Source organism: Neoarius graeffei, chromosome 1 (assembly GCF_027579695.1).
Source record: "Neoarius graeffei isolate fNeoGra1 chromosome 1, fNeoGra1.pri, whole genome shotgun sequence".
NCBI classification, from domain to species: Eukaryota; Metazoa; Chordata; class Actinopteri; order Siluriformes; family Ariidae; genus Neoarius; species Neoarius graeffei.
The window spans coordinates 22188743-22332921 of record NC_083569.1 but is presented as its reverse complement, the minus strand read 5'-3'; the positions used below and the strand labels follow the sequence as shown (position 1 = coordinate 22332921).

Below are 144179 nucleotides of genomic sequence, written 5' to 3'. Positions count from 1 at the left end.
TGTGACCGGCCGGACAGCCGGCCGGACAGAACCCATTTCTATATCCTGCGCCAAAATTCATTTGGGCAGCCGATCAAAAAAGAACCAAAAATACTGGTTGATTTTTTTTGGGTTGCAGTTCTCATCACCTGAAAACCACTGGCTGCTACTGAGGATGGCCCCACATGAAGAGCCTGGAGATCAGTGAGGTCACTCATGGTGCTTATGGTTTGTCTCTTGAGGTCTTGGCCTGTCCAGTGTTTTTGTTAACTCAGATGAGAAAGTAGCCAGAATGCACAGCCCACAGCCCACTCTACGACTGACGCACTGCATTATTTAAAATGAGTGTCCATTTTTTGCGAGGCAAATAGTAAACAGAAGCTAACTGCAGCTAGGAACTAAAGCTGTGAGTGACTTTACAGCAGTTTCTGGGGGCTGTTTTGGGGATCAGCACAGGGTCTTCAAGGTTCTGCTGTTGCTCCAATCTTCAGCAACTGTGAAAGAGTTAAGGCTCCATAGCTCAGTGGTGAGAGCACTGGTTTAGTAAACCAGGGGTCATGAGTTCAATTCTCACTGGAGCCTATAAAGAGTTAGTGCAACTGTCTCTGAGTCTTACTTTTGCTGGACGCTACCAGTTTTAGTATCGGGTGTAAACAAACCACAGCTAATGGATTCTCAATCCTCCCTGCCCTTCTCTTTCAGTAAACAATGTTTTTTCTCATCTCATTATCTCTAGCCGCTTTATCCTTCTACAGGGTCACAGGCAAGCTGGAGCCTATCCCAGCTGACTACAGGCGAAAGGCGGGGTACACCCTGGACAAGTCGCCAGGTCATCACAGGGCTGACACATAGACACAGACAACCATTCACACCTATGGTCAATTTAGAGTCACCAGTTAACCTAACCTGCATGTCTTTGGACTGTGGGGGAAACCCACGCGGACACGGGGAGAACATGCAAACTCCACACAGAAAGGCCCTCGCCGGCCCCGGGGCTCGAACCCAGGACCTTCTTGCTGTGAGGCGACAGCGCTAACCACTACACCACCATGCCGCCCCACAATGTTTTTTTTTTTTAATTATTAAAACAGAGAAAATTCAGTGAGAAGGTACATTCCAATATCCATGTAGGTAAACCTAGGCCAAAAATGGACATCATCACTCCAATCATTTCGAGCAATTTTGCACACATCATAAATAAGCTAACTTCTGTCTGTATCTATCCTTTGCTTCTCTCTGACTTAGATTATCCAAGCAATCTGGTAGTAAAGCTTTTCTAGCGGTAGCTTTCTTCGAACTGCAGACATCTGACATCTTCAATATTGCTTGCCTTCAGTATGTAAACAAAGTTCGCTTGTCCCCCAGGATAATGGCAGTAACGGTTGCTAATGTAAGTGTGAGATCAGTGCAAGGGGTCTGTTGCAAATTTTGACAATGTGGCACAAAGTTATAGAAGGGAACTTCTTTATAATCTCACTATCTGGTGTGACCCTGATGAGGATGGGTTCTCTTTTGAGTCTGCTTGCTCGGCTATCGTCTCCAAATCATCCTCAAACAAAAAAACAAAGATTGAGGACGAATTTGAAGCGCTTTCGTGTCTTTTTCAAAAGAATCGGTATCAAGAATTCATGTCACTGAGGAGAATATTATAGAGTCCGTGTGGAAACAAAAGAAGGTACTGGTGCAAATAACATCAAGCGTGCAGTGCCGCCAAGCTGTAAATCGCTGCGATCTAATAATGGCGGGCAAGCTTTTAGTGATTTTTGGAACAGGATTCAGATGCAAAAAAGCATTTTTTGAACCAATTTTTTCTTTATTCGCAAACTTTACAGTGTAATTGAGCACATCACACACAGAAAACCAGGTACAGTATTTTCTGATGTACCTTTCATGAAACAAGCACTTTCAGAACGATGCAGCCAAGAGAAATCCATGTCGCCAGCAGTTCAGGTCGACCATTGAAGGTATCCATTAAATTAGCTAACTCAATTTTCTGATATTTACCTAAAAGCTAAAAACACAGAAAACAGCTACAACTTAGTAAATGAAGATACAATATGACAGAACTACAGACAAAAAGATCTGAACTTCAGCAAATGGATGCATGAATTTTTCGACTAGCATCCTGTCTGTCAGTGTTAGCTAACGCTACTTATGTCATCTGCTGCACTAGTATATTTTGCCTGAGAAAGTTTCTCAACTAAAGACAAAATAAACAAAAGAACCACGACTTACCTCTGTCTACTTTGCTAAGGCATCGTGTTTAGCACATAGTTACAACTTCATACGACACAAATCCTCATAAAATATAAAGTATGACGGACTGATAGAAAACAGTGGCGCCAATTTCTCGAGCTGAAGTCCATTAACGTTAACATTAAACGTATGATGATGCTGTGTGACGTCACGCATTCTCGCAGCGCATGCGCATTCAATGATAATTCCAATGAAAATGTTTTTTTTTTTAATTGATGGGTGTAATTCACTTTAGCTTATTTTTTGTTGTCTAAATCATTATTGATGAACTCTCATATTGATGGTGTTTTTAGAATAGATGAAAATGAATAAAAGTATTATATTATAATAAACACTGAAGCAGAGGGAGCTCAGCTCCTGCTGGCTGTACTGCCGAGGCGAGGAGGCGGAACTGAGCTCCGGAGGGCTCCGGCCTAATTTAATCTCTGGGTTCAGAACCTGAAAAGTCGGTCCCCTTCTGGATAGAAGTTTTGTTTTTTGTTTTTTTCCTGGTGCGAACCGTGACGACATCAGAGGGCGTGTTTTTAGTTTAGGATAAGTTTCTACATCTTCTTATGATTACTAGTTGGTCTGTGCTCGTATTTTGGAAGTAAGCAAATATCTGCTATGTCTGCAAGTCTTATGAAGACAAGGAGGCTCAGGCACCAAAGCGCAGCGTGTGGAGAAAATGTACCTGGCTCCGCATGTTGCTGGTGTTTTCGTTCTGCTCGCACGGCTTTCTGACCACCAGGGAAGAAATAACAGAACAAAGCTTGCGGGCAAGCAATGCGATCCACCATCTCCGGACTACTGTTTACTTCTGCTGTGCACTGTGCAATGCCTTCTGTCGATGACGCATTCTTGATGACAAATTTCTGTTGAAAACTCATGGAGACCAGGGGTGTCACTAGGCCTTTTTTTTTTTTTTTTTTTTTTTTTTTTTTTTACTGGGGCACGTGCCCCAGTCACGGTGGTGTAGTGGTTAGCGCTGTCGCCTCACAGCAAGAAGGTCCTGGGTTCGAGCCCCGGGGCCGGCGAGGGCCTTTCTGTGCGGAGTTTGCATGTTCTCCCCGTGTCTGCGTGGGGGTGCTTCGGTTTCCCCCACAGTCCAAAGACATGCAGGTTAGGTTAAATGGTGACTCTAAATTGACCGTAGGTGTGAATGGTTGTCTGTGTCTATGTGTCAGCCCTGTGATGACCTGGTGACTTGTCCAGGGTGTGCCCCGCCTATCGCCCATAGTCAGCTGGGATAGGCTCCAGCTTGCCTGCGACCCTGTAGAGGGATAAAGCGGCTAGAGATAATGAGATGAGATGAGATGAGACGTGCCCCAGTAAGAAAATGTTGAAAGATTTTTGTAACAAACTAGTTTCTTTGGCGGATCATTTATCTACTGTAAGTTGTAGGACAGAGTGTGTTTCAAACTTCTATCGCCTCTTCTTTCTAACTAATTTTCTGATTGGTCTGGGAGATTCTCACTGTAAACATAGCGTGCGTGCGGCGTGCCATGAGTCCATTTAGCCTACTGGAGAGATGAGTCTACTCTTTGGATGAGTCAGAGAATGGGCTCTGGATGAGTTAAGGTAGCGCGAAGTTTTTGCAACAAAACTAAGCAAACCATATTCTAACAAACCCATTAAACTACATCGAATTAAACGATATTAAATTACTTTTCCAGATGGATATCAGACAATTCTTCTCACGAAGCAGAGACGGGGCAGGGAAACAGTGACAGATGAGGAGGAGGGTGAGAGAGGTAAGATTAAGGTTGTAGGCTATGTGCTCCCCCATAGCAGAGGGTCGTTGAAACGACGTAGAGTTTTGGTCAGAATGGACGGTTTCCGTCGTACGTCAGAAAATCAACGTTGAAACGGCGCCGTGAAACGTCGATTTCTCCGCCGTCTGAGAGGGTCAATTTATCACCATTGAATCAACGTGGGTAAAGGTTGATCTGTCGACCGTCAGAGAAGGTTGAATATACGACGTTGAACCATCGTCACTTTTGCCGGCCAGTTTTCAACATTGGTAGGATGAGCAACTAATTCTGGCCCGTAGCCAGGGGGGATCGGAGGGTTCGTTCGATCCCCCCCCGCGACACCGCGCCCCAGACACACACGCCCCTCAAGATTACTCCAGATTTATTCATTTGTTCATGTCCGATGAATATACATTGATTCACATTTAAATTTACAATATCAAATCCAGACTAATCAAAAAAGTAAAGCAGACTAAGTGAGGACGAGTTAGAAAAACGGGTTCATTTCTCCTATGTTTATGTTTACACGTTTTGTTCAGACTGCTTTACACCCCAATCCAGTGGGTGGCGGTAATGCCCCCATTAGACCCCTTTCACTGACGTCACCCGAAACCGGAAGTAAACAAACCCTGCGCCACATTGGAAGACCAACAAACTCGTGATTTGGGGGAAATAAAGGCAGCGCGCGGTATGTGAACCCACGAGGCACTTGGTTCATCAAAATCTACAATGGTAAACTTTTGTGCTGTGTTAGGGTTCTAACAAAGCTGATGGGAAAGGTGAAAAGAAGTCTTTCTACAGAATACCAGCTGTGATTGAGACACAAGGGGAGCAAACCAAGGAGCTTTCTGCCAGGAGACAGAGAGAGGATTTAGCTGCTTTATGCAGAGCGGATCTGAATACTTCAAGTCTATTTTGTTACTGGTAAGTCACTAGGCTAGAGTGTTGTAGAACATTTTTTTAAATGTTTACTGAATAAAAACATCCTTAATTTTATCAAATATTCTCTACTCTATATTTCATTTCTTTCTTTTGTTTTAATTTTCCTCCCTCCATCCCTCTTTGGATTTTAAATATAGTTTTTCCCCATGTCCAAATAATGAGGTAGGGTGGCATTTAGAAACCCATAGCCTACTGCTGACTTTCTTTATCAATGCTGCATCAAATTAATTTTGGTTATGTTTTTCTGTTTCCATGTACAGGTCTGCGCCGCAGGAGGAATAGGCCACAATTATAAATAAATCATAAAATGTTTCTAAGAACTTGTTCAAGTGTGTTCTGTTCCTTATAAATGTTAAAAGTTATGCCTCATTAGATAGCTCGACAAACATTAGGAGAGGTGCATTGTTGCATGCATTTTTATATCCTGTTGTACATTAAACAGGACGTAGCCTACGCACATTGATATAAATTAAGTTTCACTTTCATGGTTGAAGTATGCATGTGTGTGTTCATCCTAGGCAAGAGCCCCGATGCTTTATTGTTAGCTAGTTTAATTTAGCCTGTTTTGCTTAATTTGTAGCCTTCCTGTTGTACATAAAACAGGAAGTAAAGTTGGATGAATCATCGCCGAAAATTCAACTATAAATCGACCGAAATACGTAGTTGAATAAAGGGTGAAAGGGGGTCTATTCTCTGTCGACCACCAGCCACTTTTCAACGTCGTTTCAACGGAAACTCGTATGAGCAAAGCGGTGTTGAATCAACGTCGGTGATCGACGGTGATTCGACGGCGTATAGGTCGAAGAACATGCCGATGATTCCACGTCGAATCAACGACCCTCTGCTATCTGGGGCTAGTCAGTCATAACTAACCAGCTAAGTTCGTGAATCGTAAGAGTTGAGGTGACACGTTTAGCATCAGCATGCATTAAAAGCCCAAATGCCAACAATAATTTTTTTGGGGACTGGGATGTGTTTTCCGTCGAGTTGACCTATTCCTCGCATAACTTCATCCACGAGAGCATGAGAATTATCCACTTTGCATAGGTTGGGGACAGGAACGTTAAGGTGCATTGTGCGGGGGGGGGCATTTTGTGTGTGTGTTGGGGAGGGGGGGTGCAGTGCCCCAGTAAAGCTTAATTCCTAGTGACGCCCCTGATCGAGACCCTTGCTCGTGCCAAGGTTCCCAGAAGCCTGACCTAAACCCGTTCAAGAACACGTTCCCTGGTGGTCGGAAAGCCGTGCGAGCAGAGCGAAAATAACAGCAACATGCAGAGCCAGCTACATTTTCTCCACATGTTGCACTTTGGTCCCTGAGCCCACTTGTCTTCATAAGACTTCAAACACATCGTGCAACTTGCACTCCAGCGCACAACGTCAGGGGAGGGCAAAGAAGGAAGGAAGGAAGGAAGGAAGGAAATAGATAGATAGATAGATAGATAGATAGATAGAAAAGCCACCAGCTCTATTTTTGACTCCGTCAGGGTTATGGGAAAGAGGAGAGAGCAGGAACGCATTCCCCCACTTTCAGAAATTATGCAGTCGATATTCCCGCATTTGAGGAATTCGCAAAGGTCTGCACGACCCTGGTGAAATTCCCTCCGTCAACGGTGCATCCTCAACAACCATTTTCTGCTCAAAACTCATGGAAACCCTAGCTGGGTGCTAAGGATAAAAGAAGCCTGAACAAAACCTGTTTTCTCGCGCTCAGAAACACAGCAATACACAGAACCAGAGAGATTTTTTCCATATTACCCTTAAGAGCATCACCCTTCTAGCTCCGCAAAGATTTAAAGCAGCTAGTAGCTCTTGATATAAAACATCTGAACACAAAGAAAAACTTCAGAAAGACAAACAGCTCTATCTTTGACTCCCACAGAATTAGCCAAAAGGGGAGAGCATGAACGCAGTCCCCCACTACCATAAATTATGCAGTTGAGATTCCCGTATTTGAGGAATTCACAAAGATCAGCACAACCTGAGTGCAATAGCTGGGCCTCACTTTGGGCAAACCACCTTCTTGATCATGGTATTGCCCCTGCCAGGTAAGTATGAGCTTCTTTGCCTGGCTGAGATGTAACCCTGCAAGGGTGTAGGCCGCTCCATGAGGGCAGGCAAAGCGTCCGAGCAGGGTTTTGCTTAATTTTTGGCCCCTCCTCTTCCAAGTCAGCACAAGACACTGGTGGTGATTTCATGTGCGCTCCCTCTACTGGTCAGACAAGATATGAACCCGACAAGACTTTGCACCGACCGACACGTAGCCCTTTTCCACCAACAGGGAACGGGTTCCGTTCTGGTTCGCGCACCAAAGTTTGATCCGTTCAGAGCATTTTGGTCAAAAATCCATTGGGTCGGACAGTGGTTAAATTGGCTTTTGTAAGGAGGGGGAGCTCTTCTTCACTCACAGTGGTCAATATCTCTCAAAACATTTTTATTTATCGCACCATCAGTTTAATACATATTTTATCAGCTTATGGCCTAGTTATTTATATCTCACATCAATGCACATATTGGTAACTTATTACGCCTATGTTTCACCATCAATCTACACTGTAATTTGTAAAACCTATTCACAATATACACCACCAATTCACATATTAGCAATAGTATTTACATCTCATCAATCTACACTATTATTTGCATTACTTGTTTACATCTCACACCATCAATTCACATATTAACAATAGTTCTTTACATTTCACACCATAAATCTACATCAATCAAATCAATTGTAAACTTACTTACATGTCACAACATCAAACCACATATCAGCAATAGCCAGTCATTCCAATTTAATTTACAACTTTCCAAATAAGACTTAGATCAAGTTTCTCCTGCCTTTCCTGTCTCTGTCTACATGCTCCCGGGGAGACTCCCAGAGCGTCCGGGAGACTAGGGATGTCTGAATCATTTAATTTTGTTATTTAGTCTAGTCTTAGTACCCCACAGCAACCTCATAACTTTGACCAACCAAAGCAACATTGGATTGGGGGTCGAGCGCGCGAGCCAATGGAAAAATCCAGGCTGCCAGTTCTCACTATCATGAGGGAGGTTTGCTAAGGCTCCATGTGAAAAGATATGTTAGCGGGCATCCATTAAATTAGCTAACTCAATTTTCTGATATTTACCTAAAAGCTAAAAACACAGAAAACTTTTTTTTGTCTGACTTTTACTAGACTTAGAAATAGAATATTAGAAGAACATCATCAGAGGGTCTACCATTGGCAATTCATAATAGTCATAATCGACAGTGACTTTAGGCATATTAAAGTATGGTCTATAGTCACTGGATTTATCTAGATCTGTTACTATTAATACGATTTAATTGACACAAAATGTGGTCATTCATATATATACACAAACACTTTATATATGCATACACTCAAGGGCACTTCCACCCAACACCACCCCATGTTAACCGAACTACATGTCTTTGAACTGTGGGGTTAACCAGAGCTGACACAGGGAGAACACGCAAACTCCACACAGAAAGGCCCCCACCAGCCGCTGGGCTCAAACCCAGAACCTTCTTGCAGTGCGAACCACTCCATCCCCCTGCTGCGCAAGTTAATAAATTTTAAAGCCTCCCCGTCAGAGAATCGAACCCCGGTCTTCCACGTGACAGGCGGAGATACTGTCCACTATACTAACAAGGATGACACAATAGCCCTCATTTATCAATAAAAAATGTGGTATGGAAAGCACTTACTGCTGGGGTCAACAGCGTTCCTGTCAATAATCAAACTCCAGCTGATGTTTTCATATTTAATTTATAGGCCTACATCCGTGATACTGGACAGATCACACAGCACTCAACTGTTCCTTTTCAAAATTCAACACCCCCCACCCCGCTTGCTTATCTATCTATCTATCGATCGATCGATCGATCTTTCTTTCAAAAAAGCTCATTGGTCAGACATTTCTCTGCCTGTGTGCAATGGTTAATACAGCTGTAAAGGTGTAAGAGATTGGCCCAGGCCACCTTACCCTCTACCAGCTTTCTGCACCTCCAATCCAGTGTCACTAACCTGATCCAGTGTTAAGTACAGCTCAGGTTTTTCTTCATTGACGCATAAATCTTTCGCCTTTTACTAAAGATTTCCGTGGAGAGAAATGTTAATGAGTTCAGTATATTTTTGTAGGCTTTGCTCTGGCAGAGCTGAACATTTTTAGTCAACGAATGTTAGAACTATTGATCTTTTTGCGTGGAAGCATCTCCCACACGCCCCAAAAGGCGATGTCTCTCTTCAAAAGGATCCAGCTGTTGGGGGCGGAGTCTAACTGGGTTTACCTTCCTGGAGTTTAATATGTGGAAGTGGTATATTTAAAGCTATTAGCTGCAATGAGTCATCATTTCTCTGTATTTCAATCAGGATCAAGTGTAGTATTTATTCTAATCCATTTGATATCTGATTTGTTCTCTAAACGAGAGCGTTATATCAAACAGATTTTTTTTTAAAACAAGGAGCTGGGATAGGAGTTTGCTCTTTCGGCTCCATATACCAATCTGATATTGTAGTACGTCTTATGTTCTAGGGAAAGGTTTTTTTTTTTTTTCCTTATTTAACGCGCTTTTTAAATGAAATTGAAAAATAGGGGGGTTTTTTTAGAGTAAAGAATAAAAAATAGGAATTTGTTCCTTTTATTTTGTACTCTCATATGGTATTATAATAGATTTAGGAATGGTTACTTTATTTTAAAAAAGAAAGAATAAGACTCAAAAGACTCGTATGTCAGAATGCTGTTCATAGACTTTAGCTCAGCATTCAACACAATCATTCCTCAGCAGCTCATTCACAAACTGGACCAGCTGGGACTCAACACCTCCCTGTGCAACTGGCTGCTGGACTTCCTGACGGGGAGACCACATACGGTACATGTTCGCCTTATGTGGTAACCTCGCATGATTTATTGTACACAGCTAATTACATTTTATACATGCATACGCTGTCTTTTGTTGGCAACGGTCGGGCAGAATAGCAGCGTGAAACCCTTAGTCAGGGGCGGTCCTGGGGGCGGGCCGACCGGGCAGCCGCCCGGGGCGGCATCGCGGGGGGGCGAAAAAAAAAAACGGTCCCACCCCCCCAAGAAAAAAGGTCCCCCCCCAAAAAACCCCCGAAAAAAAAACCAAGACGGGCGTGTGTGTGTGTGAACATTTTGGATGGGGAAGCCCAATATACCCTTTTCACTGATGTCACCGGAAACCGGAAGTAAACAAACCCTGCGCCATATTGGAAGACCAACAAACTCGTGATTAGGGGGAAATAACGGCAGCGCGCGGAATTTAAACCCACGAGGCACTTGATTCATCATAAACCTACAATGGTAAACTTTTGTGCTGTGTTAGGGTTCCAACAAAGCTGATGGGAAAGGTGAAAAGAAGTCTTTCTACAGAATACCAGCTGTGATTGAGACACAAGCAAACCAAGGAGCTTTCTGCCAGGAGACAGAGAATAAGTGCATTACTGAGTGTCTCTGAGCAAAGGAGAGCCTGAACGTTGCAACCTCCCTATTGGCTGTTTATTGGTTGTTTGTAAAAATGTATCAGTTGTTGCCCTTCCACGGGAATCATCGCGGACTCGAGAGACGAGACCTGACGAGTTAGTTCGTTGGTAGCAGAACAAAATGTCTGGACACAAATCGGGTTTTCAGAAAAGGAAAGAAAATAAACGGAGGGTCGAAAATACAAAAAAGGAGGCAGAAAATGCAAAACGAGTTTTAAGGTAGGACAAATGGTTACTTTTCTGAGGCAGCCCGCCGTGGCTGCCTGCAGGCTTATTTATTATAGCCATTTAGTTAAAATAGTTGATATAAAATGTTTATAGTTATAGTTATGTGATGGTTGTCCTGATTTAGACTGGATTTTTTTTTTTTTTTGGGGGGGGTGCGCGATGTTGCACCCGGGTCCAGATTAGGGCAGAACCGGCCCTGGCTACATTTCAGGTGTAGTTTGTTTTATGAATGTATGTACTTGCATAGATGTGTACTTGGTCTTCCAATATGGCGCTTAACAAAATCTCGCGGCGCGGTGACGTCATGCGGTAGCCCTCTATACCAAAGTTGCGCAGGTGACGTCATCAGTGTGTGTGTGTGCCTAACTTGTCGTAGCCCCATAATATGCACAATCCCGCCAGCGGAACGTTGTACTAGTCATCAAAAATGCTTTACTGCCATAGTAATACCAGCAAGGGGTTTCGCCCGGGGAGTAAATCACTCGAGGATCGCCACTGCCCTTAGTATAAGCTCTAGGTTTTGCCTTTGGTCTGCATGTTAGCGAGTTAGGGACCCATCTGCATGACACGTGACTTCAAGCCGCTAGTTCCCCCCCCCCGGACATCACTCCGCTCAGAGACGGACTCTGCTCTCGGGTTTGCAGATGGTGCTCCACTGGTCAGTTTTATAGTAGGCCTATATATAGTGAGTGTTGTGTTCGTGCCTTATTACAAGTAATTGTTCTTAAGCTAAATGGTAAATTCCTAGACTAATTTTTGTGCTTACAGCATGCTAAGCGGAGATTTAGCAATCAGCATTGGGCGGTGTAATGTTATATCTGGTGCATTTCTTTCCTCGGTTTGGCGAAATCCAATTGGAATGTTAATATCTTCGAATGTCCCATGTTGACAAACCAGAGCCATTCTGTGATTACCTAAATCAAACATGTCAATATCACGTTGAGAGCGAATGAAGCCAGTTCATGGCGAAACTTCTTCAGCGTCCTTGACCACGCTTTGGTCGTTTTCGGTCTGAACATACAATTGATTGTTTTGAGTAACTGTACGTGTACACCAGAAACGACCAAAGCAACCAAGTAGCTGAGGTCGTTGAAGAAGTTTCGCCATGAATTCGCTCTGGACGTGATATTGACATGTTTGATTTAGCTAATCACAGAACGGCTCTGGCTTGTCAGCCTGGGACATTCGAAGATATGAACATTCCAATTGGTTTTCGCTGAACCGCGTCATAGTTCATTACATAATATTAACTGACTTTTAACTTCTGAAATTCGCTCTGGTCGCCCATTTCGCTTCGCCCCCGGCGAATTCGCTTTGGTCGCTGAGTTCGCCGGCCCTCCATAGAGAAATAATAACTTCCGTCGCTTTGGTCGTTTCTGGTGTACAGTAATGCGGCTATACTCCGACTTACAGACATGCTGTATGTGTCAAGTGTTAATTGGATACTTTCCCCAAACAATAATTCTGCCTGGTTAAAAATCCGATAGGGTGACTTTGCACTATTCTCCGCCCAATGTATGGCTTGCATGTTTTGAAAAAGATGGTAAATTAGTGTCTAAAATGAGTTGTCAAAAATAAACTGCTTTGCTCACAACAGGAATATGGATGTCATGGAAAAATTAGACAGTGTGGCCATCAACATCTTAAAAGGTAAGAATGATAATGCTTGAATGTAAATTAAGTTAATGTGGTGTAGCTTTACTCATCTGTGTACCTGCTAATTTCATTTAAAATTAATGTTCATTACAATTATAGCTCTGTATGTTAAAACATGAGTTGTGTTTACCCACTTTTTTTGAAATAAAATGCCTAGGTTCTTGATGAGCTGCGACGAATAGTTGCGAAGGACAACATGCACTACGTGAAAGAGCTGAGGGAGCGTTGGGCAGACTTCAGAACCAAACTCACCTTTTATGGTGTCTACAAGAAGGCACTGAAGCCCCCGCTGGGACTTCCTGCTGGTAAGGGTTTGGAATCCTTCTGAAATGGCCAATTTCATGATGATGGCTTGTCACTGTTTATTGTTGAGTAATTGTGAGTAATTCAAATTACTTCCCCCCCGTAGATGAGCAAGCCATCTAATCATCTCACTGCCAGCTATGTTCCCTTCCGGTTACCCCGCACCAAAGAAGATGGCATCTCTATCAGAGGCACTCATTCATGTTCTACTGGTAAATAAAATTTATTCCATAACCTTCTGCAACTTTCTATTTGTTATTTCTATTTGCAGGTTTGAGTTAATCCAGTATGTGTCTGGAGGAGGTTGGATTTAAGTAATACTGTGTGTTAATGTTCAGCCCACAGAGGACCCAGGCGTATACCTAAGAAGACGGCCACTCGCCACACCGTTTGTCCTAGTGGGAGAGGGAGACTGCTTTTTCTGCGCTGGAAATGCTCCTGTCACATCATTCCCTAGGAGCAGTCTTGGGGAATCCGTCCTATACATCATGGCGTACTACTACGCTTTTCATATGACATACCCGAAATGTGTGGCATCTGTTCTTTCGATCCTTCAGACCGAGGTCTTGGGTGATAAGATTCATGAGAAAGACCAAACCACGGCCTTTAAATGTGCCAAAGCTGACTGGTAGGCCTTTCTTAGCTAGTGCATGTGAGTGAGGTGTGCGTGCCTGAGACATTCATTGTGTGAAACAGAACAAAGTTTTATTTTTGTGTTCATTGAAGGCCCTCTTCTAATTCCTTGCTGCCCAATAGCCTGCTATGCCTCTCATGCCAACTTGTGTTTTGCAGCATTTTGTTGATATAATAAAAATAAAAATGCAGATCTGAAGTTCTTGTCCAGTCTATTTTTCCCCTACATTCATCACACCTAAACAGGAAATTTATTCTAGATAAGAAAATAAGTATTCTAGCTAAGAAAAACAAACTTGTTTTGAGCCTTTAAATAAGCTGGAATCAAGCACATTTGCCTTGTTTTTAAGCCTATTAAATTCTAATTTTGAGCAATATTTGCTCAGATGAAATTGGTTTCTAAGCAATAATTACTGAAAATCAGAAGAAATGGCTTAGAATAAGAGAGAAAATCTTAACAAGTAAAATAAAAACTAGCTTTTTATGCTTAATTTAAGATTTTTGGTATGCTTACTACTTGCATATTTTTTTCTTGTTTTAAGAAATCTTACCAAGTCCCATTATCTTGCTGCACTGGCAGATTATTTTGCTTAAAATAAGTGATTTTCCCCCGAAACACTATATATTTTTCTTATTTTTTTAGAGGGCATTTTTTGCAGTGTTGGGCCTCAAATACAGAAGCAATGGCACTTAGGCATGTGTCCCCAGGGTAGGCCTGCAGCGTTGGTGGTATAGTGGCTGGCATAGCTACCTTCCAAGCAGTTGACTTGGGTTCGATTCCGGGCCAAAGGCAGATAGTGTGGCGAGGCACTTGGGAGGAAACAGCAGGAACGGATCGGGAGGTGATTGAGGGCTGCTCCTTCTGCTTTCCGCTCGCATTGCATGTAGTCGAATAGCATCAGTTTGCGCAAACCTGGGCGTGTTTGAAGGACACGGGCACCTGCGTGTTTTTCTTTCGTTGGTGACAAGCTACTTTGCCTGTTTTCCACAAACGGAGAACTGCACAGTCACGGCTTTAGAGTTAATAAGCAAATGTGTCTGAATGTTGGCTGGCAAATACTCGTTGATACATGATGAAGCATTCCAGAGTCAGTGCCACTTTGCAGCGTTCTGATACCGTTTGCAGCCCTGTTGACCTGACCTCACTCCGTAAACGAGCAACCAAGTGGTATTTGAGAACACCACCTCCTTGTGACCAATTGCAATGTCCATGCTTCCACAGTCCTTCCACTTTCCACGAGCAATGTACTGTAAGTAGTTGTTTGCAGGTTTGAATGACATCAGTTTGCCCCTGCGCACGGTCGACCCATGAAGCCGTGAACAACACAGGCTCCTGTGTGTTTTCCTTTCGTTGGCAACAAGCGACAGGTGTATGTTTGTCCACAAACAGAGAACTGGAGAGTCACTGTGTAAGATTTGTTCAGTAAATGTGTCCATACCTTGGCTGGTGAAAAGCAAACACTTGCTTCTGTAGTTGGCACGGTCAGAGCAGAGATCACAGCTCAGCAGTCGCTCAAAAAATGAATAAATAAATAAACCAACCCACTGCTGTTTCTGCCCGGTTTTGAACCAGGGACTTTTCACGTGTGAGACGAATGTGATAACCACTACACTACAGAAACCTCAGCTCTTGGGCCGATCAGCTGTTGCCTGGGCCTCAAATACAGAAGCAATGGCACTTAGGCATGTGTCCCCAGGGTAGGTCTGCAGCATTGGTGGTATAGTGGCTGGCATAGCTGCCTTCCCGGCCAGGCGAGGGGCATAATGGACTGTAAGAAGGGGGGAAGAAAAGAAAAAAGAAAAATAAGAAAATGGGGGAAAGAAGGGGGAAAAGAAGAGAAAAAGAGGAAAAAATAGTGTCAAGTGTCTTGTCCCCTTTCTCCACCCCTGACCCAATGTTGGTGTACAGTTGCACTCCTGGTGGATCCTGGATGCAGGCAAGGTGTTTCTGCTGTATCTCCCACACTCGAGGCATGCTCTTGTGATTGATGAGGTGCAGTCCAGTGCTGTCCACCAGCTGCCACATGGAGTCAAGCAGACTTTTGATGAGTGCACGGGTCTCTTCTACCCCTTGGGTTCTCCTGCGGCAGTGCCTCGCTAGCTCACTTGTGCTGATGGTTGCCAACACCTGAGCATCTGTTGGCTCATAGCCAGGATGTTTCTTCTTCAGCTCTGCCTGCTTGGCCTCCTTCAGATGACAGATATCCTGCTTGTCCCACTCAAAAATTGTGCTTGACAATTTAGAACAGAACGTACCATACAGTGGATGGTGTTCTGTGGTGAGACCGTCAGCGAACCGCCTCATGAAGTGGAACACATCCAAACGCACAGTGGAGGTCCACAGCCGAAACCATCCTTGGCATACACTTCCTCAAACCACTGGGCCAGGGGCAGGGGATGGAAGGCTGGTGGCGGCGCACAAACATCCTGGGGCTGGCTGAGGCAGGATTTCTTGTGTAGCTGACAATCTGTTAAATAATCAGAACATCTCCTTGCCCACTCCTCACCTGCAATAGCTGTCTTCTGGAAAACATTGGAGTAAAAAGACCACCAGCTAGCAGAGGATGGTTTCAATCCATCAGCCTCTGGGTTATGGGCCCAGCACACTCCCGCTGCGCCACTCTGCTGACCTCATACGCCAGATGGGACTCAAACCCACAGTCCCTGGCTTAGGAGACCAGTGCCTTATCCATTAGGCTACTGGGGCTCTGCCACAACCCGATGAAAAAGGGCAGCCACTCAAAAATAGCTAGGCTCGTTCCTCAGCCGTCTCTCATCTCCGTGACAGAAACTTCTTTTGTGTTTGCTCAGTTTGAAATAATTTGCTGGGTCTGCACCAAAGTCAAACGCTTGCAACGTCCGGCTTTAATATCAGCACGTCCTCATTCCAGTCACAAATTGCTCACAAGGCATTTTACCCCGACTTAAGTAAGTAGACTTTTCTTTGGAAGCATGTACACTGCCAGTCGTAGCCAAGCAATTTTACACTGGAAAGCACAGCTTTGTACTGAATTTACATAGGCCGCATAATGTTGCGGTGGTTAGCAGTGTCAACTCACACCGAGCAGGGTCTGGGCTTGAGCCTAGTGGGTGACCGGCAGCCTTTATGCCTGGAGCATGCATGCTCTCTTCGTGCCTGTGAGGATTGGCACCGGGTGCTCCGGGTTCCTGCCCCAGTTCCTAGACCTAGAGTAGGTCAAGCGAAAACTCTGAATAGCCCAGAGGTGTTAATGTGGCTGGGTTACCCCTGAGATAGCTCATGGGTACAGAAAATGAACGACTGTATGTGTACAATTCAGGGCACTTGATTAATTACGTTTTATGTCTTGTGCTTAAGAAGAACATGTGGAAAAAAGTTAGAAAACCATGAAATCACTCTGATTTTTCCTGATTCACTGACCAGGATCTTTGCTACCCAAAGAGCTCTGATCTGTGAGTCGTACACATGGGTAACATACTGTGACAACAATTGGTAGATGCGGTGGGCCTTATTTCACTCCCATAATGCCTATGTGCCTGTCTGCGTGATACAAAGCACTGACCAATGGCAAACTAGTGACAGAGCACTGAAAATCAGGCCTCCTGATGGACAATTTTTGAGGCCAGCCACCAAATTTCTAGTAAGACAGATAGATGACGTTTATTGCCTCTGCTGGGAATTTTGGGAAGAAAAGTGGCTAGAAAGAGCAGCGGACTGTGTCGGCGTCTGGGCTCTGGGCCCAGCACGCTTCCGGTGCGCCACTCTGCACACCCCACACGGGTCTCGAACCCACAATCACTGGGTCATGGAAAACGTTGGAGTAAAATTTGGCAGACTCTACAGAAGATGGTTTCGATCCATCGACCTCCGGGCCCGGCACGCTCCCGCTGCTGACCTCTCACTTTCTGTGGGTCTGGAGCCTGCAATAGCTGCCTTCTGGAAAACGTTGGAGTAAAAAGACCACCAGCTAGCAGAGGATGGTTTCGATCCATCAGCCTCTGGGTTATGGGCCCAGCACGCTCCCGCTGCACCACTCTGCTGACCTCACACCCCAGATGGGACTCGAACCCATAGTCCCTGGCTTAGGAGACCAGTGCCATTATCATTCAAATTTTAGGTAAATTATTTTAATTTGCATCTTATACGGATTTTATAAGGGAAATACGGAGTTTGGAGGTTGGTTATACAGGTTTGATTGACCAAAGGTTGACATGTATGTTAATGGGTAATTAACATCCAAACATGAAGAGGAAAGGAAAATCTTTACCAGTTTCTTCTCTCAGTTAGTGTTGCTGTTGCTCTGCCCCTCCTCTCTCTCTCTCAGCTCTCTTTTTCTTGCATCCACCAACAAAAAAGAATGAAGACATTTCTGCAGAATCAGTTAATAAATAAAATGTAATTATTTTTTTTTAAATCAGAAAAAAATTATCCTTGGGGCATCATCAGTATATCTGGAGCATGCAAGTCTCACCTGTGTGTGAGAAACACTGCGAGGCTTTCAGTGGATCATTACTGTGCTACAACTTCAAGAATAATTTTACAGGCTATATGGTGGCCACGAATATATTTTGCACATAATTATTGTTAATGAAGTAAATAATAAAAAAAAGCAAAGTTTTAACTAATCATTAGTATTTTTAAGAAGTTAGAGGTGAGGATTAGTATTTAGGTCTAAATCCAAATTAAACATTAACAGTTTATAATCAGGACAAAAATGATGGTTGATCATCCGAAAGCAAATTGACATACAGGCAGTTAGAATGTGCATGTGAACATATAAATAGCTCCATCTTATGAGAAAAGCACGGTTCTGGTCCAGTCATGTGTAGTGCTTTTTGTACAGTGTAGTTGGGTTTCCTGTCACTGTGGGCCCCAGAGCACAGTAGTACAATGCAGAGTCTGTCACTGCAGCAGGGGAGATGAGCAGATCCACTTTCTTACTCGTTTTATCAAGTTTTATGGAAAATTGTGAACGAGGCAGTTGATCCTTGGTGACACTTTCAGTGACTTCATCAAACAGCATCAGAAAATCTGGTCTTGATCCAGGCTTTTGTCGACACCAGTGGACACACCAAACTGATCCAGTATACGTGCAGGACAGTGTGGTGAGGTCACTCATGGTGCTTATGGTTTGTCTCTTGAGGTCTTGGCCTGTCCAGTGTTTTTGTTAGCTCAGATGAGAAAGTAGCCAGAATCCACAGCCCACAGCCCACTCTACAATTGACACACTGCATTATTTAAAATGCGTGTCCAATTTTTGCGAGACAAATAGTAAACAGAAGCTAACTGCAGCTAGGAACTAAAGTTGTGAGTGACTTTACAGCAGTTTCTGGGGGCTGTTTTGGGGCTCAGTGCAGAAGCTTCAAGGTTCTGCTGTGGCCCCAAGCTTCAGCAGCTGAGAAAGCGTTAAGGCTCCAGCGATAGTCTGTTTCTATGAGTCCAATCTCTCCAATGTCACAGCCAATCGCTACGCTTCTCTCCAATCTCACAAGCCAATCGCTACGCTTCTCTCCAATCTCACATTGGATTCTCCAATCTCACAAGCCAATCGCTGCGCCTCTCTCCAATCTCACATTGGATTGTGCGTACCTTGCAACGGAGAATCTTCGCTCAGTTCACTTTTTTCAGCGGCTGTCGTCATCAATCCAGCAATACTAAAAGTAAGACCATATTATGAATATAAGTTTTCTGTAAAAACTTTGTGTAAATTCAGCAACGAACAAACGATTGTCAGATAAGTTTACTGTCTTGCTAACGTTTAATACCTGTGGAAAATGATCATATATCAATTCAATGGCATGTCAGCGTTTTGCGAAATTACTGTTATTGACGTAAAGAAAGCAAATATGATGATCAAAAGGCATAGATTTACATATGAATGATGTTAGCATAATATTAACGTAAGGATGGACATTATATTTATCCTATGCTACGATGGTAATTTTGTGGTTGGACATTAACTTCTGCCACGATGGTAATATGATGGTTGATTATAAACGTGCGTTAGGCTATTTATCTTGACTCAGTGTTGATATTCAATGATAAACCAACAATAGTTTGAATTTGTTTAGCATTTTATTTGTTAGCATTCTCTTGTAATGTTACCTCAATATGGCTTGTTTACAGTAAGTGTGCACCAGTCCCAGCATTAGTGTAAGAATATGGCTTGTTTACAGTAAGTGTGCACTAGTCCCAGCATTAGTGTAAGAATATGGCTTGTTTACAGTAAGTGTGCACCAGTCCCAGCATTAGTGTAAGAATATGGCTTGTTTACAGTAAGTGTGCACCAGTCCCAGCATTAGTGTAAGAATGTGGCTTGTTTACAGTAAGTGTGCACCAGTCCCAGCATTAGTGTAAGAATATGGCTTGTTTACAGTAAGTGTGCACCAGTCCCAGCATTAGTGTAAGAATATGGCTTGTTTACAGTAAGTGTGCACCAGTCCCAGCATTAGTGTAAGAATGTGGCTTGTTTACAGTAAGTGTGCACCAGTCCCAGCATTAGTGTAAGAATATGGCTTGTTTACAGTAAGTGTGCACCAGTCCCAGCATTAGTGTAAGAATATGGCTTGTTTACAGTAAGTGTGCACCAGTCCCAGCATTAGTGTAAGAATATGGCTTGTTACAGTAAATGTGCACCAGTCCCAGCATTAGTGTAAGCATATGGCTTGTTTACAGTAAATGTGCACCAGTCCCAGCATTAGTGTAAGAATAAAGGGTGTTAATGTGTGTATCCAAGCTATTTCTCTATCGTTATATAAATGGGAATTGTGATCACTGTCTTTATTTTTACGTTTTCTTCATTCAGATGAGTAAGAGCCATATGGGGGAGGGGGAGTGGATGGCGAGATTGAGAACTTTTGCCTCCAGTGGAGTTTGGCCCTCTGGCTCTGGTAACAGACCAGCGCCAAGGCAAAAAAATGGCACGACCTCTATCAAAAGGTAAAGTAGGAAGACAGTACTGACTGCTTAACAGAGGTTAGTATGTTGAACACTGAGTAACTCATTCTTGACTGAGCGATAATGATGTCATTGTAGATAGAGAAATGCCCCCTCCAGACACGTGGGCAGGCAACACTTTTTGGTGGGCCCACAGGCTGCACTTGTGGTTTCCATACCACAAAGGTGAGCTATGTGATGTGCTGACTGATTCTTCAAGCTTTTGTGGTACTAAAACATGCTCATCTGCTGTTAACTATCTCTTCCCATTCTGTAATTCCATTTTAGCAGCCTGCCACACAGTCACCAGCGGCAGGAGAGCCAGCGCCAGCCAGTCAGGGATCTGTGGCCCCTGCAGCTGCTCAGAAGACTTTCTTGCGGCCTCCTCCAAGCCTGTCAGCGGTGAATATGATTTATACTGATTGCTTTGAATGATGCCATCCCACTTGAGCTTTAAGTGTTCTGTGTCTGTTTTCATTGAAGTCTTACTGAATGTTAACTGCTTTCAGTTCACCAAGCAACGTTTTGGCGGGGTGCAGTCAGCCTCTTTGAAGCCACATCTAGTGGCCAGAAGGACCCCAAGCCCCACTCCTCTTCCTCCCTCTGCTACATCCTCCGTGAGGACCCCAAGCCCTGCTCCCTCTGCTGCATCCTCCGTGAGGACCCCAAGCCCTGCTCCCTCTGCTGCATCCTCCGTGAGGACCCCAAGCCCTGCTCCTCTTCCTCCTCCTGCATGTCCACATGGCGATACCCACACCAGCAGCCTGGGAGGAATAACACACTACAGAAGTCACACAGATTACTTGAGTGTGTCTGTGTGTGGGTGTGTGTTTATGTGTGCGTGCATATGTGTGTGTCTGCATTTTATTTGCTGAGTTTTAACTTGTATTCATGCATAAAACTAATTCTTATTTTATCTTCAACCTATCAGGATGAAGCAGGAGATGGAGCTTCATTTTGGTTGCCAGGGGAGTTGAGGAAGACGATCCCCACACAGGACCAGCGCTGGATTGCCAACACCATATTCCAGTCTGGCAGACTACGAGCGGATCTGAAGTTGTGGTATGAGCCCCCAGTCCCAGCACTCATTTACCACCAGACCCCGACTCCAGACCGCTTTTTCACACACAGGCTGATGGTGTGGATGCTCTACCACCTGTGGAAAGTGAGAGTTTTCTTCCCCTCCTGTGGAAAGCAGCTGACTGGATATGGTGTCCATAAAAGGGCCCGTAAAGTCCTGGACATTGACAGGTATTACCTGATGCTGACCGAAACCCTCAGGTGCACGGCCTGTTCCCTGAATTACTTGTCGACCAGTCAAGCTGTCCGGGAGCAGCTGGACCTGCCGCACGCCCAGATGTTCAGGCTTATCCTGACCCGCAAGTGAGTAAAGCTGAAGCAAGCTGGTGAATGCTGTTCATTAATTATGAATATTACAGTGCCATTAATTCACTGTTTAATTATATGAATTAAAAAAAGTGTAGGACTCCTCCTTAAAGGTACAGTCTGTGATTTGTTGTTCTTGTTTGAGGGCAGGCTGCAGACTGTTTGTTTGCACTAGAGAGGAGCTGTTGTTGTTTTGAATGTGTAAATATGTTGTTATTTTTTGGGGGGACACGCTGCCCCAACTCTTTGTGTGATCTTGAATAAATGTGAAATATGTTTCTATGAATAAATGTGAAATAATTTTTTTTAAAATATATCAAAATGGGTCTTTTTGTGACTTAAGCACTTTCATATATATATTTTTTTTTAATTAAGGTTTTTATAATAAGGATTCTACAAAAGTTAATATAATACAATCTTTGAAGAATATACCTTTAACACCACATGGATAGCAAAAACACTTTGGATGAAAATATGAGGCAAATATCTATTTTAATCAGTGTTAACATGGTATATAACGTAATCTGATGTGATTCAAAAGACACTTGTCAGTCTTTACACTAGCTGTCACTCAATCAAAAACCTTTAACAACCAAAACCCTTTAAAAAAAGCCAACAGTACTTGATGGAACATGTTTAATATCAATATTAATAAAAGTTGATGAAATATTACAATTGTACTGAATGTCAAATTGTTTCGCCGAAGGTGGGATTCGAACCGGCGATACCAAAGTCAAATATATTTATGGGAAAATAGAAAAATTATTTTTTAAAAATTATTCACAACTAATGTTTACCATGGTTCAATACTTAAAAATCATAAGCTAAGCCCTTAATAATCTTTTCTCTTCCCCTCTTTTTTCCTTTTTTTTCCTCTTTTTCCCTTCTTCCCCCTTCCCTCCTTTCTTCCCCCCCCTTAACAGACTATTGTTCCCCAGCTTTCTCATCACCTGAAGACCACTTTCTGCTGGTGAGAGTGGCTCCCTTTGGACAGTTTGAAGATCAGTGAGCTTACTGAAGAGCTGAAGGTGTGCAATTTCTGCAAAACACTTTGCATTCAAGTCTCCATCAATGTACAGTTGATAACATCAACAAAAAAAAGACTTCAAGGTGGACCACGTGATGATGGCTGGCGAGAAGATGTGTTTGGGCAGCATGCAGTCATCTTATCAGAGAAGTTTGCTTTTTATCCAGTTGTCTTTAGGTTTAAACTTTTTTTTAATTATTATTATTTTTTAGTTCTAAAAAAAATACTGAGGTCCAGACCTCAGTGACCTCATAGCTGCCAACGGACATGATTTTAGTACAGCCTAATTCCCAATAAAGCTGTTCTCGTTTCCATTTTTTCCCGTTTCTGTTATCAGGCAATGGAACGAGTATGAAATAGTGACTAAAACGTGGCCCATTAAAACAACATGTTCACCAGCAGTCACATCCAAGCCATTTTCATGCTGCTGCTCTGCACTGAGAAAATTCCTATTTTATAACCTCAGTGTCATCTGACAAAATCAGCATGCACATAATTTTAAAGAAAACAACTGTGCAGTGATAGTTACTATATTTACATATAAAATGATTAGTAAGACAGAAAGTTTGAAGAAACAAGGTGTTTTCCTTATTTTTTCTCTCCCACAGTGCACAGCCTCTGTCTGCCTGGGAAACCAACCACAAGAAGGATGTTTCGTTTTCAGTCAGGGATGATTCAGCCTCATCTGCCCTGTAGTGAATAAACCTTTTAATCCTCTGGAGACAAAGATATCGTCTTTCGAAAGTAGCTAAGATTTGTCCAAAAACTGACAAGATTTGTCATTAGTCGCTTTTTTTATTTAAAAAAGTCACTAAGTTGGCAACAATGCTTCGAGAACTGACTGTTCACTTGTTGCCTAATATTTCCCACTTCTTGACAGGTGCCATTGTAACGAGATAATCAATGTAATTCACTTCACCTGCCAGTGGTGTTAATGTTATGGCTGATCGGTGAATATAAATGTACTATGTATGTATGACTGAAGAACAGATTGAGCCTGTATAATTGTGTAAAGTGTTATTTATATAATGACAGAAGTCTATTTCTCTGGGGTGTGTGTGCAGGATCCTAGTACTTGGCCCACAGTAAGATAACAGACTATGCCATCTTGTGTAGAAAGGAGAAAGACTTTAACACACCAAGGTTATCTATCTATCTATCTATCTATCTATCTATTTTCTTTCACTCATCCCTACCACTTTGTCCCATTTTGCACAGATAAAAATGGTTGCTGGGAATAAGAAGTCTTTTTTGTGGACCTTTCTGGAAAGCTTTCTAGCTCATGTAGATGAGCAGATTATTAAATATTCTGTTAGCAGGATGGGAGGGAACATGCATAAAGTGGGTAGTTTTTTTTAAATTCATATTTTCTGGTAAAGATCCTCAACTGAGGGAAGAGAAACTCTGATGTTGGTTCCAGTGGTTTTCATTATGTGTTCTAGCGGCTTGGGCTTTGACACAGAATGCAATTTATCAGAGAAGATACTCACAGAGCTGCACAGGATGCTGTCTATGGTTCCCCTAAATGTATTGAAGCTAGGAGGGGTGAGGTTTGCTCTCCTGTCTCTGCAGAAAAGTGAGACACGGTTGGGATTTTCTGGCACAGATAAGATCCTCTGTCATGTGCACCCCAAGACTGTCTCCATGATCACACTAGCAGAAGAGCACAGATTGATCACTGTGGGACTGTGAGTCCTACTGGGGTCAAAAATCATCTCTTGGTTTCCTCCATGGATTGTTGCTTCTGCTGTAGTCCTCTGATCCACTTCAACTTCTCTCTGTATGTCGACTCATACAATTTAATGACAATAAAATACAGCACCCTCCACAATTATTGGCACCCCGGTTAAGATGTGTTAAAAGCCTTAAAATAAATTCAATTTTTATTGCAGAAGCATAATCTCACACTGAAAATTGTAGAAAAATGTAACACTTAAATCAAGTGAATTAAAAAAAAAATCCCTGACTAAGAAATAATTATTTTTCATAAAATCACCTGTTCCACAATTATTGGCATCCATAACAATTCCTAGAAAATAAATGTAATTGAAGCATTTCTGTCATTTCTACTGTAGTTTATAAAGTTGATCAGAGTATCTAGGAACCTTTAATTAGTAATTCATCACATCCTGTTTCCCTTGGGTATAAATATGATGCGACACAGAGGCCTATTTCTCTTATCCACTCTTCAACATGGGAAAGACAAGAGAACACACCATTCAAGTAAGGCAGATGTGTGTCGGCCTTCATAAGTCAGGCAATGGCTACAAGAAAATAGCCACTCACCTACACCTGCCCATATCTACAGTCAGAGGAATCATCAAGAAGTTTAAATCAACTGGAACAGTGGCAAACAAGCCTGGACGAGGATGCAAGTTTATCTTGCCACCACGCACAGTGAGGAGGATGGTAAGAGAAGTAAAAAGTTCTCCAAAGCTCACTGTTAGAGAATTGCATCAGAGAGTAGCATCTTGGGGTCACAAAGTCTCCATAACAACCATCAGGTGCTATCTACATGCCAACAAGCTGTTTGGGAGGCATGCACGGAAAAAGCCTTTTCTCACTTACAAGCATAAATGTAAATGTCTGGAGTTCGCTAAGCGGTACTGGGACTTCAACTGGGACCGTGTGCTTTGGTCAGATGAGACCAAGATAGAGCTTTTTGGCAACAAACACTCTAATACATCACAAAAGATGAGTATGTGGAAAAGCACCTCATGCCCACTGTGAAGTATGGGGGAGGATCGGTGATGCTGTGGGCCTGTTTCTCTTCCAAAGGCCTTGTTAGGGTGCATGGCATCACAAACTCTTTGAAATACCAGGACATTTTAAATCAAAATCTGGTGGCCTCTGCCCGAAAGCTGAAGATGGGTTGTCACTGGGTCTTTCAGCAAGATAATGACCCTAAACATGTGGCCAAATCTACACAAAAATGGTTCACCAGACACAAAATCAAGCTCCTCCCATGGCCATCTCAGTTCCCAGACCTCAACCCAATTGAAAATCTGTGGGGTGAGCTGAAGAGGAGAGTGCATAGGAGAGGACCCAGGACTCTGGATGATTTAGAGAGTTTGTGCAAAGAGGAATGGTTGAATAAACTGTGGGTGGTAAAAGAGAGCAACTGGACTTGCTTGAAGATTCTTGAAGACGTTTCACCTCTCATCCGAAAGGCTTCTTCAGTTCATTCAGTTTCGGATGAGAGGTGAAATGTCTTTAAGCAAATCCAGTTGCTCTCTTTTACCACCCACAGTTTACTATGACCTGGATGACTGAGAATCTTCACAGACATGAATGGTCAAATATCCCTCTCCCATCTTGTGAAATGTTATAGGAGAATATTAAGTGCTCTCTTGTTGGCAAAAGGGAGTTGTACAAAGTATTAACATCAGGGGTGCCAATAATTATGGCACACACGATTTCATGTAAAATAATTATTTCTTAATGTGGGATTTTTTTTCCCACTGAATAAATGCACTTGAATTAAAGGTTGGAGTTTTCTCTTTTTTTGGCATTGTTGTCCTATATTATTTATAAAAAAAAAAAAGAAGAATTTATTAGAAGCCTAACGAGGGGTGCCAATAATTGTGGAGAGCGCTGTACAATTAAATTCAATTTTACCTGTAAAATGCTTTTAACCATGGACATCATCATAAAGCAGCTTTACAGAAATATATAAATTCCGGACATAAATGTTACATATATAGAATTTATCCTGAAGGATCGAGCCAGAAGGCGATGGTGGCAAGACGGGGTCACTGAGATCTCAGGAGTCGCATGTGTCGTGAGAGAGGGAGGGGGTTGGGCAGATAGAAAGAGAAACCCTCCTCTAAATACACACAGTTTCAAACTGAAAGTCTGCAATGTAATCTCACAGCCAATTCAAAATATTTTTGGTTGTTTATTTTATTGCAGACATTTTCTGGAGTATTTCATTAAAGTGAGAGAAAAAAACAGCTGATCTTGGTAATACTAATATATAGATTGAGGCACTGCCTAAAAGCGGAGCTCCCAGCTGTTTCTGGGTTGTAGAATTTTCTTATATCATAGCCAGCCTCTTTTGTTTTATATCGAAAATTGCCAAAAAAAAAATTCAGGCATGACGCGTGCACGTCGTGCATGGAGATTTTCCCGCCATCATTGGGTTGCCTGTGATGGCAGGCACGCGAGTACGCAACACACAGCAACGTCAGGCGACAACAGCGACAAGTTACTCACTACTATACTGTCCTGACTACTACTCTACTTCACACTTCACTCCTCACTTCACTAGTTGTTGGGTTTCCTGTGGTGGCAGGCACACACAGGACCGAAACCATCAGAAAACAACTCAATGGGTTTCTTTATGTATCCACACTCTATGCCTATGGGGCTCCCCTCACGCAGGCCGGAGCTCCGTTAACACATAGTCTGGTGGTTATTTCTCAATAGGGCGCTCCATAACACTTTCATGCACATCTAGGGGTAAAAGCTGCCAACTGTTTTTTTTAGTCAGAAGGGGTCCTAACAAGTAGAAATAGGGTGGTTGGCATCTTTGAAAAATGCCTATGACTCTGCTTTGGCAGCCATTTTGGAAACCGCCATAGATGACTGTTATATTTAACAAAATAAGATCTTGGGAGGGTGGCACGGTGGTGTAGTGGTGTTGCCTCACAGTAAGATGGTCTGGGTTCGAGCCCCGTGGCCGGTGAGGGCCTTTCCGTGCGGAGTTTGCATGTTGCCCCCGTGGGGTTGCTCCGGTTTCCCCCACAGTCCAAAGACATGCAGGTTAGGTTAACTGGTGACTCTAAATTGACCGTAGGTGTGAATGCGAGTGTGAATGGTTGTCTGTGTCTATGTGTCAGCCCTGTGATGACCTGGCGACTTGTCCAGGGTGTACCCCGCCTTTCGCCCGTAGTCAGCTGGGATAGGCTCCAGCTTGCCTGCGACCCTGTAGAACAGGATAAAGCGGCTAGAGATAATGAGAAGATCTTGGGAGCAATGAAGAACAATTAATATGCTGCAAAGCACAATCCTTCTTATACAGAGGAAAAAATTGTACAGTTTTTACATTTTCATGAAATGTCAGCCATGTTAGTATTCCAATATGGCTGCTGAATAATGATATTATGAAATTAAGTTTTTAAAGGTATAAAGAATTTTGTTGTTTAAACACGTTTCAACAGATAATAAATTTACTGGTGACATCAACAGTATAGACAACTATTAAGAATTAAGGAACGTACAAGAACATTTATTTCTGCAAAGTATGAAATGTTTATTGAGAACATCATTGCAATGTCTTCAATATTAACAGGGCTGAAGATTAATAACACTAATATATGCTTTTAAACAGCTTCAGTAATGTACATTTTATACAGATTTATATAGCTAACACTTAATTATCACTGACCCAAGAGCATGTTCTTCGCTAGATACCCTGCTCATCCTCAGGGTCACAACTGTTTATGCAGTTGGCAGACCATTCACATTCACCATGGGTTTTGACCTTGTTGCTTCAAACCGCTTCTTCAGTCTTGTTATTTCTGTTGCATTTGTGAATTGAGAATAGCATGTTTTATGCCACTTGATGCTATTGGGGTCCAGATCCATGTGCTTTTGTAAATATTCAAAAACCTCAAAATATTCCTCATCTTTATATCTTATGCGTTCTTCAGCTTTGGTCTTTAAATTCATTGTTCCCGATTCACTTGCTTGATGTAAAGTTTTGTCGTTCTTGTTCCTTCCACAGTCTTGTTGACATACGGTATGAAGCACTTCTGGAAATCAATATCCCTTCCTCTTTTTCTCTTCTTGGAGCTGAATAAGGGTTCCACGACTGACTAAAAAACAAGGGATCCACAAGACAAATAGTCGTGTCTCAGTGTACAGTTTTTAAAAATGTGAGACTTAGAAATGAGTGCAAAAACTCATGATAGCCTCAGATTCCTGCTCTTGGCAGACAGGAGTGGAACCTGATGTGGATTTCTGCTATTGTAGCCAACCCAAGGTTTGGTGTTTTGTCCATGCTGAGATGGTTTTCTGCTCACCGCAGTTGTAAAAAGTGATTATTTGAGTTAGTATATCCTTCCTGGCACCTCAAACTAATCTGGCCATTTTCCTTTGGCCATTTTCCTCTGTTATAAACAAGGTGTTTCTACCCAGAGAACTGTCGCTCACTCAATTTGTTTGTTTGTTTGTTTTTTGTTTTTCTCACCATCCTGTGTAATCTATAGAGACTGGTGTGTGTGTGTGTGTGTGCGTGAAAATCCAGAAGCTCAGTAGTCTCTGAAATACTCAAACCAGCCTTTCTGGTACCAACAACCATGCCATGATCAAAATCACAGAGATCACACTTTTTCTTCATTCTGATATTTGATGTGAACATTACCTGAAGCTCGTGCCCTGTATCTGTATGATTTTTTTTCTTTTGTATTATGCTGCTGCCACCGGTGGTGTAGTGGTTAGCGCTGTCGCCTCACAGCAAGAAGGTCTGGGTTCGAGCCCCGTGGCCGGCGAGGGCCTTTCTGTGTGGAGTTTGCATGTTCTCCCCGTGTCCGCGTGGGTTTCCTCCGGGTGCTCCGGTTTCCCCCACAGTCCAAAGACATGCAGGTTAGGTTAACTGGTGACTCTAAATTGACCGTAGGTGTGAATGTGAGTGTGAATGGTTGTCTGTGTCTATGTGTCAGCCCTGTGATGACCTGGCGACTTGTCCAGGGTGTACCCCGCCTTTCGCCCGTAGTCAGCTGGGATAGGCTCCAGCTCGCCTGCGACCCTGTAGAAGGATAAAGCGGCTAGAGATAATGAGATGAGATGAGATGCTGCTGCCACATGATTGGCTGATGAGATAATTGCAAGAATGTGCAGGTGTTCCTAATAAAGTGGACAGTGAGTGTATAGGAAATTTAGTGTGATCAATCCACCTAAATGCATGTTTGAAAATTTGAATCACAGAATAAACTGAAAAAAATAGTGCTTGATAAAAGTCTAGAGTCATCATCCCTTTATCACATAATTTTGTTTACATGATATACATGACCCATATTCATCAAAGTTCAGTGTAATCAAATCTTGCGATGGAAAAAAGGAAAAGAAAATTCCACTGGGAATTTTCTTATTTTTCTATTTCATTATTTTTTTGCATCTGTATGATCAAAGTCACATCTGCTCGTACATATATACCTACATACATGAGCAAATGAATGAGTGAATGAATGAATGAACAAATGAAAACTGATTACAATAGGTTATGGGGAAACCCAGAAAAGAGTTCATTAGTTTTATTCCAGTGCAAACCAGCAAAACCTGACACAATGGATCTGGAAGTGTCATTAAAATATTTTGGAGAATAAAACATGTAGGTTTGTGAATTCACTGTGATTAATGTGGAGTTGTCGTGTTAATCCCTCATTATTATTCTGTTCTATTTCCTCCAGGTGCATGTGTTACCATGAGTGTTGTTTGTGTCTGCGGTTAACCGATGAGTTGGTAAAGGGAGTATCTTTAATCTGTGGTTTTAGAAGCTTCATAAATACCATTTGTATGTTTTTGTACAGCCTTTCATTGACTCTGTATTACTGTGCTACATCTCTAAGAGCACAGTGATAGAGCGCAGAATCTGAGAGCTTTAGACCTCTGATAGTAAGTTCAGTGGAGTCTCTGGTTGTTTTTGACTCTAATCGACGATCATCAGGAGTGCTCTGGCCAGAACTATATGACCTCGCACCTTTATACAGTACAAACTGTGGTGCGCTGTTCGGATATTGTTTGTACCAGTAAAGCCAAATGTTCTCACTGCCTGACTCATATGAACATTTCAGAGTAACAGTGTGTTTCTTTCCTGACAATGTTGGCATCTTCATCTGTCGGCCAAATTTTGTCTGCAAAACTGCCTGTTGTAAAAGAGAATATAAATAAATAAATCAGTGAAGTATTTTTTAAACCAAATACAGACTTAAGAAATTAAGAAATTACTAGATGAAAACAAACATGGGTATTAATTAATACAATGATTTAGCAGTTAAAATGTGTTGTAATAATTAATGATTGTACTAATTAATGTAATGATGAGCTGATGAAAGTTAATTACCTGTTGTGACAGTGAGAATCAGTGGGATGTATCTCACTGTGTACAGTAAATTGTATGGTTGAGCCATTTCTGAACACAGCTCTGTGAGGATTCTGTATAATAGCGCTGTATGTGCTGAACTTTCCACATGAGGGAACACATCTGTAAGAAGTGCACACCCAGGAAGTGCTGCTGTCAAACACTGTATGGACTTCTTATTGGCTCATTAATATAAATAAATAAAGTTTAAATTAAATCTGACTTCAGCCTAATCTGACCGAGTTTGGAGAAGGCCGTCTGTTTGAGTTTTGTGTCACTGTGAGCTCCAGGGTGCAGGACGACAGTGCAGAGTCTGATAATGCAGCAGGATTACAAAGCTGGAGTAACGATCCATTCATTAAAACAAATATTAAATGGGGATAATATAGTTTATGATGTATGTTAATTCTGTGAATGTACATGTTTTGCTGAATTTTGTGATAATATTGTTGATTAATATGAGCCACTATAATATATTCATTCATTCATTTTCTATACCACTTATTCATTGCAGGTGTCAGGTGAGCTGGAGCCAATACCAGCTGACAGTGGAGGGGTATACCTTGGACAGATCGCCAATCTATCATGGGGCTAACACAGAGAAACAGCCATTCACACTCACATTCACACTTATGGGCAAGTTAGAGTCCCCAGTTGACCTAATCTGCATGTCTTGGGACTGTGGGAAGAAACTGGAGCACCCAGAGGAAACCCACGCAGGCACTGGGAAAACATGCAAATTCCAAACAGAAAGGTTCAAACCCATAACCTACTTGCCGTGAAGTGACAGTACTAACCACTGCACCACCATGCCACCGCATAATATATTTATTTCGATAGAATAAACAAAAAGTCATAAGTATAGATTCCAATAGAGAATTACAGCAAAAGGTCGCTCGACAAAGTATTGAGTTTTTTTTTTTTTTTTTTGGGGGGGGGGACCTATGTACACTCCAGATTTCTGTTTTTTTTAAACTTAATTATTGTTTGTGTCACCATAAACCAACAATTTTCACCTTTAATGTGGTAGGCATGTTGTGCTAATCAAATGGTGCTAACCCTCCAAAAATCCATTTTAATTCCATCTTGTAATGCAATAAAACAGGACAAACACCAAGGGGGATGAATACTTTTGCAAGCCACTGCATCTGAGAGCTCTTTTCTATTCAACAAGGCTTTGTGTTTACTGAATTTGATATTGTGGCAGTGGGGGCGTGGCCAAGCATCAGTTTGCGCATGGAGGGCAGGGTCGAGGAAGGTGAGTGGCCACGTCATTACACCTGTTGTCAGTTAACGTGTGTGTGTGTATGTGTGTGTGTGTGTGTGTGTGGTGCAGGGATGACGGAGCATAAAATGAGGGGGAGAGCAGAGAAGGGGAGCTCTCTCGACCAGAACACGTGTGTGTTGTGTGTGACTGTATGAGATTAAAGCTAAAAAGCAAAGAAAATAGGAAAAATAAAGTGTGTGTGTGAACATCAACTCCCACCTGCTGTGCTTCTGTGCTCCAGCCACATCAGGGACTGTTACAGATTGCTTGTTAGCTGCTAACTTGGCTGTCAGTTCTTCTTCTTCAGACGTCAGATCAATAGGAGGAACAGACAGCTGCCTGAGAAAGCTGACTGCTAACATCAGTGTACTTGATCAAGTGCTATTTTATAATCTGTTAAATAATGAGGGTGGAGACCATCGTGTTAAATTATGAATCAGAATCTCAAACTATTTCTTCATATTAAGGTCTGAACTTTGTGTTACATCGTCATAGGAAGTGCAACTTTCCCCCCATTGATTTAAAGATGATGGTTGTAGATATTCAAAGCAAATAAATATCAAACTTTGTGAACTCAGACAGAAAACTGTATTTGAATGAAACAGGTAAACAGCTCTCCCTCCTGAGGGGAAAAAATCAGTCTGCACTTTTTGTACAGTGTGTTTGAGTTCTGTGTCCCTGTGGGCTCCATGGCGCAGTAGTACAGTGCAGAGTCTGATACTGCAGCAGGAAACATCTCCACATCTACTTTCTTTTCCTTTTCACGAAGTCTGATAGACAGTCTTGGGTCAGGTTGTTTAGCTTCAGTGACATAATTTGAAGATATAGTAATCATCAGAAGAAACTCTGGTCCTGATTGAGGTTTTTGTCGATACCAGTGGAGATCTCTAGCCGAGTCATCATATGTGCAGGTCAGTGTGGTTTTGCTGCCCTCAGCTGAAGATATAATGGTTTGGTCTGATTTAATGCTGCTGTCAACAGCACCTGCAGTAAAGACATTGCAACAACATAAACATTTCTATTTTCATTATTTAAGGACTTTTTTTTTTAAACCAACTAAATCATCATGTTTAGGTGTCAGTACAAAAATCTCCAGCATCCACCTGAAGTTTGTGTATAATATAAATGACTTACCAAAGGTATTAACAACTATAAAAACAAAGAAGAGTAACATGATTGCTGTGTCTCTCTTGCAGTCGATATAAATGGCAGTAACTCTGTGTAACTGTCTAAACTGTATCTCACCACATCTCACTCCACCTACTTTCACAGTCACATCAATTCTGGCATCAATCTCTCAGTGAATAATCTTGTACATTCTGCCATCTTTTAATTAGAAATTAAAAAGATGGAGTCATAATTATTTAAATCAAATCTCATCTCATTATCTGTAGCCGCTTTATCCTGTTCTACAGGGTCGCAGGCAAGCTGGAGCCTATCCCAGCTGACTACCGGTGAAAGGCGGGGTACACCCTGGACAAGTCACCAGGTCATCACAGGGTTGACACATAGACACAGAACCCGGACCTTCTTGCTGTGAGGTGACAGCGCTAACCACTACACCACCGTGCCGCCCTTAAATCAAATCATTAAAACAAATATTGAATGTAGATAATACAGTTAATCATGTGTGATAATTCTGCATGTCGCTGAATGTTCTGATAATATTACACAGTTCATGAGTATAAGGACCTTCTGTAGTTTATGTGATATTAGCAGACAGTGCGATAATTTTCTTCTCTATGGAACATTATAGGCTCATTAATGCTACACATGCATTAAACTAATAAACAGTTAATTAATTCAAATATACAGTAACTGTTTATTTTCACTTTATTTAACAAATGCATTCCATTGCATTTCAGTGGAATTACATGGAATTTCCTAATGTATGACATGTATCAATCACAAACAAACAAATAAAAAAAAAAAATTAGGAAATGTACGCTGCTTGCTGTTGAGGTGATCTGCTGCATAATAGAATTTAACTACCACAATTTAACTGTTTAGCTTAACTTGATTTTAATGAGCCTATTCCACTGTATATCAGTCTAACTGCATCAATATTCCTAAGGTGTTTCCTGTGTTAGTCAACTGGGTTGTGATTAAATACATGGTTAGAGTTTGATAAGCCTGCTGACTAGTTAAACTGTTTATTGTAAAGATTAAACATGATTAAAGATGATTTAAAATGCTGATGAGAATTTTCATCACCATTCCTGTCTTGCAGTGATTCAGGTTTTCCAAAACATCTGCACTCTCATTTATTAACCAATGTGGACACATAGTTTTGTGCATAAACAGTGCACACATTCCACAAAGAATGGAACTTAAGTTGTTCTTGTGTGTGAAGATGACCATGTGTATGCAGGAACCTCTAGTGGTAGAGAAATACAACTGTAGATAAACTCATTAAAAGCAGCTCATCCCATTTACTGTCAATCATATCAGTGTAACTGTCATAATCCAGTACAACCTCAATTCCAGAAAAGCTGGAAATCATGAAAATCATGAAAACTCTATATTTCATTAAAAATAAAGGTTGACGGCTAATTTCGCTGGTACTTGTGACTAGTGACAATAAAGGGTTCATTCATTCATTTATTCATTCAAAATAGTACAAAGACAACACATCAAATGGTGAAACTGAGGGTTTTTTTGTTTGTTTTTTAATATACAGTATATATATATGTATATATATATATATATATATAGCGTGGTGTAGTTGTTAGCGCTGTCGCCTCACAGCAAGAAGGTCTGGGTTTGAGCCCCGTGGCCGGCGACGGCCTTTCTGTGCGGAGTTTGCATGTTCTCCCCGGGTCCGTGTGGGTTTCGTCCGGGTGCTCCAGTTTCCCCCAAAGACAGACATGCAGGTTAGGTTAACTGGTGACTCTAAATTGAGTGTGAATGGTTGTCTATGTGTCAGCCCTGTGATGACCTGGTGACTTGTCTAGGGTGTACCCTGCCTTTCGCCCGTAGTCAGCTGGGATAGGCTCCAACTTGCCTGCGACCCTGTAGAACAAGATAAAGTGGCTAGAGATGATGAGATGAGATGATTCAGAATAGAACATAGATGACATATCAAATGTTTAAACTGAGAAAATGTATCATTTAAAAAGAAAAATTAGGTGATTTTAAATTTCATGACAACAACACATCTCAAAAAAGTTGGGACAAGGCCATGTTTACCACTGTGAGACATCCCCTTTTCTCTTTACAACAGTCTGTAAACGTCTGGGGACTGAGGAGACAAGTTGCTCAAGTTTAGGGATAGGAATGTTAACCCATTCTTGTCTAATGTAGGATTCTAGTTGCTCAACTGTCTTAGATCTTTTTTGTCGTATCTTCCATTTTATGATGCGCCAAATGTTTTCTATAGGTGAAAGATCTGGACTGCAGGCTGGCCAGTTCAGTACCTGGACCCTTCTTCTACACAGCCATGATGCTGTAATTGATGCAGTATATGGTTTGGCATTGTCATGTTGGAAAATGCAAGGTCTTCCCTGAAAGAGACGTCGTCTGGATGGGAGCATATGTTGCTCTAGAACCTGGATATACCTTTCAGCATTGATGGTGTCTTTCCAGATGTGTAAGCTGCCCATGCCACACGCATTAATGCAACCCCATACCATCAGAGATGCAGACTTCTGAACTGAGCGCTGATAACAACTTGGGTCGTCCTTCTCCTCTTTAGTCCAAATGACACGGTGTCCCTGATTTCCATAAAGAACTTCAAATTTTGATTTGTCTGACCACAGAACAGTTTTCCACTTTGCCACAGTCCATTTTAAATGAGCCTTGGCCCAGAGAAGACGTCTGCGCTTCTGGATCATGTTTAGATATGGCTTCTTTGAACTATAGAGTTTTAGCTGGCAACGGCGGATGGCACGGTGAATTGTGTTCACAGATAATGTTCTCTGGAAATATTCCTGAGCCCATTTTGTGATTTCCAATACAGAAGCATGCCTGTATGTGATGCAGTGCCGTCTAAGGGCCCGAAGATCACGGGCACCCAGTATGGTTTTCCGGCCTTGACCCTTACGCACAGAGATTCTTCCAGATTCTCTGAATCTTTTGATGATATTATGCACTGTAGATGATGATATGTTCAAACTCTTTGCAGTTTTACACTGTCGAACTCCTTTCTGATATTGCTCCACTATTTGTTGGCACAGAATTAGGGGGATTGGTGATCCTCTTCTCATCTTTACTTCTGAGAGCCGCTGCCACTCCAAGATGCTCTTTTTATACCCAGTCATGTTAATGACCTATTGCCAGTTGACCTAATGAGTTGCAATTTGGTCCTCCAGCTGTTCCTTTTTTGTACCTTTAACTTTTCCAGTCTCTTATTGCCCCTGTCCCAACTTTTTTGAGATGTGTTGCTGTCATGAAATTTCAAATGAGCCAATATTTGGCATGAAATTTCAAAATGTCTCACTTTTGACATTTGATATGTTATCTATGTTGTATTGTGAATACAATATCAGTTTTTGAGATTTGTAAATTGTTGAATTCCGTTTCTATTTACAATTTGTACTTTGTCCCAACTTTTTTGGAATCGGGGTTGTATATATATATATATATATATATATATTTTTTTTTTTCTCCATGCTCAACAAGTAACTGGACCGTTAGTGTGCAGTAATTCTTTCCCCTACTTTTTCATTAGACAGATCACACAACACTCAACTGTTCCTTTTCAAAATTCAACACCCCCTACTTACTTATTTATTAATCAAAAACACTTGTTGGTCAGACATTTCTCTGCCTGTGTGCAATGGCTAACAAAGCTGTAAAGGTGTAAGAGATTGGCCCAGGCCACCTTACCCTATACCAGCTTTCTGCACCTCCAATACAGTGTCACTAACCTGATCCAGTGTTAAGTGCAGCTCAGGTTTCTCTTCATTGATGCATAAATCTTTCACCTTTTACTAAAGATTTCCGTGGAGAGGAATGTTAATGAGTTCAACTTATTTTTGCAGGCTTTACTCTGGCAGAGCTGTATATTTTTGGTGATCGAATGTTAGAAATCTCAAGCTTTTTACATGGAAACACCCACCCGCACACACAAAATGATGTCTCTCTCCAAAAGGATTCAGCTGTAATTTTTGGAACGATAGAACTGTTATAATATCATGTTGATGCATGGAACGGAAGGCGTAAGCCCCTATTCCAGCTCTCTACTCTCAAAAATATACTGAAAAAAGTAACCTATAGAATTTACCCAATAAATCTGAGGTAACAATTAGCATTGACTTGTTTGGGGTAGATTTAATTCCATATATTGAGTATAAAATAACTGAAATAAAAAGCTATGAAATACTTAAATAAATTGGGTAGAATTTACCTCACATTTATGTATCTATTCAACAGCTAATTTCTTATTGAAATTGGGTAAAATTATCTCTTGTTTGCTAGTACTGTAGGTAATACCGTACCTGATAATTACTAATCAAAGGCCATTAATATCAGTTAGTAACCATTACTTATTCAGAGCAGGTAAGATGTACCCCCCAAAAAAAAGACTTTCAGATGGTTTATCATCTCAATGTTTTTAATCCATAAAATCATCAAAAAAAAAAAACACAGAATAAAGTGCAGTACAGCAGCTTCACACAACATTTCAAGTAATGAACCTGTTTTATAACTCACTAACTAACAGCTTCAAATGTTGTTTCTGGACTGACCAAATCTGCAGTCCAGGTGCATTTATACAACAAATAACTGAACCGCCCTGTTTATATGCAGCAATGATGCACCAAATGATCAAAAAACACAAAATAAAGTGCAGTACAACAGCTTCACACTACATTTCAAGTAATGAACCTGTTTTACGGTATAACTCACTAACTAACAGCCGGAAAGAGGAAGATGGCAGTCCGAGAGTTCCCTGTCCCGCTCACTCAAACGCACAGTCTGACGCATGCGCAATTTGGAGCACAGGACTCACGGCTTTGGGGTATATTTTACCGTATTTTTCCATGTAACGGTTGTTACTGTTAACGAATAGGTAGCATATGTATAATTTACCCATTACTTTATAATTCCTTGGCTGACTGCAATAATCGAGTACATTTTATATGGTTTGCATAGATTATATTTACCACTCTCCAAAATCACTTCTTACAGTGATCATTTAGACAACATATCAAACATTAAATTGGTACACCAAAAAAAAAGTTTTCCCTTGGTTTGGAAATAAGAGCATCATTCCTGGAGGTACTACAATAGCAGGTTGATGTGTGGAGCAGAAGGAGCAAGCCCCTATTCCAGCTCCCTGTTCTAAACATCTGTTTAATATAACATCCTCATTTAGAGAACATATCAGGTATTAAACTGATAAAAACAGATACTACACTTGATCTTAGCCAAAAGTGCTAAAAAAGGTTAGCATGCTTCTAGTCTGGTGACACCAATACGGATTTTGTTTAGCTAAATGTGGCAGGCTTCACACGTAATGTAAGGCAATCAACAGAATGATACTCTCACTGTAACACTAACAAATCAGTAAATTATTGATGCTTATCATTATACAAGGTCGATCTACTGGTAACAATGAACCAAAAAATATATGATGAGTGAGCAATGGCTGTGAGTCTGGTAGCAACTGCTGGATGTGAATTGCAGGTCAAAATGTCCGCGCTGCTCCGTGACTGGTTGGACAGCATCACGTGGTTATCACTGCTGCTGACTCGCGTGCAATGGTAAATACCCCATGGTTTCTCACAGTGTTTCTCAGCACGGTTCATGAAGATGCCGGTGTCTTGAATTCAGACTTAGGTTTGCTGCATGAGTTTTAATAAGTGATAACTGTGAAGTGATGAAGAAAACCAAACTTAAAAAAGAATGAATAATACAAACAAATAAGATGCCAGGGACATGTTTAACAGGCCCATCTAAAGTAAGTAGTTTGTTTCAGTAGGCCTATATGCAGCTTGTAAGGTTGGGTTTATCTTCTTTTTTAGTACAGATATGTCGTTATTACTTTTTTTCCTAACATCAAAACATTTAACAGAGCTCGTGCCCAAATAAATTGTTAAAGATCTATACTTGGCTTGGGAGATCATTCTTACAAGCTGATAGGCCATTTGAAGATGCGTCTTGTGTCTACTGATAGACGCAGGTGTCTTTATAATAGCCATGCGTGCTTTCTTACATCCTCCTTGTCTTCCTAGAAGACACTGAAGTATTATTTAAATATCCTGGTGTTTCATGTAAATACCCAAGACATGTCTTATTTATTTACAGTGTAGCAGGAGACCGAGCCAAGAGATACTGGATATATATTTTATTGACTGATCTAACCCCCCATTTATTTATTTTAACTCATTATATCATTGATATTATATCATCTGGAATTATGTAACTTTGGAAGTTGATCAGCCTTCAGTGTAACATAACTGTGTGAAAGCTTTTGTACAGTGCAGTTGGATTTCCTGTCACTGTGGGCTGCAGAGCACAGTAGTATAGTGCAGAGTCTGATACAGCAGCAGAGGAGATGAGCAGATCCACTTGGTTATTCTTTTCATCAACTTCAGCAGAGAGACGTGGTAAGTTAGAGTCACTTTGGAGTCCACTTGGTAAGATATACAGAAGGAACTCAGGTTTAGAGTTTGGATATTGTCTGTACCAGTACAGGTTGGTCACTGTGCCACTGAATTTTTTGTAGCTGCAGGACAGAGTAACATCACTGCCTTCATCTATCATTGTACGAATGAAACGTGGCTCGATTGAATCTGCCATGGAGTCACCTGTCATAGAGAACATAATGTTTTTATACATTAAACAATTAAGCCAGAACTACATAAGTCAGACCCACATTCTGATTTTGCTTCCCACCACACAGACGAATAAATCACTAATTCAACACTTAATATTTCTGCAATAACAAAAAGTCAAAGTTAACTCACCGAGTGAAAGCCACAGACACATGAATATAACAGTGAACATGATGAATGGTCTCAGCTGAGTGAAAGTATTCTTTCTGTACTATGATATGTTCACATCATAAAGGTTCATGAAGCTCCAGCCCACAGCACCACATGACAGTGTCACCATTGTTACTGACAGATTGTTGATTCTTACTGAAGCATCCTGGCTTTACATTCAGCCTCACATGGGGAACCTGTCTTCAACTCCGACTGTCAGCAGAATTCATATAATTATGAAAAATCAATCACTCTATTCTGTAAAAATATAATCAAATAAATAAATAAACAAATGTTTAAATTTCCTGTTATATATGTTTTATAAGTAGTTTTACTGCATTAGGGGCTTTGGCCTTATCAGAAACTGCTGTAAATAAATGTCATGATAAAAAAAATAGTATAACAAGTTATTACTATTGTTATTATAATGTGATTGATTTATGGAATTTGTAATGACAAAACCTGTTATTTCACTGAGGTGAGGAACAAACCAGCTGCTGCTCTTGGTCATACTATGAAAGATTCCAGCAAGCCATGAGGTCTTAAGGAGAGCGAGAGAGAGACTGGATGTTTTATTTCCTTTGTGGTTCTTATTTCTTCCCTGTAGCCTAGTGTGCTGCCTGGCCTACCTACCTTTCTTTCTTTCTTTCTTTCTTTCTTTCTTTCTTTCTTTCTTTCTTTCTTTCTTTCTTTCTTTCAATTAATGAATTAATAAATATTAATTCATTCATTCATTTGCCTCATATAATTTAAATATGATTATTCTGCTTTATAAACCTGGAAACTAAAAAAAAATCTCTTGGTTGCTAGTTATCATTTTAACATGAAACTGTAGAAGCAAAATAGAACATTTACATTATCCAGTCACAAACACCACCAGCGCCTCCATTCCAAGTGAACCTGTCCAGAGCCCATTTTATTCACTGCAGCTGTAATGTGCTTGTCCATGCTGGAGACAAATATATTACACATCACACATTATTAACAAATTGTATTAATAGTCTGACTGCAATTTCAATTTTCTTCATTAATTCAGAGAAAGGAGTCATTTTGTTGATGAAGAGTTGAGAATTATACTATTCAGCTCGATCGAATAATCAGAATCAAGACTAGAACACAACTGCAATAAGATCTCACATCTCTGGGGCAGCCACGGCCTAAAGGTTAGAGAAGGTCACCAATTTGATTCCCTGGACAAGCAGGAAAATGTGTAGGTGGGAAGAGTGAATGAACAGCATTTTCCCTTCCCTCTACATCCATGGCTGAAGTGCCCTTGAGCAAGGCACCGAACCCTCAATTAATCCCCGGGCGCTGTAGCGCAGCTGCCCACTGCTATGGGGATGTTGTGTGTTCACTGCTTCACATGGGTTAAATGCAGAGAAAGAATTTCACTGTGCTCGAATGTATATGTGACAAATAAAGGCCTCTTTTCTTTATCTGTACAATTTCTGTGTATTTTTTCAATGTATTACATATAAAAGTACTCTGTATGATTGAAGAGAGTGTATATTATTGTGAAAAGCAGTATTCATAATCAAAGAAGTCGAAATCTCTCAGGGACGCGAGCAGGGTCCTTGTGTTTGGGCCACAATAAGATAACTGACGATGCCATCTTGTGGAGAAAGAGAAAAGACTTTTACACACCAAGGATTTTTTTGTTTGTTTGGTTTGGTTTTATTTTGTTCTCTTGAAATGAACAATGTCCCAGTTTACCCTGAAAAATGTGTTGCTGTGAAAATGAAGTCATTTTTTTTTAAATTCACAAATCATTACAGCAAATAACTGAAGTTGACAAAAAACCCTGAACTTGTACAGAGCCTCAGCTACATCACTCAAGTTCAGAATTGGTCTCAACCACACACCCTGTAGACCTTTCTGTAAAGCTTTCTATCTAATTGTTCATGGTGTGGTCCAGTGGTACAGCTGCACAGGATGCTCTCTGTTGATCCCATGAATGGAATGAATGTACTGAGGGGACAGTCCCTCCTGGAAATTAAGACATTGCAGGGATTTATTTTGGCCCAGATGAGATCCTCAGTGATGTGCAACCCAAGACTCGTAGAATCCCATGATCACGTGCACAGACACACATTAACCACTGTGGATCCTCCTGAGGTCAAAAATAAGATCTGCTGTTATGTCCAGGTGTTGTTGCTTCTACACGAGTCCTCAAACTGCCCACCTTCTCTCTGTCTGTAAACTCATCATTTTGCTGACGAGGCTCAATAAAGTCGTGTCATCAGCAAGCTTGAAAACATGAATCTAGATGTGCATTGCAGCAGAGTTGTGTATCAGAACAATGATGATCTCAGTCCATGAAATGAAATGAATGTAATGAAATGAAATGTAGTGTTCACGCAGATTTAGCAGTTACATTTCTGGATAAAGAACAGTGGAAACCAACACAAAGTCCAGCTACTCTTAAAAGATGTCATGTCTTAGTTCCTACTTTTGACTTTTCATTCTTCATCCAGTACCAAGCCCAGTTAGCATGTATTTTCAAATCAATCAGGGACATTATTTCATTAATCAAATGTTCGTAGTGGAGATTAAAATTCCTTGTAGAAGATTGACACAAATTGTGTAGCACTTCAATTTACACATTTTGTATTAATGTCAGCTGTTTTACCCATAGTTATGTGTAGTTTTAAAATCAACACAACCCGTGTATTTGTTCACAGCATTCAACACAATGGCCCTCATTTATCAATAGAAACCAGTGCAGATCCAATACCAGTATGAAAAGAACTCACTGCTGTGGTCAACAGCGCTGCCATCAACAAGCTACCAAATTCAAGCTCATAGTCAATGAAGGCCTTTATAAAATGTGATATTTTGCCATATGCTCCATATTTTAAGTGATGAATATGTGGTTGCATATGTTTAGATGCCAGTCAGTATATATGGTCTAATAACACTTCTCCACTCAGCCAGATTTACTGTGCTGCACGGCACATCCGCACTGATTCAGTACTTGCATACATGAGGTAAGACTTGACATGAGATTTGATCAAAGACTCCGCTTTGATCAAAATAAAAGTCAGATCAATCATACCAGATCTTATTCCACCCATTAATGTGATAAGATCTGGCATGATTGATCTGACTTTTATTTTGGATGTATTTATTTTTTACATCAAAAACTAACATTGTAACAGGGGCTAAACACATTAAACACATCTCATTTCTACTTCCATTTACAAATCACAAAGGTGAGGGAACTCTGCCCCCCATTTAATACCTGCCTCCAGTTTGTTTTTGAGAAGCATACTGAGTCATTCAGACAGCAAATAGCTTCAGCAATAATAGCGAATCATTGTAATTCTGTGTGGTTTATAATATGCTTGTATGTCCAGAGCAACTTAGAGAGGACCAGCAATGTTCAAAAGCATCCAACTGAATATTTATTTTGAGAGTATATATTGAACTGCTATGCCCCTTATATTGCTAAAATACACTATAATTTTTGTCAATGAGCAAAACAAATCTTGGTGGGCAGAAATATATTAAATTAGTTCACAAATTATTGCCTTCACATCATTTTACTAGTAGCACAGGCATCAGGATGAGAGACGGAGGGACTCGGGTTTGTAAAGGAAAGGATTAACTGACTCGGAAGGTGGAAGTGGGTAAAGCACACACACAACTGCAATTACAACTTATATACGGGTACAATTCACAGACAGTCTGAAAACACACACAAAAAAATGCATGATGTGAACAAATCTACAGGAGGTGTGATAATTATATAGTGGGGAAAGTCAAGAGCAAGAGTTGGCTAAGAAATTTCTTTTTCAGGTTCTTTTCTATCTGAATGATTGTATGCATGTACTGCTGCCATTTTATTATTCATCCATTTCATCTTTGTAAAAGGCCACTGCCTGAGTTCCCATCCAGTACAATAACATGAATTTTATGCACATGCATAATTAATTAAAATAATTAAACTTGAGCATTATGTTTAATGGGGAAAACTGGCCAGAAAAGGTCAGGACCTTTAATTCAGAGTAGTTCACACCAACAACACCTGACACAATGGCTCTGGTAATGTCAGTAAAATATTTTTGAAAAATGTCAATTTGTGAATTTACGAATGTGTCCTTGTTTAAAGTTGCACTACATTTAAACCCTCTTTATTTTAATTTGTTTTGACTTTTAGCTGCAGATGTTACCACAACCTTTGTTTGTGTGTGGTTAACTGATAATAATTTGGTAAAGAGAGTATCTTTGATGAGGTTTTACAAACTTCCTGTTTAACATATTTATGTTTTTGTAAAGCCTTTCATTGACTCTGTATTACTGTGCTACTCTAAGAGCGCAGTGATAGAGCGCAGAATCTGAGAGCTTTAGACCTCTGATAGTAAGTTCAGTGGAGTCTCTGGTTGTTTTTGACTCTAATCGACGATCATCAGGAGTGCTCTGGTAGGAGTTTGACCTTGCGCCTTTATGCAGTAAATACTGTGGTGCGCTGTGAGGATATTGTTTGTACCAGTAAAGATAAATGTCATTGCTGCTTGACTCATATGAACATTTCAGAGTAACAGTGTCTGTTTCTTTCCTGACAATGGCATTTTCATCTGTCGGCCAAATTTTATCTGCAAAACTGCCTGTTGTAAAGAGGAACATAAAGAAATAAATCTGTGAAGTATTTTTGGAAACAAACACAAAACAATCATTTCAATAATTTTTTTCTTAAAACATGGGTACTAAGGAATACAGTTAATTATCTGATGAAAGTTAATTACCTGTAGTGACAGTGAGAATCAGTGGGATGTATCTCACTATGTACAGGACGTTGTATAGTTGAGCCATTTCTGAACACAGCTCTGTGAGGATCCTGTATAATAGTGCTTGCTGTATGTGCTGAACTTTACACATGAGGGAACACATTTCTAGAAGACCACACCCAGGAAGTTCTGCTGTTGGATCATAACTTTGTACAGATCATCACTTCACAGTATCAGTCACAGTGAACTAAATCACCAATACAACACAGAACAATCCCACTGTTGCTGATCAACTCACTGCATCCAACTTCACCTCTTAAACAGATCTTTTGGAGTTAGAGGCCTGGGCTGTGTCTCAAGATTGAACATTTGCACAAAATTATATCCCTCTTTCCAGTTTTGTTTTACTTTATTGGTCCACGAACAAAGAATTATAATTATTGTACTATTTAAGTGCCAATTGTAGTAAATTATTATTAGTTGTTTTTTTTTTAACTCCTGAAAATAGTTCAGTGTCCAGTATAACCCCAAGTCAGAAAGCTTCTATTTGAGCTTCTATTTGGAGAAATGTTTCTTCTTGAACATATAATGATTCTCCATGTTGGAAAGTCTTGGGCACAGCCTCTTGGCCTCATGGCTAAGATCAAGTGTAGTATCTGTTTCTATCAGTTTAATATTTGATATGTTCTCTAGATGAGGATGTTATATTAAACAGAATTTTAGAGCAGGGAGCTGGAATAGGGGCTTGTTCCTTCTGCTCCATGCATCAACCTGGTATTGCAGTATCTCCAGGAATGGTGGGTGGCATGGTGGTGTATTAAACCGGAGTGGTTAGCACTTTCACCTAACAGCAAGAAAGTTCTGGGTTCAAATCCAGCAGCTAGTGGGGGCCTTTCTGTGTGGAGTTTGCATGTTCTCCCCACTTCTGTGTGGGTTTCCTCCAGGTGTTCTGGTTTCCCCCGCAGTTCAAAGACATGCAGTTAGGTTAACATGGGGTGGCCTTGGGCTGAAGTGCCCTTGAGCAAGGCACCTAACCCCCAACGGCTCCCTGGGTTCTGTAGCATACTTGCCCACTGCTCTGGATATGTGTGTGTGCTCATTGCTCACTTGTGTGCATGTGTGTGTTCACTGCTTCACATGGGTTAAATGCAGAGGATGAATTTCACTGTGCTTGAGTGTGCATGTGACAAATAAAAGCTTCTTATTCTTCTAAATTGAGACTATTTAAGGGTGTGATATTTAAATGATGATGGTTTTCAGATGCCGCATTTATCAATGGCCAATCATTCTTATATTGTGATTGGCAAGATAGGAATGTTTCATGAATCACACCTGAACACTGTCATATTCTGATTTCTACACTCGGACCTGGTTTCTATGCTAGACTGGTAAATGAGGGCCATTATTTTTGGTAATACTAGTGACCAATTAGTGGAATTCTACAGGTTTCATATACTTTTCTAACCACTGTGTTTCTGTGTAAGCTGCATTTTTTCCCTTCACTACTATTTATGGTATATTATTCTTGACAAAAAATGTACATTGTAGAACTGTTGTGAAAAGTAAAAACTGAGTCAGGAAAAAGGTTGAATGCTCATGTTTTCTGGTCTTGTCCCGATATCCAGACTTTATGGAAAGAAATGGCAGCAACCATTTTAAAAAATATTGGAGTTTTAATATCAGTACAACTTTCACATCCCTCTGTCTTGGACATATTGCTGATGGATGAAGTAAAGACAATACTTTCCTCTGAAACATAGTGTTGGCCACAAGTTAAAAAAAAAAAGAAAAAAAAGTCATTAATACTGGCTTGAGAAAAAGGACCCAACTGTTGGCTTCTTTGTCAATATTGTTAAACAACTACTGTCCACCTTCTCCAACAGATGACTTACAGCTCCAAAAAGAGCTGGGAGAAAAACTGTGGGGAAACTGGTGTGTTTTTCCATAATTGTTCTCTGTATGGATATTTTGTTTTGAATTAGGCAAATCTGTGTTTATTTACTGATCATCACATGATCTCATGCTTTGTTTCTTAACCGCGTCTTACTAGTTGTTCTTAACATGTGAAAAAGTTTTATAAATAAAAAGTAAAAAAAAGAGAATTCAGTAAAATTAGGTTCAGAGAGCATGCAAATTACGGAACTTATTACACTGTAAGCCCGGATAAATTGAGTTTACTTAAAAAATTTGAGGAAAGTGGTTGCCTTAAAAAAAATTAAGTAATGCATAATCAAAACTTGAGTGAATTAAACTTAAATGTTTGATGGGAACGGAATTGCTATTTTAAGTACAACACACTAGATACCAAGTTGATTTAACTTAAAATCTTTTGCTAAACCAATTGCTTTGTATAATCATTAAATGTAACATATTAAGTTTATTACACTAAATGCCAAGTTGGTTTAATGCAATATAAATAGCAATATTAACTTTAACGAACAAAAAAAGAAAACAAATGTACATTCTTTTTCTCTTTTATTTTACTGTAGATAGCACATTTACAAAAAAAAAGGAACAGAAAAAAACAATCAAATCCTGGATTCACAAGACTGACAGCATGGTGTTCATCTTTCTTAATGGCAGGACTGAGAAAATATGCATATACTATATAAGATTTTCACTGACAGAAATATTTACTTTCAGAGAGAGAGGGAGAGAGAGAGGATGGAAAAGGTAAGCAATAGTGATGAACTGACACACCAAAAACCTACTTAACCAAATAACATGTCCAAATAAATCCAAACAAATTACAGTAACTGGATCATTAACCCATGATATCACTGCCCACATCATCAGACAAAGTGAAAACAGCGCACAAACGGCAGCACACTTATCCAAACGAGCAACATTAAAAACTAAGCACCTGATATCTGGAACAGCAGAATACTGTATCTGGAACAGTAGCATACAGTAGCATCTGGAACAGTAGCATAACTATTTGAAACCCCTTAGACTTCAAGCTGATTTTTCAGAGTCTGAATTTTGGGTGCCAGCTCACTTTTACCCAGGTTGAACATCACCTGCTGGACAAAGTAAAAAGTGTTTTTCATGTACTTTGGATAATCCAGGTGTAGGGCGTACTGTATATCAGCCCAAAAAGGACACAGAAGGCCTGAGGAAGGTTGGGCAGCTCGTCCATCACCACACTGCCTTCCAGGATGATTCCTACTCTGGACGGGTTCAGCTGAGGGCTTTCTTCATCAATGCAGAGGATTCCCACTGGAGTCTGACTGTATAAGTCCTTGCAAGTTGCATCCTGACAAGAGAAAGATTGACAGTACAGGACACAATCATACCAGTTAGATATTTAAAATGAAAAGCCTCAGAAAATAAGTGAACTGAATGTAATTATTGAAAGGACAATAAAGACTCGTCATATTTGGATCTGAGTGTTGCAAGTGCTAATTCCAAAACTGTCTGTTTGGTACCTTGGCAACTAAGGAAACTTAAAGGGTTTTGAGTGCACTTTTTGGAATAACCAAGATTTAACAAAAAACTTGGGCTAAAACATTTAATTAAACTTCCAATTAACTAAGCCATTTCGCTTTGTTTGATCCGAATAATGAACTAACCTAGCCCATTTCAGTTCATGGTCGTCTCAAAATGCATCAGCACTTACCAAATTGAGTGAACAGTGATACACCAGCGGACCGTCGCCTTCCTTTCTCTCTCCTTCTCCCTTGTGCTGTGCAGCGTGGAAGAGCGCGTTTTCTGTGCTGTCGGTCGGGTGTTCAATGCAGCTAACAGCTAGTGAGCACTTGGGAGAAGAACGTCAATTCTAACGTTAGCTACTTAATCGTACAATAAATAATGATTAAACCTATGATATGGTTGTGCTGTGTACTTACATTATCCGAAAAGTTTTCAAAAAAAAAAGTGTCCCATTCCAAATCCAGAGAGCTCTCCACAGTGACAAAAGCAACTTAGCCAACAGATGAAAATGACGTGAAATTGGTAAAATACCACCTGTAACTGTAAAACACGCGATTTCCACTGCTCTTAAAGTTAAAACAAACATTCCCACCGACAGTCAGGATCCAAAATACTAAGTTCAGAGAACAAACGTTGGCTGAAGCTCACTCTGAATTTTACCAAACCTCGCGTAACCGCTGCTGATCTGTGAAAGTTAAAATGGCGGCTTCACAACTCTGCGCAGATTAAAAAAGAGGTGCGGTCATGACTAAAACTTAGAATTTTAAGGCCATTCAAATTAAACTTATTAACACTTTTGACTATGTGTACAAATTAGTAGAATATACTTAATATTTTTTAGTAATGCAATCAAACTTACATTTTTACGTACATTGTAATTAAAACATTTAATTAAATACAAAGTCCGGGCTTACAGTGTAGTTCATTTGTCTTCAGTATAATAAAAATGTTTTCCTGTTTTATGATGCTATTCTACAACATGTAACATCAATATAATCCCTTTATAAATATTCAGAGAGAAAGTGAGATTCTCATCAAAAACTTCTCAAAATCATCAGCGGAACTGCCTACAATATAAACAAAACTGTGTGAAAGTTTTTGTACAGTGCAGTTGGATTTCCTGTCACTGTGGGCCGCAGAGCACAGTAGTATAGTGCAGAGTCTGATACAGCAGCAGAGGAGATGAGCAGATCCACTTCTTTCTTCTTTTCATCAACTTTAGCAGACGTTCTTGGAGGAAGGTTGGGACTTAGATCTCCACTTGGAAAAATATAAAGAAGGAACTCAGGTGTAGATTTTGGATGCTGTCTGTACCATTGCAGGTTGTTGACTGTACCAGTGAATTTTCTGTAGCTGCAGGACAGAGTGACATCATCACCTTCATGTACAACTTCACGAGTGAAAAGTGGCTCTATTGAATCTGCCATGGAGTCACCTGTCATAGAGAACATAATGTTTTTAACCTTTACATAATCAAGCCAGAACTACACAAGTCAGACCCACATTCTGCTGTTTCTTAACGTCACACAGACTAATTAATCATTAATTCAACACATTACTTTTGAAATTAAAATAAAAAAAAAAAATCAAAACTCATCAAATGAAAGCCACAGACACATTAATATAACAGTGAACATGATGAATGGTCTTAGCTGAATTAAAATATTCTCAGGACTTTCTGTAAGCTAATATGGAAACATCATAAAGGTTCAAGAAGCATCATGAAGCTCCGCCCCACAACATCACATGACAGTGTCACTTACACTTTTGTCAGATTGTCGAGTTGCTGCAGCATCCTGGCTTTACACTCAATTCAATTTTATTTGTATAGCACTTTTAACAATAGAAATTGTCGTGAATCAACTTTCCAGAACTATATAAAAGCCAGATATAAATTTTATGCCAACTGAGCAAACCTGAGGTGACAGTGGCAACTCCTGAGACGACAAAAGGAAGAAATCTTGAGGGAACCCATCCTCATTTGGGTGATAACAGACAGTGTGATTATAAATACCCCACTTCTATAACTGTGTTCTATATCGTGAAAAGGGGCAACTGTGTTAACCAGGAAATTCATTCTAGGTTTAGCATGAAGCCTATTTTGTTGAAGTTATAAACTGCTTACTGATTGAGACTTGAGTGCAAAACTGTTCATGGCAACTGCAGTCCTGAGCCATCGTGGCAAAACTGTTTGTATTAATTCTCCAAAACAATCTTCTAAGTGGATCTTTAGGCTGTCCATAAGGGGTCATCCTCCACAGGAGTGAAGTGATGAGAACTCCAGCCAGAAGTAACGCATCAGATCAGCATCACTGGTATCTCAGGAGTGGCATGTGTAGCATGAGAGAGAGAGAGAGAGTTGGTTTGCTCATTGTCATGTCATCGTTACGAACACTGTACATTGTGTGCTGAGTGCAAGTGGGGACTCTGGCAAGACTAAATATGACAGCATAACTAAAAGGGAGAGTCAGAACATAACAGAGACTTGAGGGCACCATGATACATAAAGTGTACACAAGGCCACTCTACCGTCAACAAACCTGAGTGAATGTGTAAAGGGGGGGGCAGCATCCAAACATCCCATTTTACCATTACCTTACCTTACATTACAGACATTTTGCAGATCGACATACAACATACCCAGAGCCAAGGATGCGTTATCCTAATGGGCTTCATGGGCAGCTGGCCAGGGCCTCGGCCACTAGGGGGCCTTGGAGGTAGCGAGATCGGAAAATATGAAATGATATTTTCAGAAGTTTTGATCATATTGATAAAATTTTTGATGCATTTCGCCACCCGTAAGGAAGCCCACCTTGTCCCATCGCATAAATCACCCGTCATTGTCCACCATGTCTTCACATGCTACGCCAGCTTGAGTTCAATGATTTAATTAATGACTTCGCTTTCCAGAAAAGTAGGAAAGTGCCCTTGTAAGTTGACCCATGGCTGTCAAACTGAATGCACAAAGCTGTGTGCCACTGCTGTTTGGGACATTACGTGTGTGAAAGGATGAAATGTTTCACATAGCCTAACATTTTGAGATTTATTTCTGAGAAGCAAGATATTTTTCTTTCTTTGTTATCGCTCTTTGTTTTCACAAGTTAAAAGTCGCCTGAATTCCAAAATGAAAACGAACGGTTATATACACTACCGTTCAAAAGTTTGGGGTCACTTTGAAATGTCCTTATTTTTGAAAGAAAAGCACTGTTCTTTTCAATGAAGATCACTTTAAACTAATCAGAAATACACTCTATACATTGCTAATGTGGTAAATGACTATTCTAACTGCAAATGTCTGGTTTTTGGTGCAATATCTCCATAGGTGTATAGAGGCCCATTTCCAGCAACTATCACTCCAGTGTTCTAATGGTACAATGTGTTTTGCTCATTGCCTCAGAAGGCTAATGGATGATTAGAAAACCCTTGTACAATCATGTTAGCACAGCTGAAAACAGTTTAGCTCTTTAGAGAAGCTATAAACTGACTTTCCTTTGAGCAGATTGAGTTTCTGGAGCATCACATTTGTGGGGTCGATTAAATGCTCAACATGGCCAGAAAAATGTCTTGACTATATTTTCTATTCATTTTACAACTTATGGTGGTAAATAAAAGTGTGACTTTTCATGGAAAACACAAAATTGTCTGGGTGACCCCAAACTTTTGAACCGTAGTGTACCAAATGAATGTTCTTGTTCTGAATACTAAAGAAACTATTGTAGGCCTAGGTTATGTTCTTGACATGTTGTTCATTGACTCACTCATTCAAAGGCTTCTTGAGGCTAAACTTTAGTTAACCAGACTTGTTAACCGTGATGTCTGATGGATTTTTTCACCATGCAATTGCCTATTTCACCATTGCTTTTTCTCGATTAAATAGGTGCTGATGGATATAAAGTTTTATCGTTCAATAGTATTTCTAATTGTGCCACTGTCATTATTTAAGTTTCTGTGTCTAGTTAGACAGGCACATCTGAGGGGGTGAATTTGCTGAGCGCAGTTGACAACAGGCAGGGGTGGGGCCTCGGGGGGGGTGTCTGCCCAGGGCCTCGGGGGGGTGTCTGTCCAGGGCCTCGGGGGGGTGTCTGCCCAGGGCCTCGGCAAGGGTTAACGCGGCCCTGCCCAGAGCAGCCTGTGGAGCAGTTGGGGGTTAGGTGCCTTGCTCAAGGGCTCTTCAAAACACTTATCAAAACACTCTCTGCCCAAGAACCCTCCAGATCTGCTACTTTATGTAATAAAAAGCTGTTAACAAAAGGCTTCACTAAACAAATATATTTTCAGCCAAGACATGAACAATGAGACTGTGTCTGAGACCCGAACACTACTTGTACGGCTGTTCCATAACTGTGGGGATTTGTGAGAGAAGGCTGTTCCTCTGCTGGAGCCTTCACTATTTGAGCTACCAGCAGATAGCCTGCACCTTTTGATCAAAGTCGTTGTGGCGAGTCATAAAGGACCAGAAATATAGTCAGGTACTGTGGCACGAGATAAAGCACATTTGGTGCTTTATTGTTAAATAGTAGTAGTATATAATCAGTGAGAAATTTGATTGGGAAGCAATGCAGGTGTGGATAAGATAGGGGTGATGTGGTCATATCTTCTAGTTCTAGTAAGGACTCTTGCTGGAGCTTGTTTATGCATCTGTTAGATCATTCAGACAGTAAGGCATCACAATAATCCAACCTAGAGGTAACAAAAGCATGAACTAGGTTTAATGCATCATGAAGTGGCATTATATTTCTTACCTGAGCAATATTTCTGAGATGAAAGAAGGCTATAGTGATATTATCTACATCCAGCCTCACATGGGGAACCTGTCCTGAGCACATTTAAGCAAACACATACTGAAAGGAGGGAATTAATGTTTTTACATAATTACAGTCATTTTAATGTATAAACTACACTCGGGTGGCACAGAGGTGCAGTGTCACTGTTGCCTCACAGCAAGCAGGTTCCTGGTTTGAACATACCAGTCAATCGGGGGTCTTTCTGTGTGGAGTTTGCATGTTCTCCTTGTGCCTGTGTGGGTTTCCTCTGCATGCTCCAGTTTCCTCCCACAGTCCAAAGGATGGGGTCAACTGGCTTCTCTATATTGCTTGTATGTGAGAATGTGAATGTGAATGGCTGTCTGTCTCTCTGTGTTAAGCCTACAATAGACTGGTGACTTGTCCAGGGTGTACCCGGCTTCTCCATCATAGTCAGCTAGGATTGGCTCCAGCTCACTGACGACCCACAATGGAAATGCAGGATAGAAAATGGATGAATGGATGGAAGGAGAGAAAATATACTCTAATAATTACAGAATTGAATATTTTAATGATGTGTTTTAGTGGTGCCTCTACATTAGGGTCCTCGGCCCCAACAGAGAATATATTAGAGAGAAACGAAACACAAAGCCTCATTTTTATTTGTTTTTGCATCACAAACATTTTCTGAGGTGTTTCGCTGCTGGTCTTTTAAAGATGCCAGTTAGATGCCATTAGGTTTTGGAAGAGAGTGGTACATGCTGTGTGTGTGTGCGTGCGTGCGTGTGTGATATTTTTGTATTAAATGAACTGATATTCACTTTGAATGTGAATTTCTTTGGTGTCTTAGGTTTATTTCACAGTTTAGTCATCCGTGGACAGTTATGTTGTTTTATCAGAATGGTGTCTCTGAACTTAACTGAGCTACTAAGAGTAACCAGAGCAGGGGTTCGGATAATATATATGCAGTATGTATGATAGAAGACCAGGTATACTCTGTCACAGAGGTTTTATTGTGAAAAGTCGTGTTCTTCATCAAAGAACTGAACATCTCTGGAGGATGTGAGCAGGGTTGTGTGGTTCTCAGTACTTTGCCCACAATAAGATAACTGACTGCGCCATCTAGTGTTCACCAAGGAGAAAAACCTTTATACATTCATAAAAGTTTACTACACATACAGTGTATACATTACAGAAAGACAAAAGACTTATAGCTGTCAAAGATTATTTTAATTTGGCAAATTAATATAATTGCACAAAAATACAGTACAAGTCAAATTTTTGGACACACATAATTCAAAGGTTTTTTTTTAATTCATTAAAAGACACTTCATGTCATAAAGTCATGATGGACTGTCGTTTCTCTTTACTTAGGTGAGCGGTTCCTGACATCATATGGATTACTACCAGAGTCAAATAGAGCTACTTACTGTATTTTTATTATTTACTATTTACTGTTTGACATCAAACACATTAAGAAGGCAAGGAATTCCACTAATTAACTTTTGACGAGGCAACACCTGTTAACTGACTCCCTCATGAAGCTGGTTAAGATAATACCAATAGTGTGCAAAGCATCATCATGTGCCATGTGTTATTTCATAGTTTTGATGTCTTCAGTATTGTTCAACAATGTAGAAAATAGTCAAAATATTCTGATTCCCACAATATACAGTTTCAGTATTATATATGTGGGTTTAATACACTCAGATAATGACATGCCCTTCCTCAGGACAATCCAACAGTGTAATTACTCCAGTCAGAACAGAGAGGCTCATGGGTCCACAGTCATTGTGGAATTCTGGGATGAGGATTGAGCCAAGCCTTGTCTTTAGTGCACTGGCTATTGAGGAATATGGAATTGTACCATGAGAGTCCAAAGATTTCTTTATGATAAAAACGACATAACTTCACACCAGAAGGAAACACTTTAAGCAGAAGAATTATAAAAATGTGATAATTTGATGATTATTTATTTTACTGGCAGCACTGTGGTACATGTCCAGTTTTAGATGTTCACCCCACATGGGTTTTTCAGTTTCTTCCCACCTCCAAAAAACAAGACTGTAGGAAATTTGCTGGGATAAAATGCCCTTAAGTGTGAAATGGCACAGTCAGGGGTTCAGTACCTTGCTCAAGGCTGCCCCACGTCAACCTAACTGCATGTCTTTGGATTGTGGGGGAAACCAGAGCACCCAAAGGAAACCCACGCAGAACATGCAAACTCCACACAGAAAGGCCCTCGCCAGCCGCTGGGTTCGACCCGGAACCTTCTTGCTGTGAGACAACTGGGCTAACCACGACACCACCGTGCTGCCCAAAATAACAGGCATTCGAACCCACGCATGCAGAGCACAATGGATTAGCAGTCCATCACCTTAACCTCTCAGCCAGCTCATCCGCAGTTATATGTGTGTTTATTTTGTATGATGCAATGATCTTTGGTGTGTTAATAACTCTGTCAAAGTCAAAACTCACTCATTAAAATATTTGTTGGAACATTATTGCTGTATATTTATTTAATAAGCCTGTTATGAAAATGTGAAAACTACATATTCAAAAATAAATCCGTCTTAAATGCTCATCTGAAGTCTGATACAGCAGCAGAGGAGATGAGCAGATCCACTTGGTTATTATCTTCAACTTTAGCAGACATTCTTGGGGGACTCTGCATGCTCTTGCGACAAGGCTTTTGCAGATAGCTTTTCGCAGACAGTTGTAATTTATCGTTGAGCGGGGAGTAATAGGCGTGTGCGATGTTATTCACCGCCACAAAGCAAGGGGGCGCGAAGTCGCGAAATTGCTAGGAGTAGTTGGTGGGTGTGGTTAGTGGAGTGTTTATCCTCTGGTTACTTATAATGACTAGAACTGGAGTCATATAGATGTACGTACTTCCTCACTTCCTCGATCAACTGCTCTTCGTGCTGCTCCATCTTCGCTCATGTTTTTAAAAATGGCGGTCGTGAAAACAAACCAAACCGGGAAAGTAGGGAAGCGGAAGTGCGTGTACAGCGGATGTAGAGTGGACCAATCAGAGCCCTCTTGTCTACAACTCTGTCTGTGAGGCTTCTGCAGTGGTCACAATTTTTGGGAGGTGCGCGCAGAGCATCTGCGAAGGGGGGGGGGCTACGCAGACGCCATCTGCGACGCCATCTGCGAGGACTGTGTTGTCAGCATAAATTGGCCTTTAGAACTCCATTTGGAAAAATATAAAGAAGGAACTCAGGTTTAGATTTTGGATATTGCTTGTACCAGTGCAGGGTGGGTGATGGATCACTTGTATCGTATTTGCAGGACAGAGTAACATCACCACCTTCATGAACAACTTTATAAATGAAAAGTGACTCTATTGACTCTGCCATGGAGTCACCTGTCAGAGAAAGGAGAATATAATGTTTTTAACCTTTACATAATCAAGCCAGAACCACATAAGTCAGACCCACATTCTGCTGTTTTTAACACCACACAGACTAATTAATCACTAATTCAACACTTAATATTTCTGAAGTCACAGAAAAATGTTAACTCACCGAGTGAGAGCCACAGACACATGAATATAACAGTGAACATGACGAATGGTCTCAGCTGAATGAGAATATTCTTTCTGTGCTCTGATATATTAAGATCATAAAGGTTCATGAAGCTCCGCCCCACAGCATCACATGACAGTGTCACCAATGTTATTGACTGATTGATGATTCTTACTGAATAATCCTGGCTTTAAATTCAGCCTCATATATGGAACCTGATTTTAGCACATTGTAAGCAAATGCAAACTGGAAGCAGGAACAGCTAATACTCACAGCAATGCAGTGCAAATAATTTCATTTTAAAACCAATTATTATTCAATAATTAGATCATGATTTTAAAAAATCAGGTTTCTGGTAGACAGTTGTGGTGAACCTTTGGCAATGTTGCCGCAAATTTGTGGCAAGGTCGTATTTTCACATGCAAATTAATTTTGTGGCAAACATCTGGTGCACTTGTAGCTAACTTTGTGGAAAACTTATGGCAAACAATCGATTCCTAATTCTATTTTTTGCTGCAGGTTTGCTAGAATGTTTGCTGTTTGCAGTAAATGTGCTGGCTGTGAGATGAGTGCTCAGGGACTGTGTACAAAGTGCAACACCGAAAAGATTTATGACAAAGATATTCAACAACTTCACTCTTACACAGTGTAGAATCACCAACATCACTGCACATATCGATTATTATTATTATTATTATTACAGAAAATATTTAATAAACACAATTATATCAACAACACAAAAAGCAAACTAGTGGAAGAAAAAAACTAATTTGTTTGCTGCATTGATACAATTCGCCACATGTATGAATGAGTATCTGCATTGTGCCAAGTTATTTCAATAGTTTTCCTCAAATAAATATTAATTTCCTCTGATTTTATACAGTAAAGTTAATATAGCATAATTATGTAGCACAAAATTGAAACTGTGATTGCACAGGTGCAAGCAGAAATCATTGTGTTCCTAAATAGAATATTGAGGCACTGCCTAAAAGTGGAGCTCCTGATGAGTGTATGAGCAAAATATTTACAAGGACACAAAATCAACCTGACTAGAATTATAATGTTATACCATATGAACCATCAAATTGTGTAGTGTAGTGGATTTCATATCAATAAATTGCTGCATTGTCTTGTTACATTGACACCAAAAAAGAGATACACATCACAGTTATGAATATGTATTTATTCTTTCTTTGACACCGCATCCCATGCGCCAGAAACAACACCATGACATTATTATGGTGTGACTCTGCTGGGTGCCTGGTGGACAGCAGGGACCAGCGCTTTCACTTTATAGCATTATTGTATAGTTACGATTGAATATCAAACTTGATATGTCAAACAGTTTTCTGGTTGCATCTTTCAGAATTATTGGTCCGGGAAGTTTGAATCTATGAATATATTTCCAGCTTTACCGCAGTTCAACCCACACATGAAATGGAACTTGATTAAATCATGTCCATCAGTCCGGTTGTCCGTCCGGTCACATTTTCGTTTCCAGGCCATATCTTTAAAACTACTGAAGATATCGTCACGAAACTCTGTATACATATCAAGCAACATGTGAACTGGTCCACTACCAAAGGTCCAGTGGGCTTATGCCATGGGCTGCTGAGGTCAGTGTGAAGAGGTCGGGTTGGTTTCCTGCAGCAAAGCTTGAAAAATGTGACAAATAATATCTTGAAACTTGGTATATAGTTGGTATATAGGGTGAGAGAGATAGATGACTCTGTCTTCTTGCTGTATTTAAAACTGTATGGATGTTCCAGAAGCCAAACCTTTAATGCTGGGCATTCTCAGTCAAAATGGTTTAAAGATTTTAAAGTTGTTTTTTTTAAAGATTGTGGATATTTTTAGTCTTTTGTATTTGCAGTTCTTTGTATCTGTACGTGCATGACCCCACCAGCTCCACTGATCAACTTATCGTGTTTAAATAAAGTTATTCATTCATTCATTATGAACTGGAATATTATCCATCCGTTGAGCTCCCCAACATCTCAAACTACTTGGTGCTGCAGACATCATTCTACACAGGCACACAGATGAAAACCTGGAAGAGCATGGAGGGTACAACTTTTTATATGTGGCTGGATTCAAGATCTGGGGATCAAGACAATACAAGATAAATCCTGTATCATTTTTGCCTGGGTAAGTCGGAATTTCTAGGCTTTTTGTTTGTTTGAGATGGTTGCTAGGACACTACAAGTTTTAGTATCAGGTGTAAATAAACCACATTTGCTTGCTTCTCAAACCTCCCTGCTCTTCTCTTCCAGCAGGCATCACAAATCCATATAATTTACCCACAAATGTCTTTATTTATTCTGCGCACGCGCTCTCTGTCTCTCTGTATGTATGTGTGTGTGCGCGCACATGCAGATTAAATGCAAAGAAGGAATGTGACCAAAAATAAAGGCTTGTTCTTATTAATTTACCCACAAATGTATTTATTCCACTTGAAAAGTGTACGGTAAACCAGCTACTGGGTTTGGGACACTACGACATCCTGAACTATTTAGTATTTGGCTTCAAACTTGAACAAAAAATTCACGGCCCACTAGATGGTGCTTCACGGCCCACTACTGGGCTGTGGCCCAGTAGTTGAGAAACACTGATATGCTATGATAGACCTGTTCACGTTATGCCTCTTCCTGCACTTCCATCTGTAGCCTCAGGCCCTGTCCACATGGCAACGGATTCAGGTGACTCCAATACTCCATGTGCTTATCGTTTAGGCCTGGCGTCCACACGGCACCGGTGTTTTGGGTGCCCAAAACGCAATCTTTTTGAGAACGAGTTCCAGAGTGGAAAGATCTGGCAATGTTGCCGTTGCGAAGTCGTCTGGATGAGTAGAACGGATTTGTTTATGATGACATCACAACCACATGACTGTGACTGCTTCACGCCGGGTAGAAGTGTAACGAACTCGATGCGAGTTGTCAACAAATCCTATAACTTGGTTCATGAAACGCGCTTACAAAATATTTTCACTGTGAATATTTATTGTGTAATGGTGCAAAGTGAGAGAGAGAGAGAGAGAGAGAGAGAGAGAGAAAATAGCCCTTAGGGCAGAGTCAATCCCGCCAGCAAAAATAGGGAAAAAAAGGAGCGATCTCACCTCTTCAGATGTTGGTTTAAGTCCTACAATACATTCCTCAAAAAGGGCGTAGAACAACAAATTAATCCATCAACGTGTAGCATTCAATTTATTCCGGACCATTAAAGACGCCGCCTTCCGCGTAGAATCATACGTCATCCTCGCCGCCATATTGGATAGGTCAAAGCGGAGAATAAAGATGCCTCATTCATGTGCTGCATTTAACTGTACCAACAGGTTTGCCGTCCAAACGAGATCACATGTGATTACCTTTCACAGGTGAGACTGGAAAAATACTTTTCATTGTATTTGGTCATTATAATGTAATTTTACAAACAGATTTTCCTGACTTTGTGGCTAATATGAAGTCTCGCGCATAATAGTTTATGCGCATGCGTCCTTACTTCTTCTATTGTTCTGGTGTCTCCGAAGGGACCATCTTACAGCGCCCCTAGAGGTGTGGCATGTGTATTGCATTGTTTTCAGCAAGCGTTGCGTTGCCATATGGACCTGATATTTTACTGATCGTTGCCCATTTGGACGCGATATATTTTTAAATAACATCTCGTTGCCGTTGTCGTGTGGATGTAGCATTTCATTACTGATGAGTGGTTCGCAGTTGCTAAGCTCTTCCTGTTTTTTGTCACTCAATTGCACCATCACAGGTACATAGTGTTGCCACCTGTCCCGGTTTTTCCTGATTGTCCCGGATTTTCATGGTCTGTCCCGGAAAAAAAAAATAAAAATCCGGGACATTGAATGTCCCGGTTTTTTGTACATGATGGGCAAAATGTGTATTTCAACTTGCGAGCCAGCTGAGAACCAGTTTGCTTTTCCATAGCTCGCCCGTGCTAAGCGCCACTAAGCGGAGCCACGTCATTACGTCGCTGTATACGTCAGTTACGGCGCTACGTTTACATAAACCTTGGCGCGAATATCAAAGCAAAAACACGGAAGAAGCAGCAACAACAACAACAATAATAATAATAATAATAATGGATGACTTCGCGTTTGTACAGCTGCTGCTTCTCGGCGCTTAAAAATGGCGATCTTTCATGGTCTTGTTATTGTTGCTGGTCTTAACAACTCGGCCCCCCCCCGCTGACGTAAGCGGTTCTTTCCTCTGGCCCAGCAGAGAGTTGGTGCAGCCTGGAACCGGCTTGGACTGATAAAAGAAACAGACTCTCTGTTGCAATGGTGAAGGCTGAGCTTCAAGTCAGGCTAAACTTTCAGTTGTCCTGTACTGAGTTCAAGACATTCATTGAAAATCAGCCAGGACTCATAGCAGCAGCAAAGAAAAACACCAAATATAAATGGAAAATTAGGTAAGGTTTTGGTGAATTAAATGAAATAGTGTAGTAACATACTCCTGTATGTACTGTATGTGCCAAGTTATATCAGTTACATGTCCTCCTATGTACTTGTTTAGCCAAGAGCAGCAGAGGCACAGGCAAGCACAAGCAAAGCACACACCACACTCTAAGCAATCAGGTAAGCTGTTTGACACTACACCTTACATTGTTACATTCAGGTATTCTTAGATACAATGAAAAATTAGATTATTTATTTTTATTCCACATAAGCAAACAAACAGAACTTAATTATGTATTTCCCTTTTACCTGTGCCCACTACTGCCCCCAGTTGTCCACAACCAAAAACTGTTGGAAATAAACCAAAATACTGAAGACCTAGCCTAGTAAACTAGACCCACCCACCTAGCGGCCAAAAATATCTTTGCCTAGCGAGTGGGTCTAGCCTCGCACCATGTAAACAAAAACACTCCGGGCATCAAATCGTGCCCGCCAATCACAACGCAAGGTTTTTGTTTGGATTCTTTGGGCGGGCTTTTGCAGGAGTGACGACAAAGCTGCGCGACGCTGGAGAAAGCACCGCAGGAAAGATGGCTACGGCTAGTGAACAGCGCGCGTTTGACTCCGCTTTGGAATCAGTTTTAGAAGAATTAGACTTGGAGTTTTCGTTGAAACATGAGCAGGAAGAGGCTCTCCGCTCATTCCTTTTCAAGAAGGACGTTTTCGCTGTTTTGCCAACCGGCTATGGCAAAAGTCTGATCTACCAGCTGGCTCCGCTCGTAGCCAAAAGGATGGGGCTAGTTTGTGCAGTACGAAGAATTAATAAACAGCTTTGAAACATTACTTTTTGATTGTTTCTTATTTTCCCGTTATTTTAAATTTAAGGGAAATTATTTCACCAAACACCACTAAATAAAAACTCTCAATAACAGTTTAAGCAAAGCCTTGAAAAACACTTGGGGAAAAAAAATGAGTGTATGTTATGTATGTGGTACAGACTCCAAACTTGTGGTCATTATCTCCAAACTTCTTCATATCTAGAACATGTTTATTAATTAATACGCATTTTGAAAAATTATTTATTTCAAGGCCTCCCTCACTGCTTTCTGTCGCTCTGACTACGTCACAGTCACTGTTGCGCTGATTGGTCAGAGCGTTGGCCTATACGCACAGAGACAGTTTGAAAGACAGCGGTTTGTTCCTCCTACCCACTTCGGAAATGTCTACGGATCAAGGCCAGACTAAATATTCACATTTAGTCTGGCTTGCCAGGCTAATGAAAACCTGCTATATTATGTAAAGCAATTAACTAAACAAATAACTAGCAAAAGCGTCATTTTTACTAATTAGAGCAATACAGTTTCAGCGTAGAAGGGCGATTTTTGTCTTGGGTTAGATGTGTGAAGGGCGCCGTTGCTTACAAGCAAAAAGGTCGATTGGATGGTCGAAATGTCCAGGATTTTTGTCAGACACAGGTGGCAACCCTACAGGTACACAAACATCTGAGACACATTATATACACATTTTTCAGGTGTCTCCTGTATTTCTACAACCTATCTAGTGGTCAGTCTGTGGAAATCTTGGAAATCTTCAACTGTCCAATTTGGGTGAGCCTGTGTCCATGATACCTCAGATTCCTGCCCTTGGCAGACAGGAGTGGAACCTGATGTGGACTTCCGCTATTGTAGCCAACCCAGTGCAATGTTGAGTGTTTTGTCCATGCTGAGATGCTTTTCTGCTCACCACAGTTGTAAAGAGTGATTATTTGAGTTAGTATATCCTTCCTGGCACCTCAAACTAATCTGGCCGTTTTCCTCTGGCCATTTTGCTCTGTTATAAACATGGTGTTTCTACCCAGAAAACTGTCCCTCACTCAGTTTTTTTTGTTTGTTTGTTTTTCTCACCATCCTGTGTAATCTGTAGAGACTGGTGTGTGTGTGTGTGTGTGTGTGTGTGAAAATCCCAGAAGATCAGTAGCCTCTGAAATACTCAAACCGGTCTTTCTGGTACCAACAACCATGCCATGATCAAAATCACAGAGATCACACTTTTTCTTCATTCTGATGTTCGATGTGAACATTACCTGAAGCTCTTGCCCTGTATCTGTATGATTTTCATATTATGCTACTGCCACATAATCGGCTGATGAGACAATTGCAAAAATGTGCAGGTGTACAGGCGTTCCTAATAAAGTGCACAGTGAGTGTATAGGAAATTTAGTGTGACCAATCAACCTAAATGCATGTTTGAAAGTTTGAATCACAGAATAAATTGAAAAAAAAACAGTGCTTGATGAAAGTCCAGAGTCATCATCCCTTAATCACATAATTTTGTTTTACATGATATACATGACCCATATTCATCAAAGTTCAGTGTAATCAAATCTTGCGATGGAAAAAGGAAAAGCAAATTCCACTGGGAATTTTCTTATTTTTCTATTTCATTATTTTTTTTGTATCTGTATGATCAAAGTAGGTCCGTTGGTCCGTGTATCATCCGAACATTCAAGTATTCCATTCAATCTGGAAAACGAAAAACAAAAAAACCACTCAATATATCGTTTTCCTGTTTTTCTGTATGACCAAAAAATGACGGATTGGTGTTTGTTTTCCTTTTTCCAACTCAAAACAGAACAAATAATAAACAGGGAAACCAAAATGAAATAATAACTCTAATTTACGATTATTGATTTTCTCTATTCCTCACGCTACATTAGCCTTCCCATGATCCTCAGCGACAGTCCATCATCATCTCTGCGTCTATGAAACAGAAAAATTGCATGTGCATGTATATATCAAGTAATTCATCCTATTCATTTAATATATTAAGCTGATGATCTCTTAATTATTATTATTATCGCAATATAATAGTAATCTGTACTCGAGTTGAGGGGGGATGGGGGGGGGGGATGCCATCCCCCCGGAATAAAAAATGGTCAAAATCATCCCCCCTCTAAAATGGGCATCCCCCCTCCCTTCCCTTGAGCAATTTTATCAATAAATGTGGACATGACTTCTATTTCACATTGGAATTAGAAATGCCATTCCACGCAGCTTTGCTGAAACTGATCATACAGTAAGCTCCCGCGAGAGAGGGCGCGCGCAAGCGAAGCGTTTGAGGAGGTGACATTCAGTTGGGGTTCCGTTATTTTTGATTTCATTCTGCGTCAGTGACAGCAGCGGATTGCAGCATCATGGCCAAGCGGAGTGGACAGCAAGACCTAAGCAAGTTCGGATTTAAGATCGCAAGAAAAAACATTTTCAGGAGGTAAGTCAAGAGTTACGAATATCAGTCACACTTTCTGTGAGCCCACTATCACGCTGTAAAGTTACCGATATGGAGCCTAATTTGTGGGCGGCGGATAACAACACAGCTATCATAATGAATGTTAGTTTGGAGTCTAGCCAGCTATCGATAGCTTACTCAGGTTCATGTTAGCTTTGATTTCTTGTATAAGGCCATTCATTTAATCAGCCTGGACGTTCGTTTGTTATTCTTCAGGCAACAAAAAGTGTTATTCAAGACAGGAAGGCTAAAATAAACAACACTAGCAGTTTTGAAGGCTTCATTGCCTCATTAGAGAGCCGGTCACAGCATGTAAGTCAGAGCAGGATTGGTGTAGGACTCGACAGTGTCTGCTAAAATGCAGCTTTCTTTTTCTTCGTCATAGGCTCTTCTTCTGTCTCCTCAATGGGCCTTTTCCCCTTTCCAAAGAAACTTTCCAAAGATGCCTGCTTTTAACTCATTTTGCTCGCTTGTATCCAGTATGTATCAAAGTGCTGGTATGTATCGAAGCAAAGTATCCAAGGCAGCTCCTTGGTAACCGTCAACGTTAAGGTGTCACGTGACCTAGATAACAGCGGGAATCAACGTTACAGAAAGAATCCGGTCATTTTTCAAAGCTCAAATCCTCGTTCAGATAATAAATAAATCAGAAATAACATTATAATTGTATTTAATTAAATTATCTTATCCACTGCTCTTTATTCCAGATGACAGTCAGCAGCAACTGCAACACAGTGCGGCAGGAGCTGGAGGACCCGGAGTGGGAGACAATACAGGAGCAAGCAGGAGAACCAACAGCTGAAGAGCTGAAGATTTACAATTTACTGTTGCTTGTTTTAGCTTATTGGTTCCCTACCTACCTCTGTATTTAATTCAATGTTCCCAATGTTCAGCTTTGAATAAAAATTCTATTGACTTGATATGAAAAGATTCAGTTGTTCATTTACATTGCCTGCTGAGGTTTTAATAAATTATTTACCAAACGATTTAAAAGGAGCCTACCATGACTAGTGCAATTTGAAGTGCAACTTCATAGTCATGGTAGGCTCCTTTTAAATCGTTTGGTAAATAATTTATTAAAACCTCAGCAGGCAATGTAAATGAACAACTGAATCTTTTTATATCAAGTCAATAGAATTTGTTGCCTGAAGAATAACAAACGAACGTCCAGGCTGATTAAATGAATGGCCTTATAAAAGAAATCAAAGCTAACATGAACCTGAGTAAGCTATCGATAGCTGGCTAGACTCCAAACTAACATTCATTATGATAGCTGTGTTGTTATCCGCCGCCCACAAATTAGGCTCCATATCGGGAACTTTACAGCGTGATAGTGGGCTAAAGTGGGACTGATATTCGTAACTCTTGACTTACCTCCTGAAAATGTTTTTTCTTGCGATCTTAAATCCGAACTTGCTTAGGTCTTGCTGTCCACTCCGCTTGGCCATGATGCTGCAATCCGCTGCTGTCACTGACGCCGAATGAAATCAAAAATAACGGAACCCCAACTGAATGTCCCCCCCTTAAACGCTTCGCTTGCGCGCGCCCTCTCTCGCGGGAGCTTACTGTATGCTCAGTTTCAGCAAAGCTGCGTGGAATGGCATTTCTAATTCCAATGTTAAATAGAAGGAATGTCCACATTTATTGATAAAATTGCTCAAGGGAAGGGAGGGGGGATGCCCATTTTAGAGGGGGGATGATTTTGACCATTTTTTATTCTGGGGGGATGGCATCCCCCCCATCCCCCCTCAACTCGAGTACAGATTACTATTATATTGAGATAATAATAATTAAGAGATCATCAGCTTAATATATTAAATTAATTGGATGTATGAATAAATTACTTGATATATACATGCACATGCAATTTTTCTGTTTCATAGACGCAGAGATGATGATGGACTGTCGCTGAGGATCATGGGAAGGCTAATGTAGCGTGGGGAATAGAGAAAATCAATAATCGTAAATTAGAGTTATTATTTCGTTTTGGTTTCCCTGTTTATTATTTGTTCTGTTTTGAGTTGGAAAAAGGAAAACAAACACCAATCCCTCATTTTTTGGTCATACAGAAAAACAGGAAAACGAAATATTGAGTGGTTTTTTTTGTTTGTTTTTCGTTTTCCAGATTGAATGGAATACTTGAATGATCGGATGATACACGGACCAAAGTCACATCTGTTCGTACATATATACCTACATGCATAATCAACACATGAGTAAATTAATGAGTGAATGAATGAACAAATGAAAATTGACTCCAGTAGGTTATGGGGAAACCCAGAAAAGAGTTCATTAGTTTTATTCCAGATAGTGAAAACCAGCAAAACCTGACACAATGGATCTGGAAGTGTCATTAAAATATTTTGGAGAATGAAACATGTAGGTTTGTGAATTCACTGTGATTAATGTGGAGTTGTTGTGTTAATCCCTCATTATTATTCTTTTCTATTTCCTCCAGGTGCATGTGTTACCACAAATGCTGTCTGTGTCTGCGGTTAACTGACAAGTTGGTAAAGGGAGTATCTTTAATCTGTGGTTTTAGAAGCTTCATGTATACCATTTGTATGTTTTTGTACAGCCTTTCATTGACTCTGTATTACTGTGCTGCATCTCTAAGAGCACAGTGATAGAGCGCAGAATCTGAGAGCTTTAGGCCTCTGATAGTAAGTTCAGTGGAGTCTCTGGTTGTTTTTGACTCTAATCGGCGATCATCAGGAGTGCTCCCAGTACTATACTGGTATGACCGCGCACCTTTATACAGTAAAAACTGTGGTGCGCTGTTCGGATATTGTTTGTACCAGTAAAGATCAATGTGTTCGCTGCTTGACTCAAATGAACAGTTCAGAGTAACAGTGTCTGTTTCTTTCCTGACAATGTTGGCATCTTCATCTGTCGGCCCAATTTTGTCTGCAAAACTGCCTGTTGTAAAAAAGAATATGAAAAAATAAATCACTGATTTTTTTTTTCAACCAAATACAGACTTTAGAAATTACTAGATGAATACAAACATGGGTATTAATTAAAACAATTAATTAATAGTTAAAAATGTAATAATTAACAATTGTACTAATTAATGTAATGATGAGCTGATGAAGGTTAATTACCTGTAGCGACAGTGAGAATCAGTGGGATGTATCTCACTGTGTACAGTAAATTGTATGGTTGAGCCATTTCTGAACACAGCTCTGTGAGGACTCTGTATAATAGCGCTGTATGTGCTGAACTTTCCACATGAGGGAACACATCTGTAAGAAGTGCACACCCAGGAAGTGCTGCTGTCAAACACTGTATGGACTTCTTATTGGCTCATTAATATAAATAAATAAAGTTTTAATTAAATTTAACTTCAGCCTAATCTGACTGAGTTTGGAGAAGGCCGTCTGTTTGAGTTTTGTGTCACTGTGAGCTCCAGGGTGCAGGACGACAGTGCAGAGTCTGATACTGCAGCAGGATTACAAAGCTGGAGTAACAATACATTCATTAAAACAAATATTAAATGGGGATAATATAGTTGATGATGTCTGTTAATTCTGCTAATGTACATGTTTTTGCTGAATTTTGGGATAATATTGTTGAAAAGTTATAGACTAATATGAGAGACTATAATATCTTAATTTATTTATTTTCTAAACTGCTTATACATTGTGGGTCTCTGGTGAGCTGGAGCCAATACCAGCTGACATTGGTGGCTGACGGGAGACAGGGTATACCTTAGACAGGTTACGAATCTATCATGGGTCTAACACAGAGAGACAGACAGCTATTTTCACTCACATTCACACCTATGGGCAAGTAAGAATAACCAGTTGACCTAATCTGCATGTCTTTGGACTGTGGGAAGAAACTGGAGCACCCAGAGGAAACCCATGCAGGCACGGAGAAAACATGCAAACTCAAACAGGAAGGTTCAAACACATAACCTTCTTGCTGTGAAGTGGCAACACTAACCACTGCACCACCATGCCACCAACTATAATATATGTCTTTCAATAAAATAAACAAAAAGAAGTCATATGTATTAATGGTTTTGATTTAAATTATGATATTGCCTCCTTGTGATTATCTTTACTGAAGAAAATGGCACAATTTTCACCTATTGTGGTTGAAGTGTGTAAAGGATATTACTACATGGGACCGGGAACACTTCGGAAAACCGTTCTTGTTAAACAGAGTTGATCGCTGCATCTAGCCTGCAAAGCGAAACCCGTATTTCAATAACATTCAGAAACGGTGCTGAATTCTCTGGGCCTGAGCTCACTTGAGATGGACTGACACAAGGTGGAAAAGTGTCCTGTGGTCTGAGGAGTCCACATTTTTGAATTGTTGTTGGAGATCATGGATGTTGTTTTCTCCAGGTGAAAAAGGAAAAGGACCATCCAGATTGCTACCATGCAGCACAGAGTTAAAAAGCCAGCATCTGTGATGGTATGAGGTGTGTTAGTTCACATGGCATGTGTAACTTGCACATCTGTGAAGGCACCATTAATGCTGAAGGGTACATACAGGTTTTGGAAAAACATATACTGCCATCCAGACGATGCCTTTTTCAGGGATGTATCTGCTTATTCCAACAACACAATGCCAAGCCAATTTCTGCACGTTACAACAGTGTGGCTTTGTAGTAAGAGTGCGAGTGCTAAACCGGCCTACCTCTCTCCTAGACCCCTTGTGTGTGATAATTTTTCCTGGGGGATAACCAGACACCGTCTTTTCTCTAAGCAAGGCTTGAGCTGTCTTAAATATGGTTCATTTTTGTGCTGTTTTTGGTTGTTCCAATCATTCAAATAGAGAAAAAGATAAAATATATTACCATATCCCTGGAACTTTGTCTCTAACTTCTGATTGTGGCTTAGGAACTTGACCCGGGCATTTCTTTAAAAAGGAAATATCACTGATCTAGGCGTAGGAGATTTTTTTCACAGTAGTTGGAAGAACCCAGTACGCCTTTTTAGGTATAACTAGTGAATCCCTTTGTTTCACTCCAGCTTCGATAGCCCACAACAACAATGCTATGTGAGAACAGCTCTCTCCAAAGCCTGCCATAGAGTCACAGCATATGACCATAATCTTGCCATTTTCTTCACTGACAATCCACGGAGTTAAAGGTTTTTTGGTCATTCTTTGTGAGTGGTTAACCTATAATAGAATACAGATTGTATTCACTCACATGACTTTTGCTTGTGAGTTTACTTCTGGTCAGACAAACCATTTTGGCTGCCATTATCTGAAGAGCTAGTGAAACCGTATCTGACTATTTTTGCAGTTTAGAGCCCAGTAACAGTCAAAATACTTTCAAAAAGTTGCTCTTTGCAATGGGATAGATCCTTACATGCTAGTAAAGAAGGATTTTTCTGATTATTTGAAAAATTATCCATCAGTTGAGTTCCCCACCTGATGGCTACACCGATTTCTTTGAAATAGTATCGGGTGTCCTACAAGGAAATACATTGGCACACTATCTGTTTGCAATAGTACTGGGCTACTGTATGCAGCAGGCAATAGACGGCAGGGAAGAACAGCTGGGATTCAAACTGGACAGAAGGCGAAGTCGCCGACATCATCCATCAGTCATCACAGACACCGACTTTGCAATGACATAGTGCTTATTGTTGAAGAAACTGAACAAGCCAGTGAGATGCTGAGACATGTAGAGGTAGAATGTGCCAAGGTTGGCCTACAACTTAATGCAAAAAAGACAGAAATCATGCAATTCAACCAGGGCGAAGAAAGGATACACGCCAGAAATGGAATGAAGATCAAGGTAGTCAACAACTTCAAATACCTTGGAGGCTGGATGCACAGCTCAAGCAAGGACTTCGAGATAAGAAAGGCTTTAGCATGGTCAGCATGCTATAAGATGTTCCAGGTATGGACCTCAAACTTGAAAAGAAATCTAAAAGAACATCTTTTTCTCGTGACAGTAGAATCTGTGCTATTGTATGGTAGGGAAACTTGGACCATCAACAAAAATATGCAAAAGAGACGAGATGGATGTTACACCAGGATGCTCCGTATGGCACTCAACATATCATGGAAGGCAAAGCTAACAAATGAACAGTTATATGGAAGCCTACCACCACTATCATCTAAAGTAGCATACAGGAGGCTGAAGTTAGCTTGACATTGTGTTAGACACCTGGAGGAAGTGGCATCAAAACTAGTCTTGTGGCAACCAGTGACTGGGAAACAGAATGTGGGCAGGCAGGCCATATCCTACATAGATGAATTGGTGAATGACACAAATCTGGGATGTGTTAAGGAACTACAGATGGCCATGATGGACAGGGAGGGATGGGCAAAACGTGCAGACTTGAAGCGAGCAGAAGCTTGGCCAAAGTAAGAAGAAGAAGTAAGTGAGTTCCCCAACATCTCAAACTACTTGGTGCTGCAGCTATCGTTCTACACGGACAAACAGATGAAAACCTGGAAGAGCATGGAGGCGGACAACTTTTTATATGTGGCTGGGTTAAAGATCTGGGGATCAGGACACTACAAGATAAATCCTGGATTGTTTTTGCCCAGGTAAGTACAGTAGGCGTTTTTGGGCTTTTTGTATGCATCTTTGGAATGACTGCTAGGACACTACAAGAATTAGTATCAGGTATAAACAAACCTCAGACACTCGATTCTCAAGCCTCCCTGCTCTTCTCTTCCAGCAAACTATCTGTTTTTTTTTTAAATTAAAACAGGGAAAATGCAGTGAGAAGGTACTACATTCCAATATCTATGTAGGTAACGCTAGGCCACAAATCTACATTGTCACTACAATCATTTTGAGTAATTTTGCATGGATCATAACCACTAATAAACTCGAATTTTCATACTGTATATATCTATCCTTTGCTTCTTTCTGACTTGGATTATCAAGTAATCTGATACTAAAGGTTTTTTAGCTGTAGTTTTCATTGAACTACAGATGTCTGACATCTTCAGTATCGCTTGTCTTCAGTATGTAAACAAAGTTCGCTTGTCAACGGTTGCTAACATAAGTGTGACGTTAGTGCAAGGGGTCTGTAGAAAATGTGTGGAGCATTATGAAGTGTAAATAACAGCAGGATGGACTGTGGACTGTTGAGCAACTGAAGTTATATAGCAAGCGAGAATGGGAAAGAAGTTCATGGTCAAAACTTCAATAATTAGTGTCCTCAGTTCCCAAACACTTACAGCGTCTTCTTAAAAGAAAAAAAAAAAAAAGGTGATATAACACAGTGGTAAACATGTCCTTGTCACAGCTTTTTTTGGAACATGTTGCAGGCTTCAAATTCAGAATGAGTGTACATTTATAAAAAACATAAAGTCTATCAGTTTGAACATTAAATAGCGTGTCTTTGAATTGCATTCAGTTGACTCTAAGTCAAAAAGTATTTGCAAATCATTGCATTCTGTATTTTATTGATGTTGTATACAGTGTCCCAACTTTTTTTTTTAATATGTCTTCAAATAAACCTGCTGTGCATTCCTACACAGGTTAATAATAACATTTTATAAGAAACTAAAAATGCCTTAAAAATTGTAACTCTTGTATAAGGCTTATACTTCTCATATCAGTTTTCTTTACCGATCATGATAGTGAGGTTGAATTTGGGTTGTTTGGTTGCGCAAACCATAAACAGACTGTTGAGCTCCACAGTCAGAATCAGAACGCACCCGAAACCGTGTAGTAAATGTGAAGTGTTTTGGTATGGTCATGATTTTTCACAAGTATCCCTTATGAAAAAATAGTATGCTATTAACATACTGAAGCACACCCCATCTATAGTATACATTTATCAGGCTTTTTTGATGCAGTTAACATTTATTTAAATGATCTCTTCATTGATTGTTCAACCAATATACATTACCAACATATGTAAGAAGATCAGTGTTGAGGTTTGAATGAAACAGGTAAACAGCTCCCCTCCTGAAAAGAAAAATTAAAAACAAGCTGCACTTTTTGTACAGTGTGTTTGAGTTTTGTGTCCCTGTGGGCTCCATGGCGCAGTAGTACAGTGCAGAGTCTGATACTGCAGCAGGAAAGATCTCCACATCTACTTTCTTTTCATTTTTACGAAGTCTGATGAACAGACGTGGGTCAGGTTGTTTAGCTCTAATGATAGTTTCTGTGGATTTATCAGTCAGCAGCAGAAACTCTGGTCCTGACTGAGGCTTTTGTCGATACCAGTAGAGATAGTAAGCCGAGTCATCATATGTGCAGGTCAGTGTGGTTTTGCTGCCCTCAGCTGAAGATATAATGGTTTGGTCTGGTGTGATGCTGCTGTCAACAGCACCTGCAGTAAAGACATTGCAACAACATCAACATTTCTATTTTCATTTCTTAAGGATATTTTTATACCAACTGAAACATGATGTTTAGGTATCAGTACAAATCTCTAGCATACACCAAAAGTTTGTGTAAAATATAAATGACTTACCAATGTTTTTAATGATGAAAACAAAGAAGAGTAACATGATTGCTGTGTCTCTCTTGCAGTCGATATAAATGGCAGTAACTCTGTGAAACTTTCTAAACTGCATCTCACCACATCTCGCCCCACCTACTTTTACTTCAGTGTAGTCATGTCAATTCTGGCATCATATCTGTTAAAATCCATTGTTTAAGTTAATTGGTGAACTCAAACACTGAATTCTCATGATACAGTTTATGATGTGGTGTTAAATTTACTGAATTTTACTCAATATTATGCAGGTTGCTGGTATAAGGACCTCTTCCCTAGTTGCAAGAAGATTGTATCTGTCGTATCCTACAGTATGTGCATTGCTGTGGTCACTTAATTCAACCACATATTCAAATTAATTTAAATTACAATGACACAATGGCATTATGTTGTACCCTATGTAGTGAGCATGTAACTAGTTTATTCCATTGTCCTTAAATGTAATTACAAATTTCTGAATGCGTATGTCAAGGGCAGGTTAGAGAGAAGTTGTGGCTCACTGATTAAGGCTCTGGGTTACGGATCAGAAGGTTAGAGATTCAAACTTCAGCTCTACTAAGCTTAACCCTTTCTGCTCCAGAGGTGCTAATCATGGCTGATCCAGTGCTCTGACCCTGACTTCTTAACATGCTGGGATATGCAAAGAAAAGAATCTGACTGTACACAGTGAAAACTAAAAGTGCCTCGAATATCCAATCGGGTGCTCAAGGAACTTAAAAGTCCTGCGTGTAAGAATTGGTAAGAATTTAACCTCAAACATTCAATAAATTCACTAAACTTGTCAACAGAATGTGGAAAAAATAACAGCTTTGGCATTGTGTCAGAGATGTGTATGGAGTCACAGAAGTGCCATAAAAAAGAATAAATCTGCAAAAAAAGAATAAAAGCAAAAATAAAAGAATAAGAAAATAAATGCAGAAATAAAAATAAAGCAAGAAGAAAATATATTTTTTACTTTATTGTTTTTTCCATTCCCTTTTGCTTTTCCTGATTGCTTTTTTTTCTTTTTTTCCTCTATTGCTTTTCGATTTGCTTGAGTGGCCAAACTGTCAATCAGCTGGCTTTGGATGAGCCTTCCTGCCCAGGTCGAGTAATCAGTTCCTGCACAGATGAATCCAGCTTTGTGCAGTGTGACTGTGGTAGCAGTTTGAATCAAGGAGTGAAAGTTCCTGATGATATATTATCATCATCATAGTTCCTCTATGGATACGCTGCCCATTATCTGGTCTTATTCATTTACAGTTTTAGTCTTTTTTATGGTGCTCTGTGATAGTGGGGACGTCACTGAGTGTTGGCTCTGGGTGGGAAGGAATTAGATAGAACTGCCAGGTAACACGTAACAAGTTCCAGCTGTGTTTGACAACTGGCAATTTATTTATGTCTGTCTCTTATATTCTTGCAGGGAAGCCAGTAACCAGAGAAAGAACTGAGCAATCCAACACTGTGTGTGTGTATGTGTGTGTGTGTGTGTGTGTGTGTGTGTGTGTGTGTCTGGCGCTTGACAGAGGTTTGCTGAATTCATGTGGTTATATCAGCTGTAGATGAATGATGGTTCTTGATGCAGTGCTGTCTGACAGATCAGAGATCACAGGTGTTCCGCTTTGGTTTGCACCCTTGCCATTTATGTGCCAAAATTCCTCCAGATTGCTTGAATCATTTGAGATTCAAGAATCCGATTCTTTGAATCAGAGAGTGAAATATCCAAATCCCTTCATATCATTCTTTGAGAAACATTATTTTGAAACATTTCAATAATTTTCTCATGCATTTATTGACAAATCGTTTGACAGATCTTTGGCCCATCTTTGTTACTCAAAGACTAGGCCTTTGCTGGATATGGATTTTGTACCAAATCATTATTATAATCACCTGTTGACATCACCTGTTTCAAATCACACCATTATTTCATTGTTTTACCTCATTATTTCAACATTTTTTTAGAATGTGTTTGTGGAAGCAATGGTGTGGTTGAGTGCCAGTTTGTGAATGGAGAGTGAGGCCAGGGAAGGTGAGTGGCAAAATGATCACACCTGTGGTTAACTAATGGTGTGTGTGTGTGTGTGTGTGTGTGTGTGCGTACGTGCATGCGTACATGCGTGTTTCCAGTGATGGCCGAGCTGACAAGGAGGAAAGAGCTGAGAGGAGGGAGGCAGCCAGGCTTCGGCCCGAGTGTGTGTGTGTGTGTGTGTGTGTGTGTGTGTGTGTGTGTGTGTGTGTGTGTGTAGAATTGTGTGAAAAGTGATAATTGCTTTCATTAAAAAAGGTCTGCCAAAGCAAAACCCCACCTGTCCCAGTGCTTCAGCGTCCACCACAATCAGAGAAGCATTACAGTGTTACAGGCCTGAAATAGAGGAATGGATGTATATTCACAAATGAAATGAAGAAGACCAGAAACACAAACAAACCATGAAATATCTTTTGTTCATACTGTCTGCAATTAAATACAAGTGAAAGTAAATTTGGAAATCCCTGCTTTCTTTTATTTGCATTTTCCACATTATCTCAAATTTTTCTGATTTGCGGTTGTACCTGATAACAGTGCATTTCCTATTACCTTGCACTTTCTACTGTCTTGTTTTATCGTTGTCGTGTAGCAGAGCTCAAATACCTAAAAGCTCTTACTCACAGGATGCTAACCATGAAGAGGCCCAGAGAGCAATTGTACAGACAGCCATGGGGCTCTATGTTATTAAACAGGAGAATGCAGAAACCTTTAACAAGCCTGCAGATGTTGAGGTTGTCACTGAGGGAGTCAAGGTTCTAACTGATCTACGATGCATCACCTTTGGACTTGTGATGTTATTTGGAATAATCTATGCCCTCGGGGCGGCATGGTGGTGTAGTGGTTAGCGCTGTCGCCTCACAGCAAGAAGGTCCTGGGTTCGAGCCCCAGGGCCGGCGAGGGCCTTTCTGTGTGGAGTTTGCATGTTCTCCCCGTGTCCGCGTGGGTTTCCTCCGGGTGCTCCGGTTTCCCCCGGGTGCTCCGGTTTCCCCCACAGTCCAAAGACATGCAGGTTAGGTTAACTGGTGACTCTAAATTGAGCGTAGGTGTGAATGTGAGTGTGAATGGTTGTCTGTGTCTATGTGTCAGCCCTGTGATGACCTGGCGACTTGTCCAGGGTGTACCCTGCCTTTCGCCCGTAGTCAGCAGGGATAGGCTCCAGCTTGCCTGCGACCCTGTAGAAGGATAAAGCGGCTAGAGATAATGAGATGAGATGAGATCTATGCCCTCAACTTGAGTTATCCCCAGAGCTGAAAGGCACATTTGAGGTGTTTTAGAAGATACTGATGAAGCTAGATGGGAACAAGCTGCCCCCCAACTTGCAAAAAACTGAAACCCAAGTTGTTTCAATAAAAACAAATGTTTTGGTCAAAAATTGCTGAGACAGTCACAGAATAAGCTATTTATAGTAAAATGTGCCTTATCTTAAGGATATTCATCACTGTATACTTGTCATTTGTTCCTCTTTCCCTCTGTTGTAAAAACTGTTGTTATTTTAAATGTTGACTGGGTTCAAAATCTCATTTGAGGGGGGAAAATGGCATCAAGAAGACCATTAAGCAATAAAAGATAAATCCAGTATATCAGTTTGAGTTCAAGTTTTACTTTATTACTTTAAAGCATTGTTAAAATATTTTGCATATGTTGGAGAAACAGTATTTGAGCACTCAAATTTTATGATTTATGTGTCTCCCTGTTAGCACTGTCGCCTCACAGCAAGAAGGTCCTGGTTCGGGCCTTTCTGTGAGGAGTTTGCATGTTCTCCCTGTGTCCGCGTGGGTTTCCTCCGGGTGCTCCGGTTTCCCCCACAGTCCAAAGACATGCAGGTTAGGCTAACTGGTGACTCTAAATTGACCGTAGGTGTGAATGTGAGTGTGAATGGTTGTCTGTGTCTATGTGTCAGCCCTGTGATGACCTGGCGACTTGTCCAGGGTGTACCCCGCCTTTCGCCCATAGTCAGCTGGGATAGGCTCCAGCTTGCCTGCGACCCTGTAGAACAGGATAAAGCGGCTAGAGATAATGAGATGAGATAAGATGTGTATCCCCATGAGCGATCAGAGAGGGATGGATAGCAGGGAGGAGAGAAGCTGAGAGGGATGGGTGAATGAAAGCAGGATGAGCCCTAAGAGCCTCCCTCTCTCCTTATGTACATCCATCCTACTTCCCAGTTTTCTTCTTCATATTTCCTGCTTCCCTCTCTCCCACTCCTATCAGCCTCTCCCTATACCCACAATGCACACTGAAGGTGAACAATGAGAACATTTGGCAGAGCTTTCAGTGACTCTAGGAACAGTTTCTGCTTACCGTTAACCACTGTGCATGTGTTCAAATCATTTTTGGAAAATATGCAGTTTATCTGATATTTTTTACCTTTGTGCTAATTGTTTGCATTCTGATGCACTATTTTAAATGATTTATAGTAACTTTTTAAATGAGAGCTAAGATTGTGAATTTAGCAATTTATGTACTTTATGGTGAATATGGTAATTTAGTAATTGTCATAATTATGTCAGCTGAATAAACGCAGCATTAATTTAATGTAATAATTACGTCATGTCATTATATAAGCCATATTGAGGCATACTGAATTGTTCAGTTAACCCCCCCCCCTCAATTTCTTACCTATACATTGCATATGTATGGTATTAAACATTAAATATTTTAATTTGTTTAGATTTGAGAACACGTCACATTCATTTAAAAGTGTTTTTAATAGTGTATTAAGATTTATATGAATAAATTTAATAAACTCTGGTATCTCAAAAATCTCAATTGTATAAATCTTAATATGCAAGTTATTTTAGGATTATTAATTTCAGTTTGATGGAAATTTGTCTTACAATTGAAATGTATCAATCTTTTTTTTGTTTTTTAAATGGATCCAAATATAGTACTGGATCATCTATTTGTATGTTCTTTGGGTAATTTCTCAGTGAACATATTAATACTATAACGGAGTTACTTTGTCATAAAAGTAACTAATTACCAGAGAAAGTAATTATTCCGTTACATTTTTTTCCCCCTCAAAAAAAAATAAAATTCAATTAGTGTAATCATAATAAAAGTGAATGTTAAATGTGTTTAATGACTGAAATGGACACTTAACAGAACCAATTAGTAATGTTATCTACACTATATTAATATTTTTGTGGGACAATGTGAGATAAGACATCTATCAAATGTAATATATTTTTGTAGTTATTAAAATTATGTTACTAATTACTGGCCACTGACGAGGACAAACGCTTTGTTCCTCGACATAATGTGCATTGCACGTAAACACTCTTGCCTTTTATTTCAAGTAATGAAAAGTAATGGCTGTATTTCCAATGTGAAAGCGCAGTGCTGGGCTGACCGCTCGCCATCGCTGTGTCTTCCGATTGAAAGAGCACGCAGTAGTGCAGTAGGCGTGGCCTACCCACGTATGTTGTCCAAATCTACTCTGATTGGCTTACTGTGCCGTTGTCTCGCGTCTCCCCGCCCTACACTAAAGCAGAGTAAAGAAAGGCTGAATGAGCAGCGTGCCAGATGAGAACAGCTTTAATAAAGTAACGCATAGTATTTTATTGTAAGTAACGGGAACGGCGTTATAACGATGTAAAAAGTAATTAGTTAGATTACTCGTTACTAAAAAAAGTAACGCCATTTATTTCTAACGCTGTTATTCCCATCACTGGGTAAGACACAGCCAACTTTTTCCAGCCCCGTAAAGTAACCCCAACCAAGGCACGCGTGGCATGCAATTCATGTTACAAACGAGGGGAGAGCAAGTCACACTGAACACCATATCAAACGCACAGGGCATTGAATCATTTCATAACCACAACAGCTTAATAACATTGCGTTTCATATATCTGATTGAAGCTAAGAATATTCACATTAGCCCGCAATCATATCCCGCCGTTTCTCGAGCGGTGTGTTCTTCTCTGCTTTTCACACTGGACAGTACGCACGCCTGCACAACAAAAGTCCGGCGCATTGCATTTCGCACCTGAATAGTTGCAGACTAAGGAAATGTTAAAATGTTAAAACTGTAAAAATGTTGAAATGCTAAAATGAAATGGTTGTTGACCGGTTGAATGGTTTTTGAATACCTGTCATTTAAGGGTTGGAGTGAGTAGAGACTGGGATAAGAGAGGTGGGTGTGTGTGTGGGTTATTAGGGGGGGCCCATTCAGAGCATTTTGTCCCAGGCCCAGCCAAAGCTGTCAGAGGCCCTGTCTCGGGATAACAAGGTGAGTAAAAAAAGGATTATATGAAGGGCCTTTCTCGGCTTCCGTATTTTTGTCCTGTATAACTGAGTTTTTTTTTTCTGGTCGGAAGTCAGACTAAAGTGATTGAGCTGCCTTTCCTTCGAGGGCTAATATGTCTCAGCACTTCAATATCTTTAAAAGCACTTTGATTTTGTTATTTCTAATTCTGTTTTTCGAAATGTGACTGGGTAGCCTCATATAGCTAATAGTCATTGTCTAGCTGTGATTTAAAAGGCTTGTGGGTTTTTTTTTTCAGGCCAGTTTTATTGTAGGCTACGATTTGCCATAATATGTTCATTTTTGTTAAATTTCTGAAATGATGGAGTCATATCCCTTAGGGCTAATCTTTTTTTTTTTTTTTATGAAGCATAAACTATGCTTAATGCTGTAAACTTGAAAACAATAAAGGCATAGAAATGCTAATCTTGTATCCTGTCATATCTTTAGACATTACAATACATTACAGTTCAATTAATGTTAATATGAATAGGCCTAAAGTTACAGTATTTCTATCACAATTTGCCAGACTTTCACCTATTGTCTGTTCTTGCAATGATTGTTCCTTGTATTGTGCCATGAGCCATCACTGTGGCTATTATATTCTACTGTTTTTAACCATAAGCCTAGCTCAGTCAGATACCACATCACCTTCCACTGGATGTGTGATGAGCTAATTGAGCGTCTTGAGCTACATTTAGATTGCCAAATCCATACTTCCAGTTATTTTGGTGAGAGTAACTTAAAAGTAATGCAATAGTAGTGTAATGCCTTACATTTTAAATACAGTAATATTGTAATGTAACTCATTACTTTAAAATGACAGTAACAAGTAATAAATAATGCAAAACAGTTTTGAAGTAACTTGCCCAACACTGCAAATAATCATCCCATGTCCTTTTAAATGTCTTACAGTGGAATCACCAAGAACAAGGGTTGTGGGATCAGGTGGTGTTACGAGCTGCTTTTTGCCTCTTCCCACAGCTCTTCGGTTGTGGTGCGATCTCTTTCTATGATGTGCTTTTCTGCCTGAAAATTCCGCTTCCACATCCCTGAGGCATTCAAATTTGTTCTGAAGCCTTATGGGCTGTGGATTTTCCATAAGATTGTAAATCCTATTGTAGTTTGTAGACCTGGCTCTATTTCTAATAGCATGGCTGTGGAGCATGGGTTGCATAGTATCAGAACGAACTGGTGTTGAGGTAATTACTCTTCTGTTTTTATTTTTGGGCCTGCCACCCATCGTGTGCCAGTTTTCTGTACTCACATTTTGCTTTGTTAGATCGATGCATTCATCCACTTGATTTGCAATGCCATCGGCCTGTCGGGGTGCAATCTCTGCATTCTCAGCCACTGTTTCTGTACTCCTTTCATGAGATATCGCTCTTAGTTCATCCGTCTTTGGCAGAGCATCAATCTTTGATTCCAGGATAGAAATCCTCTGTTCTAGTTCTGTGCATTTTCTGCAGGATCTCCTGGATTTTTTGCCCCCTGGCATTTTGTTTTAAAAGCTAACTTATCTTGTAAAGGTGAAAAATAAAATGAAGAAATAGTGGAAATTAAGTGAAAAAGTAAAATAAAGATCAAGCAGAAGCAAAGCAGGAGCAGAGCAAAGAAGCGTCCTACTCGCTTGAGTAGGCGCTTCATGTGGGGCCATCCTCAGCAGCAGCCAGTGGTTTTCAGGTGATGAGAACTCCAACCAAAAAAAGCTGACCAGTGTTTTTGGTTCTTAAAAAAAAAATGTAATTTTCTCAACCTCATGCTTTTTCCCTGCATATCTCATAGTCTTCTTGTCCGAAGTTTTCTAGCACTACATAGTCCAAAATTATAATTGTGTCACCAGGAACTTACGAATATGTGCAGCATGATAAGAATCCTTTAGAGTTTTAGCTGCAGTCTTTTTTTATATCAACTGGCTTACTGATAGAGAATTGAGCAGAACTGTTTTGAAGAAACAGTGAGAACTCACAAGCAATGAATGATACAGGCACCACTTTTCCTCAGTCCCAATATCTCAGCTCAGAACTCTCTACCTTCAGAAGGAAGGTCAAAGGCCCCAGTGAGAACTGAAATCACCACCCCTGGTTTACAAGACCAGTGCTCTAAACAGGCACCTATCTATTGTAGAGTCAGCCCAAAGCAGAACCTTGAGGACCCTTTGCTGATCCTCGAATACCACTTGTCCACCAAGTCACCACTTTTCCATTGAGGGCTGGTTCCGAGCTGGTGCCTAATCTTGAGCCAGTTCTTGAAGTTTCCACAGCCAAAGAAACAGCTCTCAGCCAGGAAAACTGGTCACAGTGTGCCACCAAATCCTTGCTGGTTTAGGACCAAGAACTGCTTATGTCAGTGGCTAGGACTTGTTTTGCTGGGAAACAATCTTGAAGGAGGTTTTTTTTTTTGTACAACATTTACTGTAAGAGTTCATCTTTGAGAAACAACCAAAAACTCCACGAGATGACATGAGGAAGAAACCTTGAGAACAACCAGACTCAAAAGAGAACCCATCCTCATCTGGGTCACACCAGATGGTGAGATTATAAATAAGTTCCCTTCAATAACTTTGTGCCACATTGCCAAAATTTGCAACAGACCCCTTGCACCAATGTCACACTTACATTCGCAACCGTTACTGCCCTTGTCCTGGGGGACAAGTGAGCTTTGTTTACATACTGAAGGCAAGCAATATTGAAGATGTCAAACATCTTCACGGAAGGAATCGGTCTTGCACCGACAGAAGACTTTTGTCTCAGGCACTGCTGGGATACCATGGCTCCTGTTTACTGGCAGTCCCTTTTGGGCCAGATTTATCATCTTGGCATGGCTTTTCATCTCACGCTCTTCCACAATTATGGGTGGCATACTACTTGCCTGTACTTCTTGATTGTAGAGATGCATTTTTGTCAGCAATTGAAAGAAACCTTCAAGAGAGTCTCGAGAGCAAAGACCTGTGGCAGGACCTGAATCGGCAAGCCTTTAAATGCAACAAGCCTTCTCTGTGAGCAACTAAAATCAGCATTCAGTAGAGTGTTGCATCAGGCGCTGCTGGGTTTTCTTCCACATGGAGAATGCAAGTGTGGGCTTTGGAGGTGTAAGCACAAATTATGGCAGGAGTGAATGTCATGAGTATTGTGAGGAACTGGAATTTCAGGTACAGCTTCCTTTTGGGCAAATTCATAGGAAGAGGTGGAACATGGTGATATTTCTGTTTGACTGGGGTCAAGAAAGAATTGCATCTCAGATGGAAAAGAGGGAATGGCCATATCCAAAGGATTTCGCCTCGGTCGACGATTTCAGTTGGAAAAAGCTTCCCTGCAGAGTGTATGCAAAAGGAAATGACTCTGGTGGGACTTGAACCCACAACCTTTGAATAGCTTCTCTGATGACCCTAGAAGTCCAACATGCTATCCATTGCGCCACAGAGCCCATTTTGCCCTACGCTCATGGTGTTTCCTCTCAGATTCTTTCAAATTCCTGGCTGGCCTCACGTTTCCTGTTCTGTTCCAGGGACAAGTCCTTTTCTCGTCATAACAGATGAAATGAACATGCAGTAAACCTCAAAACCAATGAACTCTGGGAGGATCTCAACCCACAAGAATCAGCACAAGGCCTGCAATTCAACATCCAGTATGCCACCATGCCGTCTTCGCTCGTTTTTCAGCTCAGAAAGTAAGATGGGCACGGAAGGAATTGGTCTTGCACTGACAGAAGACTTTTGTCTCAGGCACTGCTGGGATACCATGGCTCCTGTTTACTGGCAGTCCCTATTGGGCCAGATTTATCATCTTGGCATGGCTTTTCATCTCACGCTCTTCCACAATTATGGGCGCCATACAGTACTACTTGCCTGTACTTCTTGATTGTAGAGGTGCATTTTTGTCAGCAATTGAAAGAAACCTTCAAGAGAGTCTCGAGAGCAAAGACCTGTGGCAGGACCTGAATCGGCAAGCCTTTAAATGCAACAAGCCTTCTCTGTGAGCAACTGAAATCAACATTCAGTAGAGTCTTGCATCAGGCGCTGCTGGGTTTTCTCCCACATGGAGAACACAAGTGTTGGCTTTGGAGGTGTAAGCACAAATTATGGCAGGAGTGAATGTCATGAGTATTGTGAGGAACTGGAATTTCAGGTACAGCTTCCTTTTGGCCAAATTCGTAGGAAGAGGTGGAATATGGTGATATTACTGTTTGACTGGGGTCAAGAAAGAATTGCATCTCAGATGGAAAAGAGGGAATGGCCATATCCAAAGGATTTCGCCTCAGGTCGACGATTTCGTTTGGAAGAAGCTTCCCTGCAGAGCATATGCAAAAGGAAATGACTCTGGTGGGACTTGAACCCACAACCTTTGAATGGCTTCACTGATGACCCTAGAAGTCCAACACGCTATCCTTTGCGCCACAGAGTCCATTTTGCCCTGCCTTTGTGGTGTTTCCTCTCAGATTCTTTCAAATTCCTGGCTGGCCTCACATTTCCTGTTCTGTTCCAGTGCAAATCATAAAGGTGAGAGAGGACAGCCCTGACGAGTACCTCTACTCAAGGGGAAGATATCCGATACTGAACCGTTTATGAAAACCCTCGCAGCTGGGGACCTGTACAGCACCTTGATCCACTCAACAAAACTGGAGTCCAAACCATACCTGTTCAAAACATCAAATAGATACTCCCACCTGATCAAATGCTTTTTCAGCATCCAGTGACACAGCAACAACCTTGCTTTTTTGTCATTTGCGTTAATTGTATAACATTTAGAAGCCATCGGACACTGCAGTGTGAGTTCCTACCCCTGATGAATCCTGTCTGGTCCAGTCTCACTCAAATGGGCAACACTTCTTTCAAACTTCTAGCCAGAAGCGTAGACAAAATTTTACAATCAACCCCAAGCAAGCTTATTGGTCTATAGAATGTATAAAGATCAGGAGATTTATCTTTCTTTAAAATCAGAGAAATATGGGTGAGATTTAAAGTTGGTGGGAGTGTGCCCCTCCTAAATGATTCCATAAACATGTTAGTTAAGTGCCCCACTTCAAACTTTGCCATCTTTTTATAAAATTCAGGTCCAAACCCATCAGGTCCTGGTGCTTTCCCACTCTGTAGGGATTTAATGGCCTCCAAAACTTCCTAGGCTGTGACTGGCCTACACAAACCTTTTCTGCTTTCTTCAGATAGGGTAGGGAGATTAATTCTGTCAAAAAAAAAATCCTTAGAATTGATATGTTTTGACACTCAGATGAGTATAGCTTGAGCTAGATGAGCAAGTAGCCAGACGGATTTATTCCCAGATTCAAACAGTCTGTGCCTGGCATAAAATATTGCTGATTCTGCTTTTTGAGTTAGCAGTTGATCTAAAGCAGATCTGGCTGCTTCTAATTTCTTCAACACAGAAATGGAGAAAGACACTTTAAAATCTCTTTCCAAGATAGCAATGTCTCGATCAAGCTCCAACTGTTTTGCTAATATGTTCTTCCTCTTCGCAGTTGTGTAAAAAATGATAGACCCTTTGAGGAAGGCCTTGTCTGTTTCCCATAAGGTCGAGGCTGAAACCTCAGGTGAATCATTTGTAGAAATAAAAAAGTTCCCATTGATTTCCTAAATATGTTAAAAATGCAGGATTGCTAAGAAGAGATGGATTTAAACGCCAATGTCTAAATAAAGGGTCATAGTAAGGAGGCAGGCGTTCTATAGAGATTGATGAGTGGTCTGAGAGAATGCATGTGTTAATGGAGCAGGCTCCGGTTCTGTCAAGGGCCGATCTAGAGAAGAAAATATAATCAATTCTAGAAAAAGAATGATGGGGATGTGAGGAAAAATGTGAAATCTTTCTCTCAGGGATTAGTGACTCTCCATGTGTCAAATAACTTGAGGTCTGACCAAAGCTCTATTGTTGCTTTTGCCATCTTTGATAACAAAATATTATTTCCAGATATTATTTGTCAAGATATTATTTGTTTATTGGTGACCTTGTTAAAATAATAAAGAAAAAATCTTTCTTTCTTTGCCTGACCTAACTTTTCCCTATTTCCTGGTTTTCTCCATGCTCAACAAGCAGCTGGACTGTTAGTCTGCAGTAATTCTTTCCCCTACTTTTTCATTAGACAGATCACACAACACTCAGCTGTTCCTTTTCAAAATTCAACAATCCCCACTCCCTAGTTACTTACTTACTGACAGCTGAATCCTTTTGTGAGGGGGGGTCCATGCAAAAAGCTCAGTATTTCTAACATTTGACCACCAAAAATGTTATCTATCTATCTATCTATCTATCAAAAATGCTCGTTGGTCAGACATTTCCCTGCCTGTTTGCAATGGATAATAAAGCTGTAAAGGTGTAAGAGATTGGCCAAGGCCAAATTACCCTATACCAGCTTTCTGGACCTCCAATACAGTTTCACTAACCTGATCCAGTGTTAAATATAGCTTAGGTTTCTCTTTATTAACATATAAAGTTTTTGTGGTTTACTACAGGCTGCTGGAGAGAGGCATATTAGTAAGCTCAACTGTGTTTTTTTTTTTTTTTTGTAGGTTCTGCTCTGGCTGAGTTGTACATTTTTGGTGGTCAAATATTAGAAATATCAAGCTTCTTACAAAGAATCTCCTCCAACCATTTGGTGCACCCCTGAGATAATATCTCTCTTTAGAAGGATTCAGCTGTGTTTACCTTTCTGGATTTTGATATTTGGAAGTGGTATATTTAAAGCTGTTAACTGCAGCCAGTTATCAGTTTTCTGCATTTTGGTTAAGATCTGTTCTTATCAGTTTAATATCTGATATGTTCTTTAAATGAGAATGTTATATTAAACAGATTTTTAGAACAGGGAGCTGGAATAGGGGCTTGCTTCTTCTGCTCCATGCATCAATCTGGTATTGCAGTACCTCCAGGAATAGTGCCTTTCTTGAAAAAAAAAAATCCTACGTCATTTTTGTGTTTGATGTGTTTTCTGAATGATGATGATTGATTAAATTGATTTTTTTTAGAGCAGAGAGCTGGAATAGGGGCTGACTCTTTCTGCTCTATACAGTACATCAACATGGCATTGCAGTAGCTCTAAAAATGGTGACCTTATTAAAAAAATTACAGCCAAATCCTTTTGAAAAGAGACATAATTTTAGGCATGCATGGGAAAGAATTACTGCAGACTAATGGTCCAGCTGCTTGTTGAGCATGGAGAAAACCAGGAAATGGGGAAAAGTTTTGGAGCTATACCAAAAGCTTGATATTTCTCATCTTTGACCACCAAAAATGTTCAGCTCCCCCAGAGCAAAGCCTGTAAAAATAAGTTGATCTCATTAACATTCCTCTCCACAGAAATCTTTAGTAAAAGGCGAAAGATTTATGTGTCAGTGAAGAGAAACCTGAGCTACTGTACACTTAACACTGGATCAGGCTAGTGGCACTGTATAGAGTATTTTCACGTGACATCATCAAACCGAAAGTCGGCCATATTAGAGGCATTGGACACATGAACAGCAAAGCAAGCTTTGTGAATTTTTTGATAAACAAACCAAATAATGGTGAATTACTGCACAGTTTTGGGTTGCCACAATCGCTCAGATCTTGAGAAACATCTGCACTTCTACCGATTACCTAAAATAATCAGAAATCAGGGGGAGGAAACCAGAAAATTGTCAGAGGAGCATCATCATCTCTGGCTTGCCAAACTAAACCAGGATCTGACCGACAAAAATCCGCACAACATAAGTGTGTGTTCAGTTCACTTTGTATCAGGTATGAGGTTTTTTTTTCAAGTTTTAATCAATGTCTTAAAATTAAGCATGACACCATATTTCTGCTGTCTGGCCGTGATGGTGCTTCTGTATGTTCTCTTGAGAGGAAGTTAAAGTTAAAAATCATAATCAGCCATCTGCTGTCAGCTGAGGTAGGCCCACAGGGGATGTGCACACATGATCTACAGGATATCACTGTACATGTAATGTACACAGTACACACCTTTGTTTTCACCAGACTTTTGTCACCAAATTTCCGTGCTTTTCATTCCCTGACCCAGTCACAGCACATCTGGTTATAGGCTTCTAGTCCCTTGAAACATTTCAGATCCTCAGCAGTATATGGACTTAGCAAAAAAATTAAATAGTTGATGATGTCTGGGTATATTACAGCGGGCAGCAATGCATTGTCTTCACTCAGTTCCTCTCCCATTTCATATGGTTCCACGCTGTTGATTAACTGCAGTTTCCCAAGATAGCAGGCTCTTACACTGGGCTCTAGGCCTTCTACATGCTTTCTAGCAGCTTATGTCTTATTATTGCAAGTTTCTTTAACCAATATCATTACAAAAAATATATTTTTTTTCCTGGATGAAATGCAAGCACTGTTTATGGAAATCAAAACTGCCAACATGGCACACATCCAGAACGTTCATGTTTTGGTGATGTTGGTGAAAACACTATTGGAGGTCCAGAAAGCTGGTATAGGGTCAGATGGCCTGGGCCAATCTCTTGCACCTTTACAGCTTTCTTAGCCATTGCAAACAGGCAGAGAAATAAATAAGCCAGTAAGAAAATAAAAAGAAAAAAGAAGATAGGTGGTGTTGTGTGATTTCTCTCATGAAAAAGTAAAAGAAAGAATTACTGCAGACTCACAGTTCAGTTGCTTATTAAGCAGGGAGAAAACCAGGAAATGGGGGGAAAATCAGACCAGATCAAGCAAAAAAAAAAAAAAATATATATATATATATATATACATTTCCCTTTTAAACAAAGTAACTATTTCTAGAACTACTATAATACTATACAGACACATAGAATAAAAGAAGTAAACCCCAATTCTGACTCAACACTTTTAAACATCTATTTATTATTCTTAGTTAAAGAACAAACATTAAATCGACCTTCTGAAGAAAAAACACTCGTCTTTTTTAGTTTTTAAACAAGAACACTATTCCTGAATGTACTGCAATACCAGGTTGATGCATGGAACGGGAAAAGCAAGCCCTGATTCCAGCTCCCTGTTCTAAAAATTCGTTTAATACAACGTTCTCACCTAGAGAACATATCAGATATTAAACTGATAAGAACAGATACTGCACTTGATCTTAGCTAAAAAGCCAAAAAACGATAACCAACTACAGTGAACAGCTTTAAATAAACCACTTCCAAATATTAAACTCCAGAAAGGTAAACACAGCTAGACTCCGCCCCCAACAGCTGGATCCTTTTGAAGAGAGACATCGCCTTGGGGGTCACAATATTTTGCTCCGTTGTGTTCCACCAAAAGAGATCCATCATCTCTCCAAAGCCCAGACTTTTAAAATTTGAAGTTTAGAACTGTAGTAATTAATAATAATAATAATAATAATAATAATAATTCATTTGATTAATTGAAAATCTTGCATGTGATGATTAACTCATTCTACCAATTCGCAAATGTGTTTTATTGGCTGTCGGGAGGGTGTTTGTTCCTTTCCCTCATAAACGGCAGTAAAACCCATCCGGAGCCTTAAACCCTGCGTTCCATGAGGCTGCAGGGGGAGGCGCTCTCTTCTGGGGGAGCTGCAACTAGTTTAGAATGCGAGTTTAAGCTGAGATGTGATTGGTCTAACGGTAAAACAGCACGAGCGCTCGAGAACTTTTTTGATACGTTGAAAGGTTACAATTTTACTCAGCAACAGAATGTATCTGAATTCTGATTGGTTGTTGTTATATTATTGCCCTTCTGTTGTTCATGTCGTAAAGTCAAGGAGCCTCTAAACCGATAATATTTAGGATTGTGATATTTAAATGACAATGTTTTTCACCCACCACATTTATCAATGCCCAATCATTCTTACGCTGTGATTGGCAAGATACAAACGTTTCATGAATCACACGTGAACCCTGTCATTTCTACACTTTCGATTGATAAATGAGGGCTCTTGCGTCATCCTCGTTAGTAGAGTGGACAGTATCTCCGTCTGTCACGCGGAAGACCGGGGTTCGATTCCCCGATGGGGAGGCTTTAGCAATTTATTAACGGGAATGTAGTGGTTCACACTGTCGCCTCACAGCAAGAAGGTTCTGGGTTTGAGCCCAGCGGCTGGTGGGGGCCTTTCTGTGTGGAGTTTGCGTGTTCTCCCTGTGTCAGCTCTGGTTAACCCCACAGTTCAAAGACATGGAGTTCAGTTAACATGGGGTGGTGTTGGGCTGAAGTGCCCTTTAGCATATATATATATATACAGTATGCATATATAAAATGTGTGTATATATATGAATGACTCACCACACTTCGTGTCAATTAAATCTTATTAATAGTAACAGATCCGGATAAAGCCAGTGACTAAAGACCAAACTTTAATATGCCTACAGTCAATGTTAATGTCAATTATGACTATTATAAATTGCCAATGGTAGACCCTCTGATGATAATGTTCTTCTAATAATATTTCATTTCTAAGTTAGTACAAGTACTCATCCTGTAAATGGATCATGATTTGCATATTGCAGATACTCCCATATCCTTAGCCATTTTGCACTGTTACCATTTACACTAATACAATTTGCGCTATTTCTGCTTGTGTGGTATTGTATGTGTGTGCTTTTTTTTTTAATTAATGCTTGTTTGGTTTGTGTATTTATGTTTAGACCGAGGGTCTTGGAGAAACAATATTTCAATCTGTGAAAAAGCCCGTTTGCATGGCTCCGTCCTCCGTTGCACAGTTGCTCTGTTCACTAGATGAACTCTAGTGCTCTCTTTTTAGTGAGCTCAGTCAGCAGGCTGGTAAAGTCCAAAAAATTAGGAAAAACCTCCTGTAATAGCCAGCCAGCCCCAGGAACTGCCTCACCCCTTTTTGGTCTTGAGTCTTGGGCAGGCCACAATCGCTGCATTCTTATCAATTTAGGGATGCACCTGCCCATGACCCAAGTGAAAGCCCAGATACTGTACTTCCACCCACCAAATTGCACACTTCCTTGGGTTTGCTGTGAGTTGTGCATATTTCAGTGATCTCAGGACAGCCCTGGGGTTTTGGAAATGCCACTGCCAATGTCCCTGTGTGCTCATGACAGGAATTGAACTATGATGCAACAGCTGGAGCACACCTCTGCAGAGCAGGGACCTAATCTGTGAGCAATGTCCACTGAGTAAGCCAGCTGGTCCACGATGTCCAGGGAAATGTGTTTGAAAATGTCAACGATGATATTCTTCACGTTCTCACCTGCTTGCTCTGGAATGCCAGACACTCGTAGATTCCATCTTCTTTTATAGGCATCCAGGTTGCTGCATTGTTTCTGAGGACACTGTTCTCTTTTTCTAAGATGTGGACTTTACTTTGTAAGGTGACGACTTTATTTTTCACGTCTTCTACCTGTTTCTCCATAGAATCAAGGACGTCGGTGACACTTTTAATGGAATTTGTATTATCTTTAACCATTGCCTCAAGTGACTGCAGCCATTTGAGAGATTCTTCTTGCATCTTTTCAATTCTTTCCATTATTTTTAGCAAAAGCAAGATGGGCACAGCCTCTTTATGATCCTCGTCACTGGCACGTGTCTTCAACTTTTTGGCTGGTCGTGGTTTCGGAGTTTCTGGTAGTGGCACCAAACACTGTTCCATTCCGTCTTGTAAACCATCTGGTTCAAACTTTTCACTCAGAGACTCTCTGGCAATAGAAATGCATTACAGCGCAGCTATCTTCCTCTGTTTCCATATTGATGGATAACCTGAAAAAATAGCAAGTATGCTTACCAACCAAGGGCGGCTGGTGCATAAGGGTGATTGGGCGGCGCACTGCCAAAACGGAAAAAAAAGTTATTTTTCTTTTTTTAAAACAAACTTTCACCAGCGCTGCTCGAGGCTGTTTTAATCTGTCTCTGGGTATCATTGTCCAATCAGGGTGGTCTTGCTTCTAGAATACCGCCCCTTTTGGGGCGATTTCAGTCACGTTGAAAATCGCCCAAGAGTTCACTGATAGAGTCACATGTTAATATATTTTTTTTCTCCTGACTGACACTTCAATGCAATCTCTATGGGTTCTGGGGGGGCTTGCCCTAACGTGCTTACGTCACTGCAAAGCGCGGCAAAGTTGCGTTCGATCCGCTCAGTTTTTGAGGTGAGATGGATGCGGAAAGCAATTCAGTGCGGTCCTTAAAAGAAGTTCCATTTAGTCAGCAATCAAATCGAGCTAAATTGGCAACAAAACAAGCTGGACCCCCTCGACCAAATCTAAACATTACTTTTCCACCCTGGAGGTGGCTCCACGGACAACACTGCTTGGATGGTCACTGGAGTTTCGGACATGCATCATTTGTCAGAGAAAATAAAAAAAACATGAGTCATCAAAGATTCACATGGGCAGCTGCGTGAAATGTTCGGCTTTTGGGAGAGTGAACATCGCTACACAACCGGATGAGGGCTACAGGCTAGCAGTTCACTGCCACAACGATGAGGTGAACAAGAACAGGCACATATTAAACCGGCTCATCCAATGCGAGAAATTTTGTGGAGTGTTCGAGTTAGCTCTACGAGGCAAAGACGAAACTGAGGACTCCAATCACCGTGGTGTTTTTCTGGGTTTGGTTGACTTCGTGACTCACACACACAGTCACAGAATCCGTTCACTTTTGATGTTTTCAATGTGCATTTTTATATTTGCCACACTTTGCTCTGAGAGTTAGCACTTTGGTAATATCCTTGGTAAATACCAGTAATTGCAAGATCTAAAGATCCACTCATCTATTTATTCAACTGCTATTGTTATGTTAGCCAACTATTTACAATGTTTTGTTACAGTAAATGCACTTTCCTGTTTGTCCTTAAGTTGCACAGTCTGTAAAATTCTTGCTGGTCATGGAGTTTGAAGTACAAAATCTATTTACAGAACATTCTGTAGAACAGTTGACTTGCTACCTAGGTCAATTTACTTCAGTCCTGTGGACATTTATGGTCCGTGTAGACATAACGGGGGAAAATTGCCCCCCCTGAAAAAAAATTCAGGAGCCGCCACTGTTACCAACTCCTGTCGGTTTAGTTCGTATAGTGTTATGTTCACTTCTCCTTTAGTTAGCAGGTTCACTGAATGGTTAGCTTGAGGCATAGTGGATAACGGTGAATAAAATGAAAGAAAACAAGGATTAAAAAATTGTTTCTGAGTGAGGTCCTTTTAGTTTATCAATTAGGTTCATTCTAATCAGCCCTTAAGCATATTTAGCAATTCAGCACATTAGGTTTTGTTCTTCATGTTGCGGAGCTCCACAAATCACATATTACACTGATGCCATCTTGGCTGCCCCCTGTTGCTCTATGTAGTTTTCATAACAGGCTTATTAAATAAATATACAGCAATAATGTTCCAACAAATATTTTAATGAGTCTGAGTTTTGACTTTGACAGAGTTACTAACACACCAATGATTATTGCATCATACAAAATAAATAAACACACACACACATACATACATGCATGCATATAGGTGAGGTGGCCGAGAGGTTAAGGCGATGGACTGCTAATCCATTGTGCTCTGCATGCGTGGGTTTGAATCCCACCCTCGTCGCGTGCCTGCTCTTTTGGGTGGCACGGTGGCACAGTGGTTAGCATGGTCGCCTCACAGCAAGAAGGTTCTGGGTTCGCGAGGGCCTTTCTGTGTGGAGTTTGCATGTTCTCCCTGTGTCTGGTTTCCTCTGGATGCTCTGGTTTCCCCCACAATCCAAAGAAGGTTGAAAGCTAACCTTCACAGCTCATCAGAGGAGCATATCAGCAGAAAAGTAGTGTGGAGTTAGTTTATTAGGTAATTGTTACAAACAGTGCCAAGGTTGTGGGTTTAATCCAAATAGTGGCTGTTTTCACAGATGCATGGGGGCCACCAGGGGGGGGAAAGGTTAGAACAATTCTAGGGGCCCAGCACTGCCATGGGGCCCTTTAAGGGGCTGATAATATGATTTTAATAAGACTTTTGAAATAACAACAATGCAATATTCCATCTGGTAAAATGAGCTAATTGAACAAGGTTGTCTATTTCTTGAGTTCTTCAACATATTGTCATTTAACCCTCCCCCTTTTGCGAAATGGTACGGTCCAGTTCTGGTAGAAGCGCGATGCGTTAAATCTGTGTGCTGATCAGTGCAACGCTACTTGCTGCTGTGTCGCGGTGCAGCAGCCAGCCAGCCAGCAGTGGAGTGCGTACAGTCTATGATCGCTAAATATGAAGCGTGGCTGTCAAAAACGTAAAGAAAGGCAGCTGAAAGCTGAGAGGGACCGGAGAGGCAGGCAACTGGTCACTCAGTTTTTCCCAAAGAAAGGTAGCTATTGCTCACGTGTTCAAAATATCAGCGAATGGTAAATGAACAGTATGAACGTGGTTGGATTAGCCTATCAAGAGAACACTTTTACAGTTTATACAGTGACATTTTCCATTTTAATAACTGAAATGACTTGTGTGATAAACAAGATGAAATATTACGTTATGCTGGTGCTAATAACTAGTGCTAATAACCAGTTTCATAACTAATGGGGTGCCCTAAATAGGCACAGTTTCAGCCTCAGGGGGACCTCCGCCCTACCAAACCACTGAACCCCCCTTTGGAGAAGGAGGTAAGCAGCAATACAACCCATAAATGCTTTAGGATTGAAGTTTTTAATGAGCGAGCGCCATATACAGTTTGCTAGATTAAAGTGTTGCTAATAATGGACACCAGTCAAGTGTTTGACATGGTTATGTGTGTGGAATGTTCACACGTTCTAAACCATTGGTTTCAAATTGAGGAGCTGGAGAAAGCGCAGCACACATAAAAGAGGGATAGAGGTTACAACATATGAAGAAATACGTACGTAATTGATCAAATTGAAATGTCACTCTGTGTCACTTTGAAATAAATTTATAATAAGATGTTTCCTGTCTTTTATGGGTAACATTTGTAAGGCTACTGAGTATGGAGTTCATCACAAACTCAAGGTCCATGGGCTATCAAAAGTCAAATAATGGCAATAGTGCAATTGTGACAAGGGTGGGCAAAGTTGGGGGGCCCAAAATTCTAATCTTTCATGGGGCCCAAAATTTCTGGGGCAGCTTGCCTGCGACCCTGTAGAACAGGATAAAGCAGCTTGAGATGAGATGAGACAAGTCTATTTGAAAAAATTAAATAAAAACTGTTTTGTGAACTGGGCGGCACGGTGGTGTAGTGGTTAGCGCTGTCGCCTCACAGCAAGAAGGTCCTGGGTTCGAGCCCCGGGGCCGGCGAGGGCCTTTCTGTGCGGAGTTTGCATGTTCTCCCCGTGTCTGCGTGGGTTTCCTCCGGGTGCTCCGGTTTCCCCCACAGTCCAAAGACATGCAGGTTAGGTTAACTGGTGACTCTAAATTGACCGTAGGTGTGAATGTGAGTGTGAATGGTCGTCTGTGTCTGTGTGTCAGCCCTGTGATGACCTGGCGACTTGTCCAGGGTGTACCCCGCCTTTCGCCCGTAGTCAGCTGGGATAGGCTCCAGCTTGCCTGCGACCCTGTAGAAGGATAAAGCGGCTAGAGATAATGTGATGTGATGTGTGTTTTGTGAACTTAATTCCACATACTGTACCATTTAAAAAAATAATTCTCATCTCGATGTCAATAATTGTGGAACGGTGTCAATAACTATGGAATGGTGTCACATCATCTGACATGCTAAGTAATCGGGAATCAACTTATTTTTTTTCAGTGGAAGTTTGAGTGACTATTAATGCACAATTTACGTATTGAAAGTCTCTTCTACTTTTGCAATGGCCAAAAGATCATTAAGGTGTCAATGATTGTAGCTGCAGCTCTACTTCTGGATACTTAAACTTACAACCTACGATACCCTGTGGTAGGAGTGGTGCTGTTTCAGATTGGCGTACTGCAGCAGTACGGTGTGAAGGTTTTGGGCACACCTGTAGAGTCCATCATTGCCACAGAGGACAGACAGCTGATTGCTGACAAGCTGAAGGAGACCGATGAGAGGATCGTCCCCAGCGTGGCTGTGGAGTCGGTGAGCCCTGCTCTTCTCTCGTTACACTCCACACGTGTATATCCAATATCCAGCACATGATATTCCCAGTCACCCGCTTTTAAAGGCCTACATAGATCAAATGGGTGTGCTTTTATACGAATGTTTGTATGTGTAACATTATTTATGATAATATTTACTCGGCATGTAATGATATATTGCAATGATAAATCGTGATACATATTTATGATGATTTGAATAAATGAATTACAAAACAATATCAACTGTGAGCTACTGCTCACTTACGTATCCCCTCGCTCTCGCTTATATCAGAATACAAGCAATTGAAGGAATAGGACACTTATTATGAATGTTGACTTCAACAAATAATTAACCCTGACAAGTAAGTAAAAAGCAGTGTTCAACCCAGGTATTTCAAATAGCATCCTGGTAAACTGTCATTTTGAAATAGCATTTTGCTTCTTGAAATGGCGTCTAAATCCACCGTATATATTTCATAAATACATTCAGTCGGGGGCGGCACGGTGGTGTAGTGGTTAGCACTGTCGCCTCACAGCAAGAAGGTCCTGGGTTCGAGCCCCGGGGCCGGCGAGGGCCTTTCTGTGTGGAGTTTGCATGTTCTCCCCGTGTCCGCGTGGGTTTCCTCCGGGTGCTCCGGTTTCCCCCACAGTCCAAAGACATGCAGGTTAGGTTAACTGGTGACTCTAAATTGACCGTAGGTGTGAATGTGAGTGTGAATGGTTGTCTGTGTCTATGTGTCAGCCCTGTGATGACCTGGCGACTTGTCCAGGGTGTACCCCGCCTTTCGCCCGTAGTCAGCTGGGATAGGCTCCAGCTTGCCTGCGACCCTGTAGAAGGATAAAGCGGCTAGAGATAATGTGATGTGATGTGACATTCAGTCGGTAAACAGATAGTCGATGTGCAACAGACCTGAAAACGGTATACACAGTATAGAACCCCAAGCTGAAGTTCGGTACCAAATATCAAGCACAGCGGTCTCAAAATTAGCCGGTCACCGGCGGCAAATCGCTGTCTGTGGCTTGTTATGCCACCGGCTATTGTCAGTCGAGTCACAAAATTTAATATTAAATATTTCTGATGGCAAAATAAGTTGTGAACGTAAATTACATCCACTATGTCATGTATGTCGGTTGCCGCGTCAACTTTGTTTACATCCTCGACATGAGTGCAGCCATTACTGCCCCTTGTGCCATATGTAAGCCGTACTCTGATTGGCTTAGTGTTCCATGGACTGTGAATGGTTCATACCATCATGTGACTCACAAATGGCGACGAAGAGAGTTGCAAGCGGCTCCATGCTGGATGCGTGGCTAAAAAGGTCTAGAGGGAAAGGTAAGTACGTTTTGAACGCAAATTTATTCTGTCATTGTGTTGATATAGAAAAATAAATACGTCTTAGTCCACTGTTTCTCAGCCTTGCTTAAGACATTATAATTGCAGATCGTAAAGTTGACTCTGCGTTTGACAGCTGCTCGAAAAAACAAACTGCGTGCGTAGCAACGCTAATCAAGCTTAAGCTAGACGACCCGCCTCAAATACCCGTCCCGGGTAAATGTTATCCCAACTTTAGATGACCTGTTCCAAACCATCCCGCCCCATGAAAAATTCGTACTTGCATCTCTCTCTCTCTCTCTCTCTCTCTCATATATATATATATTTCTTCATCTGTATTCAAGATTTCACCATATTCTTCAATAGTATTAGAGAATCTGGAGAAACTTGTCACCTTAGCTTAGTCAAAGTGCACATCAGACTTAAAATTATTATATCATCCATATGTGGATTTCAATCGGACTACTTTTTATGTGTTTGTTTGCAAATATTTCTGAAATTTGATAAAATGACTGAGGTATGGTTTCATATTTCAGGTTTCCAAATGGTATTGATTACCCTTTATTTTCACTGTTAAAAGTTACCAGAGGCCACCATTTCTCAGTGCATTTCATAAAATTTTCCGTGCCCAAAGGCGGGCGCACCCCCCCTTTGAAACCCCCCTGCACGCTTTGCGTGCATTATGTCTGCCACTGGCAGACATTTTACAATTTTGCACCCTGCTGTAAATTATTTGTACCCTGCTATTCTCCCAAACTTTGAAGCCCCTGCAAGCAGTTGTGATTTGCAGTTGCTGAGAAAAGTGTTTCGAAAATTTTCTGAATCCACCCTATATGTTTCATAAATACATTCAGTTGGTAAACAGGAAGTCGATGTGGGACAGACCTGAAAACGGTATACACAGTATAGAACCCCAAGCTGAAGTTTGGTACTAAGTGGCTATGATTTGTGGTTGCTGAGAAAAAGGGTGTTTTGGATGGACGGAGAGACAGACGGACGGACAGAGGTAAACCAGTATATCCCCACTTCTTTGGAGTGGGGGTATAAAAAAAATGAATTGTAATTATCAGGCTGTGTAATCACTAAGATAGATAGATACGGTAGCTCCCAAGCTGGGAATTTGTTTTGTTGCAGCAGCAAGTTATCAAACATATGAAAAGAAAAAGACACACTGTGCAACATAAAATAGAATTAAAAAAAGAACAAGCTGACTTTACAATATACAGATAAAAATGTAACAATTAAAAAAACCTATATATGCGCTTTGTACATGTGACTGTGCATTAATAGTGCTAAAATCAAGAATTGTGATAAATGAAGATAAAAACTGTGCAAAAGTGTCAGTATTGAATGGAAGACAAATAAATAAAAACAAATCAACTCTAACAGTGCAAATGACTAATGACAGTAAACCCAAAATTAAACCTGTTCAGGTAGCTTTTTTTTGCCATGACCCAGATTCAAACGAGGGTTGCTGCAGCCACAACGCAGAGTACTAACCACTATATAATCATGGCAAACTACTCAGGTAATCAGACACTTGCTTGCAAGACCATACCACTCATGATTTTCAAGTTCTGCTCCGGAAACAAAACCTCCCCCTCAGACTAACCTGAGAAACTAAGTCTGAAATTGTTTCCATGGAAACATGAAAAATTAAAATTTCTCAAATTTCTTAGTATGAAAAGGCACATCTACGTCACCTTCTTAATATGTATACCAAGTTTCAAATCCGTATCATGAATAGTTTTGGATATATGCTCCGGAAACAAACATTGCTCTTAGAAACTAAGTCAAAATCTATTTACGTAAAAATTTGAAAAATACTTGAGAAAGTAGCCAGAATGTACAGTCCACAGCCCACTCTACAATTGACACACTGCATTATTTAAAATGTGTGTCCTTTTTTTGTGAGGCAAATAGTAAACAGAAGCTAACTGCAGTTAGGAACTAAAGTTGTGAGTGATGTTCCAGTAGGGTCTGTGGGCTGTTTTCTGTTTCCACTGACAAAGAACTGACTCTGGGGCCAGGAAAAACGGTTCCAGGCTAGCACTAACTCTCTGCTGGGCCAGAGGAAAGAACCGCTTACGTCAGCGGGGGGGGCGGAGTTGTTAAGACCAACAACAATAACAAGACCGTGAAAGATCGCCATTTTTAAGCGACGAGAAGCAGCAGCTGTACAAACGCGAAGTCATCCATTATTATTATTGTTGTTGTTGCTGCTGCTGCTTCTTCCGTGTTGTTTTTGCTTCGATATTCGCGCCAAGGTTTATGCAAACGTAGCGACGTAACTGACGTATACAGTGATGTAACTGACGTATACAGCGACGTAATGACGTGGCTTCCCTTAGCACCGCGAGCTACGGAAAAGCAAACTGGTTCTCAGCTGGCTCGCGAGTTGAACGAGTTGTGAACCAGCACCAGCCCCGAACAAGCCCTGGAACTGATTTGGTGGAAAAGGGGTAACAGAAAGGCCCCCACCAGCCTCAAACCCAGAACCTTTTTGCTGTGAGGCGACAGTGCAAACCACTACATCCGCCTGCTGCCTAAGTTAATAAATTTTTAAAGCCTCCCCGTCAGGGAATCGAACCCCAGTCTTCCGCATGACAGGCAGAGATACTGTCTACTATACTAACGAGGACAATGCAATGGCCCTCATTTATCAATCTAACGTAGAAACCAGCGCAGATCAAAGTGCAGAAATCACCATATGACAGGTCTCACGTGTGATTCATGAAACGTTTGTATCTTGCCAGTCACAGTGTAAGAATGATTGGGCATTGATAAATGTAGTGGATGAAAACCATTGTCATTTAAATATCACAATCCTAAATATTATCGGTTTAGAGGCCTTGCTCCTTGACTTTACGACATGGAGAAGCGTAATATGGTCAAGAAGAGAAACTTATCTGCCCTCAGAATAGAAGCTTCAACATCACAAATCCAATGGAATAAATTATTTCTATTTGGCAGCCTGAACAGTAGCATCGCAGGAAGGCAGGAAAATGTGGTATGGAAAGCACTTAGGTGGAGTAAAAATGTTGTGTGTTATTCCTCACCTCATGCTTATGGAATGGGATGTTCAACAAACTCATCAGACTGGTCAGGTCTCCTATATTACAGTGTCATATATAATCACATACAGACCCAGTCTACCACAGAAACAATATAAGCAGCCGTTCGCCAATGAAAATACATTTCTAGAGATAACAAATAGTGTTAGCTTAAAGTTTAGAGGCATCTATGATCTAATAATGATGCTCTCAATTTTATAAAATTAAACTTTGCCTTAGGATGTAGCACAAGCGAATATTTTTGCCTCGAGCCCCACGAAAAAGTTGTCAATAATTATTTCGGTTTTCAGTCCGGTGATCAGAATATTTTTAAAGAAATATTGCTGCTGGCTCATCCAAGTGTAATACTTCATTGAAATGTGTTTTGAGTTGTTTATTTGTATGTTGGTCACATTTGGCTTGTGTTTCTAAACTTATACTTTTGTAATGTCAGGGTTCAAAGCTCACATAGCTGCAGTCACGTGACCGCGCCTTTTGATATGACCTAGCGTTCCGACTGATTCACAAATCACAACAAAAGAAGGAGGACAAGGACAGAGACTGAAGATCTTAATTCATTTACTGAAAGAAAATAGAAATATTTACTAAATGAATGTATGGTGTGAGTAAGGCAATTAATCAGTAGTGTTAGACAGTGCAAGCATGTGATGATAGTGTAGTGAAGAGCTGTAACATGAAAGAAAAACCAAATATAAAACAAAGCCACAACAAATAACCAAACCCAAGACAGCAGGTGATGAGCTCCAAGCCCCCGCCATTTCCCAAAGGCTCCTCCTTTTAAAGGAGATCCCAGGTGTTTCCGTAATGAGCTCCTCAGCCACAACTCCAAGCATCACAGCGGCAGCGCTGAGAGTCTCCCAGCCTCCAATCCAGTGTCACTAACCTGATCCAGTGTTCAGTGCAGCTCAGGTTTCTCTGCTCTGACCGCAAATCTTTCACCTTTTACTAAAGATTTCCGGGGAGAGGGATGTTAATGAGCTCAGCTTATTTTTGCAGGCTTTGCTCTGGTAGAGCTGGACATGTTTCATGGTCAAATGTTAGAAATATCAAGCCTTTTGCATGGAAACCACACACACACACGGTGACGTCTCTCTTCAAAAGGATCCAGCTGTTGGGGGCGGGGTCTAGCTGTGTTTACCTTTCTGTTACCTTTCTTACCTTTCTACCCAATCAGAGTTCAGTGCTATTTGGCTTGAAGAATTCTCTGCGATTCCACAAAAGGTTAAAATTGTCTATGAAGTTTATACCAAATAAAAAATAAGTTTTTCCAAGCCAGGTGTTAAGACTGAAGAGTCTAGTAAATGCAAAGCTTCCCCTTGCAGGGAGTGGGCCACTGATAAAAGATTGTATTCTAATCTTATAGAGATCAGAAAAAAGTTTTCTGAAATCATCTTGGACAAACAGCTGTTCTCTGAAAACATCATTTGCTCCCACATGCACAACAATACGTTTGAAAGTTTTATGCTCGGACATGAGTTTCAAAATGCTGTCTTTGGTGTCAGAGATGGATACATTTGGAAGGCAGCAAATAATCAGTGTTGGGAGTAACGCGTTACAAAAGTAACGAATTACTGTAATGCATTGCTTTTTGCAGTAACGCGGTAATGTAAGGCATTACAGAAAAAATTTGGTAATATTTTACTCGGTACAAATGTCAGTAATGTGCGTTACAATGCATTTTTAACCTGGAATGAAGTGGTGGGTTTTTTTTCCTTCAAACAAATTCGCCAAAATCACGCGAGATCAGCAGAGGTGAAACGTCCGCACAAAATGTTTCACTTCCTTTTCCTTTAGGCTACTCAGACAGGAGCGAGAGATGAGTGAACCTGCAGCTGATCTAATGTCGGATAGCACATTCTCCAGATGGGCATACGCCCATTACTTTAAGTTTGTGAAAAATAAGGATATGAAGAACATCGTAGTCAGATGCACTTTGTGTGCTAAACCTAAAGAACTGTCCACTTCCCGAAATAGCACCAGTAACTTAACTAAACGGGGGTGGCACGGTGGTGTAGTGGTTAGCGCTGTCGCCTCACAGCAAGAAGGTCTAGGTTCAAGCCCCGTGGCTGGCGAGGGCCTTTCTGTGCGGAGTTTGCATGTTGCCCACGTGGGTTTCCTCCAGGTGCTCCGGTTTCCCCCACAGTCCAAAGACATGCAAGTTAGGTTAACTGGTGACTCTAAATTGACGGTAGGTGTGAATGGTTGTCTGTGTCTATGCGTCAGCCCTGTGATGACCTGGTGATTTGTCCAGGGTGTACCCCGCCTTTCGCCCGTAGTCAGCTGGGATAGGCTCCAGCTTGCCTGCGACCCTGTAGAAGGATAAAGCTGCTAGAGATAATGAGATGAGATGAGAATTTAACTAAACATTTACAGAGGTGCCACAGTAACATGAAGGAAGCAAGCGGAAGATGAGAGTGGTGATAAAATCACAAAGCAGCCAAAATTAACGTTCTCCCGCTCTGAGATGCTCCTTCAGACTCAGGAGGTTAGGACACTTGTGGTGGAGTATGTTGTTGAAGATATGCTGACAGTTTGTTTACATTTTTCCTACGGAAGCCGCGAGAGGCCCTTCATATAATCTTTTTTTATTCACCTTGTTATCCCGAGATAACGACATAATTAATTCAGGATCTTGAGAAAACAACACAACTAATTCGAGATCTCGAGAAAACAAAACAATTATTTCATGATCTCAGCTGGATCACTGTATCTCCGTCGGTAGAGACGAAGCCGGGCCAGTCTTCTGCGGAGGTGCCGTGGACTAATTTTGAAATTATCCCCTATTAAAAGACTTAATGCAATCTCTCCCTGTGTCAACCCCTGATCAAAATATTGCCTTATTAGGTGATCAATTATTCCAGACATTCTAATGACCAAAGTTGCGTCTATACAGAATGATAAATAGCCCCAAAGTCAGCATATCACAAGTCTCCTAGCGTACCTGAATGAACCATTTCTCAGCTCTTTACTCGAGATCATGAAATAATTGTTTTGTTTTCTCGACATCTCGAATTAGTTGTGTTGTTTTCTCGAGATCCTGAATTAATTATGTCGTTATCTCGGGATAACAAGGTGAGTAAAAAATGATTATATGAAGGGCCTTTCTCGGCTTCCATATTTTTGTCCTGTATAACTGAGGTTTTTTTTTTCTGGTCAGAAGTCAGACTAAAGTGATTGAGCTGCCTTTCCTTCGAGGGCTAATATGTCTAAGCACTTCAATATCATTAAAAGCACTTTGATTTTGTTATTTCTAATTCTGTTTTTCGAAATGTGACTGGGTAGCCTCATATAGCTAATAGTCATTGTCTAGCCGTGATTTAAAAGGCTTGTGGGTTTTTTTCAGGCCAGTTTTATTGTAGGCTACGATTTGCCATAATATGTTCATTTTTGTTAAATTTCTGAAATGATGGAGTCATATGCTTTAGGGCTAATCTTTTTTTTTTTTAGGAAGCATAAACTATGCTTAATGCTGTAAACTTGAAAACAATAAAGGCATAGAAATGCTAATCTTGTATCCTGTCATATCTTTAGACATTACAGTTCAATTAATGTTAATATGAATAGGCCTAAAGTTACAGTATTTCTATCACAATTTGCCAGACTTTCACCTTTTGTCTGCTCTTGCGATGAGTGTTCCTTGTATTGTGCCATCACTGTGGCTATTATATTCTACTGTTTTTAACCATAAGCCTAGCTCAGTCAGATACCACATCACCTTCCACTGGATGTGTGATGAGCTAATTGAGCGTCTTGAGCTACATTTAGATTGCCAAATCCATACTTCCAGTTATTTTGGTGAGAGCAACTTAAAAGTAATGCAATAGTAGTGTAATGCCTTACACTTTAAACACAGTAATATTGTAATGTAACTCATTACTTTAAAATGACAGTAACAAGTAATAAATAATGCAAAACAGTTTTGAAGTAACTTGCCCAACACTGCAAATAATCATCCCATGTCCTTTTAAATGTCTTACAGTGGAATCACCAAGAACAAGGGTTGTGGGATCAGGTGGTGTTACGAGCTGCTTTTTGCCTCTTCCCACAGCTCTTCGGTTGTGGTGCGATCTCTTTCTATGATGTGCTTGTTCTCCTGAAAATTCCGCTTCCACATCCCTGAGGCATTCAAATTTGTTCTGAAGCCTTATGGGCTGTGGATTTTCCATAAGATTGTAAATCCTATTGTAGTTTGTAGACCTGGCTCTATTTCTAATAGCATGGCTGTGGAGCATGGGTTGCATAGTATCAGAACGAACTGGTGTTGAGGTAATTACTCTCCTGTTTTTATTTTTGGGCCTGCCACCCATCGTGTGCCAGTTTTCTGTACTCACATTTTGCTTTGTTAGATCGATGCATTCATCCACTCGATTTGCAATGCCATCGGCCTGTCGGGGTGCAATCTCTGCATTCTCAGCCACTGTTTCTGTACTCCTTTCGTGAGATATCGCTCTTAGTTCATCCGTCTTGGGCAGAGCATCAATCTTTGATTCCAGGATAGAAATCCTCTGTTCTAGTTCTGTGCATTTTCTGCACTATCTCCTGGATTTTTTGCCCCCTGGCATTTTGTTTTAAAAGCTAACTTATCTTGTAAAGGTGAAAAATAAAATGAAGAAATAGTGGAAATTAAGTGAAAAAGTAAAATAAAATAAAGATCAAGCAGAAGCAAAGCAGAAGTAAAGCAAAGAAGCGTCCTACTCGCTTGAGTAGGCTCTTCATGTGGGGCCATCCTCAGCAGCAGCCAGTGGTTTTCAGGTGATGAGAACTCCAAAAAAAAAAGCTGACCAGTGTTTTTGGTTCTTAAAAAAAAAAAGTAATTTTCTCAACCTCATGCTTTTTCCATGGATATCTCATAGTCTTCTTGTCCGAAGTTTCCTAGCACTACATAGTCCAAAATTATAATTGTGTCACCAGGAACTTACGAATATGTGCAGCATGATAAGAATCCTTTAGAGTTTTAGCTGTAGTCTTTTTTTATATCAACTGGCTCACTGATAGAGAATTGAGCAGAACTGTTTTGAAGAAACAGTGAGAACTCACAAGCAATGAATGATACAGGCACCACTTTTCCTCAGTCCCAATATCTCAGCTCACAACTCTCTACCTTCAGAAGGAAGGTCAAAGGCCCCAGTGAGAATTGAAATCATCACCCCTGGTTTACAAGGCCAGTGCTCTAAACAGGCACCTATCTATTGTAGAATCAGCCCAAAGCAGAACCTTGAGGACCCTTTGCTGATCCTCGAATACCACTTGTCCACCAAGTCACCACTTTTCCACTGAGTGCTGGTTCTGAGCTGGTGCCTAATCTTGAGCCAGTTCTTGAAGTTTCCACAGCCAAAGAAACAGCTCTCAGCCAGGAAAACTGGTCACAGTGTGCCACCAAATCCTTGCTGGTTTAGAACCAAGAACTGCTTATGTCAGTGGCTAGGACTTGTTTTGCTGGGAAACAATCTTGAAGGAGTTTTTTTTTTTTTTGTACAACATTTAAGGGTTCATCTCTGAGAAACAACCAAAAACTCCACGAGATGACATGAGGAAGAAACCTTGAGAACAACCAGACTCAAAAGAGAACCCATCCTCATCTGGGTCACACCAGATGGTGAGATTATAAATAAGTTCCCTTCAATAACTTTGTGCCACATTGCCAAAATTTGCAACAGACCCCTTGCACCGATGTCACACTTGCATTCGCAACCGTTACTGCCCTTGTCCTGGGGGACAAGCGAGCTTTGTTTACATACTGAAGGCAAGCGATATTGAAGATGTCAAACATCTTCATGGAAGGAATCGGTCTTACACCAACAGAAGACTTTTGTCTCAGGCACTGCTGGGATACCATGGCTCCTGTTTACTGGCAGTCCCTTTTGGGCCAGATTTATCATCTTGGCATGGCTTTTCATCTCACGCTCTTCCACAATTATGGGTGGCATACTGCTTGCCTGTACTTCTTGATTGTAGAGGTGCATTTTTGTCAGCAATTGAAAGAAACCTTCAAGAGAGTCTCGAGAGCAAAGACCTGTGGCAGGACCTGAATCGGCAAGCCTTTAAATGCAACAAGCCTTCTCTGTGAGCAACTGAAATCAACATTCAGTAGAGTCTTTCATCAGGCGCTGCTGGGTTTTCTCCCACATGGAGAACGCAAGTGTGGGCTTTGGAGGTGTAAGCACAAATTATGGCAGGAGTGAATGTCATGAGTATTGTGAGGAACTGGAATTTCAGGTACAGCTTCCTTTTGGGCAAATTCATAGGAAGAGGTGGAACATGGTGATATTTCTGTTTGACTGGGGTCAAGAAAGAATTGCATCTCAGATGGAAAAGAGGGAATGGCCATATCCAAAGGATTTCGCCTCGGTCGACGATTTCGGTTGGAAAAAGCTTCCCTGCAGAGTGTATGCAAAAGGAAATGACTCTGGTGGGACTTGAACCCACAACCTTTGAATGGCTTCTCTGATGACCCTAGAAGTCCAACACGCTATCCATTGCGCCACAGAGCCCATTTTGCCCTACCTTCATGGTGTTTCCTCTCAGATTCTTTCAAATTCCTGGCTGGCCTCACATTTCCTGTTCTGTTCCAGTGCAAATCATAAAGGTGAGAGAGGACAGCCCTGACAAGTACCTCTACTCTACTCGAGGGGAAGATATCCGATACTGAACCATTTATGAAAACCCTCGCAGCTGGGGACCTGTACAGCACCTTGATCCACTCAACAAAACTGGAGTCCAAACCATACCTGTTCAAAACATCAAATAGATACTCCCACCTGATCAAATGCTTTTTCAGCATCCAGTGACACAGCAACAACCTTGCTTTTTTGTCATTTGCGTTAATTGTATAACATTTAGAAGCCGTCAGACACTGGAGTTTGAGTTCCTACCCCTGATGAATCCTGTCTGGTCCAGTCTCTCTCAAATGGGCAACACTTCTTTCAAACTTCTAGCCAGAAGCGTAGACAAAATTTTACAATCAACCCCAAGCAAGCTTATTGGTCTATAGAATGTACAAAGATCAGGAGATTTATCTTTCTTTAAAATCAGAGAAATATGGGTGAGATTTAAAGTTGGTGGGAGTGTGCCCCTCCTAAATGATTCCATAAACATGTTAGTTAAGTGCCCCACATCAAACTTTGCCATCTTTTTATAAAATTCAGGTCCAAACCCATCAGGGCCTGGTGCTTTCCCACTCTGTAGGGATTTAATGGCCTCCAAGACTTCCTAGGCTGTGACTGGCCTACACAGACCTTTTCTGCTTTCTTCAGATAGGGTAGGGAGATTAATTCTGTCAAAAAAAAAATCCTTAGAATTGATATGTTTTGACACTCAGATGAGTATAGCTTGAGCTAGATGAGCAAGTAGCCAGACTGATTTATTCCCAGATTCAAACAGTCTGTGCCTGGCATAAAATATTGCTGATTCTGCTTTTTGAGTTAGCAGTTGATCTAAAGCAGATCTGGCTGCTTCTAATTTCTTCAACACAGAACTGGAGAAAGACACTTTAAAATCTCTTTCCAAGATAGCAATGTCTCGATCAAGCTCCAACTGTTTTGCTAATATGTTCTTCCTCTTCGCAGTTGTGTAAAAAATGATAGACCCTTTGAGGAAGGCCTTGTCTGTTTCCCATAAGGTCAAGGCTGAAACCTCAGGTGAATCATTTGTAGAAATAAAAAGTTCCCATTGATTTCCTAAATATGTCAAAAATGCAGGATTGCTAAGAAGAGATGGATTTAAACGCCAATGTCTAGATAAAGGGCCATAGTAAAGAGGCAGGCGTTCTATAGAGATTGATGAGTATTCTGAGAGAATGCATGTGTTAATGGAGCAGGCTCCGGTTCTGTCAAGGGCTGATCTAGAGATGAAAATATAATCAATTCTAGAAAAAGAATGATGGGGATGTGAGGAAAAATGTAAAATCTTTCTCTCATGGATTAGTGACTCTCCATGTGTCAAATAACCCGAGGTCTGACCAAACCTCTGTTGTTGCTTTTGCCATTTTTGATGACAAAATATTATTTCCAGATATTATTTGTCAGGATATTATTTGTTTACTGGTGACCTTGTTAAAATAATAAAGAAAAAATATTTCTTTCTTTGCCCGACCTAACTTTTCCCCATTTCCTGGTTTTCTCCATGCTCAACAAGCAGCTGGACTGTTAGTCTGCAGTAATTCTTTCCCCTACTTTTTCATTAGACAGATCACACAACACTCAGCTGTTCCTTTTCAAAATTCAACAATCCCCACTTCCTACTTACTGACAGCTGAATCCTTTTGAAAAGAGACATCGTCTTGGGGGCGTGTGTGTGTGGGGGGGTCCATGCAAAAAGCTCAATATTTCTAACATTTGACCACCAAAAATGTTATCTATCTATCTATCTATCAATCAAAAATGCTCGTTGGTCAGACATTTCCCTGCCTGTTTGCAATGGATAATAAAGCTGTAAAGGTGTAAGAGATTGGCCAAGGCCAAATTACCCTATACCAGCTTTCTGGACCTCCAATACAGTTTCACTAACCTGATCCAGTATTAAATATAGCTCAGGTTTCTTTTCATTAACATATAAAGCTTTTGTGGTTTACTAAAGCTTGCTGGAGAGAGGCATATTAGTAAGTTCAACTGTTTTTTTTTTTTTTTTGTAGGTTTTGCTCTGGCTGAGTTGTATGCTTTTGGTAATCAAATATTAGAAATATCAAGCTTCTTACAAAGAATCTCCTCCAACCATTTGGTGCACCCCTGAGCTAATATCTTTCTTCAGAAGGATTCAGCTGTGTTCACCTTTCTGGATTTTAATATTTGGAAGTGGTACATTTAAAGCTCTTAACTGCAGCCAATTATCACTTTTCTGCCTTTTGGCTAAGATCAAATGTAGTATCTGCTCTTATCAGTTTAATATCTGATATGTTCTTTAAATGAATGTTATATTAAAGAGATTTTTAGAACAGGGAGCTGGAATAGGGGCTTGCTCCTTCTGCTTCATGCATCAACCTAGTATTGCAGTACCTCCAGGAATAGTGCCCTTCTTGAAAAAAAAAATCCTATGTCACTTTCGTGTTTGATGTGTTTTCTGAATGATGATGATCAATTAAATTTGGTCTAAAAATGGTCTCGTCGCATAAATCACCCGTCATTGTTAATACAATCACTGTCCACCATGTCTTCACACACTACGCCAGCTTGAGTTCAATGATTTAATTAATGACTTCGCTTTCCAGAAAAGTATGAAAGTGCCCTTGTAAGTTGACCCATGGCTGTCAAACTGAATGCGCAAAGCTGTGTGCCACTGCTGTTTGGGACATTACGTGTGTGAAAGGATGAAATGTTTCACATAGCCTAACATTTTGAGATTTATTTCTGAGAAGCAAGATATAGAGCCCTGCACTCCCGCGGGACAGTGATTTTGAAAGCTCATTGCGGGCGCGGGTGGGAGAGGTGATAAGCTGCAGTCCCGCTAACTAAAAACGTGTTTAAAATAAAATTTATAAATTATTAATTTATGTCTATCATATATAATTTGTGCTGGATATTTTATTTGGCATTAATAAAAACATTTTAAGATGCCTCAATTTGCAGATGTGGTCTAATCTCGTGTACGTTTCCGATTCCTTTCTGCTCTTCCGTGTTTGAGATCTCCGATCATGGCAGAAGAGCAGAGCTCCTCTCGTGAAGCTCACAGTGCTTCAGAAGTAAGTGTTGCTTTAAAAAGAGGTACATTGCTTGAAACGCACCCCTGAACGTGAGCTGTAGATATTTATGCTCAAATCCACTCAAAGTAGGGGGCGGGGCACCATCACGCTGTGTCTTTAAATTATATTAATTTCTTATAGGCCTACTTGTATTTCCTAGAATGTAAATGTGAGGAGTGACATATAAGCAATGTGCAATATTCTTAATATCCACTGTAGATTTTGGTAGGTGTGTTGGGTATCTCTGTAAAGCCTCAGCTGCGCATGCCGCCTGGCAAGGCGCACCCTCGCTACGTGCGCTAGGTGAAGGATCGGTCAGTGGAGAGCTCAGCTAAGCTCAGCATGTTTAATTCCCCAAGCCAATGACAAGAACTTTCGTGAGAAATAACGTGAACGTCTGCATCATGTGGGATTTGCGGGCGGGAGCAGGACAAAATATGGCAGGCGTGGGCAGGAGCGGGACTGAAAATCATAATTCTTTGCAGGAGCGGGACTGCACAATGCGGGAGCGGGCAGGAGCGGGACTGCACAATGCGGGAGCGGGCGGGAGTGGGACTGAAAATTCTGTCCCGTGCAGACCTCTAGCAAGATATTTTTCTTTGTTTGTTATCGCTCTTTGTTTTCACAAGTTAAAAGTCACCTGGATTCCAAAATGAAAACGAACGGTTATATACCAAATGAATGTTCTTGTTCTGAATACTAAAGAAACTTGTAGGCCTCGGTTATGTTCTTGACATGTTGTTCATTGACTCACTCATTCAAAGGCTTCTTGAGGCTAAACTTTAGCTAATCAGACGTGATGGCCGAGAGGTTAAGGCGATGGACTGCTAATCCGTTGTGCTCTGCATGCGTGGGTTCGAGTCCCACCCTTGTCGCATGTTCTTTTGGTCGGCGTAGTGGTTAGCACGGTTGCCTCACAGCAAGAAGTTTCTGGGTTCAAACCCAGGGAGGGCCTTTCTGTGTGGAGTTTATATGTTCTCCCTGTGTCTGCGTGGGTTTCCTCCGGGTGCTCGGGTTTCCCCCACAATCCAAAGACATGCAGTTAGGTTGACGTGGGGCGGCCTTGAGCAAGGTACTGAACCCCTGACTGCTCGCTGTGTGCTCTGGGCTGCTCACTGAGCTTGTGCGCGTGTTCACTGCTTCAGAGGCTGTAACTGAATTCATGCCACCTTTTCTAGTTATCTGTCCAAAGATATGTACTATTAATTCAGATTTATTCCCTTTGCAGACGTCTTGATTATTTCAACTGTTATCCACAGTGTCAAGTGGGTAATGATCTCCCTTATAAGTGCACACACGCACAGAGAGAGAGAGAGAGAGAGGTTTTGATCTGTGTGGTGTATAAAATAGAGTGTGAAATAAAAAACTGAATAAAGAATAGGGAGATTTTGATTATATGATCAAAATCTTTGTCTCTCTCACACACACACACAATATTAGATGTGCAGGAGAGATGGCATGAGGTTGTTGCAGTGCAGTTCAAGCACAAATCTGCACACTGGTGTCGGCTCTACTCTCCCGTTTGCTGCCCTGTGTTTGGTCTGTCTGGGGTCCTGGAGGCCGTGATGTGACCCATCGGTGGTTGCTGTGTCTGTATCGGGCCCCTGCCTGCTTCGCCGGTGGCTGGTGGGATGATGGGGTTTTTGCACTATATTTTCCTGTTCTTTTGTATTGCGATTGTTGTGTAGGTTTTGTCATTGCTCTTTTCTTTCTATTGCCCCTGTTGTTCTAATTTTTGTATCCCCTTGTTTCTTATACAGTCTGTCATTCCTGTGGGAATTTTTTTTTTTTACTTTTTTGTATGTCACATAGTTCTGTGTGTGTTCCATATGGTTTTTTTTTTTTTAAGTTTTGGTGTCTCCAGTATTGTTCTGTGGTGTAGAAAATGGTAATAGAAAAAAATGATAGAAATCACTGATACTGTATGAACCACATAATGATTTAATTTGCACTTTTGAAAATCTACTTATTCATTTGGTTCATTGCACATCTTGTGTTCATTGTTTGTGCACTGTTGTCTTTGTTTTGTTGTACTGTATAGCTTTTGTGTTGGTATAATAAAAAAACAGATTGTGTAAAAAAAAAACTGAAAAAAGAATATAAACCCCAAATATCCAAACTCGTGTTCAACAGAAGTCATCAAGGAATCACTGAACATTTTTGTGAAACAGTATTTTTCATTGAAAAATAAGAAGTACATTAAAAGGATGACTTAAAATCCAACAATCAAGACAATGATGGAATCAGTTTTCATGCTCTCATTATGTTAAAGAAGAGTTTTGCTTATGGATCCTCTCAGAAATGAAAGTTCGTATGAACAGAACTGGTAACTGGTGCCAATGTTCGGCTGTTACCAATGTTGCTGAAAGATTTTCTCCCATTGTTTAGTCTTTGTTCGCAGAAATATTTTTACAAGCCTTGAGACATATTGAAGCATTTAAGAATAATTCACCAATAAACAGTTTATTATAAAAAGAGGAAACGCTGAAAGTAGATTGCACACAAGCATGACAATTTTCTGATTTTTAAGTAAATATATAAAAGGTATAAGATTATAGTATGTGTAATAGTTGTACTGTGTATCCAGCAGGCTAATATATATCAGAAATTCTCAATATTGACTTCATTTCACTAAAACACACCTCACTGTGTAAAATCACTGTGGATTACAAAAAGCTAACACACAAATATCATTGTAAAATTCAGACTCTGCAGGATCTTGACTTTAGAAAGTGGGATGTATATGAACTTATTGAAAACTTGTTTAGTGCTTTTAGCAAGGATATAGCAACTCACAGCAACTCTTTACAACCATGGTGAGCAGAAAAGGAGCTCAGCAATCAACAGCAGAAGACCACACTGGGTTCCACTCCTGCAGCCAAGAACAGGAATCTTCAAATCAAGAACAAGTTCCGATTACACTGGCAGGTGAGTGTATATTTTTATTGACCTCTCAAACCATCCATTTATTTATTTTTAACTGATTATATCATTGATATTATATCATCCGGAATTGTGTAACCTTAGCAGTTGATCAGCCTTCAGTATAATATAACTGTGTGAAAGTTTTTGTACAGTGCAGTTGGATTTCCTGTCACTGTGGGCTGCAGAGCACAGTAGTATAGTGCAGAGTCTGATACAGCAGCAGAGGAGATGAGCAGATCCACTTTTTTATTCTTTTCATCCACTTCAGCAGAGAGACGTGGTGGGATTGAGTCACTTTTATGTCCACTTTGGGATATAAAAAGAAGGAACTCCAGTTTAGATTTTGTCTGTACCATTGCAGGTAGTTTCCTGTACCACTTGATTTGTAGCTGCAGGACAGAGTAAAATCACTGCCTTCATCTATAATTGTATGTGTGAAAAGTGGCTTTATTGAAGCTGCTATGGAGTCACCTGTCATGGAGAAGAGAGCATGCACATTCTGATTTTTCTTCCCACCACACAGAAGAATAAATCACTAATTCAATACTTAATATTTCTGCAGTGACAAAAAAGGTCAAAGTTAACTCACCGAGTGAAAGCCACAGACACATGAATATAACAGTGAACATGATGAATGGTCTCAGCTGAGTGAAAGTATTCTTTCTGTACTATGATATGTTCACATCATAAAGGTTCATGAAGCTCCAGCCCACAGCACCACATGACAGTGTCACCATTGTTACTGACAGATTGTTGATTCTCACTGAAGCATCCTGGCTTTACATTCAGCCTCACATGGGGAACCTGTCTTCAACTCTGACTGTCAGCAGAATTCATATAATTATGAAAAATCAGTCATTCTAATCTGTAAAAATATAATCTAATCAATACATTATTAAATGTTTAAATTCCCTGTTATATTTGTTTTATAAGTGGTTTTGCTGCATTAGGAGATTTGGCCTGATCTGAAATTGCTGTAAATAAGTATAAATTATGACAAATAATTTAGTATGACAAGTTATTATTACTATTACAATGTGATTGATTTATTGACTTTGTAATAATGAACCCTGATATTTCACTGAGGTGAGGAACAAACCAACTGCTGCTCTTTGTAATATTATGAAAGATGCCACCAAGCCATTAGCCCTTAAGAGGTGTGATGCATTTTGTGTATGAAGTTTGCTGGATCGAGTGAAGGTTGCATAGAGAGAGAGAAAGAAACTGGGTGTTTTATTTGTGTTTCTTATTTCCTCCTTCAATCCTCATTGGGGCCTTTGACAGACCTGAAGGGAGAAAGATCACGTCTCAGGTTCTGATTTAAAAATATTGGGACCTGACAGAAGTGGTGCCTGTGAGTTCTTGCTGCTGAGGAAGGAGAAGTTTCTTCAAAACACGTTACACTTGTCTCTATCATCGAACCTTTGACACCAACAAAAATACTTCAATTAAAGCTCTAAAGGATTCTTATAATGCTGTAAATATTTGTAAGTTCCTGGTTACATAGCACTAGGAAACTCGGGACAAGAACTCCATGAGATGTACATGGAAAAAGCATGAGGTTGAGAAAATTACAAGTTAAAAAAGACAAGAAGACAGAATCATCTATATCCCCCACCTTATATACCAACTATATACCAAGTTTCAAGATATTGTCACATTTTTCAAATTCTGCTGCAGGAAACCAACCCTACCTCTTTATACTGACCTCAGCAGCCCATGGCATAAGCCCACCAGACCTTTGGTCCAGGTGAGCTAAAAATTAAAATTTCTCACATTTCTTAGTATCAAAAGGCACATATACATTACTTAATCAACACATAAAGAAAAGAAAGAAAGCACAACTTTATTCATCACACACTTGTGAAATTTCCTCTCTGCATTTAACCCATCTGAAGCAATGAACCCACACACACACGTGAGCAATGAGCACACATGGTACCTAGAGCAGTGGGCAGCCATGCTAACAGCGCCCGGGGAGCAGTTGGGAGTTAGGTGCCTCACTCAAGGCCATCCCATATTAACTTAATCACATGTCTTTGAACTGTGGGGGAAACCAGAGCACGCCGACATGGGGAGAGCATGCAAACGCCATACAGAAAGGCCCCCGCTGGCTGTGAACCCAGAACCTTCTTGCTGTGAGGCAACCATGCTAACCACTTACACCACCCAAAATTATGCCTACTCAGGTACCTTTTCTTTTTGCCATGACCCAGATTTGAACCAGGGTTGCTGCAGCCACAACACAGAGTACTAACCACTATACGAGCATGGCGAAATACTCAGAGATGGGCATATGCTAACTTTCAAGACCATACCACTCATAGTTTTCAAGTTCTGCTTTGAAAACAAAACCTCAGACTAACCTGAGAGACTATGTCTGAAATTGTTTCCATGGAAACATGAAAAATTTAAATTTCTCAAATTTCTTAGTATGAAAAGGCACATCTACATCACCTTGTTAATATGTATACCAAGTTTCAAATCCGTATCACGAATAGTTTTGGATATATGCTCCGGAAACAAACATTGCTCTTAGAAACTAAGTCAAAATCTTTTATGTAAAAAATTTGAAAAATACTTGAGAAAGTAGCCAGAATCTACAGTCCACAGCCCACTCTACGATTGACACACTGCATTATTTAAAATGTGTGCCCTTTTTTTGTGAGGCAAATAGTAAACAGAAGCTAACTGCAGCCAGGAACTAAAGTTGTGAGTGATGTTCCGACAGTTTCTGTGGGTTGTTTTGAGGATCAGCACAGGGGCTTCAAGGTTCTGCTGTGGCCCCAAGCTTCAGCAGCTGTGAAACAGGTAAGGCTCCATAGCTCAGTGGTGAGAGCACTGGTCTAGTAAACCAGGGGTTGTGAGTTCAATTCTCACTGGGCCTGGAAGGAATGTTTTGAAAGTGGAAAGATGATCCAGATAAAAGAGGGGATATTGAGAACACTGACACCAGAAGGTGAGCAAGTGCTGCTCATGATTTCTTGTCACCTGAAGACCACTTTCTGCTGGTGAGAATGGCCTCATATGGACTGTTTGAAGATCACTGAGGATCTGAAGGTGTCTTTGGTGTGCAATTTCTGCAAAGCACTTTGCCCTCAAGTCTCCATCAACACCCATCGTCAGGTGGTATTTGTTTATATTTGGAGGCTACTTTGCAAAATTTCCCAAGTCTTGTTTTTGGTGGTAATATACAAGTTCAGATATAAATTCATAAATCTGAATGTCTACTCTTAAATAAGTGGAATATTGGCTTAAAAATCAAAATGTATTTATCTACATTATTATTTATCATAACTTTTTCTTTTAGTCATCTTTACCAGGGGTGCCAATAACTATGGAGAGCACTGTACAAATCTTTTCCCATTCTATGACATGTCTGAGTTTCTATAAATTGAAGATTTTCATACCAGATCCTTTGTATAAGAGCCATCCTCCTTTGATTAGCTTCAGTTTCGGGAAGGCTCTTTCAAATAAATTGGAAACCTAAAAAGTTTACATAATGGGTTTAAGTGGGTTCTTTGATCTGTGTGTCAGACAAGGACTGTCAGATGTCAGAAATCTGAATTGTACCTCTGAGTGTGTCATGTCTACATCCATTGACAGAGTTTTTTTGCTGAGACCTGCCTGCATATGCTGTAGATCTTGTGCTGCTGAGGGGGTCATATCAGAGTTTTTGCTCAAAAGAAAAACTGAGAAAGTGAAAGGCTTCCAGACTTTGGCCACCTTTGGCGACTTGAAACCTATGGCAGCTCGGTTAGGCCTCTGTTTATAATATCCTGGGAAAGACCTGCAACATATAATCAAAAAATGTCAGTTCAATGTCAGAATAAATGAATAATATTGTTTTTTTATTACCTCTGCCAATAATAATAACAATTCATTACATTTATATAGCTATTTACAAGGCACCAAAAGCACTTTACAGTGGAAGGGGACCTGACTAACTAACACCAATGCCTAGCACCCGTCTGAGTGATGCACCGCAAATATTATTCCAGTATTTTGCTCACCACACACCAGCTTGGGGTGGAGAATGGTGAATGAGCCAATGGCAGCAGCCATTTTTCCAAGAAGTCGCAGGGTAAGCACAGGTGTTATTAATGACAGCCAATAAGATTCCAATTCAGTGTAGCAGAATCAGATCCTTATTGGATGTCATAAATAACACCTGTGCTTACCCTGTGACTTCTTGAAAAATGTCTGCTGTGAAATAGGCCTATTTCAGTCACGTTTTCAAATGTCACACCTCCTCATCTCATGATCCATGCTTGGCCCTGGTCCCTGGCCTGACCTCTGACATTGACTATCTGTGGGTTGTTTTCCCAGATTTTTCTGCAAAATTGAGAGAATATTCTGCACCGCTGCTGTGGCAGCCTTGTCAGCAGGGGTAGACTCCTGCAAGAGTGTGAAATTAGCCATGCTGGTATTACAGCTGTGACAAGTTTTTTATAGTATTTAATTACAAAGTGACTTGTTTGCAAAACATTGTAAAACATTACAGTAAGGCCTGCAGTTTCACTGGGACATCAATACATTTCCTTCCATTTTGATTTAATTAACGGAGTCATTAGCAGTCCATGTCCTGCCTTAACGTTACCTCGGATTGCATCCTGAGGGGTACTGGCTTGTGAGGTCCTCTCTGAAAAATATAGCATATCACGTTAGAATAACTATCGATAGATGATTGAAATGTCTCTAGCAGAACTTGAACTATGGGTGCCATGTATATGTATGTTCATTAACTTCTAGGGCAAACTATCTTTTAAAAGAAAACGGAACATGTACAAGTTAAGGAGAAGTGTGCTGCGTTCACGTTCATGCACAAGTACTTGGGCTACTAGCATAGCCTAGCAATGAGATACCCGCTAATGAAATGCTAACGAAAAAAAAAAGTCCATGCTCACTGACAAACACTGCAATCTATCATATTGACAAACAACTCTCTCACTCTTACACACAAATACACACTCACAAACAAAACCATCCACAGCTCTGCCAGTTAGACCACCAAAATAAGATTTATGTCAAAGACCCTCTGCTTCAACCCTCTCTCGGTCAACGTGTTTAACGTTAGCAAGACAGCTATTATATTGGGTAGTGGAGCTAAGTCTAACATTTGACTTGCCATGAAACACCTGCAAAATGTGTACTACTGCAACACATACAACACATTTGTCCCATACTTACACTTTGTTGAATTAATTCAATATCATAGTAGCCACTGAAGTCCACGCGATCCTTGTTTACCATCAATGGATTGGTCACTCGTCAAACAGTCCCCCAGAATCCGAGTAGGAAATGGCCGCAACAGCTTCCGGGGGAATCGCTGAGTGTAGCTGTCAGTCAAACACAAGTTACCCAATGGGAATGCATTCCTGGACAGCCCACCCACACATGAAGTTTGTGCCAAAACTGCAAGCAAAAAGTCAGGGAGCGCAAACGAGAAAGCTGGAATCGCAACCAAAATAAATTACGTCAAACAAAACTGAGAAAGACGTGGAACAAAAATAAAAGTTTTCTGAAGAGTAATAGACTGATATTTTGCACGATTACACGAATAATTTGTTTGCCAGTCAATTTACTTTTTTTTTTTTACTTTTTTTTTAATTTTGATTTATCGTTTTTGTTGATATTTCAAAAGTATTGTATGAACATTTTGGCACAAAATCGATTCCATACGAGCCAAAGATGCATGTGCCACTGGAGGTACAGTCCCTCAGGCCCTCAGCCTGCACCTCTGGTTCTCGGGCCCTAATAGTAGTCCTTACGGTTGCAATGTGAATTCAATCGGGACCTTGCACCGCAACAATGAACTGCTATAATTCCTAAATGGTTAAAAGAATATTTTTGTTAAATGCCTTGAATTAAAGCCAAACAAAACCCGAAAAGTAAACTCCTTTATACTGACAGATAATATCCATATAAGACATGTTTGAGTGCTCACTTGTTCATATTTGTACCTGTATGCTGTGTACAGATTTTATTTTAAAAGGAAAACAGTGTTCCTGTGCACCGCCACCTTCCTCTCTCCAAGGTTCAAATGTCACATTCTGAGGACAAATCGTGACGTCACCGACTCCAAACCACTGAGCTCTCCGTAAAAATCTGGAGTGTTCATAGCCTGTTGAGGTATTTCACCTGACGTCACAGGGTCACGTGACGCCCCGGTGTCCGCCATTTTGAACGTCAAGCTACATACTAACGCTGCAGACAGAGAGGGAGAACCGGCTTGAAAAAAAACATGTTACAGACACCTAGAATAGATTAATTTGTCAGTAAGCACTCTATAAATAACCATGGTGTTTGCTTGTTGTGTTGTGGGCTGCCACAACAGACAGGGACAGTGTGCAGGACGCTCCTTTTACCGGTTTCTAGTGATGGGAATTTCAGCTCTTTTTCGGGAGCCGGCTCTTTTGGCTCTTCTTACTATAAGGAGCCGACTCTTTCGGCTCCCAAACGGCTCCTGAGATTTTATTTTTGATTTAATTGCTGCAATTAACTAGTTAATTAATTACATTATTATTTATATTTTATCAATAGGATGTTTTCCATTTTATTTTTTAGTTTTTGTAGCCATTGTAAAGCTTTGTAAAGTATAGCAGTGTAACAATGTTCTAGCTATAGAAATAAAACTTACTTGCCAATTAATAAATTATTTTCTCACAAACATAATGCAAAACTGTGTTATATTACCAATATAAAATACACAGCTGATTTTCCCCTCCTCAGGTGCCTCACAGACTCCTCTCCCCTGCGCTCCACAGCTTTAAGCATTACACCAATTTTCGTATTTTCGCAGCTGTGAATGACATCAACCCCCCCAACCAAAAAAAGTAGGCGTACACCATGCTACTTTTTTTCCTTTGAATGGTAATAGACAACACAAAGACGCAATCGGACAACAACTTTTTTTGTGAAAGTCTCTCTCTCTGAGGCACCGAAGGACAAAAAACTAATTCGGCTCCCACCGAAGAGCCGGCTCCCGTTGTTCACTTCAAAGAGCCGGCTCTTTGAACCGGATCGTTCGCGACCGACACATCACTACCGGTTTCCTACTGACCCAGACAAGAGGGCCAAATGGATTGCAGCTGTGAAGAGACAGGATTGGGAGCCAACAGAGTACTCCAGACTTTGCAGTGATCATTTCATTTCAGGTTAGTTTATCAGTTAACACAATTTTGATAAAATATATAGCAAAAAGTAAATGGGTCAGTGTTTGTTAACCCATCTGAGCAGTGAAACAAGGCAGTGTTAATTTGTCTAGGGTTGCATGTAGCAGACATCAGACATAAAACGCAATAACAAAGGCTAGAAAGAAACGGGACACAGAAATAAATAAACAGGGCTCCATACCAAGGCTGGGTACAGTGTTTGTGATAAAAGACAGATCCAATTTAACACGAATCACAGCTTACTTTCTTGTTAAAATGTGCAAAGGTCTCCACCATCTCATACCGCCTTGCACTGAAGGACTTAAGCGTGCCGTCCAAAATGGCTGCGTCACGTGACTTGGTAACGTGGGTGAAATACCTCAATTCCCTGCTGTTGAGATGAGTGAAGCCATCTGACTGCCATCTTACCACTCACATCGATAGTGTGTGATCATTTGGCTTCTGTGTTAAACTGTCATGTCTGATCAAATTTGCCCCAAGTAAAGTATCTCCTGACTTTTTTCCTTTCATTACCTCTTCTTATTTTCTCAACTTTACCCACATTCCTTACATATCTTTATAGCACTCCCCTTCACTGTTTTTGTTCGGTTTTTTTTTTTCCTTTTCCAGTTCAGTCTCTGATCATTATTTTGAGCGGCTCTTTTACTACTATAATTATTTTTACAGATATTATTTCAGTTTTTCTTTGTATAGGAAATCATATATTGGACGCCATCCGGGAAATAAGCCATTGACCGGGAAATATGACCAACCCTGATTTAAGAGTACTTATCAATATACTTGGACTCAATTTAAACTAAAATCATGTTAAAAAAGACAATCATGCCCATTTTGTCAGTTTGTGCAAGTAGGTGTGACGTGTGTAGATGATCGACATTGTCATTTGTGCTTAGCCTGAGGTAAATGACAATAACTGCTGACCAAACTAGAACAACAACATCTCTTTTTATTTGCATCCCTCACTGCCATTTCTGCCTAAGGCTATGGTCCTTCTTTCATTTAGTCTAATGAGGCTAATTTACTCAGTTCATTCTTCTTTTTGAGTTTGACCTGTTGAGCTTGAGTTCTCACATTCAGTATCAAACATGTCTAGACTTTGGCTTTGATCTAGTCTGGGACATTTCCATCAAAAATCTGACACAGTCACAGTGTTCATCCCAGATATCACTGTCAGATTTTCAACAAAACCAGACAAAATGATAAGACAGATTTTCTGTTATTTTGCTCTTGCAAACCATCTGTAGGTGGGTTCACGCAAATGGCACTGCGCACACACATAAAAATGATCACACACTATCAATACTCACAGGTGAAATGTCCGTCCACAACCTTTGACTTGACAGTTTTACAGTTCACTGCTGCACATGCAGGCATTTTTCTTGTAATTTTTCTCACCAACTACATCAATAACTTGACCAGTTTTGTTTAGCTTCCAGTAGCCTAAATGACCATTCTGCTCAACGATGTGAGTGGTAAGATGGCGGTCAGATGGTGTCACTCTGATGAGCCTCTGAGCTTTCCAGATTTTTACGTAGAGATCAGTGCTCCAAACATGATTTACCGAGGCTAGTGGAGCTCTTGGACACATTGCTTCTAAATTGTTGTTAACAACCCTAAAGATGCCAAGTGTCAAGCATTTGTGTGTAAAATAAACTGGATCATTGATAATTTTATGTGACATGCTTTTGTTTTTATTCATGGAGAAAAGAGATATTTTTAGACGGCAACAATCACACTGCTATGACAACAGGATTGTTTACTAGTATCTGTGCCAGTACTGAACATGCGTTATCTAGCCAAGTAGATTTAAGAAGAAGAAGCCTTTATTTGTTTCACATACACTCAAGCACCGATTGAATCACACAGTGAAATTTCTCCTCTGCATTTAACCCATCTGAAGCAGTGAACACACACAAGTGAGCAATGAGCACACACACATATCCACAGCAGTGGTCAGCTATTCTACAGCGCCCAGGGAGCAGTTGGGGGTAAGGTGCCTTGCTGAGGGGCACCTCAGCCCAACCTCAGGCCATGGCTCCTATATACCTAACCATGTCTTTGAACTGTGGGGGAAACTAGAGCACCTGGAAGAAACCCACACAGACACAGGGAGATCATGCAAACTCCACATAGAAAGGCCCCTGTCAGCCACTGGGCTCAAACCCAGGACGTTCTTGCTGTGAAGAGACAGTGATAACCACTACACCACTGTGCCGCCCTAAACATTGAAATGTCAAAAAAAAAAAATTAGGAACCTGTAACATCACTTTGTTAACATGCATACCAAGTTTCAAATCTGGATCATGAATAGTTTTGGATATATGCTCCGGAAACGAACATTGCTCTGAGAAACTAAGTCAAAATATATTTTTGATGTAAAAATTTGAAAAATATTTTTTTTAAAAATCCAAAATAGCAAAAGGCACCAGTTCACATGTTGCTTGATATGTATACAAAGTTTCATGAAGATATCTTCAGTCGTTTTAATTATGGCCCAGAAACGAAAATGTGACCGGACGGACAGCCGGCCAGACAGAACCCATTTCTATATCCCCCGCCAAAATTCATTTGGGCAGGTGATCAAAAAAGAACCAAAAATACTGGTTGAATTTTTTTTTTGGTTGCAGTTCTCATCACCTGAAAACCACTGGCTGCTGCTGAGGATGGCCCCACATGAAGAGCCTGGAGATCAGTGAGGTCACTCATGGTGCTTATGGTTTGTCTCTTGAGGTCTTGGCCTGTCCAGTGTTTTTGTTAGCTCAGATGAGAAAGTAGCCAGAATGCACAGCCCACTCTACAATTGACACACTGCATTATTTAAAATGCGTGTCCATTTTTTGCGAGGCAAATAGTAAGCAGAAGCTAACTGCAGCTAGGGACTAAAGTTGTGAGTGACATTACAGCAGTTCCTGGGGGCTGTTTTGGGGATCAGCGCAGGGGCTTCAAGGTTCTGCTGTGGCCCCAATCTTCAGTGACTGTGATAGACTTAAGGCTCAATGGTGAGAGCGCTGGTTTAGTAAACCAGAGGTTGTGAGTTCAATTCTCACTAGAGCCTGTAAAGAGTTAGTGAAACTGTCTCTGAATCTTACTTTTGTTGGCTAGGACTCTACCAGTTTTAGTATCGAGTGTAAACAAACCACAGCTAATGGATTCTCAATCCTTCCCGCCCTTCTCTTTCAGTAAACGATAACTTTAAAAAAAATATATATATTAAAACAGAGCAAATGCAGTGAGAAGGTACATTCCAACATCCATGTAGGTAAACCTAGGCCAAAAATGGACATTGTCACTCCAATAATTTCGAGCAATTTTGCACACATCATAACCATAAATAAGCTAACTTCTGTCTGTATCTATCCTTTGCTTCTCTCTGACTTAGATTATCCAAGCAATCTGGTAGTACAGCTTTTCTAGCGGTAGCTTTCTTTGAACTGCAGACATCTGACATCTTCAATATTGCTTGCCTTCAGTATGTAAACAAAGTTCACTTGTCCCCCAGGATAATGGCAGTAACGGTTGCTAATGTAAGTGTAACATCAGTGCAAGGGGTCTGTTGCAAATTTTGACAATGTGGCACAAAGTTATGGAAGGGAACTTCTTTATAATCTCACTATCTGGTGTGACCCAGATGAGGATGGGTTCTCTTTTGAGTCTGCTTGCTCAGCTATTGGCTCCAAATCATCCTCAAACAAAGAAAACAAAGATTGAGGACGAATTTGAAGAGCTTTTGTGTCTTTTTCAAAAGAATCGGTATCAAGAATTCACGCCACTGTGGAGAATATTATAGAGTCTGTGTGGAAACAAAAGAAGGTCCTGGTGCAAATAACGTCAAGCGTGCAGCGCCGCCAAGCTGTAAATCGCTGCAATCTAATAATGGCGGGCAAGCTTTTAGTGATTTTTGGAACAGGATTCAGATGCAGAAAAGCATTTTTTGAAACAGTTTTTTATTTATTCGCCAACTTTACAGTGTAATTGAGCACAGCACACACAGAAAACTGGGGGTTTTCTGACGTAACTTTCATTAGACTAGCACTTTAAGAAAGATGCAGCCGAGTGAAATCTGCCTACCTGTCAGTCGCTGCGATCTAATAATGGCAGACAAGCTTTTAGTAATTTTTGGAACAGAATTCAGACGCAAAGAAGCATTTTTTATTTATCTGCCAACTTTACAGTGTATTTGGCACATCACACACAGAAAACCAGGTATTTTCTGATGTACCTTTCATGAAACAAGCACTTTCAGAACGATGCAGCCAAGAGAAATCCATGTCGCCAGCAGTTCAGGTCGACCATTTAAGGCATCCATTAAATTAGCTAACTCAATTTTCTGATATTTACCTAAAAGCTAAAAACACAGAAAACAGCTACAACTTAGTAAATGAAGATAAAATATGACAGAACTACAGACAAAAAAATCTGAACTTTAGCAAATGGATGCGTGAATTTTTCGACTAGCATCCTGTCTGTCAGTGTTAGCTAACGCTACTTATGTCATCTGCTGCACTAGTATATTTTGCCTGAGAAAGTTTCTCAACTAAAGACAAAATAAAGAAAAGAACCATGACTTACCTCTGTCTACTTTGCTAAGGCATCATGTTTAGCAGATAGTTACAACTTTGTACAACACAAATCCTCATAAAATATAAATTATTTTATAGTAAATGTATAGGCAGCACGGTGGTGTAGTGGTTAGCGCTGTCGCCTCACAGCAAGAAGGTCCGGGTTTGAGCCCCGTGGCCGGCGAGGGCCTTTCTGTGCGGAGTTTGCATATTCTGTCCGCGTGGGTTTCCTCCGGGTGCTCTGGTTTCCCCCACAGTCCAAAGACATGCAGGTTAGGTTAACTGGTGACTCTAAATTGACTGTAGGTGTGAATGGTTGTCTGTGTCTATGTGTCAGCCCTGTGATGACCTGGTGACTTGTCCAGGGTGTACCCTGCCTTTCACCCGTAGTCAGCTGGGATAGGCTCCAGCTTGCCTGCGACCCTGTAGAACAGGATAAAGTGGCTAGAGATAATGAGATGAGATTTTTTTTTTAATTGATGGGTGTAATTCACTTTAGCTTATTTTTTTGTTGTCTAAATCATTATTGACGAACTCTCATATTGATGGTGTTTTTAGAATAGATGAAAATGAATAAAAGTATTATATTATAATAAACACTGAAGCAGAGGGAGCTCAGCTCCTGCTGGCTGTACTGCGGAGGCAAGGAGGCGGAGCTGAGCTCCGGAGGGCTCCGCCCAATTTAATCTCTGGGTTTGGAACCTGAAAAGTCGGTCCCCTTCCGGATAGAAGTTTTGTTTTTTGTTTTTTTCCTGGTGCGAACCGTGACGACATCAGAGGGCGTGTTTTTAGTTTAGGAGTTTCTACATCTTCTTATGATTACTAGTTGGTCTGTGCTTGTATTTTGGAAGAAAGCAAATATCTGCTATGTCTGCAAGTCTTATGAAGACAAGGAGGCTCAGGCACCAAAGCGCAGCGTGTGGAGAAAATGTACCTGGCTCCGCATGTTGCTGGTGTTTTCGTTCTGCTCGCACGGCTTTCTGACCACCAGGAAAGAAATAACAGAACAAAGCTTGCGGGAAAACAATGCGATCCACCATCTCCGGACTACTGTTTACTTCTGCTGTGCACTGTGCAATGCCTTCTGTCGATGACGCATTCTTGATGACAAATTTCTATTGAAAACTCATGGAGACCAAGGGCATCACTAGGCCTTTTTTTACTGGGGCATGTGCCCCAGTAAAAATCAGCTGTGCCCCAGTAAGAAAATGTTGAAAGATTTTTGTAACAAACTAGTTTCTTTGGGGTGGCACGGTGGTGTAGTGGTTAGCACTGTCGCCTCACAGCAAGAAGGTCCTGGGTTCGAGCCCCGGGGCCGGCGAGGGCCTTTCTGTGTGGAGTTTGCATGTTCTCCCTGTGTCCGCGTGGGTTTCCTCCGGGTGCTCTGGTTTCCCCCACAGTCCAAAGACATGCAGGTTAGGTTAACTGGTGACTCTAAATTGACCGTGAGTGTGAATGGTTGTCTGTGTCTATGTGTCAGCCCTGTGATGACCTGGCGACTTGTCCAGGGTGTACCCCGCCTTTCGCCTGTAGTCAGCTGGGATAGGCTCCAGCTTGCCTGCGACCCTGTAGAAGGATAAAGCGGCTAGAGATAATGAGATGAGACTAGTTTCTTTGGCAGATCATTTATCTACTGTAAGTTGTAGGACAGAGTGTGTTTCAAACTTCTATCGCCTCTTCTTTCTAACTAATTTTCTGATTGGTCTGGGAGATTCTCACTGTAAACATAGCGTGCGTGCGGCGTGCCATGAGTCCATTTAGCCTACTGGAGAGATGAGTCTACTCTTTGGATGAGTCAGAGAACGGGCTCTGGATGAGTTAAGGTAGCGCGAAGTTTTTGCAACAAAACTAAGCAAACCATATTCTAACAAACCCATTAAACTACATCGAATTAAACGATATTAAATTACTTTTCCAGATGGATATCAGACAATTCTTCTCACGAAGCAGAGACAGGGGCAGGGAAACAGTGACAGATGAGGAGGAGGGTGAGAGAGGTAAGATTAAGGTTGTAGGCTATGTGCTAGTCAGTCATAACTAACCAGCTAAGTTCGTGAATCGTGAGAGTTGAGGTGACACGTTTAGCATCAGCATGCGTTAAAAGCCCAAATGCCAACAAGAATTTTTTTGGGGACTGGGATGTGTTTTCCGTCTAGTTGGCCTATTCCTTGCATAACTTAATCCACGAGAGCATAAGAATTATCCACTTTGCATAGGTTGTCCAGGAACGTTAAGGTGCATTGTGCGGGGGGCGGGCAGTGCCCCAGTAAAGCTTAATTCCTCGTGATGCCCCTGATCGAGACCCTTGCTCGTGCCAAGGTTCCCAGAAGCCTGACCTAAACCCGTTCAAGAACACGTTCCCTGGTGGTCGGAAAGCCGTGCGAGCAGAGCGAAAATAACAGCAACATGCAGAGCCAGCTACATTTTCTCCACATGTTGCACTTTGGTCCCTGAGCCCACTTGTCTTCATAAGACTTCAAACACATCGTACAACTTGCACTCCAGCGCACAACGTCAGGGGAGGGCAAAGAAGGAAGGAAGGAAGGAAGGAAGGAAGGAAGGAAATAGATAGATAGATAGATAGAAAAGCCACCAGCTCTATTTTTGACTCTGTCAGGGTTATGGGAAAGAGGAGAGAGCAGGAACGCATTCCCCCACTTTCAGAAATTATGCAGTCGATATTCACGCATTTGAGGAATTCGCAAAGGTCTGCACGACCCCGGTGAAATTCTCTCCGTCAACGGCGCATCCTCAACAACCATTTTCTGCTCAAAACTCATGGAAACCCTAGCTGGGTGCTAAGGATAAAAGAAGCCTGAACAAAACCTGTTTTCTCGCGCTCAGAAACACAGCAATACACAGAACCAGAGAGATTTTTTCTATGTTACCCTTAAGAGCATAACCCTTTTAATTCCTCAAAGATTTAAAGCAGCTAGTAGCTCTTGATATAAAACATCTGAACACAAAGAAAAACTTCAGAAAAACAAACAGCTCTATCTTTGACTCCCACAGAATTAGGCAAAAGGGGAGAGCGCGAACGCAGTCCCCCACTACCAAAAATCATGCAGTTGAGATTCCTGTATTTGAGGAATTCACAAAGGTCAGCACAACCTAAGTGCAATGGCTGGGCCTCACTTTGGGCAATCCACCTTCTTGATCATGGTGTTACCCCTGCCAGGTAAGTATGAGCTTCTTTACCTGGCTGAGATGTAACCCTGCAAGGGTGTAGGCCGCTCCGTGAGGGCAGGCAAAGCATCCGAGCAGGGTTTTGCATAATTTTTGGCCCCTCCTCTTCCAAGTCAGCACAAGACACTGGTGGTGATTTAATTGCGCTCCCTCTACTGGTCAGACAAGATATGGACCCGACAAGACTTTGCACCGACCGACATGTAGCCCTTTTCCACCAACAGGGAACGGGTTCCGTTCTGGTTCGCGCACCAAAGTTTGATCCGTTCAGAGCATTTTGGTCAAAAATCCATTGGGTCAGACAGTGGTTAAATTGGCTTTTGTAAGGAGGGGGAGCTCTTTTTCACTCACAGTGTTCAATATCTCTCAAAACATTTTTATTTATCGCACCATCAGTTTAATACATATTTTATCAGCTTATGGCCTAGTTATTTATATCTCACATCAATGCACATATTGGTAACTTATTAAGCCTATGTTTCACCATCAATCTACACTGTAATTTGTAAAACCTATTCACAATATACACCACCAATTCACATATTAGCAATAGTTCTTTACATCTCACACCATAAATCTACATCAATCAAATCAATTGTTTGCTAAACTTACTTACATGTCACAACATCAAACCACATATCAGCAATAGCCAGTCATTCCAATTTAATTTACAACTTTCCAAATAAGACTTAGATCAAGTTTCTCCTGCCTTTCCTGTCTCTGTCTACATGCTCCTGGGGAGACTCCCAGAGCGTCCGGGAGACTAGGGATGTCTGAATCATTTAATTTTGTTATTTAGTCTAGTCTTAGTACCCCACAGCAACCTCATAACTTTGACCGACCAAAGCAACATTGGATTGGGGGTCGAGCGTGTGAGCCAATGGAAAAATCCAGGCTGCCAGTTCTCACTATCACGAGGGAGGTTTGCTAACGCTCCATGCGCGAAGATATGTTAGTGGGCATCCATTAAATTAGCTAACTCAATTTTCTGATATTTACCTAAAAGCTAAAAACACAGAAAACTTTTTTTTGTCTGACTTTTACTCAACTTAGAAATAGAATATTAGAAGAACATCATCAGAGGGTCTACCATTGGCAATTCATAATAGTCATAATCGACATTGACTTTAGGCATATTAAAGTATGGTCTATAGTTACTGGATTTATCTAGATCTGTTACTATTAATAAGATTTAATTGACACAAAATGTGGTCATTCATATATATACACAAACATTTTATATATGCATACACTCAAGGGCACTTCAGCCCAACACCACCCCACGTTAACCTAGCTACATGTCTTTGAACTGTGGGGTTAACCAGAGCTGACACAGGGAGAACACGCAAACTCACCACAGAAAGGCCCCCACCAGCCGCTGGGCTTAAACCCAGAACCTTCTTGCAGTGCGAACCACTCCATCCCCCTGCTGCGCAAGTTAATAAATTTTAAAGGCTCCCCGTCGGGGAATCGAACCACGGTCTTCCGCGTGACAGGCGGAGATACTGTCCACTATACTAACGAGGATGACTCAATAGCTCTCATTTATCAATAAAAAATGTGGTATGGAAAGCACTTACTGCTGGGGTCAACAGCGTTCCTGTCAATAATCAAACTCCAGCTGATGTTTTCATATTTAATTTATATGCCTACATCCGTGATATTGGACAGATCACACAGCACTCAACTGTTCCTTTTCAAAATTCAACACCCCCCCACCCCGCTTGCTTATCTATCTATCTATCTATCTATCGATCGATCGATCGATCGATCTTTCTTTCAAAAAAGCTCGTTGGTCAGACATTTCTCTGCCTGTGTGCAATGGCTAATAAAGCTGTAAAGGTGTAAGAGATTGGCCCAGGCCACCTTACCCTCTACCAGCTTTCTGCACCTCCAATCCAGTGTCACTAACCTGATCCAGTATTCAGTGTAGATTAGGTTTCTCTTCATTAATGTATAACTCTTTCGCCTTTTACTAAAGATTTTTGTGGAGAAAAATGTTAATGAGCTCAGTATATTTTTGTAGGCTTTGCTCTAGCAGAGCTGAACATTTTTACTCAACAAATGTTAGAACTATTGATCTTTTTGCATGAAAGCATCTCTCACACGCCCCAAAAGGCGATGTCTCGCTTCAAAAGGATCCAGCTGTTGGGGGCGGAGTCTAACTGTGTTTACCTTCCTGGAGTTTAATATGTGGAAGTGGTATATTTAAAGCCATTAGCTGCAGTAAATTATCATTTCTCCACATTTTAATCAGGATCGAGTGTAGTATCTATTCTAATCAATTTGATTTGTTCTCTAAACGGGAGCGTTATATCAAGCAGATTTTTTTTTTTTTAAGTAAGGAGTTGGGATAGGAGTTTGTTCTTTCGGCTCCATATACCAATCTGATATTGTAGCATGTCTTATGGTCTAGGAAATAAGTTTTTTTTTTCTTATTTAACGCGCTTTTTAAATGAAATTGAAAAATAGGGTTTTTTTTTAGAGTAGAGAATAAAAAATAGGAATTTGGTTCTTTTATTTTGTACTCTCATATGGTATTGTAATAGATTTAGGAATGGTTACTTTATGTTAAAAAAGAAAGAATAAGACTTAAAAGACTCGTATGTCAGAATGCTGTTCATAGATTTTAGCTCAGCATTCAACACAATCATTCCTCAGCAGCTCATTCACAAACTGGACCAGCTGGGACTCAACACCTCCCTGTGCAACTGGCTGCTGGGCTTCCTGACGGGGAGACCACATACGGTACATGTTCGCCTTATGTGGTAACCTCGCATGATTTATTGTACACAGCTAATTACATTTTATACATGCATACGCTGTCTTTTGTTGGCAACGGTCGGGCAGAATAGCAGCGTGAATCCCTTAGTCAGGGGCGGTCCTGGGGGCGGGCCAACCGGGCAGCCGCCCGGGGCGGCATCGCGGGGGGGGGGGGCGAAAAAAAAAAACGGTCCCACCCCCCCAAAAAAAAGGTCCCCCCCAAAAAAACCCCGAAAAAAAAAAAAAAAAACAAGACGGGCGTGTGTGTGTGTGTGAACATTTTGGATGGGGAAGCCCAATATACCCTTTTCACTGACGTCACCGGAAACCGGAAGTAAACAAACCCTGCGCCATATTGGAAGACCAACAAACTCGTGATTAGGGGGAAATAACGGCAGCGCGCGGAATTTAAACCCACGAGGCACTTGATTCATCATAAACCTACAATGGTAAACTTTTGTGCTGTGTTAGGGTTCCAACAAAGCTGATGGGAAAGGTGAAAAGAAGTCTTTCTACAGAATACCAGCTGTGATTGAGACACAAGCAAACCAAGGAGCTTTCTGCCAGGAGACAGAGAATAAGTGCATTACTGAGTGTCTCTGAGCAAAGGAGAGCCTGAACGTTGCAGCCTCCCTATTGGCTGTTTATTGGCTGTTTGTAAAAATGTATCAGTTGTTGCCCCTCCCACGGGAATCATCGCGGGCTCGAGAGCCGAGACCTGACGAGTTAGTTCGTTGGTAGCAGAACAAAATGTCTGAACACAAATCGGGTTTTCAGAAAAGGAAAGAAAATAAACGGAGGGTCGAAAATACAAAAAAGGAGGCAGAAAATGCAAAATGAGTTTTAAGGTTGGACAAATGGTTAGTTTTCTGAGGCAGCCCGCCGTGGCTGCCTGCAGGCTTATTTATTATAGCCCATTTAGTTAAAATAGTTGATATAAAATGTCTATAGTTATAATTATGTGATGGTTGTCCTGATTTAGACTGGTGTTTTTTTTTTGGGGGGGGGGGGGGGGGTTGCGCGATGTTGCACCCGGGTCCAGATTAGGGCAGAACCGGCCCTGGCTACATTTCAGGTGTAGTTTGTTTTATGAATGTATGTACTTGCATAGATGTGTACTTGGTCTTCCAATATGGCGCTTAACAAAATCTCGCGGCGCGGTGACGTCATGCGGTAGCCCTCTATACCAAAGTTGCGCAGGTGACGTCATCAGTGTGTGTGTGTGTGCCTAACTTGTCGTAGCCCCATAATATGCACAATCCCGCCAGCGGAACGTTGTACTAGTCATCAAAAATACTTTATTGCCATAGTACTACCAGCAAGGGGTTTCGCCCGGGGAGTAAATCACTCTAGGATCGCCACTGCCCTTAGTATAAGCTCTAGGTTTTGCCTTTGGTCTGCATGTTAGCGAGTTAGGGACCCATCTGCATGACACGTGACTTCAAGCCGCTAGTTCCCCCCCCGGACATCACTCCGCTCAGAGACGGACTCTGCTCTCGGGTTTGCAGATGGTGCTCCACTGGTCAGTTTTATAGTAGGCCTATATATAGTGAGTGTTGTGTTCGTGCCTTATTACAAGTAATTGTTCTTAAGCTAAATGGTAAATTCCTAGACTAATTTTTGTGCTTACATCAGCTACAGCATGCTAAGCGGAGATTTAGCAATCAGCATTGGGCGGTGTAATGTTATATCTGGTGCATTTCTTTCCTCGGTTTGGCGAAATCCAATTGGAATGTTAATATCTTCGAATGTCCCATGTTGACAAACCAGAGCCATTCTGTGATTACCTAAATCAAACATGTCAATATCACGTTGAGAGCGAATGAAGCCAGTTCATGGCGAAACTTCTTCAGCGTCCTTGACCACGCTTTGGTCGTTTTCGGTCTGAACATACAATTGATTGTTTTGAGTAACTGTACGTGTACACCAGAAACGACCAAAGCGACCAAGTAGCTGAGGTCGTTGAAGAAGTTTCGCCATGAATTCGCTCTGGACGTGATATTGACATGTTTGATTTAGCTAATCACAGAACGGCTCTGGCTTGTCAGCCTGGGACATTCGAAGATATGAACATTCCAATTGGTTTTCGCTGAACCGTGTCATAGTTCATTACATAATATTAACTGACTTTTAACTTCTGAAATTCGCTCTGGTCGCCCATTTCGCTTCGCCCCCGGCGAATTCGTTTTGGTCGCTGAGTTCGCCGGCCCTCCATAGAGAAATAATAACTTCCGTCGCTTTGGTCGTTTCTGGTGTACAGTAATGCGGCTATTCTCCGACTTACAGACATGCTGTATGTGTCAAGTGTTAATTGGATACTTTCCCCAAACAATAATTCTGCCTGGTTAAAAATCCAATAGGGTGACTTTGCACTATTCTCCGCCCAATATATGGCTTGCATGTTTTGAAAAAGATGGTAAATTAGTGTCTAAAATGAGTTGTCGAAAATAAACTGCTTTGCTCACAACAGGAATATGGATGTCATGGAAAAATTAGACAGTGTGGCCATCAACATCTTAAAAGGTAAGAATGATAATGCTTGAATGTAAATTAAGTTAATGTGGTGTAGCTTTACTCATCTGTGTACCTGCTAATTTCATTGAAAATTAATGTTCATTACAATTATAGCTCTGTATGTTAAAACATGAGTTGTGTTTACCCACTTTTTTTGCAATAAAATGCCTAGGTTCTTGATGAGCTGCGACGAATAGTTGCGAAGGACAACATGCACTACGTGAAAGAGCTGAGGGAGCGTTGGGCAGACTTCAGAACCAAACTCACCTTTTATGGCGTCTACAAGAAGGCACTGAAGCCCCCGCTGGGACTTCCTGCTGGTAAGGGTTTGGAATCCTTCTGAAATGGCCAATTTCATGATGATGGCTTGTCACTGTTTATTGTTGAGTAATTGTGAGTAATTCAAATTACTTCCACCCCCCGGTAGATGAGCAAGCCATCTAATCATCTCAGTGCCAGCTATGTTCCCTTCCGGTTACCCTGCACCAAAGAAGATGGCATCTCTATCAGAGGCACTCATTCATGTTCTACCGGTAAGTAAAATTTATTCCATAACCTTCTGCAACTTTCTATTTGTTATTTCTATTTGCAGGTTTGAGTTAATCCAGTATGTGTCTGGAGGAGGTTGGATTTAAGTAATACTGTGTGTTAATGTTCAGCCCACAGAGGACCCAGGCGTATACCTAAGAAGACGGCCACTCGCCACACCGTTTGTCCTAGTGGGAGAGGGAGACTGCTTTTTCTGCGTTGGAAATGCTCCTGTCGCATCATTCCCTAGGAGCGGTCTTGGGGAATCTGTCCTATACATCATGGCGTACTACTACGCTTTTCATATGACGTACCCGAAATGTGTGGCATCTGTTCTTTCGATCCTTCAGACCGAGGTCTTGGGTGATAAGATTCATGAGAAAGACCAAACCACAGCCTTTAAATGTGCCAAAGGTGACTGGTAGGCCTTTCTTAGCTAGTGCATGTGAGTGAGGTGTGTGTGCCTGAGACATTCATTGTGTGAAACAGACCAAAGTTTTATTTTTGTGTTCATTGAAGGCCCTCTTCTAATTCCTTGCTGCCCAATAGCCTGCTATGCCTCTCATGCCAACTTGTGTTTTGCAGCATTTTGTTGATATAATAAAAATAAAAATGCAGATCTGAAGTTCTTGTCCAATCTATTTTTCCCCTACATTCATCACACCTAAACAGGAAATTTATTCTAGCTAAGAAAAACCAACTTGTTTTGAGCCTTTAAATAAGCTAGAATCAAGCACATTTGCCTTGTTTTTAAGCCTATTAAATTCTAATTTTGAGCAATATTTGCTCAGATGAAATTGGTTTCTAAGCAATAATTACTGAAAATCAGAAGAAATGGCTTAGAATAAGAGAGAAAACCTTAACAAGTAAAATAAAAACTAGCTTTTTATGCTTAATTTAAGATTTTTGGTACACTTACTACTTGCATATTTTTTTCTTGTTTTAAGAAATCTTACCAAGTCCCATTATCTTGCTGCACTGGCAGATTATTTTGCTTAAAATAAGTGATTTTCCCCCTAAAACACTATATATTTCTTATTTTTTTAGAGGGCATTTTTTGCAGTGCTGGGCCTCAAATACAGAAGCAATGGCACTTAGGCATGTGTCCCCAGGGTAGGCCTGCAGTGTTGGTGGTATAGTGGCTGGCATAGCTGCCTTCCAAGCAGTTGACTCGGGTTCGATTCCGGGCCGACGCACACCCTTTCACACTTCGTTGCTCTGATGAAAGGCAGATAGTGTGGCGAGGCACTTGGGAGGAAACAGCAGGAACAGATCGGGAGGTGACTGAGGGCTGCTCCTTCTGCTTTCCGCTTGCATTGCATGTAGTCGAATAGCATCAGTTTGCGCAAACCTGGGCGTGTTTGAAGGACACGGGCACCTGCGTGTTTGTCTTTCGTTGGCGACAAGCTACTTTGCCTGTTTTCCACAAACGGAGAACTGCACAGTCACGGCTTTAGAGTTAATAAGCATGTGTCTGAATGTTGGCTGGCAAATACTCGTTGATACATGATGAAGCATTCCAGAGTCAGTGCCACTTTGCAGCATTCTGATGCCGTGTGCAGCCCTGTTGACCTGACCTCACTCCGTAAACGAGCAACCAAGTGGTATTTGAGAACACCACCTCCTTGTGACCAATTGCAATGTCCATGCTTCCACAGTCAACAGAAATGTAGATTTAATGCTCGATTTTGTTTTTAAAGCAGCCGTCACGGAACTTGATGGAAAACCAGAGAGGCAGGGAAACCGTTCAAATGAGGTTTTGTCCCGACGGTCGTCTGCACGTAGGAGAACATGACAACCACTAATCCACAGAAAGCAATCCGGTCACATTAAGGGTCTGTCTTTCTGGCTGTTTCGAGAGTACCTGATTTTAGCAAGGCGATAACTGGACGTTAACGAAAGCAGAGCTCAAAAGGCAAAGCATGGCTCTGCCAGGTTTCTCAGGAGTGTCCATTCGCTTGTCAGGTGAAAGGGGAAACCACTGCACAGCAGAAAACACGCAAAGATTTTTCAGCGTCTCGGTCTGGGATTGTTCCAAAAGGCATGGACGGAGCAGAGATGGCAGCTCGACATTTGTTCGCTGCCAAGTTCAAGAAAACCAGCACCGTTTCTGCCCGGTTTCGAATCGCGGACTGCTCTCGTGTTAAGCGAACGTGGTAACCAATACAATACGGAAACCACGCGTGTGTTAGCTCTTGCCTGGGCCTCAAGAAGAACGTGGGTCACACTTAAACAATTGTCACGAGAATAGGGGCACGGCCTTGCCATCGTAGAGATGAGCTGGTGGTCGACTGTGACGAGGTTCAGCAGCGAAAAGCGCTGCAACAACATCACGGTAAGAAATCAAATGCCTTGTTTGGACGGGCCAAGGAGGTGACTGAGGACTGTTCCTTCCGCTTTCCACGAGCAACGTACCATAAGTAGTTGTTTGCAGGTTTGAATGACATCAGTTTGCTCCTGCGCACGGTCGACCCATGAAGCCGTGAACAACACAGGCTCCTGTGTGTTTTCCTTTCGTTGGCAACAAGCGACAGGTGTATGTTTGTCCACAAACAGAGAACTGGAGAGTCACTGTGTAAGATTTGTTCAGTAAATGTGTCCATACCTTGGCTGGTGAAAAGCAAACACTTGCTTCTGTAGTTGGCACAGTCAGAGCAGAGATCACAGCTCAGCAGTCGCTCAAAAAATGAATAAATAAATAAACCAACCCACCGCTGTTTCTGCCCGGTTTCAAACCAGGGACTTTTCACGGGTGAGACGAATGTGATAACCACTACACTACAGAAACCTCAGCTCTTGGGCCAATCAGCTGTTGCCTGGGCCTCAAATACAGAAGCAATGGCACTTAGGCATCTGTCCCCAGGGTAGGTCTGCAGCATTGGTGGTATAGTGGCTGGCATAGCTGCCTTCCCGGCCAGGCGAGGGGCATAATGGACTGTAAGAAGGGGGGAAGAAAAGAAAAAAGAAAAATAAGAAAATGGGGGAAAGAAGGGGGAAAAGAAGAGAAAAAGAGGAAAAAATAGTGTCAAGTGTCTTGTCCCCTTTCTCCACCCCTGACCCAATGTTGGTGTACAGTTGCACTCCTGGTGGATCCTGGATGCAGGCAAGGTGTTTCTGCTGTATCTCCCACACTCGAGGCATGCTCTTGTGATTGATGAGGTGCAGTCCAGTGCTGTCCACCAGCTGCCACATGGAGTCAAGCAGACTTTTGATGAGTGCACGGGTCTCTTCTACCCCTTGGGTTCTCCTGCGGCAGTGCCTCGCTAGCTCACTTGTGCTGATGGTTGCCAACACCTGAGCATCTGTTGGCTCATAGGCAGGATGTTTCTTCTTCAGCTCTGCCTGCTTGGCCTCCTTCAGATGACAGATATCCTGCTTGTCCCACTCAAAAATTGTGCTTGACAATTTAGAACAGAACGTACCATACAGTGGATGGTGTTCTGTGGTGAGACCGTCAGCGAACCGCCTCATGAAGTGGAACACATCCAAACGCACAGTGGAGGTCCACAGCCGAAACCATCCTTGGCATACACTTCCTCAAACCACTGGGCCAGGGGCAGGGGATGGAAGGCTGGTGGCGGCGCACAAACATCCTGGGGCTGGCTGAGGCAGGATTTCTTGTGTAGCTGACAATCTGTTAAATAATCAGAACATCTCCTTGCCCACTCCTCACCTGCAATAGCTGTCTTCTGGAAAACATTGGAGTAAAAAGACCACCAGCTAGCAGAGGATGGTTTCGATCCATCGGCCTCTGGGCCCAGCACGCTCCCGCTGCGCCACTCTGCTGACCTCATATGCCAGATGGGACTCAAACCCACAGTCCCTGGCTTAGGAGACCAGTGCCTTATCCATTAGGCTACTGGGGCTCTGCCACAACCCGACGAAAAAGGGCAGCCACTCAAAAATAGCTAGGCTCGTTCCTCAGCCGTCTCTCATCTCCGTGACAGAAACTTCTTTTGTGTTTGCTCAGTTTGAAATAATTTGCTGGGTCTGCACCAAAGTCAAACGCTTGCAACGTCCGGCTTTAATATCAGCACGTCCTCATTCCAGTCACAAATTGCTCACAAGGCATTTTACCCTGACTTAAGTAAGTAGACTTTTCTTTGGAAGCATGTACACTGCCAGTCGTAGCCAAGCAATTTTACACTGGAAAGCACAGCTTTGTACTGAATTTACATAGGCCGCATAATGTTGCGGTGGTTAGCAGTGTCAACTCACACCGAGCAGGGTCTGGGCTTGAGCCTAGTGGGTGACCGGCAGCCTTTATGCCTGGAGCATGCATGCTCTCTTCGTGCCTGTGAGGATTGGCACCGGGTGCTCCGGGTTCCTGCCCCAGTTCCTAGACCTAGAGTAGGTCAAGCGAAAACTCTGAATAGCCCAGAGGTGTTAATGTGTCTGGGTTACCCCTGAGATAGCTCATGGGTACAGAAAATGAACGACTGTACGTGTACAATTCAGGGCACTTGATTAATTACGTTTTATGTCTTGTGCTTAAGAAGAACATGTGGAAAAAAGTTAGAAAACCATGAAATCACTCTGATTTTTCCTGATTCACTGACCAGGATCTTTGCTACCCAAAGAGCTCTGATCTGTGAGTCATACACATGGGTAACATACTGTGACAACAATTGGTAGATGCGGTGGGCCTTATTTCACTCCCATAATGCCTATGTGCCTGTCTGCGTGATACAAAGCACTGACCAATGGCAAACTAGTGACAGAGCACTGAAAATCAGGCCTCCTGATGAACAATTTTTGAGGCCAGCCACCAAATTTCTAGTAAGACAGATAGATGACGTTTATTGCCTCTGCTGGGAATTTTGGGAAGAAAAGTGGCTAGAAAGAGCAGCGGACTGTGTCGGCGTCTGGGCTCTGGGCCCAGCGCGCTTCCGGTGCGCCACTCTGCACACCCCACACGGGTCTCGAACCCACAATCGCTGGGTCATGGAAAACGTTGGAGTAAAATTTGGCAGACTCGACAGAAGATGGTTTCGATCCATCGACCTCCGGGCCCGGCACGCTCCCACTGCTGACCTCTCACTTTCTGTGGGTCTGGAGCCTGCAATAGCTGCCTTCTGGAAAACGTTGGAGTAAAAAGACCACCAGCTAGCAGAGGATGGTTTTGATCCATCAGCCTCTGGGTTATGGGCCCAGCACGCTCCCGCTGCACCACTCTGCTGACCTCACACCCCAGATGGGACTCGAACCCATAGTCCCTGGCTTAGGAGACCAGTGCCATTATCATTGTTAATTATCATTCAAATTTTAGGTAAATTATTTTAATTTGCATCTTATACGGATTTTATAAGGGAAATACGGATTTTGGAGGTTGGTTATACAGGTTTGATTGACCAAAGGTTGACATGTATGTTAATGGGTAATTAACATCCAAACATGAATAGGAAAGGAGAATCTTTACCAGTTTCTTCTCTCAGTTAGTGTTGCTGTTGCTCTGCCCCTCCTCTCTCAGCTCTCTTTTTCTTGCATCCACCAACAAAAAAGAATGAAGACATTTCTGCAGAATCAGTTAATAAATAAAATGTGATTATTTTTTTTTAAATCAGAAAAAAATTATCCTTGGGGCATCATCAGTATATCTGGAGCATGCAAGTCTCACCTGTGTGTGAGAAACACTGCGAGGCTTTCAGTGGATCATTATTGTGCTACAACTTCAAGAATAATTTTACAGGCTATATGGTGGCCACGAATATATTTTGCACATAATTATTGTTAATGAAGTAAATAATAAAAAAAAGCAAAGTTTTAACTAATCATTAGTATTTTTAAGAAGTTAGAGGTGAGGATTAGTATTTAGGTCTAAATCCAAATTAAACATTAACAGTTTATAATCAGGACAAAAATGATGGTTGATCATCCGAAAGCAAATTGACATACAGGCAGTTAGAATGTGCATGTGAACATATAAATAGCTCCATCTTATGAGAAAAGCACGGTTCTGGTCCAGTCATGTGTAGTGCTTTTTGTACAGTGTAGTTGGGTTTCCTGTCACTGTGGGCCCCAGAGCACAGTAGTACAGTGCAGAGTCTGTCACTGCAGCAGGGGAGATGAGCAGATCCACTTTCTTACTCGTTTTATCAAGTTTTATGGAAAATTGTGAACGAGGCAGTTGATCCTTGGTGACACTTTCAGTGACTTCATCAAACAGCATCAGAAAATCTGGTCTTGATCCAGGCTTTTGTCGACACCAGTGGACACACCAAACTGATCCAGTATACGTGCAGGACAGTGTGGTGAGGTCACTCATGGTGCTTATGGTTTGTCTCTTGAGGTCTTGGCCTGTCCAGTGTTTTTGTTAGCTCAGATGAGAAAGTAGCCAGAATCCACAGCCCACTCTACAAATGACACACTGCATTATTTAAAATGCGTGTCCAATTTTTGCGAGACAAATAGTAAACAGAAGCTAACTGCAGCTAGGAACTAAAGTTGTGAGTGACGTTACAGCAGTTTCTGGGGGCTGTTTTGGGGCTCAGTGCAGAAGCTTCAAGGTTCTGCTGTGGCCCCAAGCTTCAGCAGCTGAGAAAGCGTTAAGGCTCCAGCGATAGTCTGTTTCTATGAGTCCAGTCTCTCCAATGTCACAGCCAATCGCTACGCTTCTCTCCAATCTCACAAGCCAATCGCTACGCTTCTCTCCAATCTCACATTGGATTCTCCAATCTCACAAGCCAATCGCTGCGCCTCTCTCCAATCTCACATTGGATTCTCCAATCTCACAAGCCAATCGCTACGCTTCTCTCCAATCTCACATTGGATTCTCCAATCTCACAAGCCAATCGCTGCGCCTCTCTCCAATCTCACATTGGATTGTGCGTACCTTGCAACGGAGAATCTTCGCTCAGTTCACTTTTTTCAGCGGCTGTCGTCATCAATCCAGCAATACTAAAAGTAAGACCATATTATGAATAAAAGTTTTCTGTAAAAACTTTGTGTAAATTCAGCAACGAACAAACGATTGTCAGATAAGTTTACTGTCTTGCTAACGTTTAATACCTGTGGAAAATGATCATATATCAATTCAATGGCATGTCAGCGTTTTTGCGAAATTACTGTTATTGACGTAAAGAAAGCAAATATGATGATCAAAAGGCATAGATTTACATATGAATGATGTTAGCATAATATTAACGTAAGGATGGACATTATATTTAACCTATGCTACGATGGTAATTTTGTGGTTGGACATTAACTTCTGCCACGATGGTAATATGATGGTTGATTATAAACGTGCGTTAGGCTATTTATCTTGACTCAGTGTTGATATTCAATGATAAACCAACAATAGTTTGAATTTGTTTAGCATTTTATTTGTTAGCATTCTCTTGTAATGTTACCTCAATATGGCTTGTTTACAGTAAGTGTGCACCAGTCCCAGCATTAGTGTAAGAATATGGCTTGTTTACAGTAAGTGTGCACTAGTCCCAGCATTAGTGTAAGAATATGGCTTGTTTACAGTAAGTGTGCACCAGTCCCAGCATTAGTGTAAGAATATGGCTTGTTTACAGTAAGTGTGCACCAGTCCCAGCATTAGTGTAAGAATATGGCTTGTTTACAGTAAGTGTGCACCAGTCCCAGCATTAGTGTAAGAATATGGCTTGTTTACAGTAAGTGTGCACCAGTCCCAGCATTAGTGTAAGAATGTGGCTTGTTTACAGTAAGTGTGCACCAGTCCCAGCATTAGTGTAAGAATATGGCTTGTTTACAGTAAGTGTGCACCAGTCCCAGCATTAGTGTAAGAATATGGCTTGTTTACAGTAAATGTGCACCAGTCCCAGCATTAGTGTAAGCATATGGCTTGTTTACAGTAAATGTGCACCAGTCCCAGCATTAGTGTAAGAATAAAGGGTGTTTATGTGTGTATCCAAGCTATTTCTCTATCGTTATATAAATGGAAATTGTGATCACTGTCTTCATTTTTACGTTTTCTTCATTCAGATGAGTAAGAGCCATAAAGGCATGGGGGAGGGGGAGTGGATGGCGAGATTGAGAACTTTTGCCTCCAGCAGAGTTTGGCCCTCTGGCTCTGGTAACTGACCAGCGCCAAGGCAAAAAAAATGGCACGACCTCTATCAAAAGGTAAAGTAGGAAGACAGTACTGACTGCTTAACAGAGATTAGTATGTTGAACACTGAGTAACTCATTCTTGACTGAGCGATAATGATGTCATTGTAGATAGAGAAATGCCCCCTCCAGACACGTGGGCAGGCAACACTTTTTGGTGGGCCCACAGGCTGCACTTGTGGTTTCCATACCACAAAGGTGAGCTATTTGATGTGCTGACTGATTCTTCAAGCTTTTGTGGTACTAAAACATGCTCATCTGCTGTTAACTATCTCTTCCCATTCTGTAATTCCATTTTAGCAGCCTGCCACACAGTCACCAGCGGCAGGAGAGCCAGCGCCAGCCAGTCAGGGATCTGTGGCCCCTGCAGCTGCTCAGAAGACTTTCTTGCGGCCTCCTCCAAGCCTGTCAGCGGTGAATATGATTTATACTGATTGCTTTGAATGATGCCATCCCACTTGAGCTTTAAGTGTTCTGTGTCTGTTTTCATTGAATTCTTACTGAATGTTAACTGCTTTCAGTTCACCAAGCAACGTTTTGGCGGGGTGCAGTCAGCCTCTTTGAAGCCACATCTAGTGGCCAGAAGGACCCCAAGCCCCACTCCTCTTCCTCCCTCTGCTACATCCTCCGTGAGGACCCCAAGCCCTGCTCCCTCTGCTGCATCCTCCGTGAGGACCCCAAGCCCTGCTCCCTCTGCTGCATCCTCCGTGAGGACCCCAAGCCCTGCTCCCTCTGCTGCATCCTCCGTGAGGACCCCAAGCCCTGCTCCCTCTGCTGCATCCTCCGTGAGGACCCCAAGCCCTGCTCCTCTTCCTCCTCCTGCATGTTCACATGGCGATACCCACACCAGCAGCCTGGTAGGAATAACACACTACAGAAGTCACACAGATTACTTGAGTGTGTCTGTGTGTGGGTGTGTGTGTGTGTTTATGTGTGCGTGCATATGTGTGTGTCTGCATTTTATTTGCTGAGTTTTAACTTGTATTCATGCATAAAACTAATTCTTATTTTATCTTCAACCTATCAGGATGAAGCAGGAGATGGATCTTCATTTTGGTTGCCAGGGGAGTTGAGGAAGACGATCCCCACACAGGACCAGCGCTGGATTGCCAACACCATATTCCAGTCTGGCAGACTACGAGCGGATCTGAAGTTGTGGTATGAGCCCCCAGTCCCAGCACTCATTTACCACCAGACCCCGACTCCAGACCACTTTTTCACACACAGGCTGATGGTGTGGATGCCCTACCACCTGTGGAAAGTGAGAGTTTTCTGCCCCTCCTGTGGAAAGCAGCTGACTGGATATGGTGTCCATAAAAGGGCCCGTAAAGTCCTGGACATTGACAGGTATTACCTGATGCTGACCGAAACCCTCAGGTGCACGGTCTGTTCCCTGAATTACTTGTCGACCAGTCAAGCTGTCCGGGAGCAGCTGGACCTGCCACACGCCCAGATGTTCAGGCTTATCCTGACCCGCAAGTGAGTAAAGCTGAAGCAAGCTGGTGAATGCTGTTCATTAATTGTGAATATTACAGTGCCATTAATTCACTGTTTAATTATATGAATTAAAAAAAGTGTAGGACTCCTCCTTAAAGGTACAGTCTGTGATTTGTTGTTCTTGTTTGGGGGCAGGCTGCAGACTGTTTGTTTGCACTAGAGAGGAGCTGTTGTTGTTTTGAATGTGTAAATATGTTCTGTTATTTTTTGTGGGGACACGCTGCCCCAACTCTTTGTGTGATCTTGAATAAATGTGAAATATGTTTCTATGAATAAATGTGAAATAAATTTTTTTTAAATATATCAAAATGGATCTTTTTGTGACTTAAGCACTTTCATATATATACTATATATTTTTTTAATTAAGGTTTTTATAATAAGGATTCTACAAAAGCTAATATAATACAATCTTTGAAGAATATACCTTTAACACCACATGGATAGCAAAAACACTTTGGATGAAAATATGAGGCAAATATCTATTTTAATCAGTGTTAACATGTTATATAACGTAATCTGATGTGATTCAAAAGACACTTGTCAGTCTTTACACTAGCTGTCACTCAATCAAAAACCTTTAACAACCAAAAACCTTTAAAAAAAGCCAACAGTACTTGATGGAACATGTTTAATATCAATATTAATAAAAGTTGATGAAATATTACAATTGTACTGAATGTCAAATTGTTTTGCCGGAGGTGGGATTCGAACCGGCGATGCCAAAGTCAAATATATTTATGGGAAAATAGAAAAATTATTTTTAAAAAATTATTCACAACTAATGTTTACCATGGTTCAATACATAAAAATCATAAGCTAAGCCCTTAATAATCTTTTCTCTTCCCTTTTCCTTTTTTTCCTCTTTTTCCCTTCTTCCCCCTTCCCTCCTTTCTTCCCTCCCCTTAACAGACTATTGTTCCCCAGCTTTGGCGCAGCGGTGAGCGCACTGGTCTTGTAAACCAGAGGTTGTGAGTCCAATCCTCACTGGGGCCTGTAAGGCAGGGCTGCCAACTTTTCAAAATTCCTTGGAGTGAAATTTTTTTGGGGGGGGGGTCGACGGCAAAATTTTTCCACACACCATGCAGTAAGTGGGAATTTTGTATTCAGTTTGATATTCACGTGTCCCCCTGCATTCTGGTGTTTTGTTTGTGGGTCGTCCAGCTGGAGATGGACAATGGGGGGGGGGGGGGGGGGGGGGGTTGAGATTTTGGATTTAGTAGATGTTCCTGCATTCTGGTGGATTTTTGGAGTGGCCTGCTGTGCCATACATACATTCTTACACACCCTGACTTGCCAGGCCTTCAGCTTGTGGCCAACAAAAGCACCAAGTTTTGGCTTTAAAGCCCCCACACTTGAAAACTACAGATGACCGCCAATGTTCCTGTAGCCCTATAGACCTGTGTTTCAGATTTAAAGGCAAGTTCATGTTTGAAAATATTTCATCAGCTAAGCCTAAATACCTTCTGAATTGAAACTAAATGTTAAGTTTTTAATAACTGTTGCAAAAAATAAGATTGTCCCTCACAGACTATTCATTATGCATTTAAGGGCTTTCCCCACCACTGAGTTCAACAGAAGATTGGCATGGGGAAAAATATCAACAGCAAAAGAACAAATAAAATGCTTAAACAGTAAGCAAAATGTGCAAGAAACATTAAAATGATTGAGTTTGAACAGTATTGAAACACAAAAAGCTGAACCTTGGCCATAGGTGGGAATGTGCACACAAAGTTGGGCTTAAAAATTTTGGTCATACTTAAATAAGCTATATTAATATATTTCTTATTAATTTATTTCTTATCTATGTTTCTTATTAGTAATAGAGCATTCGTCAGGGCCTGTTATCTGACAAATATTCTCTACCTGTCTTGCCCTCTTTGAAACCCTGTCTCCTCAGTATATTGTTCTCTGTCTTTTTTTTAATTATTCACAAGTTCAAGTTCTTTGATATTACAGGTGACCATGCTTTATTTACTTTAACTGAGCAATTACATACATCATAAATAATTAAAAATAAATACCCTGTAAATAAACAATAGGTATGGTGGCTAATGGCTCTTCTTGCATTTGTAATATTATCTCTTACTTGCTTTATTTTACAACATTTCCAGTACGGCTTCAAATAAAGTCATAAAGTATGATAACATACAGTAAACAAGCTAAAAATGCACCTTAATAAACGTGTGCTAAGGAGGTGCTCTCCCGTGCTGCTTGTTGGGGAAGATAGAGGCTGTGGCATGGCAGTAGGCCTATAATGATTTAGCATGCCTAGTACACAGCTCTCAATATGGCATTAAATATTTTCA

The 144179-nt window shown here is 41.1% G+C and overlaps 21 non-coding genes, 1 pseudogene and 4 gene segments (V, D, J or C); 13 read left to right on the top strand and 13 right to left on the bottom strand.

The window, feature by feature from the left end:
- The first annotated feature begins 488 nt into the window (after nt 1-488).
- trnat-agu (transfer RNA threonine (anticodon AGU)) lies at nt 489-561 on the top strand. Its single transcript has one exon. It is a non-coding gene; the product is annotated as a tRNA-Thr (tRNA).
- A 6238-nt stretch (nt 562-6799) lies between these two features.
- LOC132896411 (U1 spliceosomal RNA) lies at nt 6800-6963 on the bottom strand. Its single transcript, XR_009656038.1, has one exon. It is a non-coding gene; the product is annotated as a U1 spliceosomal RNA (small nuclear RNA).
- A 1994-nt stretch (nt 6964-8957) lies between these two features.
- Nucleotides 8958-9071, top strand: LOC132899189 (U5 spliceosomal RNA). Its single transcript, XR_009656660.1, has one exon. It is a non-coding gene; the product is annotated as a U5 spliceosomal RNA (small nuclear RNA).
- A 188-nt stretch (nt 9072-9259) lies between these two features.
- On the top strand, nt 9260-9457 carry LOC132898115 (U2 spliceosomal RNA). The gene has a single exon (XR_009656453.1). It is a non-coding gene; the product is annotated as a U2 spliceosomal RNA (small nuclear RNA).
- Nucleotides 9458-14783: 5326 nt separating this feature from the next.
- On the bottom strand, nt 14784-14856 carry trnav-cac (transfer RNA valine (anticodon CAC)). The gene has a single exon. It is a non-coding gene; the product is annotated as a tRNA-Val (tRNA).
- Nucleotides 14857-36799: 21943 nt separating this feature from the next.
- On the top strand, nt 36800-36914 carry LOC132895692 (U5 spliceosomal RNA). Its single transcript, XR_009655809.1, has one exon. It is a non-coding gene; the product is annotated as a U5 spliceosomal RNA (small nuclear RNA).
- A 1196-nt stretch (nt 36915-38110) lies between these two features.
- Nucleotides 38111-38302, bottom strand: LOC132897399 (U2 spliceosomal RNA). The gene has a single exon (XR_009656309.1). It is a non-coding gene; the product is annotated as a U2 spliceosomal RNA (small nuclear RNA).
- A 1063-nt stretch (nt 38303-39365) lies between these two features.
- On the bottom strand, nt 39366-39863 carry LOC132886967 (T cell receptor alpha variable 12-3-like; the record flags this gene model as incomplete). The annotated part of the segment is given in 2 exon segments: nt 39366-39664; nt 39824-39863. Coding segments are annotated over 2 exon segments (339 nt in total), but the record flags the coding sequence as incomplete, so codon positions are not given.
- A 5322-nt stretch (nt 39864-45185) lies between these two features.
- Nucleotides 45186-45376, top strand: LOC132897355 (U2 spliceosomal RNA). The gene has a single exon (XR_009656305.1). It is a non-coding gene; the product is annotated as a U2 spliceosomal RNA (small nuclear RNA).
- Nucleotides 45377-49067: 3691 nt separating this feature from the next.
- LOC132884025 (T cell receptor alpha variable 25-like) lies at nt 49068-56312 on the bottom strand. The segment is given in 2 exon segments: nt 49068-49435; nt 56273-56312. Coding segments are annotated over 2 exon segments (408 nt in total).
- Nucleotides 56313-66558: 10246 nt separating this feature from the next.
- Nucleotides 66559-67133, bottom strand: LOC132884009 (T cell receptor alpha variable 14/delta variable 4-like). The segment is given in 2 exon segments: nt 66559-66881; nt 67067-67133. Coding segments are annotated over 2 exon segments (390 nt in total).
- A 225-nt stretch (nt 67134-67358) lies between these two features.
- Nucleotides 67359-72410, bottom strand: LOC132883993 (T cell receptor alpha variable 5-like). The segment is given in 3 exon segments: nt 67359-67422; nt 71902-72229; nt 72374-72410. Coding segments are annotated over 3 exon segments (429 nt in total).
- Nucleotides 72411-81984: 9574 nt separating this feature from the next.
- Nucleotides 81985-82074, bottom strand: trnar-ucu (transfer RNA arginine (anticodon UCU)). The gene is given in 2 exon segments: nt 81985-82020; nt 82038-82074. It is a non-coding gene; the product is annotated as a tRNA-Arg (tRNA).
- An 887-nt stretch (nt 82075-82961) lies between these two features.
- On the bottom strand, nt 82962-83051 carry trnar-ucu (transfer RNA arginine (anticodon UCU)). The gene is given in 2 exon segments: nt 82962-82997; nt 83015-83051. It is a non-coding gene; the product is annotated as a tRNA-Arg (tRNA).
- Nucleotides 83052-85359: 2308 nt separating this feature from the next.
- On the top strand, nt 85360-85538 carry LOC132897554 (U2 spliceosomal RNA; annotated as a pseudogene).
- Nucleotides 85539-85889: 351 nt separating this feature from the next.
- LOC132896017 (U5 spliceosomal RNA) lies at nt 85890-86004 on the bottom strand. Its single transcript, XR_009655907.1, has one exon. It is a non-coding gene; the product is annotated as a U5 spliceosomal RNA (small nuclear RNA).
- A 1525-nt stretch (nt 86005-87529) lies between these two features.
- LOC132897173 (U2 spliceosomal RNA) lies at nt 87530-87720 on the bottom strand. Its single transcript, XR_009656259.1, has one exon. It is a non-coding gene; the product is annotated as a U2 spliceosomal RNA (small nuclear RNA).
- A 4326-nt stretch (nt 87721-92046) lies between these two features.
- Nucleotides 92047-92128, top strand: trnas-gcu (transfer RNA serine (anticodon GCU)). Its single transcript has one exon. It is a non-coding gene; the product is annotated as a tRNA-Ser (tRNA).
- Nucleotides 92129-99878: 7750 nt separating this feature from the next.
- LOC132896184 (U5 spliceosomal RNA) lies at nt 99879-99992 on the top strand. Its single transcript, XR_009655957.1, has one exon. It is a non-coding gene; the product is annotated as a U5 spliceosomal RNA (small nuclear RNA).
- A 5386-nt stretch (nt 99993-105378) lies between these two features.
- Nucleotides 105379-105468, bottom strand: trnar-ucu (transfer RNA arginine (anticodon UCU)). Its single transcript is given in 2 exon segments — nt 105379-105414; nt 105432-105468. It is a non-coding gene; the product is annotated as a tRNA-Arg (tRNA).
- Nucleotides 105469-107800: 2332 nt separating this feature from the next.
- Nucleotides 107801-107989, top strand: LOC132897266 (U2 spliceosomal RNA). Its single transcript, XR_009656297.1, has one exon. It is a non-coding gene; the product is annotated as a U2 spliceosomal RNA (small nuclear RNA).
- Nucleotides 107990-109443: 1454 nt separating this feature from the next.
- Nucleotides 109444-109525, top strand: trnas-gcu (transfer RNA serine (anticodon GCU)). The gene has a single exon. It is a non-coding gene; the product is annotated as a tRNA-Ser (tRNA).
- A 4864-nt stretch (nt 109526-114389) lies between these two features.
- On the top strand, nt 114390-114463 carry trnat-agu (transfer RNA threonine (anticodon AGU)). The gene has a single exon. It is a non-coding gene; the product is annotated as a tRNA-Thr (tRNA).
- Nucleotides 114464-126331: 11868 nt separating this feature from the next.
- On the bottom strand, nt 126332-126495 carry LOC132899157 (U1 spliceosomal RNA). Its single transcript, XR_009656652.1, has one exon. It is a non-coding gene; the product is annotated as a U1 spliceosomal RNA (small nuclear RNA).
- A 1930-nt stretch (nt 126496-128425) lies between these two features.
- LOC132896290 (U5 spliceosomal RNA) lies at nt 128426-128540 on the top strand. The gene has a single exon (XR_009655990.1). It is a non-coding gene; the product is annotated as a U5 spliceosomal RNA (small nuclear RNA).
- Nucleotides 128541-128728: 188 nt separating this feature from the next.
- LOC132898616 (U2 spliceosomal RNA) lies at nt 128729-128916 on the top strand. The gene has a single exon (XR_009656563.1). It is a non-coding gene; the product is annotated as a U2 spliceosomal RNA (small nuclear RNA).
- The last annotated feature ends 15263 nt before the right edge of the window (nt 128917-144179 follow it).